Below are 144,179 nucleotides of genomic sequence, written 5' to 3' on the forward strand. Positions count from 1 at the left end.
CAGAACTGTCTACATAGACCTATCAAACATGATTCAGAACTGTCTACATAGGCCTATCAAACATGTTTCAGAACTGTCTTCATAGGCCTATCAAACATGTTTCAGAACTGTCTACATAGGCCTATCAAACATGGAACAGAACTGTCTACATAGGCCTATCAAACATGGAACAGAACTGTCTACATAGGCCTATCAAACATGAAACAGAAATGTCTACATAGGCCATTCAAACACGAAACAGAACTGTCTACATAGGCCTATCAAACATGGAACAGAACTGTCTACATAGGCCTATCAAACATGAAACAGAACTGTCTACATAGGCCGATCAAACAACGAACAGAACTGTCTACTTAGGCCTATCAAACATGGAACAGAACTGTCTACATAGGCCTAGCAAACATGATTCAGAACTGTCTACATAGGCCTATCAAACATGGAACAGAACTGTCTACATAGGCCTATCAAACATGAAACAGAACTGTCTACATAGGCCTATCAAACATGAAACAGAACTGTCTACATAGGCCTATCAAACATGATTCAGATCTGTCTACATAGGCCTATCAAACGTGGAACAGAACTGTCTACATAGGCCTATCAAACGTGGAACAGATCTGTCTACATAGGCCTATCAAACGTGAAACAGAACTGTCTACATAGGCCTATCAAACATGGAACAGAACAGTCTACATAGGCCTATCAAACATGAAACAGAACTGTCTACATAGGCCTATCAAACATGATTCAGAACTGTCTACATAGGCCTATCAAACGTGGAACAGAACTTTCTACATATGCCTATCAAACATGGAACAGATCTGTCTACATAGGCCTATCAAACGTGAAACAGAACTGTCTACATAGGCCTATCAAACATGGAACAGAACAGTCTACATAGGCCTATCAAACATGAAACAGAACTGTCTACATAGGCCTATCAAACATGATTCAGAACTGTCTACATAGGCCTATCAAACATGGAACAGAACTGTCTACATAGGCCTATCAAACATGGAACAGAACTGTCTACATAGGCCTATCAAACATGGAACAGAACTGTCTACATAGACCTATCAAACATGATTCAGAACTGTCTACATAGGCCTATCAAACATGGGGCAGAACTGTCTACATAGGCCTATCAAACATGAAACAGAACTGTCTACATAGGCCTATCAAACATGGAACAGAACTGTCTACATAGACCTATCAAACATGATTCAGAACTGTCTACATAGGCCTATCAAACATGAAACAGAACTGTCTACATAGGCCTATCAAACATGGAACAGAACTGTCTACATAGGACTATCAAACATGAAACAGAACTGTCTACGTAGGCCTATCAAACATGGAACAAAACAGTCTACATAGGCCTATCAAACATGGAACAGAACTGTCTACATAGACCTATCAAACATGATTCAGAACTGTCTACATAGGCCTATCAAACATGTTTCAGAACTGTCTACATAGGCCTATCAAACATGTTTCAGAACTGTCTACATAGGCCTATCAAACATGGAACAGAACTGTCTACATAGGCCTATCAAACATGGAACAGAACTGTCTACATAGGCCTATCAAACATGAAACAGAACTGTCTACATAGGCCGATCAAACAACGAACAGAACTGTCTACTTAGGCCTATCAAACATGGAACAGAACTGTCTACATAGGCCTAGCAAACATGATTCAGAACTGTCTACATAGGCCTATCAAACATGGAACAGAACTGTCTACATAGGCCTATCAAACATGAAACAGAACTGTCTACATAGGCCTATCAAACATGAAACAGAACTGTCTACATAGGCCTATCAAACATGATTCAGATCTGTCTACATAGGCCTATCAAACGTGGAACAGAACTGTCTACATAGGCCTATCAAACGTGGAACAGATCTGTCTACATAGGCCTATCAAACGTGAAACAGAACTGTCTACATAGGCCTATCAAACATGGAACAGAACTGTCTACATAGGCCTATCAAACATGAAACAGAACTGTCAACATAGGCCTATCAAACATGAAACAGAACTGTCTACATAGGCCTATCAAACATGAAACAGAACTGTCTACATAGGCCTATCAAACATGTTTCAGAACTGTCTACATAGGCCTATCAAACATGGAACAGAACTGTCTACATAGGCCTATCAAACATGGAACAGAACTGTCTACATAGGCCTATCAAACATGAAACAGAAATGTCTACATAGGCCTTTCAAACACGAAACAGAACTGTCTACATAGGCCTATCAAACATGATTCAGAACTGTCTACATAGGCCTATCAAACATGGAACAGAACTGTCTACATAGGCCTATCAAACATGGAACAGAACTGTCTACATAGGCCTATCAAACATGGAACAGAACTGTCTACATAGACCTATCAAACATGATTCAGAACTGTCTACATAGGCCTATCAAACATGAAACAGAACTGTCTACATAGGCCTATCAAACATGGAACAGAACTGTCTACATAGGCCTATCAAACATGAAACAGAACTGTCTACGTAGGCCTATCAAACATGGAACAGAACAGTCTACATAGGCCTATCAAACATGGAACAGAACTGTCTACATAGGCCTATCAAACATGATTCAGAACTGTCTACATAGGCCTATCAAACATGTTTCAGAACTGTCTACATAGGCCTATCAAACATGTTTCAGAACTGTCTACATAGGCCTATCAAACATGGAACAGAACTGTCTACATAGGCCTATCAAACATGGAACAGAACTGTCTACATAGGCCTATCAAACATGAAACAGAAATGTCTACATAGGCCATTCAAACACGAAACAGAACTGTCTACATAGGCCTATCAAACATGATTCAGAACTGTCTACATAGGCCTATCAAACATGAAACAGAACTGTCTACATAGGCCTATCAAACATGGAACAGAACTGTCTACATAGGCCTATCAAACATGGAACAGAACTGTCTACATAGACCTATCAAACATGATTCAGAACTGTCTACATAGGCCTATCAAACATGAAACAGAACTGTCTACATAGGCCTATCAAACATGGAACAGAACTGTCTACATAGGACTATCAAACATGAAACAGAACTGTCTACGTAGGCCTATCAAACATGGAACAAAACAGTCTACATAGGCCTATCAAACATGGAACAGAACTGTCTACATAGACCTATCAAACATGATTCAGAACTGTCTACATAGGCCTATCAAACATGTTTCAGAACTGTCTACATAGGCCTATCAAACATTTTTCAGAACTGTCTACATAGGCCTATCAAACATGGAACAGAACTGTCTACATAGGCCTATCAAACATGGAACAGAACTGTCTACATAGGCCTATCAAACATGAAACAGAACTGTCTACATAGGCCGATCAAACAACGAACAGAACTGTCTACTTAGGCCTATCAAACATGGAACAGAACTGTCTACATAGGCCTAGCAAACATGATTCAGAACTGTCTACATAGGCCTATCAAACATGGAACAGAACTGTCTACATAGGCCTATCAAACATGAAACAGAACTGTCTACATAGGCCTATCAAACATGAAACAGAACTGTCTACATAGGCCTATCAAACATGATTCAGATCTGTCTACATAGGCCTATCAAACGTGGAACAGAACTGTCTACATAGGCCTATCAAACGTGGAACAGATCTGTCTACATAGGCCTATCAAACGTGAAACAGAACTGTCTACATAGGCCTATCAAACATGGAACAGAACAGTCTACATAGGCCTATCAAACATGAAACAGAACTGTCTACATAGGCCTATCAAACATGATTCAGATCTGTCTACATAGGCCTATCAAACGTGGAACAGAACTGTCTACATATGCCTATCAAACATGGAACAGATCTGTCTACATAGGCCTATCAAACGTGAAACAGAACTGTCTACATAGGCCTATCAAACATGGAACAGAACAGTCTACATAGGCCTATCAAACATGAAACAGAACTGTCTACATAGGCCTATCAAACATGATTCAGAACTGTCTACATAGGCCTATCAAACATGGAACAGAACTGTCTACATAGGCCTATCAAACATGGAACAGAACTGTCTACATAGGCCTATCAAACATGGAACAGAACTGTCTACATAGACCTATCAAACATGATTCAGAACTGTCTACATAGGCCTATCAAACATGGGGCAGAACTGTCTACATAGGCCTATCAAACATGGAACAGAACTGTCTACATAGGCCTATCAAACATGGAACAGAACTGTCTACATAGACCTATCAAACATGATTCAGAACTGTCTACATAGGCCTATCAAACATGAAACAGAACTGTCTACATAGGCCTATCAAACATGGAACAGAACTGTCTACATAGGACTATCAAACATGAAACAGAACTGTCTACGTAGGCCTATCAAACATGGAACAAAACAGTCTACATAGGCCTATCAAACATGGAACAGAACTGTCTACATAGACCTATCAAACATGATTCAGAACTGTCTACATAGGCCTATCAAACATGTTTCAGAACTGTCTACATAGGCCTATCAAACATGTTTCAGAACTGTCTACATAGGCCTATCAAACATGGAACAGAACTGTCTACATAGGCCTATCAAACATGGAACAGAACTGTCTACATAGGCCTATCAAACATGAAACAGAACTGTCTACATAGGCCGATCAAACAACGAACAGAACTGTCTACTTAGGCCTATCAAACATGGAACAGAACTGTCTACATAGGCCTAGCAAACATGATTCAGAACTGTCTACATAGGCCTATCAAACATGGAACAGAACTGTCTACATAGGCCTATCAAACATGAAACAGAACTGTCTACATAGGCCTATCAAACATGAAACAGAACTGTCTACATAGGCCTATCAAACATGATTCAGATCTGTCTACATAGGCCTATCAAACGTGGAACAGAACTGTCTACATAGGCCTATCAAACGTGGAACAGATCTGTCTACATAGGCCTATCAAACGTGAAACAGAACTGTCTACATAGGCCTATCAAACATGGAACAGAACAGTCTACATAGGCCTATCAAACATGAAACAGAACTGTCTACATAGGCCTATCAAACATGATTCAGATCTGTCTACATAGGCCTATCAAACGTGGAACAGAACTGTCTACATATGCCTATCAAACATGGAACAGATCTGTCTACATAGGCCTATCAAACGTGAAACAGAACTGTCTACATAGGCCTATCAAACATGGAACAGAACTGTCTACATAGGCCTATCAAACATGAAACAGAACTGTCTACATAGGCCTATCAAACATGATTCAGAACTGTCTACATAGGCCTATCAAACATGGAACAGAACTGTCTACATAGGCCTATCAAACATGGAACAGAACTGTCTACATAGGCCTATCAAACATGATTCAGAACTGTCTACATAGGCCTATCAAACATGAAACAGAACTGTCTACATGGGCCTATCAAACATGGAACAGAACTGTCTACATAGGCCTATCAAACATGATTCAGAACTGTCTACATAGGCCTATCAAACATGAAACAGAACTGTCTACATGGGCCTATCAAACATGGAACAGAACTGTCTACATAGCCCTATCAAACATGATTCAGAACTGTCTACATAGGCCTATCAAACATGAAACAGAACTGTCTACATAGGCCTATCAAACATGGAACAGAACTGTCTACATAGGACTATCAAACATGAAACAGAACTGTCTACGTAGGCCTATCAAACATGGAACAGAACAGTCTACATAGGCCTATCAAACATGGAACAGAACTGTCTACATAGGCCTATCAAACATGATTCAGAACTGTCTACATAGGCCTATCAAACATGGAACAGAACTGTCTACATGGGCCTATCAAACATGGAACAGAACTGTCTACATAGACCTATCAAACATGATTCAGAACTGTCTACATAGGCCTATCAAACATGGAACAGAACTGTCTACATAGGCCTATCAAACATGGAACAGAACTGTCTACATAGGACTATCAAACATGAAACAGAACTGTCTACATAGGCCTATCAAACATGAAACAGAACTGTCTACATGGGCCTATCAAACATGGAACAGAACTGTCTACATAGACCTATCAAACATGATTCAGAACTGTCTACATAGGCCTATCAAACATGTTTCAGAACTGTCTACATAGGCCTATCAAACATGTTTCAGAACTGTCTACATAGGCCTATCAAACATGGAACAGAACTGTCTACATAGGCCTATCAAACATGGAACAGAACTGTCTACATAGGCCTATCAAACATGAAACAGAAATGTCTACATAGGCCTTTCAAACACGAAACAGAACTGTCTACATAGGCCTATCAAACATGATTCAGAACTGTCTACATAGGCCTATCAAACATGAAACAGAACTGTCTACATAGGCCTATCAAACATGGAACAGAACTGTCTACATAGGCCTATCAAACATGGAACAGAACTGTCTACATAGACCTATCAAACATGATTCAGAACTGTCTACATAGGCCTATCAAACATGAAACAGAACTGTCTACATAGGCCTATCAAACATGGAACAGAACTGTCTACATAGGACTATCAAACATGAAACAGAACTGTCTACGTAGGCCTATCAAACATGGAACAAAACAGTCTACATAGGCCTATCAAACATGGAACAGAACTGTCTACATAGACCTATCAAACATGATTCAGAACTGTCTACATAGGCCTATCAAACATGTTTCAGAACTGTCTTCATAGGCCTATCAAACATGTTTCAGAACTGTCTACATAGGCCTATCAAACATGGAACAGAACTGTCTACATAGGCCTATCAAACATGGAACAGAACTGTCTACATAGGCCTATCAAACATGAAACAGAAATGTCTACATAGGCCATTCAAACACGAAACAGAACTGTCTACATAGGCCTATCAAACATGGAACAGAACTGTCTACATAGGCCTATCAAACATGAAACAGAACTGTCTACATAGGCCGATCAAACAACGAACAGAACTGTCTACTTAGGCCTATCAAACATGGAACAGAACTGTCTACATAGGCCTAGCAAACATGATTCAGAACTGTCTACATAGGCCTATCAAACATGGAACAGAACTGTCTACATAGGCCTATCAAACATGAAACAGAACTGTCTACATAGGCCTATCAAACATGAAACAGAACTGTCTACATAGGCCTATCAAACATGATTCAGATCTGTCTACATAGGCCTATCAAACGTGGAACAGAACTGTCTACATAGGCCTATCAAACGTGGAACAGATCTGTCTACATAGGCCTATCAAACGTGAAACAGAACTGTCTACATAGGCCTATCAAACATGGAACAGAACAGTCTACATAGGCCTATCAAACATGAAACAGAACTGTCTACATAGGCCTATCAAACATGATTCAGATCTGTCTACATAGGCCTATCAAACGTGGAACAGAACTGTCTACATATGCCTATCAAACATGGAACAGATCTGTCTACATAGGCCTATCAAACGTGAAACAGAACTGTCTACATAGGCCTATCAAACATGGAACAGAACAGTCTACATAGGCCTATCAAACATGAAACAGAACTGTCTACATAGGCCTATCAAACATGATTCAGAACTGTCTACATAGGCCTATCAAACATGGAACAGAACTGTCTACATAGGCCTATCAAACATGGAACAGAACTGTCTACATAGGCCTATCAAACATGGAACAGAACTGTCTACATAGACCTATCAAACATGATTCAGAACTGTCTACATAGGCCTATCAAACATGGGGCAGAACTGTCTACATAGGCCTATCAAACATGAAACAGAACTGTCTACATAGGCCTATCAAACATGGAACAGAACTGTCTACATAGACCTATCAAACATGATTCAGAACTGTCTACATAGGCCTATCAAACATGAAACAGAACTGTCTACATAGGCCTATCAAACATGGAACAGAACTGTCTACATAGGACTATCAAACATGAAACAGAACTGTCTACGTAGGCCTATCAAACATGGAACAAAACAGTCTACATAGGCCTATCAAACATGGAACAGAACTGTCTACATAGACCTATCAAACATGATTCAGAACTGTCTACATAGGCCTATCAAACATGTTTCAGAACTGTCTACATAGGCCTATCAAACATGTTTCAGAACTGTCTACATAGGCCTATCAAACATGGAACAGAACTGTCTACATAGGCCTATCAAACATGGAACAGAACTGTCTACATAGGCCTATCAAACATGAAACAGAACTGTCTACATAGGCCGATCAAACAACGAATAGAACTGTCTACTTAGGCCTATCAAACATGGAACAGAACTGTCTACATAGGCCTAGCAAACATGATTCAGAACTGTCTACATAGGCCTATCAAACATGGAACAGAACTGTCTACATAGGCCTATCAAACATGAAACAGAACTGTCTACATAGGCCTATCAAACATGAAACAGAACTGTCTACATAGGCCTATCAAACATGATTCAGATCTGTCTACATAGGCCTATCAAACGTGGAACAGAACTGTCTACATAGGCCTATCAAACGTGGAACAGATCTGTCTACATAGGCCTATCAAACGTGAAACAGAACTGTCTACATAGGCCTATCAAACATGGAACAGAACAGTCTACATAGGCCTATCAAACATGAAACAGAACTGTCAACATAGGCCTATCAAACATGAAACAGAACTGTCTACATAGGCCTATCAAACATGAAACAGAACTGTCTACATAGGCCTATCAAACATGTTTCAGAACTGTCTACATAGGCCTATCAAACATGGAACAGAACTGTCTACATAGGCCTATCAAACATGGAACAGAACTGTCTACATAGGCCTATCAAACATGAAACAGAAATGTCTACATAGGCCTTTCAAACACGAAACAGAACTGTCTACATAGGCCTATCAAACATGATTCAGAACTGTCTACATAGGCCTATCAAACATGAAACAGAACTGTCTACATAGGCCTATCAAACATGGAACAGAACTGTCTACATAGGCCTATCAAACATGGAACAGAACTGTCTACATAGACCTATCAAACATGATTCAGAACTGTCTACATAGGCCTATCAAACATGAAACAGAACTGTCTACATAGGCCTATCAAACATGGAACAGAACTGTCTACATAGGACTATCAAACATGAAACAGAACTGTCTACGTAGGCCTATCAAACATGGAACAAAACAGTCTACATAGGCCTATCAAACATGGAACAGAACTGTCTACATAGACCTATCAAACATGATTCAGAACTGTCTACATAGGCCTATCAAACATGTTTCAGAACTGTCTTCATAGGCCTATCAAACATGTTTCAGAACTGTCTACATAGGCCTATCAAACATGGAACAGAACTGTCTACATAGGCCTATCAAACATGGAACAGAACTGTCTACATAGGCCTATCAAACATGAAACAGAAATGTCTACATAGGCCATTCAAACACGAAACAGAACTGTCTACATAGGCCTATCAAACATGATTCAGAACTGTCTACATAGGCCTATCAAACATGAAACAGAACTGTCTACATAGGCCTATCAAACATGGAACAGAACTGTCTACATAGGCCTATCAAACATGGAACAGAACTGTATACATAGACCTATCAAACATGATTCAGAACTGTCTACATAGGCCTATCAAACATGAAACAGAACTGTCTACATAGGCCTATCAAACATGGAACAGAACTGTCTACATAGGACTATCAAACATGAAACAGAACTGTCTACGTAGGCCTATCAAACATGGAACAAAACAGTCTACATAGGCCTATCAAACATGGAACAGAACTGTCTACATAGACCTATCAAACATGATTCAGAACTGTCTACATAGGCCTATCAAACATGTTTCAGAACTGTCTACATAGGCCTATCAAACATTTTTCAGAACTGTCTACATAGGCCTATCAAACATGGAACAGAACTGTCTACATAGGCCTATCAAACATGGAACAGAACTGTCTACATAGGCCTATCAAACATGAAACAGAACTGTCTACATAGGCCGATCAAACAACGAACAGAACTGTCTACTTAGGCCTATCAAACATGGAACAGAACTGTCTACATAGGCCTAGCAAACATGATTCAGAACTGTCTACATAGGCCTATCAAACATGGAACAGAACTGTCTACATAGGCCTATCAAACATGAAACAGAACTGTCTACATAGGCCTATCAAACATGAAACAGAACTGTCTACATAGGCCTATCAAACATGATTCAGATCTGTCTACATAGGCCTATCAAACGTGGAACAGAACTGTCTACATAGGCCTATCAAACGTGGAACAGATCTGTCTACATAGGCCTATCAAACGTGAAACAGAACTGTCTACATAGGCCTATCAAACATGGAACAGAACAGTCTACATAGGCCTATCAAACATGAAACAGAACTGTCTACATAGGCCTATCAAACATGATTCAGATCTGTCTACATAGGCCTATCAAACGTGGAACAGAACTGTCTACATATGCCTATCAAACATGGAACAGATCTGTCTACATAGGCCTATCAAACGTGAAACAGAACTGTCTACATAGGCCTATCAAACATGGAACAGAACAGTCTACATAGGCCTATCAAACATGAAACAGAACTGTCTACATAGGCCTATCAAACATGATTCAGAACTGTCTACATAGGCCTATCAAACATGGAACAGAACTGTCTACATAGGCCTATCAAACATGGAACAGAACTGTCTACATAGGCCTATCAAACATGGAACAGAACTGTCTACATAGACCTATCAAACATGATTCAGAACTGTCTACATAGGCCTATCAAACATGGGGCAGAACTGTCTACATAGGCCTATCAAACATGAAACAGAACTGTCTACATAGGCCTATCAAACATGGAACAGAACTGTCTACATAGACCTATCAAACATGATTCAGAACTGTCTACATAGGCCTATCAAACATGAAACAGAACTGTCTACATAGGCCTATCAAACATGGAACAGAACTGTCTACATAGGACTATCAAACATGAAACAGAACTGTCTACGTAGGCCTATCAAACATGGAACAAAACAGTCTACATAGGCCTATCAAACATGGAACAGAACTGTCTACATAGACCTATCAAACATGATTCAGAACTGTCTACATAGGCCTATCAAACATGTTTCAGAACTGTCTACATAGGCCTATCAAACATGTTTCAGAACTGTCTACATAGGCCTATCAAACATGGAACAGAACTGTCTACATAGGCCTATCAAACATGGAACAGAACTGTCTACATAGGCCTATCAAACATGAAACAGAACTGTCTACATAGGCCGATCAAACAACGAACAGAACTGTCTACTTAGGCCTATCAAACATGGAACAGAACTGTCTACATAGGCCTAGCAAACATGATTCAGAACTGTCTACATAGGCCTATCAAACATGGAACAGAACTGTCTACATAGGCCTATCAAACATGAAACAGAACTGTCTACATAGGCCTATCAAACATGAAACAGAACTGTCTACATAGGCCTATCAAACATGATTCAGATCTGTCTACATAGGCCTATCAAACGTGGAACAGAACTGTCTACATAGGCCTATCAAACGTGGAACAGATCTGTCTACATAGGCCTATCAAACGTGAAACAGAACTGTCTACATAGGCCTATCAAACATGGAACAGAACAGTCTACATAGGCCTATCAAACATGAAACAGAACTGTCTACATAGGCCTATCAAACATGAAACAGAACTGTCTACATAGGCCTATCAAACATGAAACAGAACTGTCTACATAGGCCTATCAAACATGATTCAGATCTGTCTACATAGGCCTATCAAACGTGGAACAGAACTGTCTACATAGGCCTATCAAACGTGGAACAGATCTGTCTACATAGGCCTATCAAACGTGAAACAGAACTGTCTACATAGGCCTATCAAACATGGAACAGAACAGTCTACATAGGCCTATCAAACATGAAACAGAACTGTCTACATAGGCCTATCAAACATGATCCAGATCTGTCTACATAGGCCTATCAAACGTGGAACAGAACTGTCTACATATGCCTATCAAACATGGAACAGATCTGTCTACATAGGCCTATCAAACGTGAAACAGAACTGTCTACATAGGCCTATCAAACATGGAACAGAACAGTCTACATAGGCCTATCAAACATGAAACAGAACTGTCTACATAGGCCTATCAAACATGATTCAGAACTGTCTACATAGGCCTATCAAACATGGAACAGAACAGTCTACATAGGCCTATCAAACATGAAACAGAACTGTCTACATAGGCCTATCAAACATGATTCAGAACTGTCTACATAGGCCTATCAAACATGGAACAGAACTGTCTACATAGGCCTATCAAACATGGAACAGAACTGTCTACATAGGCCTATCAAACATGGAACAGAACTGTCTACATAGACCTATCAAACATGATTCAGAACTGTCTACATAGGCCTATCAAACATGGGGCAGAACTGTCTACATAGGCCTATCAAACATGAAACAGAACTGTCTACATAGGCCTATCAAACATGGAACAGAACTGTCTACATAGACCTATCAAACATGATTCAGAACTGTCTACATAGGCCTATCAAACATGAAACAGAACTGTCTACATAGGCCTATCAAACATGGAACAGAACTGTCTACATAGGACTATCAAACATGAAACAGAACTGTCTACGTAGGCCTATCAAACATGGAACAAAACAGTCTACATAGGCCTATCAAACATGGAACAGAACTGTCTACATAGACCTATCAAACATGATTCAGAACTGTCTACATAGGCCTATCAAACATGTTTCAGAACTGTCTACATAGGCCTATCAAACATGTTTCAGAACTGTCTACATAGGCCTATCAAACATGGAACAGAACTGTCTACATAGGCCTATCAAACATGGAACAGAACTGTCTACATAGGCCTATCAAACATGAAACAGAACTGTCTACATAGGCCGATCAAACAACGAACAGAACTGTCTACTTAGGCCTATCAAACATGGAACAGAACTGTCTACATAGGCCTAGCAAACATGATTCAGAACTGTCTACATAGGCCTATCAAACATGGAACAGAACTGTCTACATAGGCCTATCAAACATGAAACAGAACTGTCTACATAGGCCTATCAAACATGAAACAGAACTGTCTACATAGGCCTATCAAACATGATTCAGATCTGTCTACATAGGCCTATCAAACGTGGAACAGAACTGTCTACATAGGCCTATCAAACGTGGAACAGATCTGTCTACATAGGCCTATCAAATGTGAAACAGAACTGTCTACATAGGCCTATCAAACATGGAACAGAACAGTCTACATAGGCCTATCAAACATGAAACAGAACTGTCTACATAGGCCTATCAAACATGAAACAGAACTGTCTACATAGGCCTATCAAACATGAAACAGAACTGTCTACATAGGCCTATCAAACATGATTCAGATCTGTCTACATAGGCCTATCAAACGTGGAACAGATCTGTCTACATAGGCCTATCAAACGTGAAACAGAACTGTCTACATAGGCCTATCAAACATGGAACAGAACAGTCTACATAGGCCTATCAAACATGAAACAGAACTGTCTACATAGGCCTATCAAACATGATTCAGATCTGTCTACATAGGCCTATCAAACGTGGAACAGAACTGTCTACATATGCCTATCAAACATGGAACAGATCTGTCTACATAGGCCTATCAAACGTGAAACAGAACTGTCTACATAGGCCTATCAAACATGGAACAGAACAGTCTACATAGGCCTATCAAACATGAAACAGAACTGTCTACATAGGCCTATCAAACATGTTTCAGAACTGTCTACATAGGCCTATCAAACATGGAACAGAACTGTCTACATAGGCCTATCAAACATGGAACAGAACTGTCTACATAGGCCTATCAAACATGGAACAGAACTGTCTACATAGGCCTATCAAACATGATTCAGAACTGTCTACATAGGCCTATCAAACATGGAGCAGAACTGTCTACATAGGCCTATCAAACATGAAACAGAACTGTCTACGTAGGCCTATCAAACATGGAACAGAACAGTCTACATAGGCCTATCAAACATGATTCAGAACTGTCTACATAGGCCTATCAAACATGAAACAGAACTGTCTACATAGGCCTATCAAACATGGAACAGAACTGTCTACATAGGACTATCAAACATGAAACAGAACTGTCTACGTAGGCCTATCAAACATGGAACAAAACAGTCTACATAGGCCTATCAAACATGGAACAGAACTGTCTACATAGACCTATCAAACATGATTCAGAACTGTCTACATAGGCCTATCAAACATGTTTCAGAACTGTCTACATAGGCCTATCAAACATGTTTCAGAACTGTCTACATAGGCCTATCAAACATGGAACAGAACTGTCTACATAGGCCTATCAAACATGGAACAGAACTGTCTACATAGGACTATCAAACATGAAACAGAACTGTCTACGTAGGCCTATCAAACATGGAACAAAACAGTCTACATAGGCCTATCAAACATGGAACAGAACTGTCTACATAGACCTATCAAACATGATTCAGAACTGTCTACATAGGCCTATCAAACATGTTTCAGAACTGTCTACATAGGCCTATCAAACATGTTTCAGAACTGTCTACATAGGCCTATCAAACATGGAACAGAACTGTCTACATAGGCCTATCAAACATGGAACAGAACTGTCTACATAGGCCTATCAAACATGAAACAGAAATGTCTACATAGGCCTTTCAAACACGAAACAGAACTGTCTACATAGGCCTATCAAACATGATTCAGAACTGTCTACATAGGCCTATCAAACATGAAACAGAACTGTCTACATAGGCCTATCAAACATGGAACAGAACTGTCTACATAGGCCTATCAAACATGGAACAGAACTGTCTACATAGACCTATCAAACATGATTCAGAACTGTCTACATAGGCCTATCAAACATGAAACAGAACTGTCTACATAGGCCTATCAAACATGGAACAGAACTGTCTACATAGGACTATCAAACATGAAACAGAACTGTCTACGTAGGCCTATCAAACATGGAACAAAACAGTCTACATAGGCCTATCAAACATGGAACAGAACTGTCTACATAGACCTATCAAACATGATTCAGAACTGTCTACATAGGCCTATCAAACATGTTTCAGAACTGTCTACATAGGCCTATCAAACATGTTTCAGAACTGTCTACATAGGCCTATCAAACATGGAACAGAACTGTCTACATAGGCCTATCAAACATGGAACAGAACTGTCTACATAGGCCTATCAAACATGAAACAGAAATGTCTACATAGGCCATTCAAACACGAAACAGAACTGTCTACATAGGCCTATCAAACATGATTCAGAACTGTCTACATAGGCCTATCAAACATGTTTCAGAACTGTCTACATAGGCCTATCAAACATGTTTCAGAACTGTCTACATAGGCCTATCAAACATGTTTCAGAACTGTCTACATAGGCCTATCAAACATTTTTCAGATCTGTCTACATAGGCCTTTCAAACATGGAACAGAACTGTCTACATAGGCCTATCAAACATGGAACAGAACTGTCTACATAGGACTATCAAACATGAAACAGAACTGTCTACGTAGGCCTATCAAACATGGAACAAAACAGTCTACATAGGCCTATCAAACATGGAACAGAACTGTCTACATAGACCTATCAAACATGATTCAGAACTGTCTACATAGGCCTATCAAACATGTTTCAGAACTGTCTACATAGGCCTATCAAACATGTTTCAGAACTGTCTACATAGGCCTATCAAACATGGAACAGAACTGTCTACATAGGCCTATCAAACATGGAACAGAACTGTCTACATAGGCCTATCAAACATGAAACAGAAATGTCTACATAGGCCTTTCAAACACGAAACAGAACTGTCTACATAGGCCTATCAAACATGATTCAGAACTGTCTACATAGGCCTATCAAACATGAAACAGAACTGTCTACATAGGCCTATCAAACATGGAACAGAACTGTCTACATAGGCCTATCAAACATGGAACAGAACTGTCTACATAGACCTATCAAACATGATTCAGAACTGTCTACATAGGCCTATCAAACATGAAACAGAACTGTCTACATAGGCCTATCAAACATGGAACAGAACTGTCTACATAGGACTATCAAACATGAAACAGAACTGTCTACGTAGGCCTATCAAACATGGAACAAAACAGTCTACATAGGCCTATCAAACATGGAACAGAACTGTCTACATAGACCTATCAAACATGATTCAGAACTGTCTACATAGGCCTATCAAACATGTTTCAGAACTGTCTACATAGGCCTATCAAACATGTTTCAGAACTGTCTACATAGGCCTATCAAACATGGAACAGAACTGTCTACATAGGCCTATCAAACATGGAACAGAACTGTCTACATAGGCCTATCAAACATGAAACAGAAATGTCTACATAGGCCATTCAAACACGAAACAGAACTGTCTACATAGGCCTATCAAACATGATTCAGAACTGTCTACATAGGCCTATCAAACATGAAACAGAACTGTCTACATAGGCCTATCAAACATGGAACAGAACTGTCTACATAGGCCTATCAAACATGGAATAGAACTGTATACATAGACCTATCAAACATGATTCAGAACTGTCTACATAGGCCTATCAAACATGAAACAGAACTGTCTACATAGGCCTATCAAACATGGAACAGAACTGTCTACATAGGACTATCAAACATGAAACAGAACTGTCTACGTAGGCCTATCAAACATGGAACAAAACAGTCTACATAGGCCTATCAAACATGGAACAGAACTGTCTACATAGACCTATCAAACATGATTCAGAACTGTCTACATAGGCCTATCAAACATGTTTCAGAACTGTCTACATAGGCCTATCAAACATTTTTCAGATCTGTCTACATAGGCCTATCAAACATGGAACAGAACTGTCTACATAGGCCTATCAAACATGGAACAGAACTGTCTACATAGGCCTATCAAACATGAAACAGAACTGTCTACATAGGCCGATCAAACAACGAACAGAACTGTCTACTTAGGCCTATCAAACATGGAACAGAACTGTCTACATAGGCCTAGCAAACATGATTCAGAACTGTCTACATAGGCCTATCAAACATGGAACAGAACTGTCTACATAGGCCTATCAAACATGAAACAGAACTGTCTACATAGGCCTATCAAACATGAAACAGAACTGTCTACATAGGCCTATCAAACATGATTCAGATCTGTCTACATAGGCCTATCAAACGTGGAACAGAACTGTCAACATAGGCCTATCAAACGTGGAACAGATCTGTCTACATAGGCCTATCAAACGTGAAACAGAACTGTCTACATAGGCCTATCAAACATGGAACAGAACAGTCTACATAGGCCTATCAAACATGAAACAGAACTGTCTACATAGGCCTATCAAACATGATTCAGATCTGTCTACATAGGCCTATCAAACGTGGAACAGAACTGTCTACATATGCCTATCAAACATGGAACAGATCTGTCTACATAGGCCTATCAAACGTGAAACAGAACTGTCTACATAGGCCTATCAAACATGGAACAGAACAGTCTACATAGGCCTATCAAACATGAAACAGAACTGTCTACATAGGCCTATCAAACATGATTCAGAACTGTCTACATAGGCCTATCAAACATGGAACAGAACTGTCTACATAGGCCTATCAAACATGGAACAGAACTGTCTACATAGGCCTATCAAACATGGAACAGAACTGTCTACATAGACCTATCAAACATGATTCAGAACTGTCTACATAGGCCTATCAAACATGGGGCAGAACTGTCTACATAGGCCTATCAAACATGAAACAGAACTGTCTACATAGGCCTATCAAACATGGAACAGAACTGTCTACATAGACCTATCAAACATGATTCAGAACTGTCTACATAGGCCTATCAAACATGAAACAGAACTGTCTACATAGGCCTATCAAACATGGAACAGAACTGTCTACATAGGACTATCAAACATGAAACAGAACTGTCTACGTAGGCCTATCAAACATGGAACAAAACAGTCTACATAGGCCTATCAAACATGGAACAGAACTGTCTACATAGACCTATCAAACATGATTCAGAACTGTCTACATAGGCCTATCAAACATGTTTCAGAACTGTCTACATAGGCCTATCAAACATGTTTCAGAACTGTCTACATAGGCCTATCAAACATGGAACAGAACTGTCTACATAGGCCTATCAAACATGGAACAGAACTGTCTACATAGGCCTATCAAACATGAAACAGAACTGTCTACATAGGCCGATCAAACAACGAACAGAACTGTCTACTTAGGCCTATCAAACATGGAACAGAACTGTCTACATAGGCCTAGCAAACATGATTCAGAACTGTCTACATAGGCCTATCAAACATGGAACAGAACTGTCTACATAGGCCTATCAAACATGAAACAGAACTGTCTACATAGGCCTATCAAACATGGAACAGAACTGTCTACATAGGCCTATCAAACATGATTCAGATCTGTCTGCATAGGCCTATCAAACGTGGAACAGAACTGTCTACATAGGCCTATCAAACGTGGAACAGATCTGTCTACATAGGCCTATCAAACGTGAAACAGAACTGTCTACATAGGCCTATCAAACATGGAACAGAACAGTCTACATAGGCCTATCAAACATGAAACAGAACTGTCTACATAGGCCTATCAAACATGATTCAGATCTGTCTACATAGGCCTATCAAACGTGGAACAGAACTTTCTACATATGCCTATCAAACATGGAACAGATCTGTCTACATAGGCCTATCAAACGTGAAACAGAACTGTCTACATAGGCCTATCAAACATGGAACAGAACAGTCTACATAGGCCTATCAAACATGAAACAGAACTGTCTACATAGGCCTATCAAACATGATTCAGAACTGTCTACATAGGCCTATCAAACATGGAACAGAACTGTCTACATAGGCCTATCAAACATGGAACAGAACTGTCTACATAGGCCTATCAAACATGGAACAGAACTGTCTACATAGACCTATCAAACATGATTCAGAACTGTCTACATAGGCCTATCAAACATGGGGCAGAACTGTCTACATAGGCCTATCAAACATGAAACAGAACTGTCTACATAGGCCTATCAAACATGGAACAGAACTGTCTACATAGACCTATCAAACATGATTCAGAACTGTCTACATAGGCCTATCAAACATGAAACAGAACTGTCTACATAGGCCTATCAAACATGGAACAGAACTGTCTACATAGGACTATCAAACATGAAACAGAACTGTCTACTTAGGCCTATCAAACATGGAACAGAACTGTCTACATAGGCCTAGCAAACATGATTCAGAACTGTCTACATAGGCCTATCAAACATGGAACAGAACTGTCTACATAGGCCTATCAAACATGAAACAGAACTGTCTACATAGGCCTATCAAACATGAAACAGAACTGTCTACATAGGCCTATCAAACATGATTCAGATCTGTCTACATAGGCCTATCAAACGTGGAACAGAACTGTCTACATAGGCCTATCAAACGTGGAACAGATCTGTCTACATAGGCCTATCAAACGTGAAACAGAACTGTCTACATAGGCCTATCAAACATGGAACAGAACAGTCTACATAGGCCTATCAAACATGGAACAGAACTGTCTACATAGGCCTATCAAACATGAAACAGAAATGTCTACATAGGCCTTTCAAACACGAAACAGAACTGTCTACATAGGCCTATCAAACATGAAACAGAACTGTCTACGTAGGCCTATCAAACATGGAACAAAACAGTCTACATAGGCCTATCAAACATGGAACAGAACTGTCTACATAGACCTATCAAACATGATTCAGAACTGTCTACATAGGCCTATCAAACATGTTTCAGAACTGTCTACATAGGCCTATCAAACATGTTTCAGAACTGTCTACATAGGCCTATCAAACATGGAACAGAACTGTCTACATAGGCCTATCAAACATGGAACAGAACTGTCTACATAGGCCTATCAAACATGAAACAGAAATGTCTACATAGGCCATTCAAACACGAAACAGAACTGTCTACATAGGCCTATCAAACATGATTCAGAACTGTCTACATAGGCCTATCAAACATGAAACAGAACTGTCTACATAGGCCTATCAAACATGGAACAGAACTGTCTACATAGGCCTATCAAACATGGAACAGAACTGTATACATAGACCTATCAAACATGATTCAGAACTGTCTACATAGGCCTATCAAACATGAAACAGAACTGTCTACATAGGCCTATCAAACATGGAACAGAACTGTCTACATAGGACTATCAAACATGAAACAGAACTGTCTACGTAGGCCTATCAAACATGGAACAAAACAGTCTACATAGGCCTATCAAACATGGAACAGAACTGTCTACATAGACCTATCAAACATGATTCAGAACTGTCTACATAGGCCTATCAAACATGTTTCAGAACTGTCTACATAGGCCTATCAAACATTTTTCAGATCTGTCTACATAGGCCTATCAAACATGGAACAGAACTGTCTACATAGGCCTATCAAACATGGAACAGAACTGTCTACATAGGCCTATCAAACATGAAACAGAACTGTCTACATAGGCCGATCAAACAACGAACAGAACTGTCTACTTAGGCCTATCAAACATGGAACAGAACTGTCTACATAGGCCTAGCAAACATGATTCAGAACTGTCTACATAGGCCTATCAAACATGGAACAGAACTGTCTACATAGGCCTATCAAACATGAAACAGAACTGTCTACATAGGCCTATCAAACATGAAACAGAACTGTCTACATAGGCCTATCAAACATGATTCAGATCTGTCTACATAGGCCTATCAAACGTGGAACAGAACTGTCTACATAGGCCTATCAAACGTGGAACAGATCTGTCTACATAGGCCTATCAAACGTGAAACAGAACTGTCTACATAGGCCTATCAAACATGGAACAGAACAGTCTACATAGGCCTATCAAACATGAAACAGAACTGTCTACATAGGCCTATCAAACATGATTCAGATCTGTCTACATAGGCCTATCAAACGTGGAACAGAACTGTCTACATATGCCTATCAAACATGGAACAGATCTGTCTACATAGGCCTATCAAACGTGAAACAGAACTGTCTACATAGGCCTATCAAACATGGAACAGAACAGTCTACATAGGCCTATCAAACATGAAACAGAACTGTCTACATAGGCCTATCAAACATGATTCAGAACTGTCTACATAGGCCTATCAAACATGGAACAGAACTGTCTACATAGGCCTATCAAACATGGAACAGAACTGTCTACATAGGCCTATCAAACATGGAACAGAACTGTCTACATAGACCTATCAAACATGATTCAGAACTGTCTACATAGGCCTATCAAACATGGGGCAGAACTGTCTACATAGGCCTATCAAACATGAAACAGAACTGTCTACATAGGCCTATCAAACATGGAACAGAACTGTCTACATAGACCTATCAAACATGATTCAGAACTGTCTACATAGGCCTATCAAACATGAAACAGAACTGTCTACATAGGCCTATCAAACATGGAACAGAACTGTCTACATAGGACTATCAAACATGAAACAGAACTGTCTACGTAGGCCTATCAAACATGGAACAAAACAGTCTACATAGGCCTATCAAACATGGAACAGAACTGTCTACATAGACCTATCAAACATGATTCAGAACTGTCTACATAGGCCTATCAAACATGTTTCAGAACTGTCTACATAGGCCTATCAAACATGTTTCAGAACTGTCTACATAGGCCTATCAAACATGGAACAGAACTGTCTACATAGGCCTATCAAACATGGAACAGAACTGTCTACATAGGCCTATCAAACATGAAACAGAACTGTCTACATAGGCCGATCAAACAACGAACAGAACTGTCTACTTAGGCCTATCAAACATGGAACAGAACTGTCTACATAGGCCTAGCAAACATGATTCAGAACTGTCTACATAGGCCTATCAAACATGGAACAGAACTGTCTACATAGGCCTATCAAACATGAAACAGAACTGTCTACATAGGCCTATCAAACATGGAACAGAACTGTCTACATAGGCCTATCAAACATGATTCAGATCTGTCTGCATAGGCCTATCAAACGTGGAACAGAACTGTCTACATAGGCCTATCAAACGTGGAACAGATCTGTCTACATAGGCCTATCAAACGTGAAACAGAACTGTCTACATAGGCCTATCAAACATGGAACAGAACAGTCTACATAGGCCTATCAAACATGAAACAGAACTGTCAACATAGGCCTATCAAACATGAAACAGAACTGTCTACATAGGCCTATCAAACATGAAACAGAACTGTCTACATAGGCCTATCAAACATGATTCAGATCTGTCTACATAGGCCTATCAAACGTGGAACAGAACTGTCTACATAGGCCTATCAAACGTGGAACAGATCTGTCTACATAGGCCTATCAAACGTGAAACAGAACTGTCTACATAGGCCTATCAAACATGGAACAGAACAGTCTACATAGGCCTATCAAACATGAAACAGAACTGTCTACATAGGCCTATCAAACATGATTCAGATCTGTGTACATAGGCCTATCAAACGTGGAACAGAACTGTCTACATATGCCTATCAAACATGGAACAGATCTGTCTACATAGGCCTATCAAACGTGAAACAGAACTGTCTACATAGGCCTATCAAACATGGAACAGAACAGTCTACATAGGCCTATCAAACATGAAACAGAACTGTCTACATAGGCCTATCAAACATGATTCAGAACTGTCTACATAGGCCTATCAAACATGGAACAGAACTGTCTACATAGGCCTATCAAACATGGAACAGAACTGTCTACATAGGCCTATCAAACATGGAACAGAACTGTCTACATAGACCTATCAAACATGATTCAGAACTGTCTACATAGGCCTATCAAACATGGGGCAGAACTGTCTACATAGGCCTATCAAACATGGAACAGAACTGTCTACATAGGACTATCAAACATGAAACAGAACTGTCTACGTAGGCCTATCAAACATGGAACAAAACAGTCTACAAAGGCCTATCAAACATGGAACAGAACTGTCTACATAGACCTATCAAACATGATTCAGAACTGTCTACATAGGCCTATCAAACATGTTTCAGAACTGTCTACATAGGCCTATCAAACATGTTTCAGAACTGTCTACATAGGCCTATCAAACATGGAACAGAACTGTCTACATAGGCCTATCAAACATGGAACAGAACTGTCTACATAGGCCTATCAAACATGAAACAGAACTGTCTACATAGGCCGATCAAACAACGAACAGAACTGTCTACTTAGGCCTATCAAACATGGAACAGAACTGTCTACATAGGCCTAGCAAACATGATTCAGAACTGTCTACATAGGCCTATCAAACATGGAACAGAACTGTCTACATAGGCCTATCAAACATGAAACAGAACTGTCTACATAGGCCTATCAAACATGAAACAGAACTGTCTACATAGGCCTATCAAACATGATTCAGATCTGTCTACATAGGCCTATCAAACGTGGAACAGAACTGTCTACATAGGCCTATCAAACGTGGAACAGATCTGTCTACATAGGCCTATCAAACGTGAAACAGAACTGTCTACATAGGCCTATCAAACATGGAACAGAACAGTCTACATAGGCCTATCAAACATGAAACAGAACTGTCTACATAGGCCTATCAAACATGATTCAGATCTGTCTACATAGGCCTATCAAAGGTGGAACAGAACTGTCTACATAGGCCTATCAAACATGATTCAGAACTGTCTACATAGGCCTATCAAACATGGAACAGAACTGTCTACATAGGCCTATCAAACATGTTTCAGAACTGTCTACATAGGCCTATCAAACATGATTCAGAACTGTCTACATAGGCTTATCAAACATGGAACAGAACTGTCTACATAGGCCTATCAAACATGTAACAGAACTGTCTACATAGGCCTATCAAACATGGAACAGAACTGTCTACATAGACCTATCAAACATGGAACAGAACTGTCTACATAGACCTATCAAACATAAAACAGAACTGTCTACATTGGCCTATCAAACATGGAACAGAACTGTCTACATAGGCCTATCAAACATGGAACATAACTGTCTACATAGGCCTATCAAACATGGAACAGAACTGTCTATATAGGCCTATCAAACATGAAACAGAACTGTCTACATAGGCCTATCAAACATGGAACAGAACTGTCTACATAGGCCTATCAAACATGGAACAGAACTGTCTACATAGGCCTATCAAACATGGAACAGAAATATCTACGAGCTGCAATAAACCGTAGGGGAATGGAATGATGAAACGCTAGCAATTATTGTAGTATTAGATGAATTAGAGATTTACCACATAGGGCCTATGCATACCTTTATTTAAATAGGCAAGTCAGTTACATCGGATCTTGTAGTCATAGCACATAATATTCAAATTTTTGGTGACTTTAACATTCACATGGAAAAGTCCACAGACCCACTCCAAAAGGCTTTCGGAGCCATCATCGACTCGTTTTGTCCAACATGTCTCTGGACCTACTCACTGCCACAGTCATACTCTGGACCTAGTTTTGTCCCATGGAATAAATGTTGTGGATCTTAATGTTTTTCCTCATAATCCTGGACTATCGGACCACCATTTTATTACGTTTGCAATTGCAACAAATAATCTGCTCAGACCCCAACCAAGGAGCATTAAAAGTCGTGCTATAAATTCTCAGACAACCCAAAGATTCCTTGATGCCCTTCCAGACTGCCTCTGCCTACCCAAGGACGTCAGAGGACAAAAATCAGTTAACCACCTAACCGAGGAACTCAATTTAACCTTGCGCAATACCCTAGATGCAGTTGCACCCCTAAAAACTAAAAACCTCTGTCATAAGAAACTAGCTCCCTGGTATACAGAAAATACACGAGCTCTGAAGCAAGCTTCCAGAAAATTGGAACGGAAATGGCGCCACACCAAACTGGAAGTCTTCCGACTAGCTTGGAAAGACAGTACCGTGCAGTATCGAAGAGCCCTCACTGCTGCTCGATCATCCTATTTTTCCAACTTAATTGAGGAAAATAAGAACAATCCGAAATGTCTTTTTGATACTGTCGCAAAGCTAACTAAAAAGCAGCCTTCGCAAATGGAGGATGGCTTTCACTTCAGCAGTAATACATTTATGAACTTCTTTGAGGAAAAGATCATGATCATTAGAAAGCAAATTACAGACTCCTCTTTAAATCTGGGTATTCCTCCAGCTCCATTGTCCTGAGTCTACACAACTCTGCCAGGACCTAGGATCAAGGGAGATACTAAAGTGTTTTAGTACTATATCTCTTGACACAATGATGAAAATAATCATGGCCTCCAAACCCTCAAGCTGCATACTGGACCCTATTCCAACTAAACTACTGAAAGAGCTGCTTCCTGTGCTTGGCCCTCCTATGTTGAACATAATAAACGTCTCTCTATCGCCCGGATGTGTATCAAGCTCACTAAAAGTGGCAGTAATAAAGCCTCTCTTGAAAAAGCCGAATCTTGATCCAGAAATTATAAAAAACTATCGGCCTATATCGAATCTTCCATTCCTCTCAAAAATTTTAGAAAAAGCTGTTGCACAGCAACTCACTGCCTTCCTGAAGACAAACAATGTATACGAAACACTTCAGTCTGGTTTTAGACCCCATCATAGCACTGAGACTGCACTTGTGAAGGTGGTAAATGACCTTTTAATGACGTCAGACCGAGGCTCTGCATCTGTCCTCGTGCTCCTAGATCTTAGTGGCGCTTTTGATACCATCGATCACCACATTCTTTTGGAGAGATTGGAAACCCAAATTGGTCTACATGGACAAGTTCTGTCCTGGTTTAGATCTTATCTGTCGGAAAGATATCAGTTTGTCTCTGTGAATGGTTTGTCCTCTGACAAATCAATTGTAAATTTCGGTGTTCCTCAAGGTTCCGTTTTAGGACCACTATTGTTTTCACTATATATTTTATCTCTTGGGGATGTCATTCGAAAACATAATGTTAAATTTCACTGCTATGCGGACGACACACAGCTGTACATTTCAATGAAACATGGTGAAGCCCCAAAATTGCCCTCGCTAGAAGCCTGTGTTTCAGACATAAAGAAGTGGATGGCTGCAAACTTTCTACTTTTAAACTCGGACAAAACAGAGATGCTTGTTCTAGGTCCCAAGAAACAAAGAGATCTTCTGTTGAATCTGACAATTAATCTGGATGGTTGTACAGTCGTCTCAAATAAAACTGTGAAGGACCTCGGCGTTACTCTGGACCCTGATCTCTCTTTTGAAGAACATATCAAGACTGTTTCAAGGACAGCTTTTTTCCATCTACGTAACATTGCAAAAATCAGAAATTTTCTGTCCAAAAATGACGCAGAAAAATTAATCCATGCTTTTGTTACTTCTAGGCTGGACTACTGCAATGCTCTACTTTCCGGCTACCCGGATAAAGCACTAAACAAACTTCAGTTAGTGCTAAATACGGCTGCTAGAATCCTGACTAGAACCAAAAAATGTGATCATATTACTCCAGTGCTAGCCTCTCTACACTGGCTTCCTATTAAGGCAAGGGCTGATTTCAAGGTTTTACTGCTAACCTACAAAGCATTACATGGGCTTGCTCCTACCTATCTTTCCGATTTGGTCCTGCCGTACATACCTACACGTACACTACGGTCACAAGACGCAGGCCTCCTAATTGTCCCTAGAATTTCTAAGCAAACGGCTGGAGGTAGGGCTTTCTCCTATAGAGCTCCATTTTTATGGAATGGTCTGCCTACCAATGTGAGAGACGCAGACTCAGTCTCAAGCTTTAAGTCTTTACTGAAGACTTATCTCTTCAGTAGGTCCTATGATTAAGTATAGTCTGGCCCAGGAGTGTGAAGGTGAACGGAAAGGCTGGTGCAACGAACCGCCCTTGCCGTCTCTGCCTTGCCGGTTCCCCTCTTTCCACTGGGATTCTCTGCATCTAACCCTTTTACAGGGGCTGAGTCACTGGCTTACTGGTGTTCTTCCATGCCGTCCATGGGAGGGGTGCGTCACTTGAGTGGGTTGAGTCACTGACGTGGTCTTCCTGTCTGGGTTGGCGCCCCCCCTTGGGTTGTGCCATGGCGGAGATCGTTGTGGGCTATACTCGGCCTTGTCTTAGGACGGTAAGTTGGTGGTTGGAGACATCCCTCTAGTGGTGTGGGGGCTGTGCTTTGGCAAAGTGGGTGGGGTTATATCCTGCCTGTTTGGCCCTGTCCGGGGTATCATCGGATGGGGCCACAGTGTCTTCTGATCCCTCCTGTCTCAGCCTCCAGTATTTATGCTGCAGTAGTTTATGTGTCGGGGGCTAGGGTCAGTCTGTTACATCTGGAGTATTTCTCTTGTCTTATCCGGTGTCCTGTGTGAATTTAAATATGCTCTCTCTAATTCTCTCTTTCTGTCTTTCTCTCGGAGGACCTGAGCCTTAGGACCATGCCTCAGGACTACCTGGTATGATGACTCCTTGCTGTCCCCAGTCCACCTGGCCGTGCTGCTGCTCCAGTTTCAACTGTTCTGCCAGCGGCTATGGAACCCTGACCTGTTCACTGGACGTGCTTGTTGCACCCTCGACAACTACTATGATTATTATTATTTGACCATGCTGGTCATTTATGAACATTTTAACATCTTGACCATGTTCTGTTATAATATCCACCCTGCACAGCCAGAAGAGGACTGGCCACCCCTCATAGCCTGGTTCCTCTCTAGGTTTCTTCCTAGGTTTTTGGCCTTTCTAGGGAGTTTTTCCTAGGGAGTTTTTCCTAGCCACCGTGCTTCTTTCACATGCATTGCTTGCTGTTTGGGGTTTTAGGCTGGGTTTCTGTACAGCACTTTGAGATATCAGCTGATGTACGAAGGGCTATATAAATACATTTGATTTGATTTGAAATTTGATTTGAATGTAACAGTTAATATTCTTGATCACCAAACCATTTTTGGAGCTGCATATTCATTTATTATGGCAATCCTCTCTCCCTGCAATTTGACGTTTGCACTGCACCTGATCCAATATCTGTACAGCATATCAGCGATCTGTTCGCTAAATCACCCCACATATGTTGATTGACAGTTTGCATATACAATCAGAGTACTGAGTGTGCGTTTCACTAGCTAATCTGTTGCAGGTTATTTTTGCAAGGACGATGCTAAGGCTACTGTCTCTGGCTGCGTGTAGTAGAGTAACCCACATAGACTCTGTGACACAAAGTAAGTGACAAAATATTATAAAACCTGGCCACATCATTTCAAGTCAAACATGAGTCTTCAGGCTCCAAGTCCAAATAAAGTCTCAAGTTATTTTATTTTCCTTTAAGTGGAGTCTCAAGTCATCAAATGTGTGACTCAAGTTAAACTCGAGTCCAAGTCATGTGACTTAAGTCCACAACTCTGACGATTAATAATGTGAATGTGTTAGGAGTTCTCCAAAACAACAGCACCATGAAGTATGGACACAGGCTACAGTTTGAGTGCAGCAACCCAGACACGTTCTGAATGGGGAATCAGAGGTTGTCTGCTCAACCAATGGACAGTGGAGTCACTCCTTTCCAATTTCTTATGGTAAATTGTATTTGTATTGATCTAACACATTGGGAAAATAATGCAACACAACCAAGTTATTTATTGTTTAAAGTAGATTTACAATTATCTCCAACTCACACACAAAATTAAGCAAAATAAAGCATTTTGGAAAGGGTAGGAAAGTTTTCTGGACAGTTTGCTATTCCTGCTGGGAATGAAAGCAGCTGGGTACATTTCATCACTAGCATGTCTATGACCTCACCCATGTCCTCCTAGAGCCCAAGGATTTCTATGGACCACCTCCACATCTCATTAACGGAGACACAATGGGCCGTACCAGAGAATGTTACAGAAACAGAGAATCAGTTCATTATGAATGCCAGTCTTACTACACCCTTAATAGCCTTTCATCCTACAAGACGTGTCCTAGTGGGATCTGGATTGGAGAGATGGCATGCCTGAGGTAATTATATCTCTGAAACAACATTTGCCTGATTCATATCCAATCACTCGCTCACATCCCTATGCTATGCCCATGCTCACTCCCATTCAGGGGCGGAAATCCCGGGGGGGACGGGGGGGACACGACCCCCTTATCCTGGGAAAAATATGATTTGTCCCCCCCAATATATCACTGAAACATAACTATGTCATTTAAATAATATTAATAATACGCAATGAAAGCAATTGTGCTGATTATAGACACTTAATAGCGCGTTTTTAAGTTTCAAAAGATTGCAACCCCCCCACCCTTTGCCTCACAATGGTTTGATCCACTGCCAGTTCCTTAGCTTGCTCGGTAACAGAGAGGTCGTATCTTCTGTCTGAAAGGCACTCAATGCACATAACTGACGTGAGGTTAATCCAGTGAATCGCTCACACACACTAGCTGAATATGCAGAGCTAGCACGCAAATATTAACTATTAAGCTAGCTAGTACCTATTCCATTTATGTGGCGTCGTCAAAGATGGAGTCAGCATGCAGATGATGTAAGTTAGTGCTTCAAAGTCCCTGTGATAAGGTTAGTGATAAACTGAAATCCAAACTGAACAGAACTACACTCTCTTCTACCATTGTCTTAAATATATTTAATGGTCTCGTTGCAAAAGCTAAATTGTCGCAAGTGAACTTTTATGTATTTATTTTATTTCACCTTTATTTAACCCGGGTAGCAAAGATTATAGCAAACACCACTGAAACTGAATTGGTGCTCGCTAGCTTTGCAAATTCAGCTATTGTTGGAAGCCAGCCAATATGAAACAAACGATTAAAATTACAAAAGGTTGCAGCATATGTTGTGTAAATGGTGAACTCATTCAGCTGTCAACTCTTGTCATTTTAATCCGTTTCACATTTGCTAGCTACCTTTTAGATCGAAGCCCAAATAGAATGATTGAAGATGATAGAAGCCCATCTCCTACTGTAAATAACCTACACATTGTGTGTGTAGCCAGCCAGCCAGCCAGATAGAAAAATGGCAGAAAAATAAAAGACGGACATCAGAGTATTTATCAATACACCAAAACGCATAGTAAGAACCCTAGTAGCCTAATATCTCAAAGACTAGTTGATAAAATGTTCATAAGAAAGAAATGAAATTCTAATGGAAATGTTTCACAATGTCATTGGGCAGAGCAGGCAACAGATGGCACACAGACAGCAGAGTTGGGGACAGATATGCAGGGACAGACTGGCAGAGACAGGGAGTCTCAGGTAAGTTTGTTGAGTCTTTGTTTGGCAACATTATGAAAGGTTCTCAATTTTTTCGACTTGTAAAATAGGAACATAATTGGAAAATGCCATGGATACCCCCACTCTCAACTTAAACTGGTGACTGAACTAAGATTTGTTAAAGGCAATGGTATTGCTGTTGTGATTAGTTGTGTAGTTTTGGGTACCGGTAGTTAGGAGTACGGCAAACACCTTATTTCTTTGGTTCCTCAATATACATTTACCATATTACAATGTAGGCTATGTGTTACAGCACTACTTTTGTGTCCCCCCCAGGAATTGCTCTTGAGAAAATGTCATGTAATTGTCCCCTCCAAAGTTTATATCAGATTTTTGCCCCTGCTCCCATTCACAGATCATGGTGGATTGTTGGGATCAATTCCCTTTCAAAGCCCCCCTGTGATCTCTGACTAGCCAGGGGAGAAAATAGGGGCCAAGGGATTAGAGTGAGGGAGAAAATTGGAACGGGGCCCAACTGCAATGCCACCTGATCTTCAGGACATATTCACACACTGATTCCTGTACCATCTTCTCGTTTCAGAACCCAGGGCCCTTGAAACCTTATCCAGTTTGGGATGAACAGCTGATGAACACACAGAACATCCAATGAGCATATTGGACGGAAATAAAAAGACCCTCCATTTACCACATGGGGATCATATCACTCTTAAGTGTGCTGCTCATGGTAGACTTAGCCAGGTAGTGTTGGTTTTCATGAGCAGTGTATACATGGGGTCATGACTTTGCCTCTTTGCCCATATTGATCTCAGCTTACGGAAAGTGATGACTCCTGTCTTGTTGGATGAACATGTCAATGAATAACCCCTGTCAATAGTTTGCTCCAATTATTTACAGATTCATGGTTTCATGATTGTCCAACATTAAATAAAGTGCCTCTGGTTGATATTTACTCATCTACTCTTTAGTTCATTGTTATCTGGGAATATTATCATCAGGTATTGTTTACAATATTGAAGCAGCCAGACAATATCTATTAAAATTATTCCTGTGGTGTTCTTTGCCATGTATTTCAACTACATCATCATCACTGAGTGAATCTTGAATATTAAGGCAGGAATATTGACTTTCAATTATCATATGCAAGAAAACGTTTAATGTTTTGTTTACTTGGTAAGGTAACATGGGCAAAACCCTGGCATGCTCCTGAGGTGTAGAAATTGATTTTGGCCTTCCCATTTTGCCCCTGGAAAACATGGCTTTATGGGAAACAGTGATGTTGCCTTACTGGAACATAAATTCTGAAGGCCGTGTCCATAGACAGTTAACCAGATTTATGTAAGTACAGTATTTGTTGTTCAACATCTTTTGTGATTCAATAATAACCATACAAATGTTTTAATTGAGCCTATCAGCATTCAAACTAAATGTCTTTCTAGCTCTAAACTATCCTCAGCCACATGCTTTAACCTCACTGGTAGATGAGGCTAGCTCTAAACTATCCTCAGCCACATGCTTTAACCTCACTGGTAGATGAGGCTAGCTCTAAACTATCCTCAGCCACATGCTTTAACCTCACTGGTAGATGAGGCTAGCTCTAAACTATCCTCAGCCACATGCTTTAACCTCACTGGTAGATGAGGCTAGCGCTAAACTATCCTCAGCCACATGCTTTAACCTCACTGGTAGATGAGGCTAGCTCTAAACTATCCTCAGCCACATGCTTTAACCTCACTGGTAGATGAGGCTAGCGCTAAACTATCCTCAGCCACATGCTTTAACCTCACTGGTAGATGAGGCTAGCTCTAAACTATCCTCAGCCACATGCTTTAAACTCACTGGTAGATGAGGCTAGCTCTAAACTATCCTCAGCCACATGCTTTAACCTCACTGGTAGATGAGGCTAGCGCTAAACTATCCTCAGCCACATGCTTTAAACTCACTGGTAGATGAGGCTAGCTCTAAACTATCCTCAGCCACATGCTTTAACCTCACTGGTAGATGAGGCTAGCGCTAAACTATCCTCAGCCACATGCTTTAACCTCACTGGTAGATGAGGCTAGCTCTAAACTATCCTCAGCCACATGCTTTAAACTCACTGGTAGATGAGGCTAGCACTAAACCAACAGTATGCATATTAGAATATTGTAGATATGTATGTATATTATGTAGCGAAAACAATAATTGCACCACTAGTGGAAGAACAAGAATAGTATTGTATAATATAGTATTGTGTGTGTGTGTGTGTGTGTGTGTGTGTGTGTGTGTGTGTGTGTGTGTGTGTGTGTATATATATATATATATACATACATACATACATACATACATACATACATACATACATACATACATACATACATACATACATACATACATACATACACACACAGTGGGGCAAAAAAGTATTTAGTCAGCCACCAATTATGCAAGTTCTCCCACTTAAAAAGATGAGAGAGGCCTGTTTCATCATAGGTACACATCCACTATGACAGACAAAATGAGAAAAAAAATCCAGAAAATCACATTGTAGGATTTTTTATGAATTTATTTGCAAATTATGGTGGAAAATAAGTATTTGGTCACCTACAAACAAGCAAGATTTCTGGCTCTCACAGACCTGTAACTTCTTCTTTAAGAGGCTCCTCTGTCCTCCACTCGTTACCTGTATTAATGGCACCTGTTTGAACTTGTTATCAGTATAAAAGACACCTGTCCACAACCTCAAACAGTCACACTCCAAACTCCACTATGGCCAAGACCAAAGAGCTGTCAAAGGACACCAGAAACAAAATTGTAGAGCTGCACCAGGCTGGGAAGACTGAATCTCCAATAGATAAGCAGCTTGGTTTGAAGAAATCAACTGTGGGAGCAATTATTAGGAAATGGAAGACATACAAGACCACTGATAATCTCCCTCGATCTGGGGCTCCAAGCAAGATCTCACCCCGTGGGGTCAAAATGATCACAAGAACGGTGAGCAAAAATCCCAGAAGCACACGGGGGACCTAGTGAATGACCTGCAGAGAGCTGGGACCAAAGTAACAAAGCCTACCATCAGTAACACACTACGCCGCCAGGGACTCAAATCCTGCAGTGCCAGACGTGTCCCCCTGCTTAAGCCAGTACATGTCCAGGCCCGTCTGAAGTTTGCTAGAGAGCATTTGGATGATCCAGAAGAGGATTGGGAGAATGTCATATGGTCAGATGAAACCAAAATATAACTTTTTGGTAAAAACTCAACTCGTTGTGTTTGGAATACAAAGAATGCTGAGTTGCATCCAAAGAACACCATACCTACTGTGAAGCATGGGGGTGGAAACATCATGCTTTGGGGCTGTTTTTCTACAAAGGGACCAGGACGACTGATCCGTGTAAAGGAAAGAATGAATGGGGCCATGTATCCTAAGATTTTGAGTGAAAACCTCAAATGTATGCATTCACTACTGTAAGTCGCTCTGGATAAGAGCGTCTACCAAATGTCCAATTGAAATGACAAACTGACAAAATGACATCAGCAAGGGCATTGAAGATGAAACGTGGCTGGGTCTTTCAGCATGACAATGATCCCAAACACACCGCCCGGGCAACGAAGGAGTGGCTTCGTAAGAAACATTTCAAGGTCCTGGAGTGGCCTAGCCAGTCTCCAGATCTCAACCCCATAGAAAATCTTTGGAGGGAGTTGAAAGTCCGTGTTGCCCAGCGACAGCCCCAAAACATCACTGCTCTAGAGGAGATCTGCATGGAGGAATGGGCCAAAATACCAGCAACAGTGTGTGAAAACCTTGTGAAGACTTACAGAAAACGTTTGACCTGTGTCATTGCCAACAAAGGGTATATACAGTAACAAAGTATTGAGATAAACTTTTGTTATTGACCAAATACTTATTTTCCACCATAATTTGCTAATAAATTCATAAAAAATCCAACAATGTGATTTTCTGGATTTTTTTTTCTCATTTTGTCTGTCATAGTTGAAGTGTACCTATGATAAATTACAGGCCTCTCATCTTTTTAAGTGGGAGAACTTGCACAATTGGTGGCTGACTAAATACTTTTTTTGCCCCACTGTGTGTATATATATATATATATATATATTTCTTATTTTTTGTACCTTTTTTGGGGGTTGACAGGACAAAGACACAAACCAAGAGACATTCCACAAATACGCATGCATCCTCCCACCTACTCCCCTCCACAGGACCTTACTTGAGTACATACAGTGTCAAAGTAGTGATTTTATGCTGTCAAGAGTTGTATTCCAAATGTCAATATTGTCTGATTTTGCATCATGTAGTTGAGAGATCAACAGTTCAAGTTGAGCTATGTCTTTGAATTAGGAAATTGCTGACGTGGTAGTGTGTGTGGGGCTTGCCATCGTAAAGCAACCATTCTCTTGGCTGCTGTTAGGCCAGCAAGCCAAATCCTTCTTTGCCTGTATATTAGGTTCAGTCATCATTAAGCAGAAGCACATTGGAAAGACAATAGTATAGTATATACAGTATAGTTCAACATACTACAAATGTCTTATTCATTTTTTTATTTCCCCTTTATTTAACCAGGTAGGCCAGTTGAGAACAGGTTCTCATTTACAACTGCGACCTGGCCAAGATAAAGCAAAGCAGTGCAACAAAAACACAGAGTTACACATAAACAAACATACAGTCAGTAACACAATAGAGCAATCGATGTACAGTGTGTGCAAATGTAGAAGAGTAGGGAGGTAAGGCCATAGAGGTGAAATAAATAAAATGTAGCATTAACACTGGAATGATAGATGTACAGATGATGATGTGCAAGTAGAGATACTGAAGTGCAAAAGAGCAAGAGGATAAATAGTCATATGGGGATGAGGTAGTCAGGTGTGCTATTTACAGATGGGCTGTGTACAGGTACAGTGATCGGTAAGCTGCTCTGACTGCTGATGCTTAAAGATTGAGAGGGAGATATAAGACTCCAGCTTCAGTGATTTTTGCAATTTGTTCCAGTCATTGGCAGCAGAGTACTGGAAGCAAAGGTGGCCAAAGTAAGTGTTGGCTTTGGAGATGGCCAGTGAAATATACCTGCTGGAGCGCGTGCTACAGGTGGGTGTTGCTATGGTGACCAGTGAACTGAGATAAGGCGGGGCTTTACCTAGCATAGACTTATATATGACCTGGAGCCAGTGGGTTTGGCGACGAATATGTAGTGAGGGCCAGCCAACGAGAGCATACAGGTCGCAGTTGTGGGTAGTATATGGGGCTTTGGTGACAAAACGGATGGCAATGTGATAGACTGCATCCAGTTTGCTAAGTGTTGGAGGCCATTTTGTAAATGACATCGCCGAAGTCAAGGATCGGTAGGATAGTCAGTTTACGAGGGTATGGTTGGCAGCATGAGTGAAGGAGGCTTTGTTGCGAAATAGGAAGCCAATTCTAGATGTAATTTTGGATTGGAGATGCTTAATGTGAGTCTGGAAGGAGAGTATACAGTCTAACCAGAAGGAACCTTCAACAGATGAGGAGTGGATGTCAATTATAAGAAGAATATACATCATGGAAAACAAGACAGTACTTTTAGATTGAGATTAAAGCAAGAACAATTTGGGGACAGATGGTCGTTACTAACTGTGAATATGGAGATTCAGTGGGCCTAGGGATTGTGTTGATTCCTTCCAAGTTTGTAATCAACCCAACCCAGTCAGTGTATGTTATGTCTTGCTAATGTCATTTGATGTTTATGTATTTGTTGCGTTTGTTTATGTGTTTTATCTTTCAACAACAATCAATCTAGTACCTGCATGTTGAAATACAAAAAGCTTAATGCAGTAAATGTGTTGGTTCAGTCATAATAATTTATCAAAACCAAAAAATATTAATTTACATTTTTTGTAAGTAAAGCTAAATGCATGCTCTTTAACCGATCTGCCCACACCCGCCCGCCCGACTAGCATCACAACTCTGGACGGTTGTGACTTAGAATATGTGGCCAACTACAAATACCTAGGTGCCTGGTTAGTGGAGCCATGTTAATGTTATCGCTTTTTTAGTTTCAATGAAAAGTATTTGTAACAAATAACACTTCTTCCTTTCTAACACGTTAGATCCAAAAATGGCTAACATGGGATCTCTGGGCAATTGAAAACCGTATCAATCATATTGAAAAACGGACCCTAAAAAGCTGTCTAGTTTTGGACATTTCCAAAAGATATGTAGATGGCTAGCCAACCCCTCCCTAAACTCTCTCCAGCAACAACTTGATTGGGTTGAACTCATTTTAGCTGGTTCTGACTATTTTCCACTGAAATTCCCTCCATGAATTTGCATTGATAACTTTATGAGCTTCAAATAATATATCTAACCGTGTCTCTTTACTTACATCTTGATGAAGTTCACCTTCCCACCTCGGTCTTAGAATAGATGTATCATCTTGTGTCATGGCTGATAAAGCCCTGTATAGGTTTGTTGTTCGTTTTTCAGTGTATTGATTCTCCTGGACTCTGGCTAAGTATTGTTCTATGGCTGAGGGGGGCCTTGTAACCCTTTCCAGTTTGGGTGTTTGGACAGAAAGCTTTGTACTTGTAGATACCGGAAGAAGTCTGACCTTGGTATATTAAACTCAGAGCTTGATGATTTTAGAGTACCCTTTTCATGTGATTGACGGACATATTGAAGTTTCAAATGTGCCCAATTTCTAAAAACCTGTGTCTAATCGTAGAGGCTTAAACCCTTCATATAAACAATGGGTGATAACACTCATTCCTGTAGGAAGTTTGAAAGCTCACTGTACTGCTTTCCATGCTTTATATGTGGTTCCTGCCCATTTTACACATCTCACTTGATATCTTTTCCTCAGTGAATGGCAGTACAGACAGAGGGACCGAAGTTGAGTCTGACATTCTATTTCCAGCCATCTTGTACCTTCAGTTTCAGACAGCCATGCTGTCATGGCCCAAAAATAGGTTGCAAACCATTTATGTTTAGGATTGGTTAGTCGCCGTCCTCTGTGTTGTTTTGACAATTGTAGTACTTTATAGCTGACCCTGGCACGTCGTCCCTGCCAGATAAATCTGGAGATGAGTCGTCTAATACCGCAAACATAATCTAGGCAATATGTTAATTCTTATTGATTCTACCTTTCTTGATAGGGTGAAGGGCAGCACAGACCAGCGGTTCAGATGTCCTTTGATTCTATCAGCTTGGTGTAGTTGGCTTTGTATAGGTTGTCCAAATCAGCAGGTATAGTATTTCCTAGATATGTGATACCTTAATTTGGCCATTTAAAAAGATAATGTTTTGATGTAGGCAGTTATATGTATATTTACGGCCAGTGCTTCAGTTTTATTAAAATTAATTTTGTAATCAGAGTAACTGACAAATTGTTTAATACTTTCTAATAACTTTGGGACAGAGTTCGCAGGGTCAGACATGTATACTATAACATCATCAGCGTACAGTTATATTTGACTGTTTCATCCCCAACCTTTATGCCTTTATGTCAGCTTTGTACTTTATTATTTGAGCTAAGAGTTCAATGCTTATGGCAAACAGGAGTGGAGAGGGCAACCATACCTACATCCTCGTTCAATCTGGAAAAACTGACAGAAGCAGCCATTTACTCTGACCATGGGGCAGTGTTCAGCAAGCTACATACTGTATGTTGTCAGGTAGGTGACGACCAGTAATGAAACCTGTTTGGTCTGGATGTATTATTGTTGTAATCACTGCTTCCAACCACTTAGCAAGTATGGAGGTCAAGATTTTACGGTCCGTATTTAGAAGTGCAATTGGCCTGTATGCTTAGCCGCAAGAAGTAGGGGTGCTGAGGGTGCAGCAGCACCCCCTGAAAAATCAGATGGGGTTTGGTATGGTGGCTGTGGAAGTTGAGACTCTTTGTGCTTGTGGCAAGTGGTCTTGTCCTGTCTGCGAAGTACGGCCAGCTGGATAAGACTGCCAGAAGTGTCGAGGTGAACTCCCTGACGGACCTACTAGCTTCACTCACGCGCTGGTAGTCTTTGCCTCTGGATCTTGTTTTGATCTCACAGCGTCGGTCAACTCCCCATCGAGTGTTGTAGGCCTGGATTATCCTGAAGTATTAGCCTCTTACCCAGTCAGGGGGCCTCCCTGTCTTCCTACCTTGAGCTGAGTTAGCAGTGGAGTCCTGAGCTCCACTTCATCAACCAAGTCATCCTCTTGGTCTATCCCTGCTTGCCACAGAGGTTTGCTCACTCCTTCCTACTGATTACACTTCACGGGTAGTTTGTGGTATACTACTCGTCAGCGTGCCTATTTTTGTGTACAACACACCAACGATCAATTCAATATTCATTTACAGTCCGCTCTGTACTATTTTATTATGTGGCGCGGCTCTTACTACATGGTTTTCTGCCATTCACGCAGGGGACGTTCCGCCACTGGGTAAAACTATTTATTATTAGCGCAGCATAATCTCAGACACTCCTGCTAGCGGCTGGTCCTCCCTTTCTAATTGACCGGAGAGCACCCTAACGGGTGAGTCTCACTCACCAAATCCCAGGTATAGTGTTTTAGCTAAGACTAATTAATTAAAATGAATTATTAACTGAAAACAAGGGTTTGTCACTACGTCTGGGTATAAGACAAACTATAGACTCCCAGTGCTCCTTTAGTGTGCCTTTAACACAGTTACCCTCGAGCTCCTCCTTGGTTTCATGCTCAAACCCACAATATGGTCTGGCCGTAGTTGTTATGTTACTTTACTTCTTAACACTTTATTCAACAGATTAATTATCTAGTTAATCAAAACCAGTAACAATTCTCTTTTTGGGAACATTCTAGAGTTGCCTCTAACAAAGGTATCTAATCTCTGTGCTTACCTTGCCCTAAACTCTTCTAATACATCAATCAGTTCCTGCTCGGTCTTCCCCAGCAAATCATACTTTCCCTATCATTGTTTTTTATAAACCTTTTGTCCAAGCCCATGCCTCCTTTGACTACAGCCCACACAACAAATCCTCCCTCTCACAAGTTACATCTGAACAAAGTTACATAACACATTGTATCCTTTACACATGTCTAAACAATATTAGGTAACACATTGGTTCCTTCAGACAGTATGTGATGACAGTCCATGGTGACATCTGCTTCATGGCCCACATGCCATCAGGCAGCTCCAGTAGCTTTAATCCAGGGCTTGAGTTCAACGGTGGTGTTGCCGTATAAGATGAGCCTCTGGCAGAGGAACATCTGCATACAGTCTAGCCACACCCACTACTTCCTCCCGGCCTTTGACTGGGCCTTGCTGCTCTCTAGCTGCTTGTAGCTGGGGCCTCTTCCTGTCCTTCTTCCACTTCTTCTTGTTCTTCCTTGTTTCAGTGTTACCAGAGTTTTGTTGGGAGACTGGAGGAGTCATCAGGTCATATTATCCAGGCTCAGTCACGACAGAAGTGGTGTCAGGCTCATAGACCTTAAGCACCAACTGTTTGGGCCTCTTGCAGAAGAATTGTACTCTTGAAAAGACATGGTTGTGGTGTTACCATTTAAAAAAAATGTATGGAAGGGATGTAGGGCAACACGCCATTGTTGGTAAAGGTGTCAATGGATTGGGACATAAGTGTTCAGAGACACACTAGTGTATTTTTTAGGGACAATGAGGGACACTGGGAGCTTCTTTTGAGAGGAAAGATCAGTCAACTAAGTGAATGGGCTGGGGGGCTGTGAAAAGTCTCAGGAGGGCAGTTCTTACACAGTATGAATTGTTGTGTATGACACCTTTCAATCATTCTCATACACATTAACTTCTATGGCGTCCCAACTGCGGGACACAGCCAGTGAAATATCAGAGGCGGAAAATTCAAAAACCACAAAATGTCATAATTCAGCTTTCTCAAACATACGACTATTTTACACCATTTTAAAGATAAACTTCTCGTTAATCTAACCACATTGTCCAATTTCAAAAAGGCTTTACAGCGAAAGCAAAACATTAGATTATGTTAGGAGAGTACATGGACACAAATAATCACACAGACATTTTCCAAGCAAGGACATGTGTCAATAAAACCCCAAACACAGCGAAATGAAGCACTAACCTTTGACGATCTTCATCAGATGACACTCCTAGGACATTATGTTACACAATACATGTATGTTTTGTTTGATAAAGTTCATATTTATACCCAAAAACAGCATTTTACATTGGCGCGTGATATTCAGAAAATGTATTCCCACCAAAACCGCCGGTGAATGAGCACATCAATTTACAAAAATACTCATCATTAACGTTGACAAAATACATAACAATTATTTTAAGAATTATAGATAGACTACTCCTTTATGCAACCGCTGTGTTAGATTTTAAAATAGCTTTACGGAGAAAGCACATTTTTCTATATTCTGAGTACATAGCTCAACCATCACGGCGAGCTATTCAGACACCCGCCAAATTCGGGGAAACCTAAACTCAGAATTAGTTTTAGAAATATTGTATTACCTTTGCTGATCTTCATCAGAATGCACTCCCAGGACTGCTACTTCCACAAGAAATGTTGTTTTTGTTCGAAATAATCCATATTTATGTCCAAATACCTCCGTTTTGTTCGTGCGTACAGATCACTTATCCAAAGGGTAACGCGCGAGAGCGGAACGAGAGACGAAAAGTCAAAATGTTCCATTACCGTACTTAGAAGCATGTCAAACGCTGTTTAAAATCAATCTTTATGAGATCATCTCTGACTCTGCTGCATCTGGTGGTATGGGTGAACGTGGATGCTTCATCAGCTCAGACTAGTAAGGATGTGTTTTCTTTCACTTTCTCACATGCTTCTAGTGACCACAACGGTCTGAAGATACAAACGTCTGTATCGGTCAGCTAATACAGGCAGCAATGGCCAGGACCTTCCCTGAATACAGGATTAGTAAAGGTACTTTTATAACCTCACCCATGTCTTCCTAGAGCCCAAGGATTTCTGTGGACCACCTCCACATCTCATGAACGGAGACACAATGGGCCATAACAGAGAACGTTACAGAAATGGAGAATCAGTTCAATATGCCTGCCAGAAACACCACATCCTTGATCCCCCTTCAGCGTACAAGATGTGTCTTGACGGGATCTGGATAGGATCGATGACCTGCCTGAGTAAGTAGCCGTCTAAAATAACATTGGCCCAAAGACTCGCTTGCTAACTCCCCTTTAACGATCGGAATGGAATGGAATTCAAGTTCAATTGATTAATTATTTTAAAATGCATCTAGAGTTGAAAGGTAACTGTTGAACCATGCTCCTGAGGCATTGACAAGTGACATTCCTCAAGGATCTATGGGTATAGTGATATCATTCATTAAAATGAAAAACAACTAAATATCTTTGGCCCTTGAAGGACACATTCACACACTGATTCCTGTACCATCTTCCCGTTTCAGAACCCTGCCCTGTGGATGAACAGCTGATGAACACACAGAACATCCCATTTAAATATCCTCCGGAAGATCGAAATAAACGTTATGCCGAACATAAGGATCACACCACTTTTAAGTCTACTGGTCATCTTAGACTGAGCCCAGGTAGCGTTGATTTTCGCCAGCAGTGTATAAACGGGGTCATGAACTTGCCTCATTGCCAATAGTGGCTTCGTCTTACGCAAAGAGATGGCCACTGGCTTGTTGGCCAAACATGTCAATGAATAACCCCTGTTAACAGTTTGCTCAAATGATTTACATATTCATTGTCTGAATAAATGTATGGTATTTAATGATTGTCCAACATGAAATAAAGTGCTGCTGGTTCATAGTTACTCATCTACTCTTGATTATTTTAATTGTTTCATGGAATAATATTATCACACACACACAAACACACACACACACACACACCACACAAACACACACACCACCAAGCTTTCTAACGTTAGTGGTGTGGGAATGAATTTCTCAAAGTTCACTATAAAGACACAAAGGATTTTTTCCCAATATCTTAGCAACCAGACAATATTTATAAAAAAACGTATGTGATGTTCAACTGCATCATCATCACATAGTGCCTTGACAACGTGTTCCTTCCTGTTGCTTGCATCCTGATCATTTAAGCAGGAATATTGTCCTTCAATTCTCATATGTAAGAAAACTTTTAATGTCATGTTTTATGTATGGTTCGTCAAGTTGGTTGGCTAATATGGGGCTAAGGTGAGCCATGGCAGTACAGACATACTCCCAAGTTGCAGAAATTGATTTTAGCCCTCCCCTTTTGCCCCTAGAAAACATGGCTTGACGAGAAAAGGTGGCACTGATTGCTGGAACAAATATTAGCCATGTCAATAGACAGTGAACAAGGTTTATGTACAGTAAAGGTTATGTTAGTACAGTTTTGTGATTGATTAATGACAAAATGTTTCAATGGATCTTATCCACATTCTAACTACAGTATATGATACCTGTACCACTCAATGCTTGTTTAGCTCTTAATTTAAGAACATCAGATGGCCCCACGGGGGGCCAGTACCAAAAAAAAATGCATGAAATTGTATGAAATGTATGCATTCACTACTGTAAGTCGCTCTGGATAAGAGCGTCTGCCAAATGACTAAAAATGATTGAAAAAAATGTAGCTGAACAACAGTGGAAGACCGAGCACACAAGTTCTTTATTCTGATATCTAATATAGTGGTCTTAAAAATACTACAAATTAAAATCATTTTAAAATGAGTTGTATTTTGACCTATTATTAATAGACTGAACCAACACAGTTCCTACATTGAGCATTTTCACAAGAACAGTGTTTTTACCGCAGTGAAGGTTTGATTAAATTCTATATATTGGAGTTTCAGTATTTTGGGTCAGTCCCCCTTGACAGAGGTCCTCTTCAGTGCGCCCTGGGGGCTGGAACTCTGTAGACAAACATTAACTTTGGGATAGACACTATTTATGTTCTACTCCTTCCATTTTTACTGCATCTACCATTTGATCAACATGAAATCATCTCTGACTCTGCTGTGTCTGGTGGTATGGGTGAATGTGGATGCTTCATCAGCTCAGACTGATAAGGATGTGTTTTCCTTCACTTTCTCACATGCTTGTAGTTCACACTTTGGGTTAGTATCCACCAATTGCTCTGTAAGACTCTGACTAGACTACACAAAGTGAGCAAATGTTTTCTTTGCTACATTTAGCTACTATTGTACATCATCATAGGGAAACAACACATTACTCTTCTGATACGCTGGGAAGGTGACAATTTCTGCCATCAGTTCCATATTCACTTTTTATGTTTTTGACTTTAAGAATATAAACTCAGCAAAAAAAGAAACGTCCTCTCAATGTCAACTGCGTTTATTTTCAGCAAACTTAACATGTGTAAATATTTGTATGAACATAACAAGATTTAACCTGTCTGGGCTAGGGGGCAGTATTTTCACGGCCGGATGAAAAACGTACCCTATTTAACTTCTATGGGCTACGTGGGACGCCACCGTCCCACCCGCGGTACACACTATCAACAGCCAGTGAAATATCAGAGCGCCAAATTTGAAAACAACAAAATGTCATAATTCAAATTTCTCAAACATACAACTATTTTACACCATTTGAAAGATAAACATCTCCTTAATCCAACCACGTTGTCCGATTTCAAAAAGGCTTTACGGCGAAAGCATATAGTTAGATTATGTTAGGACAGTACATAGACAAAACATTATACACAGCCATTTTCAATGCAAGAACAGGCATCACCAAAAGCAGAAAACCAGCTAAAATTATGCACTAACCTTTGACAATCTTCATCAGATGACACTCCTAGGACATTATGTTAGACAATACATGCATTTTTTGTTCTATCAAGTTCATATTTATATCCAAAAACAGCATTTTACAGTGGCGCGTGATGTTCAGAAAATATTTTGCCTTCAATACTGCCGGTGGATCAGCACAACAGAATTAAAAAATTCTATTCATAAACCTTGATAAAAATGTAAACTATTATTCAAAGAATTATAGATTAACATCTCCTGAATGCAATCGCGTTGACAGATTTCAAAATAACTTTATTGGGAGAGCACACTTTGCAATAATCTGAGTACTGTGCTCAGAAAAAAACAGCCGGCAATTATAGACACCGGCCATCTTGGAGTCATCTAAACGCATAAATAGCATTATAAATATTCACTTACCTTTAATAATCTTCATCAGAAGGCACTTCCAGGAATCCCAGGTCCACAATAAATGTTGTTTTGTTCGATAAAGTTCATAATTTATGTCCAAATAACTCCATGTTGTTTGCGCGTTCAGTAAGCTACTCAAAATGTAGGGCGCGCGAGGGAAATGTGACGACGAAAGTCAAGAAAAAGTTATTTTTACATTCGTTCAAACATGTCAAACGTTGTATAGCATCAATCTTTAGGGCCTTGAGAACGTGAAACTTCAGTAATATTCCAACCGGACCCATGCTATGTCTTGAAAAAAAGTTTTGGAACACAGGGGACTTCTCACATGAACGCGCCCTAAAAACTCAATGGATTTTCAGGGCACCTGCTTACCAGCGTTCTCCTTCGGTCTGTGTTTACTGCAAAAGGCTCAAACAACTTTCTAAGAGTGTTGACGTCTAGTGGAAGAATTAGGAAGTGCTATTTAAGTCCTAACTCAGTGTGTGTCAGAAAGGCAAGGACTTGAGAAAACTACAGGAACCAGATTTTCATTTCCTGCTTGGAATCTTCTCAGGTTTTTGCCTGCCATATGAGTTCTGTTATACTCACAGACATCATTCAAACAGTTTTGGAAACTTTAGAGTGTTTTCTATCCAAATCTACTAATAATATGCATATCCTAGCTTCTGAGTTTGAGTAGGAGGCAGTTTAATCTGGGCACGTATTTCATCGGAAAGTGACAATACTGCCCCCTAGCCCCAACAGGTTAAACAGGTTACTACTCAGAATATGCATATTATTAGTAGATTTGGATAGAAAACACTCTGAAGTTTCTAAAACTGTTTGAATGGTGTCTGTGAGTATAACAGAACTCATATGGCAGGCCAAAACCTGAGAAAAAGTCAACCAGGAAGTGGAGGATCTGAGAATTGTAGTTCTTCTTTCTAGTCCCTTTCGAAACTACAGTATCTGTGGGGTTACGTTGCACTTCCTAAGGCTTCCATTGGCTGTCAAAAGCCTTCAGAAAGTTGTTTCAACCTTCTCCTGTTACTGGGCAGATAATAGGAGCTCAGTTTCTGAGTGGACTGCCTGTGGACAAAGGGATTGGATATGCGCGGTCACGCGAGCGCACCGTTCCTTCTTTTTCTCCTTGCATGAATACGCTATTGTCCGGTTGGAATATTATCGCAATTTTATGTTAAAAATACCAAAGACTTTTCGTCTCTCGTTCCGCGCTCGTGCATTACCCTTTGGATAAGTGATCTGTATGCACGAACAAAACAGAGGTATTTGGACATAACTATGGATTATTTCGAACAAAAACAACATTTCTTGTGGAAGTAGCAGTCCTGGGAGTGCATTCTGACGCAGATCAGCAAAGGTAAGAGAATATTTCTAATACTAATTCTGAGTTTAGGTTTCCCCTGAACTTGGCGGGTGTCTGAATAGCTAGCCGTGATGGCTGAGCTATGTACTCAGAATTTTGAAAAACGTGCTTTCTCCGTAAATAGCGATAATATTCCAACCGGACAATAGTGTATTCATTCAAAAAAATTAAAAAAACAGCATGGTCACGGGACCGCGCATATCTAATCTCTTAGTCATCAGGCAGACCACTGACAAACTGACCTACTATACTCTGCCCAGAGACAGGAGACGCCTCAATCCACGTTCTGAAGGCTTTAGAGAGCCAATGGAATCCTTAGAAAGTGCAACGTGACCCCAGAGATACTGTAGAAAGAAGAAGTACAAATTCGCAGACAGGCCACTTCCTGCTTGGAATCTTCTCAGGTTTTTGCAAGCCATATGAGTTATGTTATACTCACAGACACCATTCAAACAGTTTTAGAAACTTCAGAGTGTTTTCTATCAAAATCTACTAATAATATGCATATTCTCATTTCTGGGAAAGAGTAGTAACCAGTTTAAATCGGGTACGTTTTTTATCCGGCCGTGAAAATACTGGCCACTAGCCCACACAGGTTAAATAATTGTTATATATTTTGTCAACGTTTATGATGAGTATTTTTGTAAATTGATGTGCACATTCACCGGAATTTTTGGTGGGAATATATATATTATGAACATCACGCGCCAATGTAAAATGCTGTTTTTGGATATAAATATGAACTTTATCGAACAAGACATACATGTATTGTGTAACATAATGTCCTAGGAGTGTCATCTGATGAAGATCGTCAAAGGTTAGTGCTTCATTTCGCTGTGTTTGGGGTTTAATTGACACATGTCCTTGCTTGGAAAATGTCTGTGTGATTATTTTTGTCTATGTACTCTCCTCACATAATCTAATGTTCTGCGTTCGCTGTAAAGCCTTTTTGAAATTGGACAATGTGGTTACATCAAGGAGCAGTGTATCTTTAAAATGGTGTAAAATAGTTGTATGTTTGAGAAAGTTGAATTATGACATTTTGTTGTTTTTGAATTTGCCGCCCTGATATTTCACTGGCTGTGTCCCGCAGGTAGCCCATAGAAGTTAACAGCTGAGACATAAACTGAACAAGTTCCGCAGACATGTGACTAACAGAAATTGAATAATGTGTCCCTGAACAAAGGGGGGGGGGGGGGGGGAGTCAAAATCAAAAGTAACAGTCACTATCTGGTGTGGCCACCAGCTGCATTAAGTACTGCAGTGCATCTCCTCCTTATGGACTGCACCAGATTTGCCAGTTCTTGCTGTGAGATGTTACCCCACTCTTCCACCAAGGAACATGCAAATTCCCGGACATTTCTGGGGGGGAATGGCCCTAGCCCTCACCCTCCGATCCAACAGGTCCCAGACGTGCTCAATGGGATTGAGATCCGTGCTCTTTGCTGGCCGTGGCAGAACACTGACATTCCTGTCTTGCAGGAAATCACGCACAGAACGAGCAGTATGGCTGATGGCATTGTCATGCTGGAGGGTCATGTCAGGATGAGCCTGCAGGAAGGGTATCACATGAGGGAGGAGGATGTCTTCCCTGTAACGCACAGCGTTGAGATTGCCTGCAATGACAACAAGCTCAGTCCGATGATGCTGTTACACACCGCCCCAGACCATGACGGACCCTCCACCTCCAAATCGATTCCGCTCCAGAATACAGGCCTCAGTGTAACGCTCATTCCTTCGACGAGAAATGCGAATCCGACCATCACCCCTGGTGAGACAAAACCGCGACAGTGAAGAGCACTTTTTGCCAGTCCTGCCTGGTCCAGCTATGGTGGGTTTGTGCCCAAGGACGACGTTGTTGTCTACATAGGCCTATCAAACATGATTCAGAACTGTCTACATAAGCCTATCAAACATGAAACAGAACTGTCTACATAGGCCTATCAAACATGATTCAGAACTGTCTACATAAGCCTATCAAACATGAAACAGAACTGTCTACATAGGCCTATCAAACATGATTCATAACGGTCTACATAGGCCTATCAAACATGGAACAGAACTGACTACATAGGCCATTCAGACATGGAACAGAACTGTCTACATAGGCCTATCAAACATGGAACAGAACTGTCTACATAGGCCTATCAAACATGATTCAGAACTGTCTACATAGGCCTATCAAACATGGAACAGATCTGTCTACATAGGCCTATCAAACATGGAACAGAACTGTCTACATAGGCCTATCAAACATGATTCAGATCTGTCTACATAGGCCTATCAGACATGGAACAGAACTGTCTACATAGGCCTATCAAACATGGAACAGAACTGTCTCCATAGGCCTATCAAACATGATTCAGAACTGTCTACATAGGCCTATCAAACATGATTCAGAACTGTCTATATAGGCCTATCAAACATGGAACAGAACTGTCTACATAGACCTATCAAACATGGAACAGAACTGTCTACATAGGCCTATCAAACAAGGAACAGAACTGTCTACATAGGCCTATCAAACAAGGAACAGAACTGTCTACATAGGCCTATCAAACATGGAACAGAACTGTCTTCATAGGCCTATCAAACATGGAACAGAACTGTCTACATAGGCCTATCAAACATGATTCAGAACTGTCTACATAGGCCTATCAAACATGTTTCAGAACTGTCTACATAGGCCTATCAAACATGAAACAGAAATGTCTACATAGACCTATCAAACATGGAACAGAACTGTCTACATAGGCCTATCAAACATGATTCAGAACTGTCTATATAGGCCTATCAAACATGATTCAGAACTGTCTACATAGACCTATCAAACATGATTCAGAACTGTCTACATAGACCTATCAAACACGAAACAGGACTGTCTACATAGGCCTATCAAACATGGAACAAAAATATCTACGAGCTGCAATAAACGGTAGGGGAATGGAATGATGAAACGCTAGCAATTATTGTAGTATTAGATGGATTAGAGATTTACCACATAGGGCCTATGCATTGTTTTTCTTTTTTTTTAAGAACAAATTATTATTTACAATGATGGACTACCAAAAAGCAAAAGGCCTCCTGCGGGGACGGGGGATAAAAAAATGATAATATAAATATAGGACAAAACACACATCACGACAAGACAGACAACACAACACTACATAAAGAGAGACCTAAGACAACACAGCAAGGCAGCAACACATGACAACACAGCATGGCAGCAACACAACATGGTAGCAGCACAAAACATGGTACAAGCATTTATGGGCACAGACAACAACATAAAGGGCAAGAAGGTAAAGACCCCAACACATCACGCAAAGCAGCCACAACTGTCAGTAATAGTGTCCGTGATTGAGTCTTTGAATAAAGAGATTGAGATAAAACTGTCCAGTTTGATTGTTTGTTGCAGCTCGTTCCAGTCGCTAGCTGCAGCGAACTGAGAAGACAAGCGACCCAGGGATGTGTGTGCTTTCGGGACCTTTAACAGAATGTGACTGGCAGAAAGGGTGTTGTATGTGGAGGATGAGGGCTGCAGTAGATATCTCAGATAGGGTGGAGTGAGGCCTAAGAGGGTTTTATAAGTAAGCATCAACCAGTGGGTCTTGCGACGGGTATACAGATATGACCAGTTTACAGAGGATTATAGAGTGCAGTGATGTGTCCTATAAGGAGCATTGGTGGCAAATCTGATGGCCGAATGGTAAAGAACATCTAGCCGCACATTTAAACATGTGAAAGCAACAGTAAACATTTCAACAAGAGAAAAAAAAACTCTCCACTGGCGGGAGTTTTGAGAGCGGATGTGAAGAGCCTCGTCACAGTAATAATTCCTTTACACAACAAATTCCAAATGCAAGCTTCATAAGTAAATTAGCATTTCAAGCAATTGTTACATACCAAAAGACAAGTAGGCCTATGCTAGTAATCAAGTCCCCATTGCTGGTGAGCTTGCAATGTAACAGTTAATATTCTTGATCACCAAACCATTTTTGGAGCTGCATATTCATTTATTATGGCAATCCTCTCTCCCTGCAATTTGACGTTTGCACTGCACCTGATCCAATATCTGTACAGCATATCAGCGATCTGTTCGCTAGCTCACCCCACATATGTTGATTGACAGTTTGCTTGTCCAATCAGAGTGCCGAGTGTGCGTTTCACTAGCTAATCTGTTGCAGGTTATTTTTGCAAGGACGATGTTAAGGCTACTGTCTCTGGCTGCGTGTAGTAGAGTAACCCACGTAGACTCTGTGACACAAAGTAAGTGACAAAATATTATAAAACCTGACCAGATAATTTCAAGTCAAACACGAGTCTTGAGGCTCCAAGTCCAAATAAAGTCTCAAGTTATTTTATTTTCCTTTAAGTGAAGTCTCAATTCATCAAATATGTGACTCAAGTTAAACTCGAGTCCAAGTCATGTGACTTATGTCCACAACTCTGATGATTAATAATGTGAATGTGTTAGGAGTTCTCCAAAACAACAGCACCATTAAGTACGGACACAGGCTACAGTTTGAGTGCAGCAACCCAGACACGTTCTGAATGGGGAACCAGAGGTTGTCTGCTCAACCAATGGACAGTGGAGTCACTCCTTTCCAATTTGTGACGGTAAATTGTATTTGTATTCATTTAAGACATTAGGAAAATAATGCAACACAAACAAGTTATTTATTGTTTAAAGTAGATTTACAATTATTTCCAACTCACACACAAAATTAAGCAAAATAAAGCATTTTGGAAAGGGTAGGAAAGTTTTCTGGACAGTTTGCTATTCTTGCTGGGAATGAAAGCAGCTTGGTACATTTCATCACTAGTGTAACGGCTGTCTTCAGAAATGAACCAAGGCGCAGCAGGTATGTGAATACTCATATTTAATTACCCAAAAAAGGAGTAAAGCATCCACAGGAAACAATAAACAAGACAGCAGCAACAGTTTGCAGGCTAACAAACGCAGTGCAAAACAACCACCCACAACCCCAAAGAAAAACACACACACCTATATAGGACTTCCAATCAAAGGCAACTCAACACACCTGCCTTCAATTGGAAGTCCCAATCAACAACACAAACATTTAACAAACACAAACCACCTGCCACATCCTGACCAAGACTAACACAATTACGCCCTCTGCTGGTCAGGACGTGACAACTAGTACTTCTATGACCTCACCCATGTCTTCCTAGAGCCCAAGGATTTCTGTGGACCACCTCCACATCTCATTAACAGAGACACAATGGGCCGTACCAGAGAACGTTATAGAAACAGAGAATCAGTTCATTATGAATGCCAGTCTTACTACACCCTTAATAGCCTTTCATCATACAAGACGTGTCCTAGTGGGATCTGGATTGGAGAGATGACATGCCTGAGTTAATTATATCTCTTAACCTGTTGGGTCTAGGGGGCAGCATTTGCACGTCTGGATAAAAAAAATGTACCCGATTTAATCTGGTTACTAATCCTACCCAGTAACTAGAATATGCATATACTTATTATATATGGATAGAAAACACTCTAAAGTTTCCAAAACTGTTTGAATGGTGTCTGTGAGTATAACAGAACTCATTTGGCAGGCAAAACCCTGAGACATTTTCTGACAGGAAGTGGATACCTGATGTGTTGTATTGACTTTAAACCTATCCCATTGAAAAACACAGGGGTTTAGGAATATTTTGGCACTTCCTATTGCTTCCACTAGATGTCACCAGCCTTTACAAAGTGTTTTGAGTCTTCTGGAGGGAGATCTGACCGAACAAGAGCCATGGAACGGTGATGTCCCATTAGACACCTGGCGCGCTACTTCATGTTGGGTACCCTCGTTCCAATACGTTATAAAAGAGTATGCATTCGTCCACCTTGAATATTATTCATGTTCTGGTTAAAAAAGGCCCTAATGATTTATGCTATACAACGTTTGACATGTTTGAACGAACGGAAATATATTTTTTCCCCTCGTTCATGACGAGAAGTCCGGCTGGCTTACATCATGTGCTAACGAGACGGAGATTTTTGGACATAAATGATGAGCTTTTTTGAACAAAACTACATTCGTTATGGACCTGTGATACCTGGAAGTGACATCTGATGAAGAGAATCAAAGGTAATGGATTATTTACATAGTATTTTCGATTTTAGATCTCCCCAACATGACGTCTAGTCTGTATCGCAACGCGTATTTTTCGGGCGCAGTGCTCAGATTATTGCAAAGTGTGATTTCCCAGTAAGGTTATTTTTAAATCTGGCAAGTTGATTGCGTTCAAAAGATGTAAATCTATAATTCTTTAAATGACAATATAATATTTTACCAATGTTTTCTAATTTTAATTATTTAATTTGTGACGCTGACTTGACTGCCGGTTATTGGAGGGAAACGATTTCCTCAACATCAATGCCATAGTAAAACGCTGTTTTTGGATATAAATATCAACTTGATAGAACTAAAAATGCATGCATTGTCTAACATAATGTCCTAGGAGTGTCATCTGATGGAGATTGTAAAAGGTTAGTGCATCATTTTAGCTGGTTTTATGGTTTTGGTGACCCTGTCTTTGACTTGACAAAACATTACACACAACTCTTGTAAATGTACTGTCCTAACATACTCTAAATTTATGCTTTCGCCGTAAAACCTTTTTGAAATCGTAAAACGTGGTTAGATTAAGGAGATGTTTATCTTTCAAATGGTGTAACATAGTTGTATTTTTGAAAAATTTGAATTTTGACATTTATTTGGATTCAAATTTGCCGCTCTTGAAATGCACCTGCTGTTGATGGAGTGCACCACGGGTGGCACGCTAGCGTCCCACCTAGCCCCAAGAGGTTAAACAACGTTTGCCTGATTCATATCCAATCACTCGCTCTCATCCCTACGCTATACCCATGCTCACTCCCATTCACAGATCATGGTGGATTGTTGGGATCAATTCCCTTTCAAAGCCCCCCTGTGATTGCTGACTAGCCAGGGGAGATAATAAGGGCCTAGGGATTGGAGTGAGGGAGCAAATTGGAACGGGGCCCCCAACTGCAATGCCACCTGATCTTCAGGACATATTCACACACTGATTCCTGTACCATCTTCACATTTCAGAACCTGTCACAGGCGTCGGAAGGATTAGACCAAGGCGCAGCGTGTATAGTGCTCATCTTCTTTAATTTTTGAGAGAACACTTAAACAAAAATAAACTAACGACAAACAACAGTTCCGTAAGGTACAACGACTATACAGAAAATAACCACCCACAAAACCCAAAGTAAAACAGGCTGCCTAAGTATGGCTTCCAATCAGAGACAACGAAAAACACCTGCCTCTGATTGGAAACCATACTCGGCCATACATGGTTAATGAAACATAGAAATTGAAAACTAGAACCAAAATCCCCTAGAACCAAAAAAATACAAAACACACAAAACAAACCCCCCCTGAAACGACCTGACCATTCTACTATGGCAAATGACCCTTTTCACTGGTCAGGATGTGACAGTACCCCCCCGAAGGTGCAGACTCCGACTGCACCTCAAACAAAAACTCCACAAAAACAACCTCAAACCTAAAGGAAGGGACGGGAGGGTGGCCACCATCTACGACGGTTCCTGCTACACCCTAGCCCTTCCGCCAATCCTCTAGCTACGGAGGTGGCTCTGGCTCCGGGCATAGGCCCCGTTCTGCGCTGCCGACCAACGCAGAAGGCTCTGGGCTGAGAGGCGTCGCTGGAGGCCCCGGGCTGAGAGGCGTCGCTGGAGGCCCCGGGCTGAGAGGCGTCGCTGGAGGCCCCGGGCTGAGAGGCGTCGCTGGAGGCCCCGGGCTGAGAGGCGTCGCTGGAGGCCCCGGGCTGAGAGGCGTCGCTGGAGGCCCCGGGCTGAGGAGCGTCGCTGGAGACTCCGGGCTGAGGAGCGTCGCTGGAGACTCCGGGCTGAGGAGCGTCGCTGGAGGCTCAGGGCTGAGGAGCGTCGCTGGAGGCTCTGGGCTGAGGGGCGTCGCCGAAGCTTTCGTGCCATGGATCATCACTACTGGTTCCGCGCCATGGATTATCACTGGAGGCTTTGTGCCATGGATCATCACTGGGGGCTCCGGGCCATGGGTTATCACTGGAGGCTTCATGCCATGGATTAACCCTACAGGCTCCGGGCCATGGATCATCACTGGAGGCTTCATGCCATGGATTATCGCTGGAGGCTCCGGACCATTGATCATCACTGGAGGCTTCCTACGGGGAGCTGGAACCGGTCTCACCAGACTGGTGAGACGCACAGGAGACTGGGTGTGCAGAGAAGGCACAGGGCACACTGAGCCGTGGAGGCGCACCGGAGGTCTGGAGCTCAGGGCTGGCACACTCCGTCCTGGCTGGATGGTCACTGTAGCCCGGCACGGGCGGAGCGCTGGCACAGTGCGAACTGGGCTGTGCTGGGGAATGTGAGCAGGCGCCGGATAAACTGGGCCGAGGAGACGCACTGGCGGCCAGATGCGCTGAGCAGGCAAACTCCTTCCTGGCTGAGTGCCAACTCTAGCACGGCAACACTGCGGAGCCCGTACCGACCGCACCGGACTGTGCGTGCGGATGGGCGAGATAGTGCGCATTACCCCGTAATGCATTTCTCGCCCCTCTGCACGCCTGCTCCGCAGTGCCCTTTCCGCCAGCACCATTTCCCGGATTCTCACGTCGAACTCAACGCTTGACTCCTTTCTTGGTTCCGGTTTGCTCCACGGCTCTCTCCTGTACGCCCGGGAAGATAGGTCAAACATGGAAAATGAAACATAGAAATAGAAAACTAGAAACAAAATCCCCTAGAACCAAAAAAAAACAAAACACACAAAACAAACCCCCCCTGTCATGCCCTGACCTTTCTACTTTGGCAAATTACACTTTTCACTGGTCAGGACGTCACAGAACCCGAGGCCCTTGTAACCTTATCCAGTTTGGGATGAACAGCTGATGAACACACAGAACATCCAATGAGCATATTGGACAGAAAATAAAAAGACCCTACATTTACCACATGGGGATCATATCACTGTTAAGTGTGCTGCTCATGGTAGACTTAGCCAGGTAGTGTTGGTTTTCATCAGCAGTGCATACATGGGGTCATGACTTTGCCTCTTTGCCCATATTGATCTCAGCTTACGGAAAGTGATGACTCCTGTCTTGTTGGACGAACATGTCAATGAATAACCCCTGTCAATAGTTTGCTCCAATTATTTACAGATTCATGGTTTCATGATTGTCCAACATTAAATAAAGTGCCTCTGGTTCATATTTACTCATCTACTCTTTAGTTCATTGTTATCTGGGAATATTATCATCAGGTATTGTTTACAATATTGAAGCAGCCAGACAATATCTATTAAAATTATTCCTGTGGTGTTCTTTGCCATGTATTTCAACTACATCATCATCACTGAGTGAATCTTGAACATTAAGGCAGGAATACTGACTTTCAATTCTCATATGCAAGAAAACGTTTAATGTTTTGTTTAGTTGGTAAGGTAATATGGGCTAAACCCTGGCATGCTCCTGAGGTGTAGAAATTGATTTTGGCCTTCCCATTTGGCACTGGAAAACATGGCTTTATGGGAAACAGTTATCTTGCCTTACTGGAACAAACATTCTGAAGGCCATGTCAATAGACAGTTAACCAGACTTATGTAAGGGTTGTGTAAGTACAGTATTTGTTGTTCAACATCTTCTGTGATTCAATGACCATATAAATGTTTTAATGGAGCCTATCAGCATTCAAACTAACTGTCTTTCTAGCTCTAAACTATCCTCAGCCACATGCTTTAACCTCACTGGTAGATGAGGCTAGCTCTAAACTATCCTCAGCCACATGCTTTAAACTCACTGGTAGATGAGGCTAGCGCTAAACTATCATCAGCCACATGCTTTAACCTCACTTGTAGATGAGGCTAGCGCTAACCCTACAGTATGCATATTAGAATATTGTTGATATGTAAGTATATGATGTAGCTAAAACAATAAGTGCAACACTAGTGGAAGAACAAGTATAGTATAGTATATATTTAATTTTTATTTTTTATTTATCCTTTTTGAGGGGGTTTGACAGGACAAAAAGACACAAACCAACAGACATTCCACAAATACGCATGCATCCTCCCACCTACTCCCCTCCACAGGACCTTACTGGAGTACATACAGTGTCAAAGTAGTGATTTTAAGCTGTCAAGAGTTGTATTCCAAATGTCAATATTGTCTGATTTTGCATCCTGCAGTTGACAGATCGACAGTTCAAGTTGAGCTATGTCTTTGAATGAGGAAATTGCTGACGTGGTAGAGTGTGTGGGGCTTGGCATTGTAAGGCAACCATTCTCTTGGCTGCTGTTAGGCCAGCAAGCCAAATCCTTCTTTGCCTGTATATTGGGTTCAGTCATCATTAAGCAGAAGCACATTGGAAAGACAATAGTATAGTATATACAGTATAGTTCAACATACTACAATTTTTTATTATTTTGATAATTTTTTTATTTATTTCACCTTTATCTAACCAGGTAGGACAGTTGAGAACAAGTTCTCATTTACAACTGCCACCTGGCCAAGATAAAGCAGTGCGACAAAAACAACAACAACACGGAGTTACACATAAACAAATGTACAGTCAATTACACAATAGAAGAATCTTTGTACAGTGTGTGCAAATGTAGAAGAGTAGGGCGGTAAGGCAATAAATAGGTCATAGAGGCTAAATAATTACAATTTAGCATTAACACTGGAATGACAGATGTGCAGATGATTATGTGCAAATAGAGACACTGGGGTGCAATAGAGCAAGAGGATAAATAACAATATGGGGATGAGGTAGTTGGGTGTGCCATTTACAGATTTGCTGTATATAGGTACAGTGATTGGTAAGCTGCTCTGACAGCTGATGCTTAAAGTTAGAGAGGGAGATATAAGAATCCAGCTCCAGTGATTTTTGCAATTTGTTCCAATCATTGGCAGCAGAGAACGGGAAGGAAAGGCGGCCTAAGTAAGTGTTGGCTTTGGGGATGTCCAGTGAAATATACCTGCTGGAGTGCAGCGGTGGGTGTTGCTATGGTGACCAGTGAGCTGAGATAAGGCGGGGCTTTACCTACCAAAGACTTATAGATGACCTGGAGCCAGTGCGTTTGGCGATGAGTACGTAGTGAGGGCCAGCCAACGAGAGCATACAGGTCGCAGTGGTGGGTAGTATACGGGGCTTTGGTGACAAAACAGATGGCATTGTGATAGACTACATCCAGTTTGCTGAGTAACACATTGTATCCTTTACACATGTCTAAATAAAGTTACATAAAGTTACAAATAAAGTTACATTGTATCCTTTACACATGTCAAAACAATATTAGGTAACACATTGGTTCCTTCAGACAGTATGTGATGACAGTCCATGGTGACATCTGCTTCATGGCCCACATGCCATCAGGCAGCTCCAGTAGCTTTAATCCAGGGCTTGAGTTCAACGGTGGTGTTGCCGTATAGAATGAGCCTCTGGCAGAGGAACATCTGCATACAGTCTAGCCACACCCACCACTTCCTCCCGGCCTTTGACTGGGCCTTGCTGCTCTCTAGCTGCTTGTGGCTGGGGCCTCTTCCTGTCCTTCTTCCACTTCTTCTTGTTCTTCCTTGTTTCAGTGTTACCAGAGTTCTGTTGGGAGACTGGAGGAGTCATCAGGTCATATTATCCAGGCTCAGTCACGACAGAAGTGGTGTCAGGCTCATAGACCTTAAGCACCAACTGTTTGGGCCTCTTGCAGAAGAATTGTACTCTTGAAAAGACATGGTTGTGGTGTTACCATTTTAAAAAATGTATGGAAGGGATGTAGGGCAACACGCCATTAATGGTAAAGGTGTCAACGGATTGGGACATAAGTGTTCAGAGACACACTAGTGTATTTTTTAGGGACAATGAGGGACACTGGGAGCTTCTTTTGAGAAGAAAGATCAGTCAACTAAGTGAATGGGCTGGGGGCTGTGAAAAGTCTCAGGAGGGCAGTTCTTACACAGTATGAATTGTTGTGTATGGCACCTTTCAATCATTCTCATACACAATAACACATTTACTGTCTCTAAGCACAACCTAAAACCACTTCCTCATTTCAAAGACTTATCTGTAAACCTCGCCATGCCCATTGACTTTGACAGATCATTATTGTCAATAATGGACAACTACAAATACCTAGGTGTCTGGTTAGACTGTAAACTCTCCTTCCAGTTCTCTGCTGCCAATGACTGGAACGAACTACAGAAATCTCTGAAACTGGAAACACTTATCTCCCTCACTAGCTTTAAGCACCAGCTGTCAGAGCAGCTCACAGATCACTGCACCTGTACATAGCCCATCTATAATTTAGCCCAAACAACTACCTCTTCCCCTACTGTATTTATTTATTTATTTATTTTGCTCCTTTGCACCCCATTATTTCTATTTCTACTTTGCACTTTCTTCTACTACAAATCTACCATTCCAGTGTTTTACTTGCTATTTACTTTGCCACCATGGCCTTTTTGCCTTTACCTCCCTTATCTCACCTCATTTGCTCACATTGTATACAGACTTATTTTTCTACTGTATTATTGACTGTATGTTTGTTTTACTCCATGTGTAACTCTGTGTTGTTGTATGTTGTCGAACTGCTTTGCTTTATCTTGGCCAGGTCGAAATTGTAAATGAGAACTTGTTCTCAACTTGCCTACCTGGTTATATAAAGGTGAAATAAAATAACTAAATAAATAAATAGAAGCTCTTGGCATGGATTTTTGTAGACATGTCTTTGTATTGTGTTTTGAGAATCTCCAGAGAGAAGAATAAGGTGGTTGTGTAATTACTGTTGTAACCGCAAGGTGTGCCCCTTCCCTCATGCTTGTGAACCCAAAATGCTGACGATTTTGGGTATTTTTCAGCGGGGCAATGTAGAAGGACTCCAGATTACCTGAGTTTTACAAAGAGAAAAGGTAAAAAGAGAAAGGGGTGAGACTAAATTGATGACATGGTCTGAAAGATACTCCGTGGTCCTCAGGCTACATCCAACCACCTCGTTCCAGCTTGTGGTTTGGATCATTTTGATGTTTGTTAATATATCGAACGAGCTTGGGGTTACAGGTGGTCGTATCGAACGAGCTTGGGGTTACAGGTGGTCATATAGAACGAGCTTGGGGTTACAGGTGGTCATACAGAACAAGCTTGGGGTTACAGGTGGTCATACAGAACGAGCTTGGGGTTACAGGTGGTCATACAGAACAAGCTTGGGGTTACAGGTGGTAATATAGAACAAGCTTGGGGTTACAGGTGGTCATATAGTACGAGCTTGGGGTTACAGGTGGTCATATAGAACGAGCATGGGGTTACAGGTGGTTAGATGTAGCCTGAAGACCAGAGTATCTTTCAGGTCATGTAGTTCTGACAATATGCTGTGGCAGAGCCAGGGTGAAATTTCCCTTTAAGGTGTGACCAGTCCCTCTAGTTGCCTGGGCCTGTAACTGTAGGTTGTTTTCCACAGCTGTGCTGAAATACTGTAGTAGTTAGCTATCCTGGCAGACACTGAGGTCCTTCGGCTGCTGAGCAATATCTTTATTTTTCTAGGGATTTATAGCATTATATTTTTCATGTGGCGCACATATATACGTGGCAAAATAAACGAGGTTATATTCAACCAAAAATGAAATCTTTTATAATACAAAGCAAAGGCTATAGCAACAGAATTAACAAATTATTTTATATTGAGCCTTTTCACAAGAACTCTGTGATATTGCCTGTAATTCTACTGCAATAGATTGAAATCAATATTTTTAATTATACAAGTATTTTGGATCAATCCCCCACTCTTCAGTGCTCCCTGAGCGCTGGAACTCTGTAGACAAACATTAACTTTGGGATAGACACTATTTATGTTCTACTCCTTCCATTTTTACTGCATCTACCATTTGATCAACATGAAATCATCTCTGACTCTGCTGTGTCTGGTGGTATGGCTGAATGTGGATGCTTCATCAGCTCAGACTGGTAAGGATGTGTTTTCCTTCACTTTCTCACATGCTTCTAGTTCCCACATTGTGTTAGTATCCACTAATTGCTCTGTAAGACTCTGACTAGACTATACAAAGTGGGTTACCATAACTGATGTGTTTGCTTTGCTACTTTTATCAAATGCTGCACAACAAAATCAAATCAAATTGTATTTATCACATGCGGCGAATACAACAGGCTTAGACCTTACCGTGAAATGCTTACTTACGAGCCCTTAACCAACAATGCAGAGCTATGTGCTAAATAAACTAAAGGAAAAATAAGTACACAATAAAATAACAATAAAGAGGCTACAAACAAGGGGTGCCGATACCGAGTCAATGTGTAGGGGTACGGGGTAGGTGAGGTAATGAAGGTAATATTTACATGTACTGAAGGTAGGGGTCAAGTGACTATGATAATAAACAGAGTAGCAGCAGCGTACATGAACAGTGTGAAGGAATGTGTGTGTGTGATGAAAATATGCATATGTGTGTGTCCGTGTGTGTGTGTGTTGGAATGTCATTGTAATATGTGTGAGTGTGTGGCTATATTCCAGTGAGTTTACATCGAGCCTGTGCAAGAGAGTCAGTGCAAATAAATCAGTTTAAATAATAATAAAATAAGGGGGTAAATGCAAATAGTCTTTGTAGCCATTTCATTAACTGTTCAGTGGTCTTATGGCTTGGGGGTAGAAGCTGTTAAAGGAGCCTTTTGGTCCTAGACATGTCGCTCCAGTACCACTTGCCGTGCGGTAGCAGAGAGAACAGTCTATGACTTGGGTGGCAGGAGTCATTGACAATTTTTAGGGCCTTCCTCTGACACCGTCTGGTATAGAGGTCCTGGATGTCAGGGAGCTAAGCTCCAGGGATGTACGAGGCCATACGTACGACCCTCTGTAGCACCTTGCGGTCGGATGCCTAGTAGTTGCCATACCAAGTGGTGATGAAACCAGGCAGGATGCTCTCGATGGAGCTGCTGTTTAACGTTTTTGAGGATCTGAGGTCCCATGCCAAATCTTTTCAGCCTCCAGAGCCCTACTCACAACTTTTTTTGTGTTTGGACCATGATAGGTTCTTAGTGGTGTGGACGCCAATGAACTTGAAGCTCTTGACCTCCACTCCAGTCCCATCGATGTGAATGGGACGTGCTCGGCACTCCTTCTCCTGTTGTTCACAATAAGCTTGTTTGTCTTGCTCACATTGACGTAGAGGGCGTTGTCCTGGCACCACACTGCCAGATTGCTGACCTCCTTCCTATAGGCCGTCTCATCATCGTCGGTGATCAGGCCTACCACCATGTGTCGTCGGCATACTTAATGATGGTGTTGGAGTTATGCGTGGCCACACAGTCTTGGGTGAATAGGGAATACGAGGGGACTAAGCACGCACCCCTGAGGGGCCCCCGTGTTGAGGGTCAGTGTGGCGGATGTGTTATTGCCTACCCTTACAACCTGGGGGCGGCCCCTCTCCGGAAGTCCAGGATCCAGTTGCAGAGGGAGGTATTCAGTCCAAAGGTCATTAGCTTAGTGATGAGCTTGGAGGGCACTATGGTGTTGAACGCTGAGCTGTAGTCAATGAACAGCATTCTCACATAGGTGTTCCTTTTGTCCAGGTGGGAAAGGGCAGTCATCTGTTGATCTGTTGGGGTGGTATTTGAATTGGAGTGGGACCAGGGTTACTGAGATGATGGTGTTCATGTGAGCCATGATCAGCCTTTCAAAGTATTTCATGGCTACAGATGTGAGTGCTACGATGCGGTAGTCATTTAGGCAGGTTACCTTGGCTTTGTTGGGCACAGAGACTATGGTGGTCTGCTTGAAACCAGAAGTATATGGACAACTGCTCGTCAAACATCTCACTCCAAAATCATTAATTGTCACGCCCTGATCTGTTTCACCTGTCCTTGTGCTTGTCTCCACCCCCTCCAGGTGTCACTCATTATCCCCGGTGTATTTATACCTGTGTTTTCTGTTCCTCTGTGCCAGTTCGTCTTGTTTGCCAAATCAACCAGCGTTTATCTCCTAGCCCCTATTTTTCCCCAGTCTCTGTTTTTTCCTAGTCCTCCTGGTTTTGACCCTTGCCTGTACTGACACCGAACCCGCCTGCTTGACCATTCTTCCTGCCCTGACCTCGAGCCTGCCTAACGCCTTGTACTGTTTGGAGTCAGACCTGGTTACTGTACCCCTGCCTGTCCTGATCTCGAGACTGTCTAACACCCTGTACTGTTTGAACTCTGACCTGGTTTATGAACTCTCGCCTGTACCCGATCTGCCTGTTGCCTACCCCTTGGGTTATAATAAATATCGGAGCTCAACCATCTGCCTCCTGTGTCTGCATATGGGTCTCGCCTTGTGCCCTTATATTAATATGGTGTTGGTCCCCCCTTTGCTGCTATAACAGCCTCCACTCTTCTGGGAAGGTTTTTCCACTAGATGTTGGAAAAAAGCTACAGGGTCTTGCTTCCATTCAGCCACAAGAGCATTAGTGAGGTCAGGCACTGATGTTGGGCGATTAGGCCTGGTTCGCATTTGGCATTCCAATTCATCCCAAAGGGGTTTGATGGGGTTGAGGTCAGGGCTCTGTGCAGGCCAGTCAAGTTCTTCCATATCGATCTCGGTAAACCCATTCTTTATGGACCTATCTTTGTGCACAGTGTTTTTCAAATCAAATCACATTTTATTGGTTGCATAAACATGGTTAGCAGATGTTATTGCAAGTGTAGTGAAATGCTTGTGTTTCTAGTTCTGACAGCGCAACAAAATCTAAGAAGTAATCGAACAATTCCACAACAAATACCTAATACACACAAATTTCAGTGAAGGGATGGAATAAGAATATGTACATATAAATATATGGATGAGCAATGAACGAGCAAGATGCAATAGATGGTATAAAAACAGTATATACAGACGGGATGAGTAATGCAAGATATGTAACATCATTATTAAAGCGCCATTAATAAAGTGACTAGTGATCCACTTGTTAGAGTGGCAAATGATTTCAAGTCTGTATGCAGGCAGCAGCCTCTCTGTGTTAGTGATGGCTTTATAACAGTCTGATGGCCTTGAGATATAAGCTTTTTTTCAGTCACTCGGCCCTAGCTTTGATGCACACCTTCTGGATGGTAAATGGGGTGAACAGGCAGTGGCTCGGGTGGATATTATCCTTGATGTTCTTTTTGGCCTTCCTGTGACATCGGGTGGTGTAGGTGTCTTGGAGGGCATGTAGCTTGTCCCCGGTGATGTGTTGTGCAGACTGCACCACCCTCAGGAGAGCCCTGCTTTTGAGGGAGGTACAGTTGCTGTACCATGCGGTGATACAGCCCAAAAGGATGCTCTCAATTGTGCATCTGTAACAGTTTGTGAGGGTTTTATGTGACAAGCCAAATTTCTTCAGCATCCTGAGGTTGAAGAGGCGCTGCTGGGCCTTCTTCCCCACACTCTCTGTGTGGGTGGACCATTTCAGTTTGTCTGTGATGTGTACACCGAGGAACTTAAAACTTTCCATCTTCTCCACTGCTGTCCCTTCGATGTGGACAGGGGGGATGCTCCCTCTGCTGTTTCCTGAAGTCCACAATCATCTCCTTTGTTTTGTTGACTTTGAGTGAAAGGTTGTTTTCCTGACACCATACTCCCAGTGCCCACACCTCCTCCCTATAGGCTGTCTCGTCGTTGTTGGTGATCAAGCTTACTACTGTTATGTTGTCTGCAAACATGATGATCAAGTTGGAGGCGTGCATGGTCACACAGTCACGGGTGAACAGGGAGTACAGGATGGGGCTGAGCACACACCCTTATGGGGCTCCAGTGGATCAGCGAAGTGTAGATGTTGTTTCCTACCTTCATCACCTGGGGGCGAACCATCAGGTAGTCCAGGACCCAGTTGCACAGGGCAGGTTGAGACCCAGGGCCTCAAGCCTAATGATGAGCTTGGAGGGTACTATGGTGTTGAATGCTGAGCTGTAGCCAATGAACAGCATTCTTACATAGGCATTCCTCTTGTTCAGATGGGATAGGGCAGTGTGCAGTGTGATGGCGATTGCATCTTCTGTGGACCTATTGGGGCAGTAAGGTGACAGGTAAGGTGGAGGTGATATGATCCTTGACTAGTCTCTCAAAGCACTTCATGTTGACATGAGTAAATGCTACGGGGCGATAGTCATTTAGCTCAGTTACCTTTGCCTTCTTGGGTAAAGGATCAATAGTGGCCTTCTTGAAGCATGTTGGAACAGCAGACTGAGATAGGGAGAGATTGAATATGTCTGTAAACACATCAGCCAGTTGGTCTGTGCATGCTCTGAGGACGCTGCTAGGGATACCGTCTGAGCCAGCAGCCTTGCAAGGGATAACTCATTTAAAATGTCTTACTCACGTCGGCCATGGAGAAGAAGAACACAGTCCTTGGGAGTAGGCCGCGTCGGTGGCACTGTATTACCCTCAAGCGAACAAAGAAGGAGTTTAGTTTGTCTGGAAGCAAGACGTTGGTGTCCGTGAAGTGGCTGGTTTTCTTTTTGTAGTCCGTGATTGTCTGTAGACCCAGCCACATATGTCTCATGTCTGAGCCATTGATTTGCGACTCCACTCTGTCCTTATACCGACATTTCGCTATCATGCTGAAACAGGAATGGGCCTACCCCAAACTGTTGCCACAAATTTGGAAGCACAGAATCGTCTAGAATGTAATTGTATGCTGTAGCATTAATTTTTCCCTTCACTGGAACAAAAGGGACCTAGCCCAAACCATGAAAAACAGCCCCAAACCATTATTGTTCCTCCACCAAACTTTAAAGTTGCCGCTATGTATTGGGGCAGGTTGTGTTATCCTGGAATCCGCCAAACCTAGATACGTCCTTCAGACTACCAGATGGTGAAACGTGATTCATGACTCCAGAGAACGCATTTCCACTGCTCCAGAGTCCAATGGCGGTACATGGTGATCTTAGGCTGCTCGGTCAAGGAAACCCATTTCATGAAGCTCCGGACGAAAAGTTATTGTGCTGACATTGCTTCCAGAGGCAGTTTGGAACTGAGTGTTGATAACATGCCAAGAGGACGGAATGTGGTCATCTTCTACAGATTGTGAACGTATGTTCATACTGGAGAGTATATTGTAGTATGATATATTGAGAGTGTATTGGTTTACAGTATACATAGTTGAATCACTGTGTATTATTGTACAGGTCAAGAGAAAAAGGAAAGGGGGATACCTAGACAGTTACGGTATGATTCATGCTAACACTAAACATCTCTGTCATTGTAGTGATAACATGTGGTGATCCACGTGACCCTCTTGTGAGTTCTCCCTACCGCTGGCAGCAGGGTCAATTTGCAGGAACTCAGCGTTACAGCTGTAGAACTGGATTTAAAACCATGAATGTGTCACATTGTGTTCTATAATGTTTCATGTCCTTGTTTCCCCCAGAAATAGAGGGAGCATGTATCAACCCACCTGTGATGAATGGATTCATAGTTCAGTCAAATGAGAGGAATGTTGATCCCAGGAAAAGGAAGATATACTATTCCTGCAATGTAGGGTTCAAACCCTCTACCGGGGGTTGGTGGGGTGAAGCCACATGTACTGAGGGAACATGGTCTGGAATATTAGAGTGTATTGGTAAGAAAACAGATCCTCTAGATATTACCTCTTTACAAAGTAGATCAAGAACAGTGGAATGCATTTCCCTCTGACTTGGCTAGATTTGTCTGAAACTCAATCCCAATGCTCTGTCTCTCTAGATTTTTTCACTTGATTTTAATTGTCTGCAGTGGCCAGTCATCCTTGCTGTATATTTACTATATGTTTGAATAGTTTGGAGAAAAGGCCCCAGAAGCCCATTTGATATTATGTAATTACATAGGTAGTAGTTCTGTGTATGTACTGTGTGTATGTTTTCTACACAATAATATTTCATCAATATTTTCTTCTCTTGAAGCGCAAGGCATTATATGTGATCCTCCACCTAAAGTTGAAAATGCAATTGTTGAAATCCCATATCAAAATAAATATATAGAGGGATTTGAAGTGAATTATGAATGTCGCAAGTCCTTTGAAATAGAGGGACTTAAAAAACTTACTTGTGAAAATGGGAATTGGACAACTCCACCACCAACATGCAAACGTAAGTATTGATAACTGTTTGAAACTGATGCAGTAATTCAGTATAGAGTTACTCTACTATGAACAGCACCTATTCAAACAGGAATTTTTTATTTATTTAAATATTCAATGAGATGAAAAATTCTGTATCACATAACACCATTATTCTCCTCTCATACAATCAGGGACACTTGTTTAGGCATTGCTTGGTTTTACAGAAAATTCCATCTCTGATTTATAGTTTCTCAATATGTCTCCTATGTGTCCACTTTGAGGTAGTTGCTGTTGTTTTTTGCTATAATGCAATATAGTGTAGTTTTCCTAGATATGATCATGGATGAATTTCAGTGCATATTTACAGTATATATCACAAATTGTTATTGTATTATCGTGATAGTGTATTATGGTGCTGTATCATGGTACTGTATTATCATAGTATTGTATTATCATGGTATTGTATTATCATGGTCCTGTATTATCATGGTACTGTAAAATCTTGACAATGTATTATCATGGTACTGTATTTTCATGGTATTGTATTATCCTGGTACTGTATCATTGTAATGTATTTTCATGGTATTATATTATGATTTCTATCTATTCCCTGTTTAATCTAGCAAGCTGTCCTGATCCCCCTAGCATTGAAAATGGAGATTTCATCAAGGAAAAGAGAGATGATAAAGGTGTTATTACAGAGCTGTACTACCAATGCAGCAGACAGTATACACTGAGTTTCACAGGCAGCATCAGATGTCAGAATGGAAAATGGCCGAGCCCTCCAAAGTGTTTACGTAAGTACATTATTTTCAACTGGTCTGAAAATGGTGTCATATCTACATGTCAAGTGTATGTGAGTATATAAATGTATGAATATGTACTGTACACTAAGGGAATAAAATAATTACTGGGTTTCATTTCCATCAGGGCCTTGTGAGATTTCCACTTTTGATGCAGAGTACAATCTACAGAATTTATCCAAGAAAGATTATACTACGCACAATGAAAAAAAGACTCTTCAGTGCAAAGAGGGATATTACCATATATACAGACTTTTTGTATGGAATATAGTAGAAATTGAGGTGAAGTGTGATGATGGAGAGATGCAGTATGAAGACCACAAACCTATATGTAAGTTCATGTCATGTAAAGGAACACCCATCAGTGTAAGATAGTCATTCTGTCACGGTTGTCGTAGGGATGAGACCAAAACTAAACAAACACATACCTATATATAGGACTCTCAATCAGAGGCAACTAGAAAACACCTGCCTCCAATTGAGAGTCCAACCCCAATTAACTAAACATAGAAATACAAAAGACTAGACAGAACATAGAAATACACTAACATAGAACAGTGCCCCAAAAAAAACGGAATACATAAATCAAATACCCTACTATACAAACCACCACCCCGAACCACATAAAACAAATACCCTCTGCCACGTCCTGACCAAACTACAATAACAACTAACCCCTATTACTGGTCAGGACGTGACAGTACCCCGTATGCACCTAAAAAAATAAACCCCTAACTAAAGGGAGGGAAGGGAGTGTGGCTGCCGTCAACGACGGCTCCTGTGCTACACCCCCCCTCCCCAAACCTCCTATAGTGGAGGTGGCTTAGGCTCAGGCCTTAATCCCCTACCTGACCCAACCACCCCCACTGAATGATCAGGACTGTGGGCAGTCTCTCTCGGTTCCGCACAGTGGGCCGTCTCTCTTGGAAGCTCCATTCAGTCTCCCGGACACTCTGGACGAGGCACCGTCTCCCGGACACTCTGGACGAGGCACCGTCTCCCGGACACTCTGGACGAGGCACCGTCTCCCGGACACTCTGGACGAGGCACCGTCTCCCGGACACTCTGGACGAGGCACCGTCTCCCGGACACTCTGGACGAGGCACCGTCTCCCGGACACTCTGGACGAGGCACCGTCTCCCGGACACTCTGGACGAGGCACCGTCTCCCGGACACTCTGGACGAGGCACCGTCTCCCGGACACTCTGGACGAGGCACCGTCTCCCGGACACTCTGGACGAGGCACCGTCTCCCGGACACTCTGGACGAGGCACCGTCTCCCGGACACTCTGGACGAGGCACCGTCTCCCGGACACTCTGGACGAGGCACCGTCTCCCGGACACTCTGGACGAGGCACCGTCTCCCGGACACTCTGGACGAGGCACCGTCTCCCGGACACTCTGGACGAGGCACCGTCTCCCGGACACTCTGGACGAGGCACCGTCTCCCGGACACTCTGGACGAGGCACCGTCTCCCGGACACTCTGGACGAGGCACCGTCTCCCGGACACTCTGGACGAGGCACCGTCTCCCGGACACTCTGGACGAGGCACCGTCTCCCGGACACTCTGGACGAGGCACCGTCTCCCGGACACTCTGGACGAGGCACCGTCTCCCGGACACTCTGGACGAGGCACCGTCTCCCGGACACTCTGGACGAGGCACCGTCTCCCGGACACTCTGGACGAGGCACCGTCTCCCGGACACTCTGGACGAGGCACCGTCTCCCGGACACTCTGGACGAGGCACCGTCTCCCGGACACTCTGGACGAGGCACCGTCTCCCGGACACTCTGGACGAGGCACCGTCTCCCGGACACTCTGGACGAGGCACCGTCTCCCGGACACTCTGGACGAGGCACCGTCTCCCGGACACTCTGGACGAGGCACCGTCTCCCGGACACTCTGGACGAGGCACCGTCTCCCGGACACTCTGGACGAGGCACCGTCTCCCGGACACTCTGGACGAGGCACCGTCTCCCGGACACTCTGGACGAGGCACCGTCTCCCGGACACTCTGGACGAGGCACCGTCTCCCGGACACTCTGGACGAGGCACCGTCTCCCGGACACTCTGGACGAGGCACCGTCTCCCGGACACTCTGGACGAGGCACCGTCTCCCGGACACTCTGGACGAGGCACCGTCTCCCGGACACTCTGGACGAGGCACCGTCTCCCGGACACTCTGGACGAGGCACCGTCTCCCGGACACTCTGGACGAGGCACCGTCTCCCGGACACTCTGGACGAGGCACCGTCTCCGGACACTCTGGACGAGGCACTGTTGCCGGAAGCTCGGGACTGGGCTGACGCACTGGAAGCCTGATGCGTGGGGCTGGTAGTGGAGGTACCAGACTGGGGACACGCACCTCAGGGCTAGTGCGCGGAGCAGGAGCCGGCCGAGTTGGACTGGAAGCCTGATGCGTGGTGCTGGTACTGGAGGTATCAGACTGGAGACACGCACTTCAAGGCTAGTGCGAGGAGCGGGAACAAGACTTACTGGACTGGGCTGATGTACTGGAAGCCTAGTGCATGGGGCTGGTACTGGAGGTATCAGACTGGCGGCACGCACTTCAAGGCTAGTGCGAGGAGCGGGAACAGGACGTACTGGACTGGGCTGATGCACTGAACCGTAGAGGCTCACTGGCGGTCTCGAGCGCAGGACTGGCACCGCCCATACTGGCTGGGTACCCAATTCCCCCTGGCAAATGCGGGGAACTGGCACTGCGCACACCGGCCTAAAAACACTTGGCCTCTCCACAGTACACAATAACCCGAAGCACGGGACCTGTCCAGTCAAAGGTTGCTCAACAAAAGCATGGGGACTTGGCTTGGGGCTTAATCCTTGCCCAGCCAAACACCCCGTGTGCCCCCCCCCCCAAAACAATTATTGGGGCGGCCTCTCCACCTTTACCTGCTTCCCAGGCAGGCTGTCACAATGGTCCAGTAGTTGTTCCCACGTCCAGTCAATCCTTGCCTCTAATACCTCCAGCGACCAGGATGCCATTACCTCCCGAGCGCGCTGTTTTCTCCACCCCATGTGCTGCTCCCGACAGTCCACCCGTTGCTCCTTCCACCGCTGCTTGGTCCTTGGTTGGTGGGAGATTCTGTCTCGGTTGTCGTAGGGATGAGACCAAAACACAGCGGGTATATGTACACTCATCTTCTTTATTAAGGACAAAGAAGGAAAAACCAAAATAAACACGTATACAACAAACACAAAAGAACTAGACAGTCTTGTCAGGTACAAACAGCAAAACAAGAAACTATCTCCCACAAAGTACTAAACAAACACATACCTATATATAGGACTCTCAATCAGAGGCAACTAGAAAACACCTGCCTCCAATTGAGAGTCCAAACCCAATTAACTAAACATAGAAATACAAAAGACTAGACAGAATATGGAAATACACTAACATAGAACAGTGCTCAAAAAACCCCGGAATACATAAATCAAATACCCTACTATACAAACCACCACCCCGAACCACATAAAACAAATACCCTCTGCCACGTCCTGACCAAACTACAATAACAACTAACCCCTATTACGGGTCAGGACGTGACACATTCTCTCAACATTAACAGGTTAACATCATCTAATATATGGAATACATAAGTCCAGAATGCCCTGCGAGCTATCGACTGTAGATTAATACAATAGAAATGGATAGTATTCTCATTTTTATTTAAACCTTTTTTTATGAAAATCAATCCACCTGTTTGATAATATTCAATGAGGCCACTATGTGTAACCTTCTGACTGTAAAAACAAAATAATTTGTTCTTTGCTTTTTAGGTAGCCATCTTTATTCATAGGTAGATGATGAACATAATGGGTAAGTTAAATTAACAAGAAGAATGGCATGTCTTATAATCACACAAACCTGTCGACATAGTGAAGGCAGAGCAAGTTCCTGAAGTCAAGTATTATACACAGTATTATACACAGTACTATAAACAGTACTATTAACAGCACTATTAACAGTATTATAAACAGTATTATAAACAGTACAATGAACAGTATTATAAACAGTGTGATCAACAGTGTTATCAACAGTGTTATCAACAGTATTATAATCAATATTATGAACAGTATGTGATGGCTTATCAGTGAAGCGTAACAGAAACATGTTGGAGCATAACATCACATCAAGCAGGAGTAATTTCTCTAATCATTAACACACAGTGAAAGGTCACATGGTTAAACACTGTCTACTCTCTTCTATAGTAGTAGTGATCAGAAGTATTACTCCACAGACTCTGATCTATAGTGGTAGTGATCAGCAGTATTACTCCACAGACTCTGATCTATAGTAGTAGTGATCAGCAGTATTACTCCACAGACTGATCTATAGTATCCTGCCATGTGATTTAATTCCTACAGATATCCTACAGAGTCATGATGTTCCCTCCGTCAAATGCAAGAATCCTTACAAAGCCGCCTTTATATGCAAGGAGAAGATCTATTTGATTTTGTGGTTTCTTTGTCGCTTGTTTAATTTAGGTTTAGAAAAAATGTGAGCCATCCAGTAATGGAATACATGTAGTGTCTTTTTCAACATTTGACATTGTATCACCGTTGTAACAAAATAACAGTATCTTCCAAATCATATCAGTCTCAGCTTCACTATAATAACAGTACAGCTATCTAAAGCTAGACTAAAATGGTACATTTGTTATATTAGTACAAAGAGATAGGATGTTCACACAATCACATCAAGTTTATAAATTGCCTGGCTGGGCTGATAAGACAGTGGCTTGCGCAGTCAGATAGAACAGTAAATGGGCATTTTAACATCATAGATTTAGCTGGTGGTAGCTTGTGGAATAGACACTGACTGGAATGTGGTTTTAACCAATCATTATTCAGGATTAGACCAACACGCTGTATAATGTGGAAATATCCTCCTGTATCTTCCAGCTGTGTGATTCATTATCTGAAGGTTTAATATAAATGAACAACTGATGTTATGATTGTGATTGACCTCATCAAGGAAGACAATAAAGTTGTGGAAAAGAGATGACACGTTGTCTCCATGAGACTTTACAAGGCTATAGTACAACAGAATAAGATGATTTACCAATGTTATCCTAACAAATACACATTAAAGCTGACTGAAACCATTTCTCAGATCAGTATCACTGTTGTCATTGATCGTTCTTGTAAATCAGTTTTGTCTCATCATCCACCTATAGCTGCTTTCTCAGGTGAACAGTAGATCTTCTCTAGTGTCTCAGGACAGCATAAGTAATGCCTCAGTTGGTCATGTTTTTTTTATGCATTTGCTTTTCTTCTTGCCTCTGGTGATCTCAGCTTACTGGACGTGATGGCAACTGTCTTGTTGGACAAACGTATCCATGCATAATTGATTGTACAACATTAAATAAAGTATATCTGGTTCTCATTTACTATTTCGTTCATCTGGGAATTTTATCATCAAGTATTTTCTAGGATATTGAAGCAGCCAGACAATATCTATTAAAATGTCCCTGAGGTGTTCCTTGCCATGTATTCCTGAACATTAAGGCAGGAATTTTGACCTTCAATTATTATATGCAAGAAAACATTTGTCACGTTCGTTGTACGAAGGAGACCAAGGCGCAGTGTGTGTATCGTTCCACATTTTATTATCACTGTGAAACTATGCAAGGCATATAAATAAACTAATAAACAAAACAAATCGTGACGAAGAGGTGCAACATACACTAACTCAAAATAATCTCCCACAAACCCAGGTGGGAAAAACAACTACTTAAATATGATCCCCAATTAGAGACAACGATGACCAGCTGCCTCTAATTGGATGTCATCCCAAGAAAAAAAACCCATAGAAAAACAGAAACTAGAACCACACAACATAGAAAATGTAAACTAAACAAAAGCCCCTGTCACGCCCTGACCTACTCTACCATAGAAAATAAAAGCTTTCTATGGTCATGTTATGAATGTTTTGTTTAGTTGATAGGCTAATATTGGAGAAACCCTGGCATGCTCCCAAGGTGTAGCATTTTGTTTTGCCCCCCCCCCCCTGTTGCCCCTGGAAAACATGGCTTTATGGGAAACAGTGATATTGGCTTACTGCAACAAACAAAGCCATAACCATAGACAGTTGACCAGATTTATGTAAGGCTTATGTAAGTACAATATTTGTTGTTAAACATCTTTTATGATTCAATAATGATGGTACAAATGTTTCAATGGAGCCTATCAGCATTAAACCATTTGATAACTGTATGTCAGAATGTGTGCGTACTGGTAGCGAAGTCAGGTGCAGGAGAGCAGAGATGTGTGAACAGGCGCACACTTTATTTAGGCAAAAGTGCAAAATGCGCAAAACAGTCACAAGAATTTTGTTTAACAATAAACATCTTCGTGACAAAATAACAGAAAAAAAACAAGCCAGTCTGGCGCGTCAACAATACACATGTAACACAACAATCTTACACAAAGACATGATGGGGAACAGAGGAACCAATACATGTAGATTGATTGGGGAATGAAAACCAGGTGTGCAGGGAACAAGACAAAACAAATGGATACATGAAAAATGGAGCGGCGATGGCTAGAAAGCCGGTGATGTCGACCGCCGAACGCCGCCCGAACAAGGAGAGGAGCCGACTTCGGCGAAAGTCGTGACACTGTAGCCCTCAATGTCTTTCTATCGCTAAACCTACAGTGTGCACATCAAAATATTGTAGATACATTATGCCTCAATATTATGTCGAAAAAACAATATTTGCAACACTAATGGAAGACCAAGTATAGTATAGTAAAATACAGTATAATATAATATAATAGGCCAAGTATCGTGGATATATTTCAACATACTTCAAATTAAAATCATAAAAATGAGTTGTTTTGCACAATTAAAAATACACTGAACCAACACATTTCCTACATTGAGCATTTTAACAACAACTGTACGATATTTTCTGTGTCAAATCAAATGTTGTTTGTTACATGCGCCAAATACTACATGAAAATGAAATGCTTACTTACAAGCCCTTAACCAACAATACAGTTTGAAGAAAAATAAGAGTTAAGAAAATATTTACTAAAAAAACGAAATTAAAATAAAATAAAAAAGAGCACCAATAAAATAACAATAACCAGGCTATATACAGGGGGTACCGGTACCGAGTCAATGTGGAGGCTATATACAGGGGGTACCGGTACCGAGTCAATGTGGAGGCTATATACAGGTGGTACCGGTACCGAGTCAATGTGGAGGCTATATACAGGGGGTACCGGGGTCAATGTGGAGGCTATATACATGGGGTACCCGTACCGGGGTCAATGTGGAGGCTATATACAGGGTGTACCGTTACCGAGTCAATGTGGAGGCTATATACAGGTGGTACCGGTACCGAGTCAATGTGGAGGCTATATACAGGGGGTACCGGTACCGAGTCAATGTGGAGGCTATATACAGGGGGTACCGGTACCGAGTCAATGTGGAGGCTATATACAGGGGGTACCGGTACCGAGTCAATGTGGAGGCTATATACAGGGGGTACCGGTACCGAGTCAATGTGGAGGCTATATACAGGGGGTACCGGTACCGAGTCAATGTAGAGGCTATATACAGGGGGTACCGGGGTCAATGTGGAGGCTATATACAGGGGGTACCGGTACCGGGGTCAATGTGGAGGCTATATACAGGGGGTACCGGGTCAATGTGGAGGCTATATACAGGGGGTACCGGGTCAATGTGGAGGCTATATACAGGGGGTACCGGTACCGGGGTCAATGTGGAGGCTATATACAGGGGGTACCGGTACCGAGTCAATGTGCGCGGGTACATGTTAGTCAAGGTTATTCAGGCAATATGTACATGTAGGTAGGGGTAAAGTGACTCTAAATAGATAATAAACAGTGAGTTATAAATAGTTAGTTATAAATAGTTATAAACAGCGTAGAAAGGAAGGGTCAATGCTAATAATAGGGGTTGATTAGCTGTTCAGCAGTCTTACGGTTTGGGGGTAGAAGTTGTTAAGAAGCCTTTTGGACCAAGACTTCGCTCTCCAGGTACCCAGTGGTGTACGGTAGTAGAGAAAACATTCAGTGACTAGGATGGCTGGAGTCCATGGCAATTTTTAGGGCCTTCCTCTGACACCGCCTGGTATAGAGTTCCTGGATGGCAGGAAGCTTAGATGTACTGGGCCGTACGCACAACCCTCTGTAGCGCTTTGTGGTTGGAGGCCGAGCAGTTATTTCTATATATTGTAGTATTCCAGTATTTTGGTTCTCTTCAGTGCTCCCTCGTGGCTGGAACTCAGTAGACAAACATTAACTTTGGGATACAGAGTGGCGGTGTCCGAATATTCATACTTGCCTCCTAAATAGTAGGCCGTTTGAGTATGTGAAAAAATTAAGTATACTGTAAATGCCGTGATGTCATACTCATGTTGAATTTGACAACAGCATCAACCAGTGGGTCTTGCGACGGGTATACAGAGATGACCAGTTAACAGAGGAGTATAGAGTGCAGTGATGTGTCCTATAAGGAGCATTGGTGGCTAATCTTATGGCCAAATGGTAAAGAACATCTAGCCGCTCATTTAAACATGTGAACGCAACAGTAAACATTTCAACAAGAGAAAAAAAACACACTCCACTGGCGGGAGTTTTGAGAGCGGATGTGAAGAGCCTCGCAACAGTAATAATTCATTTTCACAACAAATTAAAAATGCAAGCTTCACAGGTAAAATTAGCATTTCAAGCAATTGTTACATACCAAAAGACCAGTAGGCCTATGCTAGTAATCAAGTCCCCATTGCTGGTGAGCTTGCAATGTAACAGTTAATATTCTTGATCACCAAACCATTTTTGGAGCTGCATATTCAGTTATGGCAATCCTCTCTCCCTGCAATTTGACGTTTGCACTGCACCTGATCCAATATCTGTACAGCATATCAGCGATCTGTTCGCTAAATCACCCCACATATGTTGATTGACAGTTTGCTTATCCAATCAGATTGCCGAGTGTGCGTTTCACTAGCTAATCTGTTGCAGGTTATTTTGCAAGGACGATGCTAAGGCTACTGTCTCTGGCTGCGTGTAGTAGAGTAACCCACGTAGACTCTGTGACACAAAGTAAGTGACAAAATATTATAAAACCTGACCAGATAATTTCAAGTCAAACACGAGTCTTGAGGCTCCAAGTCCAAATCAAGTCTCAAGTAATTTTATTTTCCTTTAAGTGGGGTATCAAGTCATCAAATGTGTGACTCAAGTTAAACTCGAGTCCAAGTCATGTGACTTAATTCCACAACTCTGATGATTAATAATGTGAATGTGTTAGGAGTTCTCCAAAACAACAGCACCATGAAGTATGGACACAGGCTACAGTTTGAGTGCAGCAACCCAGACACGTTCTGAATGGGGAACCAGAGGTTGTCTGCTCAACCAATGGACAGTGGAGTCACACCTTTCCAATTTGTTATGGTAAATTGTATTGATCTAACACATTGGGAAAATAATGCAACACAACCAAGTTATTTATTGTTTAAAGTAGATTTACAATTATTTCCAACTCACACACAAAATTAAGCAAAATAAAGCATTTTGGAAAGGGTAGGAAAGTTTTCTGGACAGTTTGCTATTCTTGCTGGGAATGAAAGCAGCTGGGTACATTTCATCACCAGTACATCTATGACCTCACTCATGTCTTCCTAGAGCCCAAGGATTTCTATGGACCACCTCCACATCTCATTAACGGAGACACGATGGGCCGTACCAGAGAATGTTACAGAAACAGAGAATCAGTTCATTATGAATGCCAGTCTTACTACACCCTTAATAGCCTTTCATCCTACAAGACGTGTCCTAGTGGGATCTGGATTGGAGAGATGGCATACCTGAGTTAATTATATCTCTGAAACAACATTTGCCTGATTCATATCCAATCACTCGCTCACATCCCTATGCTATGCCCATGCTCACTCCCATTCACAGATCATGGTGGATTGTTGGGATCAATTCCCTTTCAAAGCCCTCCTGTGATCTCTGACTAGCCAGGGGAGATAATAAGGGCCTGATTTTAAACAGCGTTTGACATGCTTCTAAGTACGGTAAAGGAACATTTTGAACTTTTTTGTCACGAAATGCGCCCGCGCGTCGCCCTTTGGATAGTGACCTAAACGCAGGAACAAAACGGAGCTATTTGGACATATCTATGGATTATTTGGAACCAAAACAACATTTGTTGTTGAAGTAGAAGTCCTGGGAGTGCATTCTGACGAAGAACAGCAAAGGTAATCAAATTTTTCTAATAGTAATTCTGAGTTTACTGAGCCTCGACGTTGGCGAGTGTCTGAATAGCTAGCCTTGATGGCCGAGCTATGTACTCAGAATATTGCAAAATGTGCTTTTGCCGAAAATATATTTTAAAATCTGACACCGCGATTGCATAAAGGAGTTCTGTATCTATAATTCTTAAAATAATTGTTGTGTATTTTGTCAACGTTTATGCTGAGTAATTTAGTAAATTCACCGGAAGTTTTCGGTGTGTATGCTAGTTCTGAACATCACATGCTAATGTAAAAAGCTGTTTTTTTTATATAAATATGAACTTGATTGAACAAAACATGCATGTATTGTATAACATAATGTCCTAGGAGTGTCATCTGATGAAGATCATCAAAGGTTAGTGCTGCATTTCGCTGTGGTTTTGGTTTTTGTGACATATATGCTTGCTTTGTAAATGGCTGTGTGATTATTTCTGGCTGGGTACTCTCCTTACATAATCTAATGTTTTGCTTTCGCTGTAAAGCCTTTTTGAAATCGGACAATGTGGTTAGATTAACGAGTCTTGTCTTTCAAATGGTGTAAAATAGTCAAATGTTTGAGAAATTGAAATTATAGATTTGAGGTTTTTTAATTTCGCGCCATGCGACACCATTGGCTGTTGGCTAGGGGTTCCGCTGGTGGAACGGGGTTCCGCTAGCGGAACGTCTAGATGCAAGAGGTTTTAAATGAAAATAAACTAACGACAAACAACAGTTCCGTAAGGTACAACGACTATACGGAAAACAACCACCCGCAAAACCCAAAGGAAAACAGGCTGCCTAAGTATGGCTTCCAATAAGAGACAACGAAAAACACCTGCCTCTGATTGGAAACCATACTCGGCCAAACATGGAAAATGAAACATAGTAATAGAAAACTAGAACCAAAATCCCCTAGAACCCCCCCCCCCTGACCATTCTACTATGGCAAATGAACCTTTTCACTGGTCAGGACGTGACAGAACCCGAGGCCCTTGAAACCTTATCCAGTTTGGGATGAACAGCTGATGAACACACAGAACATGCAATGAGCATATTGGACGGAAAATAAAAAGACCCTCCATTTACCACATCGGGATCATATCACTGTTAAGTGTGCTGGTCATGGTAGACTTAGCCCAGGTAGTGTTGGTTTTCATCAGCAGTGTATACATGGGGTCATGGCCATATTGATCTCAGCTTACGGAAAGTGATGACTCCTGTCTTGTTGGACGAACATGTAAATGAATAACCCCTGTCAATTGTTTGCTCCAATTATTTGCAGATTCACGGTTTCATGATTGTCCAACATTAAATAAAGTGCCTCTGGTTCATATATACTCATCTACTCTTTAGTTCATTGTTATCTGGGAATATTATCATCAGGTATTGTTTACAATATTGAAGCAGCCAGACAATATCTATTAAAATTATTCCTGTGGTGTTCTTTGCCATGTATTTCAACTACATCATCGTCACTGAGTGAATCTTGAACATTAAGGCAGGAATATTGACTTTCAATTCTCATATGCAAGAAAACGTTTAATGTTTTGTTTAGTTGGTAAGGTAATATGGGCTAAACCCTGGCATGCTCCTGAGGTGTAGAAATTGATTTTGGCCTTCCCATTTTGCCCCTGGAAAACATGGCTTTATGGGAAACAGTTATCTTGCCTTACTGGAACAAACATTCTGAAGGCCATGTCAATAGACAGTTAACCAGACTTATGTAAGGGTTGTGTAAGTACAGTATTTGTTGTTCAACATCTTTTGTGATTCAATAATGACCATATAAATGTTTTAATGGAGCCTATCAGCATTCAAACTAACTGTCTTTCTAGCTCTAAACTATCCTCAGCCACATGCTTTAACCTCACTGGTAGATGAGGCTAGCTCTAAACCATCCTCAGCCACATGCTTTAACCTCACTGGTAGATGAGGCTAGCTCTAAACCATCCTCAGCCACATGTTTTAACCTCACTGGTACATGAGGCTAGCTCTAAACTATCCTCAGCCACATGTTTTAACCTCACTGGTAGATGAGGCTAGCTCTAAACTATCCTCAGCCACATGCTTTAATAACCTCTTACATCTAGATGTTCCGCTAGCGGAACACCGCTCCAATATCCAATGATAGGGTGTGGCGCGAATTACAAACTCCTCGAAAATCCGAAAACTTCAATTTTTCAAATATATGACTATTTTACACAATTTTAAAAGACAAGACTCTCCTTTATCTAACCACACTGTCCGATTTCAAAAAGGCTTTACAACGAAAACAAAACATTAGATTATGTCAGGAGAGTACCCAGCCAGAAATTATCAGACACCCATTTTTCAAGCTAGCATAATGTCACAAAAACCAAAACCACAGCTAAATGCAGCACTAACCTTTGATGATCTTCATCAGATGACACTCCTAGGACATTATGTTATACAATACATGCATGTTTTGTTCAATCAAGTTCATATTTATATCAAAAACCAGCTTTTTACATTAGCATGTGACGTTCAGAACTAACATTCCCACCGAAAACTTCCGGTGAATTTACTAAATGACTCACGATAAACGTTCACAAAAAACATAACAATTATTTTAAGAATTATAGATACAGAACTCCTTTATGCAATCGCGGTGTCCGATTTTAAAATAGCTTTTCGGTGAAAGCACATTTTGCAATATTCTGAGTAGATAGCCCGGCCATCACAGGCTAGCTATTTTGACACCCACCAAGTTTGGTACTCACCAAACTCAGATGTACTATAAGAAAAATTGGATTACCTTTGCTGTTCTTCGTCAGAATGCACTCCCAGGACTTCTACAAGAAATGTTGGTTTGGTTCCAAATAATCCATAGTTATATCCAAATAGCGGCGTTTTGTTCGTGCATTCAAGACACTATCCGAAGGGTAACGAAGGGTGACGCGCCGGCGCATATCGTGACATAAAATTTCAAAATATTCCATTACCGTACTTCGAAGTATGTCAAACGCTGTTTAAAATCAATTTTTATGCGATTTTTCTCGTAAAATAGCGGTAATATTCCGACCGGGAGACGTCGTTTTCGTTCAAAGACTGAAAATGTAAAATGGACTCTTCATGTGCACGCGCGCACCCGTTTCATTGTTCTCAGATCGACCACTATCCAAATGCCCTACTGTTTTTCAGCCGGGGACTGCAGAGTCATCATTCCCCGTTCTGGCACCTGAGATCCTATGGGAGCCTTAGAAAGTGTCACGTTACAGCAGAGATCCTCTGTTTTCAATAAAGAGGCTAAAGAAGGCCAAGAAATGGTCAGAGAGGGCACTTCCTGTTTGGAATCTTCTCAGGTTTTGGCCTGCCATATGAGTTAAGTTATACTCACAGACACCATTCAAACAGTTTTAGAAACTTTACGGTGTTTTCTATCCAAATCAAACATTAAATGCATATTCTAGTTTCTGGGCAGGAGTAATAAACAGATTAAATCGGGTACGTTTTTTTCCGGCCATGAAAATACTGCCCCCTATCCATAACAGGTTAACCTCACTGGTAGATGAGGCTAGCTCTAAACCTACAGTATGCATATTAGAATATTGTTGATATGTATGTATATGATGTAGCTAAAACAATAATTGCAACACTAGTGGAAGAACAAGTAAAGTATATTATAGCATATATATTTATTTTAAATTTGTATTTGTTTTGTTCCTTTTTGGGGGAGGTTTGACAGGACAAAAAGACACAAACCAACAGACATTCCACAAATACGCATGCATCCTCCCACCTACTCCCCTCCACAGGACCTTACTTGAGTACATACAGTGTCAAAGTAGTGATTTTAAGCTGTCAAGAGTTGTATTCCAAATGTCAATATTGTCTGATTTTGCATCATGTAGTTGAGAGATCGACTACATGATGCAAAAGCTATGTCTTTGAATGAGGAAATTGCTGACGTGGTAGAGTGTGTGGGGCTTGCCATTGTAAGGCAACCATTCTCTTGGCTGCTGTTAGGCCAGCAAGCCAAATCCTTCTTTGCCTGTATATTAGGTTCAGTCATCATTAAGCAGAAGCACATTGGAAAGACAATAGTATAGTATATACAGTATAGTTCAACATACTACAATTTTTAATTATTTTAATATTCTTTTTATTTATTATTTCACCTTTATTTAACCAGGTGGGCCAGTTGAGAACAAGTTCTCATTTACAACTGCCACCTGGCCAAGATAAAGCAAAGCAGTGCGACAAAAACAACACAGAGTTACACATAAACAAATGTACAGTCAATTACACAATAGAACAATCTATGTACAGTGTGTGCAAATGTAGAAGAGTAGGGAGGTAAGGCAATAAATAGTCCATAGAGGCTAAATAATTACAATTTCGCATTAACACTGGAGTGACAGATGTGCAGATGATGATGATGTGCAAGTAGAGATATTGGGGTGCAATAGAGCAAGAGGATAAATAACAATATGGGGATGAGGTAGTTGGGTGTGCTATTTACAGATTTGCTGTATATAGGTACAGTGATCTGTAAGCTTCTCTGACAGCTGATGCTTAAAGTTAGAGAGGGAGATGACCAGTGAAATATACCTGCTGGAGCGCGTGGGTGTTGCTATGGTGACAAGTGAGGGTATTTTTCAGTAGGGCACTGTGGAAGGACTCCAGATTACCTGAGTTTTACAAAGAGAAAAGGTAAAAAGAGAAAGGGGTTGAAGACGTGGTCTGGAAGTTTGGATAATTTTGATGTTTGTTAATATATAGAACGAGCTTGGGGTTACAGGTGGTCATATAGAACGAGCTTGGGGTTACAGGTGGTCATATAGAACGAGCTTGGGGTTACAGGTGGTCATATAGAACGAGCTTGGGGTTACAGGTGGTCATATAGAACGAGCTTGGGGTTACAGGTGGTCATATAGAACGAGCTTGGGGTTACAGGTGGTCATATAGAACGAGCTTGGGGTTACAGGTGGTCATATAGTACGAGCTTGGGGTTACAGGTGGTCATATCGAACGAGCTTGGGGTTACAGGTGGTCATATCGAACGAGCTTGGGGTTACAGGTGGTCATATAGAACGAGCTTGGGGTTACAGGTGGTCATATAGTACGAGCTTGGGGTTACAGGTGGTCATATCGAACGAGCTTGGGGTTACAGGTGGTCATATCGAACGAGCTTGGGGTTACAGGTGGTCATATAGAACGAGCTTGGGGTTACAGGTGGTCATATAGTACGAGCTTGGGGTTACAGGTGGTCATATAGTACGAGCTTGGGGTTACAGGTGGTCATATCGAACGAGCTTGGGGTTACAGGTGGTCATATCGAACGAGCTTGGGGTTACAGGTGGTTGGATGTAGCCTGAAGACCAGAGTATCTTTCAGGTCATATAGTTCTGACAATATGTTGTGGCAGAGCCAGGGTGAAATTTACCTTTAAGGTGTGATCAGGCCCTCTAGTGGCCTGGGCCTGTAACTGTAGGTTGTTTTCCACAGCTGTGCTGAAATACTGTAGTAGTTAGATATCCTGGTAGACACAGGTCCTTCTGCTGCTGAGCAATATCTTTATTTTTCTAGGGATTTATAGCATTATATTTTTCATGTGGCGCACATATATACGTGGCAAAATAAATGAGGTTATATTCAACCAAAAATGAAACCTTTTATAATACAAAGCAAAGGCTATAGCAACACAAAATGTCTTGGAAAGAATAATATGCCAATTGCAAGGAGTGATGACACAGCAATCCAATTACTGCATGTCCATGTGTGGGAGGGCACTTCCCCCACCCAAAGCCTTTTTATATTGAGCATTTTCACAAGAACACTGTGATAGTTCCTGTGATTCTACTGCAATAGATTGAAATCAATATTTTTGAATATTCCAGTATTTTGGGTCAGTCCCCCTTGACAGAGGTCCTCTTCAGTGCTCCCTGAATACAGGTTTAGTAAAGGTACTTTTATAACCTCACCCATGTCTTCCTAGAGCCCAAGGATTTCTGTGGACCACCTCCACATCTCATGAACGGAGACACAATGGGCCATAACAGAGAACGTTACAGAAATGGAGAATCAGTTGAATATGCCTGCCAGAAATACCACATCCTTGATCCCCCTTCAGCGTACAAGACGTGTCGTGACGGGATGTGGATAGGATCGATAACCTGCATGAGTAAGTAGCCGTCTAAAATAACATTGGCCCAAAGACTCGCTTGCTAACTCCACTTTAACGATCGGAATGGAATGGAATTCAAGTTCAATTGATTAATTATTTTAAAATGCATCTAGAGTTGAAAGGTAACTGTTGAACCATGCTCCTGAGGCATTGACAAGTGACATTCCTCAAGGATCTATGGGCATAGTGATATCATTCATTAAAATGAAAAACAACTAAACATCTTTGGCCCTTGAAGGACACATTCACACGCTGATTCCTGTACCATCTTCTCGTTTCAGAACCCTGCACTGTGGATGAACAGCTGATGAACACACAGAACATCCAATTTAAATATCCTCCGGAACATCAAAATAAACTCTATGCCGAACATAAGGATCACATCACTTTTAAGTGTACTGGTCATCTTAGACTGAGCCCTGGTAGCGGTTGCTTTTTGCCAGCAGTGTATAAACGGGGTCATGAACTTGACAGAGGTCCTCTTCAGTGCGCCCTGGGGGCTGGAACTCTGTAGACAAACATTAACTTTGGGATAGACACTATTTATGTTCTACTCCTTCCATTTTTACTGCATCTACCATTTGATCAACATGAAATCATCTCTGACTCTGCTGTGTCTGGTGGTATGGGTGAATGTGGATGCTTCATCAGCTCAGACTGGTAAGGATGTTTTTTCCTTCACTTTCTCACATGCTTGAAGTTCCCACTTTGGGTTAGTATCCACCAATTGCTCTGTAAGACTCTGACTAGACTACACAAAGTGAGCAAATGTTTGCTTTGCTACATTTAGCTACTATTGTACATCATCATAGGGAAACAACACATTACTCTTCTGATACGCTGGGAAGGTGACAACAATTTCTGCCATCAGTTCCATATTCACTTTTTATGTTTTTGACTTCAAGAATATAAACTCAGCAAAAAAAGAAACGTCCTCTCAATGTCAACTGCGTTTATTTTCAGCAAACTTAACATGTGTAAATATTTGTATGAACATAACAAGATTTAACCTGTCTGGGCTAGGGGGCAGTATTTTCACAGCCGGATGAAAAACGTACCCTATTTAACTTCTATGGGTTACGTGGGACGCCACCGTCCCACCCGCGGTACACACTATCAACAGCCAGTGAAATATCAGAGCGCCAAATAAACAAAATGTAATAATTCAAATTTCTCAAACATACAACTATTTTCCACCATTTTATAGATAAACATCTCCTTAATCCAACCACGTTGTCCGATTTCAAAAAAGCTTCATGGCGAAAGCATTAGGTTAGATTATGTTAGGACAGTACATAGAGAAAACATTATACACAGCCATTTTCAATGCAAGAACAGGCGTCCCCAAAAGCAGAAAACCAGCTAAAATTATGCACTAACCTTTGACAATCTTCATCAGATGACACTCCTAGGACAATATGTTAGACAATACATGCATTTTTTTTTCTATCAAGTTCATATTTATATCCAAAAACAGCATTTTACAGTGGCGCATGATGTTCAGAAAATATTTTGCCTTCAATACTGCCGGTGGATCAGCACAACAAATTAAAAAATACTATTCATAAACCTTGATAAAAATTTAAACTGTTATTCAAAGAATTATAGATTAACATCTCCTGAATGCAATCGCGTTGACAGATTTCAAAATAACTTTATTGGGAGAGCACACTTTGCAATAATCTGAGTACTGTGCTCAGAAAAAAACAGCAGGCAATTATAGACACCGGCCATCTTGGAGTCATCTAAACGCATAAATAGCATTATAAATATTCACTTACCTTTAATAATCTTCATCAGAAGGCACTTCCAGGAATCCCAGGTCCACAATAAATGTTGTTTTGTTCGATAAAGTTCATAATTTATGTCCAAATACCTCCTTGTTGTTAGCGTGTTCAGTAAGATACTCCAAATGTGGGAAGCGCGCCGAAAATTTCACAACGAAAAGTAAAAAAAAGTTATATTTACGTTCGTAGAAACATGTCAAACGATGTATAGCATCAATCTTTAGGGCCTTTTTAACATAAAACTTCAATAATATTCCAACTGGACGATTCCAATGTCTTGAAAAATGTAATGGAACACAGCTATCTCTCACGTGAATGCGCACCAATGAACTCATGTCCTTTCCTGAGTCAACAACTTCCAACTTCCTTTGTTCGCTCTCTGTTCACCATAGAAGCATCAAACAACTTTCTAAAGACTATTGATATCCAGTGGAAGCCTTAGGAAGTGCAAAATGAACCCTAAGTCACTGTGTGTTAGATAGGCAATCACTTGAAAAAACTACAAGCCTCAGATTTCCCACTTCCTGGTTGGATTTTTCTCAGGTTTTTGCCTGCCATATGAGTTCTGTTATACTCACAGATATCATTCAAACAGTTTTAGAGTGTTTTCTATCCAAATCTACTAATAATATGCATATCCTACATTCTGGGTCTGGGTAGCAGGCAGTTTACTACGGGCACACTTTTCATCCGGACGTCAAAATACTGCCCCCTACCCTAGAGAAGTTAATGAACAGCATTCTCAAATAGGTGTTCCTTTTGTCCAGGTTTGAAAGGGCAGTGTGGAGTGATATTGAGATTGCGTCATCTGTGGATCTGTTGGGGTGGTATGCGAATCGGAGTGGGTCTAGGGTATCCGGGAGGATGCTGTTGATGTGATCCATGACCAGCATTTCAAAGCACTTCATGGCTACCGACGTGAGTGCTACGGGGCGGTAATCATTCAGGCAGGTTACCTTCGCTTCCTTAGGCACAGGGACTATGGGGGTCTGTTTGAAACATGTAGGTATTACAGACTCGGTCAGGTAGAGGTTGAAAATGTCAGTGAAGACATTTGCCAGTTGGCCAATTAACTTCTCTAGGGCCAGTGGGACGATTTCTTCCCACCTACGTAACAGCCAGTGGAATCCCGTGGCGCATTATTCAAATACCTTAGAAATGCTATTACTTCAATTTCTCAAACATATGACTATTTTACACCATTTTAAAGACAAGACTCTCGTTAATCTAACCACACTGTCCGATTTCAAAAAGGCTTTACAACGAAAGCAAAACATTAGATTATGTCAGCAGAGTACCAAGCCAGAAATAATCAGACACCCATTTTTCAAGCTAGCATATAATGTCACAAAAACCCAGAAGACAGCTAAATGCAGCACTAACCTTTGATGATCTTCATCAGATGACACTTCTAGGACATTATGTTATACAATACATGCATGTTTTGTTCAATCAAGTTCATATTTATATCAAAAACCAGCTTTTTACATTAGCATGTGACGTTCAGAACTAGCATACCCCCCGCAAACTTCCGGTGAATTTACAAAAAATTTACTAAATTACTCACGATAAACGTTCACAAAAAGCATAACAATTATATTAAGAATTATAGATACAGAACTCCTCTATGCACTCGTTATGTCCGATTTTAAAATAGCTTTTCGGTGAAAGCACATTTTGCAATATTGTAAGTAGATAGCCCGGCATCACAGGGCTAGCTATTTAGACACCCAGCAAGTTTAGCACTCACCAAAGTCAGATTTACTATAAGAAAAATGTTATTACCTTTGGTGTTCTTCGTCAGAATGCACTCCCAGGACCTCTACTTCAATAACAAATGTTGGTTTGGTCCAAAATAATCCATCGTTATATCCAAACAGCGGCGTTTTGTTCATGCGTTCAAGACACTATCTGAAGTGTAAATAAGGGTCACGAGCATGGCGCAATTCGTGACAAAAAAATTCTAAATATTCCATTACCGTACTTCGAAGCATGTCAACCGCTGTTTAAAATTAATTTTTATGCCATTTTTCTCGTAAAAAAGTGATAATATTCCGACCGGGAATCTGCATTTAGGTAAACAGACGAAAGAAAATAAAGCATGGCGTCGACTCGGGCTCGCGCCTAAGCCCATTGTCCTCTGATCAGCCACTTGCCAAAAGCGATAATGTGTTTCAGCCTGGGGCTTCCTCGATATCATTCAGCTTTTTCCCGGGCTCTGAGAGCCTATGGGAGCCGTAGGAAGTGTCACGTTACAGCAAAGATCCTCAGTCTTCAATAAAAAGAGCCAAGATGAACAACAACTTGTCAGACAGGCCACTTCCTGTTCAGAATCCTCTCAGGTTTTTGCCTGCCATATGAGTTCTGTTATACTCACAGACACCATTCAAACAGTTTTAGAAACTTTAGGGTGTTTTCTATCCAAAGCCAATAATTATATGCATATTCTAGTTACTGGGCAGGAGTAGTAACCAGATTAAATCGGGTATGTTTTTTATCTGGCCGTGTCAATACTGCCCCCTACCCCCAACAGGTTAATAAAAGCTCTGCAAAAAAAATCCCCTCCAAAATCCGACTCAGTGCCAAAATGGCAAGTGTGGCCTTTTGTGTGGTTCCCAGCGGTTTCTTTCGGTTTTCAGTGGTTTCTAGCTGTTTCTAGTGGTTTCTAGTGGTTTCTAGTGGTTTCAAGCAGTTTCAATTGGTTTTTAGCTGTTTTTAGCTGTTTCTAGTGGTTTTTAGCTGTTTCTAGTGGTTTTTAGCTGTTTCTAGTGGTTTCTAGTGGTTTCTAGTGGTTTCTAGTGGTTTCTAGCGGATTCTAGCGGATTCTAGCGGATTCTAGTGGTTTCAAGCCGCTTCAAGCTGTTTCTAGTGGTTTCAATCTGTTTGTGGTTTCTAGCTGTTTCTAGTGGTTTCTAGCTGTTTCTAGTGGTTTTTAGTGGATTCTAGCTGTTTCTAGTGGTTTCTAGCGGTTTCAAGCGAGCGAAGGTGATAATGTATTTGATATCATTAGAGAAGTATATTTTCTGGGTGATTTAAATATTGACTGGCCATCATCAAGCTGCCCACTCAGGAAAAAGCTTCAAACTGTAACCAGTGCCTGCAACCTGGATCAGGTTGTCAGTCAACCTACCAGGGTAGTTACAAACAGTACAGGAATTAAATCATCAACATGTATTGATCACATCTTTACTAACGCTGAAGATATTTGCTTGAAAGCAGTATACAAATCCATAGGATGCAGTGGTCACAATATGATAGTCATATCTAGGAAAACCAAAGTTCCAAACGCTGGGCCTAATATAGTGTATAAAAGGTCATACAACAAGTTTTGTAGTGATTCATATGATGATGTAAAGAATATTTGCTGGTCTGTGATGTGTAATGAGGTGCAACCAGACGCTGCACTTGACGCATTTATGAAACTACTTATTCCTGTTACTAATAAGCACGCACCCATTAAGAAAATGACTGAAAAAAAAACTGTTAAATCCCCTTGAATTGATGAGGAATTTAAAATGTGTATGGTTGAGAGGGATGAGGCAAAAGGTATGGCAAATAAGTCTGGCAGGCCAACTGATTGGCAAACGTACTGCAAATTAAGAAATCATGTGACTAAATTAAATAAAAATAAACTACACTATGAATCAAAGATAAATTATATAAAGAATGATAGTAAAAAGTTTTGGGGCAACTAAAATTACATTTTGGGAAAAAAAGCCAACTCTGGTCCTTCATTCATTGAATGAGATGACTCATTCATCAAAGCCCACTGATATTGAAAACTACTTTAATGACTTTTTCATTGGCAAGATAAGCAAACTTAGGGATGACATGCCAGCCTCAAACGCTGACACTACACATTTAAGTACATCGGACCAAATTACGAAAGACAAGAACTGTACTTTTGAATTCCGTAAAGTCAGTGTGGAAGAGGTGAAAAAATGATTGTCGTCTATTAACAATGACGCCACCTTGGTCTGACAATCTGGATGGAAAATTACTGAGGATAATAGCAGACGATATTGACACTCCTATTTGCCGCATCTGACCAATCAGCCCGTTACCAACACTTAGAAAACATCTGGAAAAATGGTGTTTGACCAGATACAATGCTATTTTACAGTAAAACAAATTGAAAACAGATTTTCAGCATGCTTATAGGGAAGGACACTCAACAAGCACATCACTTACACAAATGACTGATGATTGGCTGAGAGAAATTGATAATAAAATTATTGTGGGGGCTGTCTTGTTAGACTTCAGTGCAGCTTTTGACATTATTGATCATAGTTTGCAGCTGGAAAAACGTATGTGTTATGGCTTTACATCCCTTGCTATAATGTGGATAAAGAGTTACTTGTCTAACAGAACACAGAGGGTGTTCTTTAACAGAAGCCTCTCAAATATAATCCAGTCAGAATCAGGAATTCCCCAGGGTAGCCGTTTAGGCACCTTGCTTTTTTTAAATTAACCTTTTTTACATCTGGCCCCTGTAAGAATATAGTTGAATAGCTCTGCTGTAGGGTGTGAGACATATTTAGATGGGTTGATGGACCTGCAAAGCTTGGGTTTTGGGTGTGTGAGTGTATTCTTAATCGTCATCTCTCCCATGCGGGAGACAGGGCTTGTTTACAACTTGTTACAACGGTGCCAACATTTTGTGGCTGATCTTTCAGCAGGGGAGTGGGTGAAATGATCAAAGACCTAACTGGGCCCAGCACTGCACAGTATGGCTCATTACGTTGTTGTGTGCATGTTTGTGTACTGAGGAACATGTAACTTGATTCTAGACGAAAGCCACTTTCAATGTCCTTATGTTGGGGGCTCGTCCCCAGGCTATTGCGCAGGCTATTGCGCACATATAAGCCTGGGATATCAACCATTCAAAGTTGGCCTTAGTAGGAGTGGCCAATGATTTCTATGACAGTGACATTACTGAATAAAGTATTTGTTATCATGTCCTTTGACAGAAAAAACCTTTCCCCTTGTCGTCACAAGTTAACAAGGCCACAAAGTCATAAACTCCGCCCATTTCCACAATTTCCCTTCAAGTTTCAGTTTAAACCTAATCCTAACCTTTACCACACTGCTAACCTTATGCCTCACCCTAACCTTGAATTAAGACCAAAAAGCAAACTTTTGTTCTCATGTATTTCTACGATATAGACAATTTTGACTTTGTGATCTAGTGGAAACCATTCCCCTAGCCTCAAGAGAGTGAGAAAACAACAAGCCCTCATTTCCAGCTAGCTAATTAGCAAAGGACATAGCTAGCTAATGGCTTCAACCAGAATAATAAAGACTACACACTTATAATCTTTGGTCGATTGTGGGGAAAACTATCCCGATAAGAGTTACAAACACAATCTCTTTACTGCAAAGAGGTCTGACCGATAAGACTGATGCACAAGACACATGGGGGAAGTTGTTGTGGAGATGATTGGTTGGTAGATTAAGCCAATGAGTAATGCGCTGGGAGATTCTCCCGGCACTCTGTATTGGCTAAAGAAGTCAAGTGTGATGCGTTGGTCCACCAGACCTTCTCAGCATTTTGGGCGGAAGTGTCTAGGTACATGTTTAGGTAATGTGACTAACTTGTGTTCACTTTAGAGCATGTGTCATCCTGCAGCATAACATGTCACCCTTTATAAAGCGCATGTTTTTATCATATTTCACATAGTGGCTTATGTCACATTTGACATTGGTGATTATGTCACACAGTTATGTCCCATTTATGAACCCTTTATAAAGCATGACATACTGTTATAGATAATTTGTAACACATTTATGTAGTGCTGATGAAAGCATTATGAAGGCTTTATGAAGTCTTTATAAGCTGAATGTAATTTAAAGCGTGACCTTCTCGATCACTGTAGTTGGTTGCACTTTGAGAGTTCAAACATGCTGTGCTTCATCTGCAGAGTACTGTGGTAAGCCTGAGGGTGCAGGGAGGAGAATGCAGCTGATTCCTGATCGAGAGCGTTATGAAAATGGGGACCAAGTAGAGTACGGATGTCTTGCAATTTGTAAGAACGGAGAGTGGGATAAGACCATCAAGGGCAAAGGTAAGTTTAAAGGGGCAACCTGCAGTTACTACACATATTGTTGGACTTCTAAATTAATGACATGTACCAAATGATTCTTGAAGAACATAACTTATAAATGACTCATGAGCTTAGTTCAACTGTCGCACCTCATCATAACCCAAAGTATAAGATTGTTTTACTCCTTTGTTTGTAAACAAAGTAAATGTAAACGAACACTATATAGCCTCAAAACATGGTTCAAAGTATAATGTTGATATCATGGATGGTCTGTCCATGCATCCATAGCTATGTCTATGAATTTGAGAGTGGTAAAATTTCTCCAGCACCATCCCTCAGCTTTTTACCAAAAACGTTGAAATGCTTATTGCATTAACTACAATTCAGGGCTTGACATTAACTTTTTTACCCACTTGTCCTTTGGAAAAGTAGGACATATTTTGACTTGAGTGAAAGCTCAAGTCCAAATTGTGTTGTATGATGCAAGAAGACACTTTACAAAATGAAATTCATTAGTATCATTATTATTACCATACAGAGAATGAGACAAAAATGTAGAATACCATCTGTCTAGAGCTGGGTAATATGGACAGAGTTAGCTTATGCACAGTTAGGCCTACTTTCCATTAGGGCTCTAGACAGCCTAGCTATGTTAGCTATTTCTAACATGTACAGGGAATGCATGATGGATATTTTGGTGTTCCTCATGTCAAAGTATGATCCAGAATGATTAGATTTATTTGTTGCTCTTCAGGAATCATCTTTTTTGTTCATATTGGCCTAGATTATATGTTACGTAATTCACCACCTGATGAGGAAGTGGGAAATCAAAACACATTAGCTAGATTGCTAACCCTAAATAAGATAATGTTGCTAGATAGCAATGTAATTGATAAAACAGTGAATGTAATGTCCAACAAAAAATGTCCATTGGTAGACCTATATAGAGTATATATATTCACTACAAACAGCGCGCTCCGCCGGTCCAATTTGTAAGTCGCTCTGGATAAGAGCGTCTGCTAAATAACTTAAATGTAAATGTAATGTAAATGTTCCACTAGTACATTATCTCAATTACATTATTTGTTTGTAAAGTGGTAGCATTTCCTTTTTATTTAGTGTTGCAAATTTGTGTTAAACTCACAGAAAGCTGGAACTCCACTCTCTTTAAAAACAGTTGTTTTAAAAACAGTTTTTCCCTCAATTACATTTTGAATGTTGCTCTCTCTCCTGGAGAAACAGCCCCCTTGATGTTTCATGTCCGTATGAAACCTGTTAGCCGACAAAATAATTGCTGAAACTAAGCAAATAACTCACTAAGTACACTACAGTGCATTCGGAAAGTATTCATACCCGTTGAATTTTTCCACATTGTTACATTACAGCCTTATTTTAAAATGGATTAAATAAATAAATCTACACACAATACAGCACAATGACAAAGCGAAAAGAGTTTAGAAATGTGTGCACATTTACTTAAAATAAAAAACATCAATACCTTATTTATAATAAGTATTCTGACACTTTGCTATGAGACTCAAAATCCTGTTTCCATTGATCATCCTTGAGATGTTTCTACAACTTGATTGGAGTCCACCTGTAGTAAATTAAATTGATTGTACAGGATTTGGAAAGGCACACACCTTTCTATATAAAGGTCTCATTGTTGACAGTTCATGTCAGAGCAAAAACCAAGACATGAGGTCGCAGGAATTGTCCGTAGAGATCTGAGACAGGATTGTGTCGAGGCACAGATCTGGGGAAGGGTATCAAAAAATGTCTGCAGCATTGAAGCACCCCAATAATACAGTAGCCTCCACATTATGAGGTGGGAGAAGTTTGGAAAAACCAAGACTCTTCTTAGAGCTGGCCGCCTGGCCAAACTGAGCAATAGGGGGAGAAGGGCCTTGGTCAGGGAGGTGACCAAGAACCGATGGTCACTCTGACAGAGCTCCAAAGTTCCTCTGTGGAGATGGGAGAACCTTCCAGAAGGACAACGATCTCTGCAGCACTCCACCAATCAGGCCTTTATGGTAGAGTGGCCAGACGGAAGTCACTCCTCAGTAAAAAGGCACATGACAGCCCACTTGGAGATTGCCAAAAGGCACCTAAAGGACTTTCAGACTATGAGAAACAAGATTCTCTGGTCTGATGAAACCAAGATTGAACTATTTGGACTGAATACCAAGCGTCACGTCTGGAGGAAACCTGGCACCATCCCTACGGTGAAGAATGGGATGGCAGCATCATGCTGTGGGGATGTTTTTCAGCGGCAGGGAATGGGAAACTAGTCAGGATCGAGGTAAAGATGGAGAGACCTGAAAATAGCTGTGCAGCGACGAGAAGAATGGGAGAAACTCCCCAAATACAGGTGTGCCAAGCTTGTAGCGTCATACCCAAGAAGACTCGATGCTGTAATCGCTGCCAAAGGTGCTTCAACAAAGTACTGAGTAAAGGGACTTAATGATTATGTAATGTATGTGGATACTTCAGGGGGTTTTTATTATAAATTTGCTACAATTTATTAAAACCAGTTTTTGCTTTGTAATTATGGGGTATTGTGTGTATATTGATGAGGGGGGAAAACAATTGAATACATTTTAGAATAAGGCTGAAACTTAACAAAATGTGGAAAAAGTCAAGGGGTCTGAATACTTTCCGAATGCACTGTAGAAAAATGTGATTGGCTCTCAATGCAATACAATCATTATATTCCAATGTGCTCTGCAGAGATTGTGAGAACGGTGCGCAACACATCACATCCTGAGGGCACTTTGATCCAATTCTGATCTGACTAATTGTTTTGTTTTGTTTGTTGTTTTTTTACTTGTCCATTCGGACAACTTAAATTTATATTGTGCTTGCCCAACAATTTTTTTTTTCACTTGTCCCGTACAAGCTTTAACGTCGAACAATGCAATTGGATTGATATTTCCACACAGAGTAACACATTACACTGTTTTAAAAGATGTGGTGGAAATGGAGGAGCCAAAAGAGTATGGAGGAGGGTATTCCTCCATGTCTGTGCTTCGCTTGCAGATTACTGTAGTAAACCTGAGGGTGCAGACACCAGAATGCTGCTGATTCCTGACCGAGAGACATATGAAAATGGGGACCAAATAGATTATGGATGCCTTAGCGGCCCAAACACAGGCGCTAGAGGAAAAGCAACTTGCAAGAACGGAGAGTGGAGTAAGACAATCGAGTGCCAAGGTAAGTCTGTAGGACTGTATTTTACAGTACAGAAAGCAACATGCATATACATGGACATATGGTAATTAGACAATTATAACCTGTTATTTATTGATTCTTTGGTTAATTTGAACCCGTACCACTGGGTACCGTTACCTTGGTACCAGCTAGTTACCACATTTTTTTTCTTCACATTTTAACATTTAACCAGGCAAGTCAATTAAGAACAAATTCTTATTTACAATGACAGCCTACCGGGGAACAGTGGGTTAACTGCCTTGTTCAGGGGCAGAATGACAGATTTTTTACTTGTCATCTCTGGGATTCAATCCAGCAACCTCTCGGTTACTGGCTGTCTGCCGCCCCGATTATGTTTCAGTCCCATAAAATAAAGTACCGGTTAGTCAAGGGGGGGGCAAAGTACAGCCCGCGGGCCGCATCCGGCCGTCGGGCATTTACATTTACATTTAAGTCATTTAGCAGACGCTCTTATCCAGAGCGACTTACAAATTGGTGCATCCACCTTACGATATCCAGTGGAACAACCACTTTACAATAGTGCATCTAGATCTTTTATGGGGGGGGGGTAGAAGGATTACTTTATCCTATCCTAGGTATTCCTTAAAGAGGTGGGGTTTCAGGTGTCTCCGGAAGGTGGTGATTGACTCCGCTGTCCTGGCGTCGTGAGGGAGCTTGTTCCACCATTGGGGTGCCAGAGCAGCGAACAGTTTTGACTGGGCTGAGCGGGAACTGTGCTTCCTCAGAGGTAGGGGGGCCAGCAGGCCAGAGGTGGATGAACGTAGTGCCCTTGTTTGGGTGTAGGGCCTGATCAGAGCCTGAAGGTATGGAGGTGCCGTTCCCTTCACAGCTCCGTAGGCAATCACCATGGTCTTGTAGCGGATGCGAGCTTCAACTGGAAGCCAGTGGAGAGAGCGGAGGAGCGGGGTGACGTGAGAGAACTTGGAAAGGTTGAATACCAGACGGGCTGCGGCGTTCTGGATGAGTTGTAGGGGTTTAATGGCACAGGCAGGGAGCCCAGCCAACAGCGAGTTGCAGTAATCCAGACGGGAGATGACAAGTGCCTGGATTAGGACCTGCGCCGCTTCCTGTGTGAGGCAGGGTCGTACTCTGCGAATGTTGTAGAGCATGAACCTACAGGATCGGGTCACCGCCTTGATATTAGTGGAGAACAACAGGGTGTTGTCCAGGATCACGCCAAGGTTCTTAGCACTCTGGGAGGAGGACACAAGGGAGTTGTCAACCGTGATGGCGAGATCATGGAACGGGCAGTCCTTCCCCGGGAGGAAGAGCAGCTCCGTCTTGCCGAGGTTCAGCTTGAGGTGGTGATCCGTCATCCACACTGATATGTCTGACAGACATGCAAAGATGCGATTCGCCGCCTGGTTATCAGAAGGGGGAAAGGAGAAGATTAATTGTGTGTCGTCTGCATAGCAATGATAGGAGAGACCATGTGAGGATATGACAGAGCCAAGTGACTTGGTGTATAGCGAGAATAGGAGAGGGCCTAGAACAGAGCCCTGGGGGACACCAGTGGTGAGAGCGCATGGTGCGGAGACAGATTCTCGCCACGCCACCTGGTAGGAGCGACCTGTCAGGTAGGACGCAATCCAAGCGTGGGCCGCGCCGGAGATGCCCAACTCGGAGAGGGTGGAGAGGAGGATCTGATGGTTCACAGTATCAAAGGCAGCAGATAGGTCTAGAAGGATGAGAGCAGAGGAGAGAGAGTTAGCTTTAGCAGTGCGGAGAGCCTCCGTGACACAGAGAAGAGCAGTCTCAGTTGAATGCCCAGTCTTGAAACCTGACTGATTAGGATCAAGAAGGTCATTCTGAGAGAGATAACAGGAGAGCTGGCCAAGGACGGCACGTTCAAGAGTTTTGGAGAGAAAAGAAAGAAGGGATACTGGTCTGTAGTTGTTGACATCGGAGGGATCGAGTGTAGGTTTTTTCAGAAGGGGTGCAACTCTCGCTCTCTTGAAGACGGAAGGGACGTAGCCAGCGGTCAAGGATGAGTTGATGAGCGAGGTGAGGAAGGGGAGAAGGTCTCCGGAAATGGTCTGGAGAAGAGAGGAGGGGATAGGATCAAGTGGGCCGGTTGTTGGGCGGCCGGCCGTCACAAGACGCAAGATTTTATCTGGAGAGAGAGGGGAGAAAGAGGTCAAAGCACAGGGTAGGGCAGTGTGAGCAGGACCAGTGGTGTCGTTTGACTTAGCAAACGAGGATCGGATATCGTCAACCTTCTTTCAAAATGGTTGACGAAGTCATCCGCAGAGAGGGAGGAGGGGGGGAGGGGGAGGAGGATTCAGGAGGGAGGAGAAGGTAGCAAAGAGCTTCCTAGGGTTAGAGGCAGATGCTTGGAATTTAGAGTGGTAGAAAGTGGCTTTAGCAGCAGAGACAGAAGAGGAGAATGTAGAGAGGAGGGAGTGAAAGGATGCCAGGTCCGCAGGGAGGCGAGTTTTCCTCCATTTCCGCTCGGCTGCCCGGAGCCCTGTTCTGTGAGCTCGTAGTGAGTCGTCGAGCCACGGAGCAGGAGGGGAGGACCGAGCCGGCCTGGAGGATAGGGGACAGAGAAAATCAAAGGATGCAGAAAGGGAGGAGAGGAGGGTTGAGGAGGCAGAATCAGGAGATAGGTTGGAGAAGGTTTGAGCAGAGGGAAGAGATGATAGGATGGACTAGGAGAGAGTAGCGGGAGAGAGAGAGCGAAGGTTGGGACGGCGCAATACCATCCGTGTAGGGGCAGAGTGAGAAGTGTTGGATGAGAGCAAGAGGGAAAAGGATACAAGGTAGTGGTCGGAGATTTGGAGGGGAGTTGCAATGAGATTAGTGGAAGAACAGCATCTAGTAAAGATGAGGTCAAGCGTACTGCCTGCCTTGTGAGTAGGGGGGGAAGGTGAGAGGGTGAGGTCAAAAGAGGAGAGGAGTGGAAAGAAGGAGGCAGAGAGGAATGAGTCAAAGGTAGACGTGGGGAGGTTAAAGTCACCCAGAACTGTGAGAGGTGAGCCATCCTCAGGAAAGGAACTTATCAAGGCGTCAAGCTCATTGATGAACTCTCCAAGGGAACCTGGAGGGCGATAAATGATAAGGATGTTAAGCACTTCAATCACTTCAATCCGGCACGCGAGACATTCGCAAAGTAATTTAATAAAAATATATATTATACCTTTTTTCTCCCCAATTTCATGGTATCCAATTGGTAGTTATAGCCTTGTCCCATCGCTGCAAGTCCAATACGGACTCCGGAGAGGCAAAGGTCGAGAGCCGCGCGTCCTCCGAAACACAACCCAGCCAAGCGGCACTGCTTCTTGACACAATGCCCGCTTAACCCGGAAGCCAGCTGCACCAATGAGTGGGAAGAAACAGCGTACACCTGGCCACACTGTGTCAGCATGCACGCGCCTGGCCCACCACAAGAGTCGCTAGAGCACGATGGTACAAGATCATCTCGGCATGCCAAACCCTCTCCTATCCTGGACGATGCTGGGCCAATTGTGCGCTGGCTGATGGGCCTCCCAGTCACTGCCAGTTGTGACACAGCCTGGGATCGAACCCGGGTCTGTAGTGATGCCTCAAGCATTGCGATGCAGTGCCTTAGACCGCTGCAGCACTTGGGAGGCCCCTGCAAATTGATTTTAAACAATTGGTCCCACCAAAAATGCGTCCCTCCGTTGAATTTCAAAATCCCGATGTGGCCCTTGAGCCAAAAAGTTTGCCCACCCCTGCAGTAAGTCCTATGTCAGTGCTACTGTATTACCATAGCACTGTACCTTTTGCAATGCTTTATCACATTTTCACACAATAGCCCCCTTTGAACAATTTTTACCTAAAAGATGTGGTGGAAAAGGAGGAGCCTGGAGGGGAGTGTATGGAGCAGTGTATTATACACTCTTTTATAGAGTGGTGAGGAGGAGGAGGAGTTCCACGAACCCGTAGTGTCCAGATGTAATTTAGCCAATTATTGGTGTCATTGCGATCTGTACAGTTGCTTTTTTCTCCAATTTTCTCATGTCAATTAACTCGTGAACTTCCTGGATTACTCATTCTATTAATAAAGTCTGATTTAAATCAACAAATACGGTAGTCAGTTGAAAAAAAGTTGAAAAAAGTTAAGTGGGCTGTGTTAGCAAAATCAAAACATATACCATTGAGCCAAGCGGGGAAAGACTGCCCGTTATCACAGTTTCAAGACCAGTAAGAAACGTCCAGCTAACCCTACGCCAATGACGCCAGTGCATCTCAAAACTGAACTTGGATCTGTGTTAAGTAGCCATGATCTGCTTCACCGTCGTATTATTACGACATATATCTTGAATCAGTCATGACTATTCAATAAAACAATACATAACTTTAAAGTTTCTTTCCAGTGAATTTCTTAGTTACATGAGTTGTAAAACTAGCAACGGAGTTAACGGTGCAGTATTTATGAAGTTTGGCAATGAGGACGAAACTAACATAGTTCAACTAGCCAGCTAGTTTAGCAAGGGAAAACCTGGGTAAACGAGCTCAGACCTGGTGCGCATTGCGGAAATGCATGCTATGCTAATTCAGGAGACAGATCAACGTTTTTATGCCCTGATATCAGGAGCCGGGAGCAAAAAGTTTGATTAAACAATTCAGTGACTGAAACAAATAATTCTGATTACGTATATTTAAGGACAGCAAATCGATGTACAATCCCGAAATCAGCTGTAACTGTCAATAGTAAAACAAACCTTAAAACGATGTTTGGCTGAATCCTGAATATAGAATATTAATGGTGAATTTGCTTCCGGACACGGTAGACTCCTCCTTCTCGTTTACCTTCTGGTTCTCCAGAATAGTTGATTGACTTTCAGAAACACACACCCTCATTACAGTTTTAAAGGGCGACTGCACTGATTTGGCCTCGTTTTTCATCAAAGCTCATTAGGAATTTTAGTCAAACGAGAGTTGTCTTGGAGTTGTGGTTTGATGTGGATGTTTGTTGGGTGTGTCTTTACCATTCAATCACAACCATCAAGGACAGCAGCTAGCCTGCTCGAGTTGAAACATTGTTGAAAGCAAGCTGGCAACATGTATCATACATGTCATCAGGTTTGTTAGATTATGAGCTACCTAGCTAACGTTAGCTAGCAGGGATCAACCCTGTCTTCAGGTGCAATGTTAACTATGCAAATATTCCTCACATCACACGTTAGGGAGAGACTATGCATTTAACTAGTTATATCGCAGCCATGTATCATAGCGGCATAGCCTATCAACTGATGGCATGTAGCTACCTAGCTAACGTAGCTAGTTAGCAAGCTATAATCAAAACTTAGCTAGCTACTTTACTTACCAACAACACACCAGTCTCTTGACGGTTGACAGCGCAAGTAGAAACTAGTCAGGTGTAACAATCCATATCCTGGCCATCTGCACAAGATTACTGAACAACTTTATGGAAGCCCATCACTAGAGTAGCTATTTCCCGAGCAAGGGCAAATACTAACCACACATCTTGTCTGGCGAAGCAGTTCAAGTGCAGTGGGCGAGTTCCCAGTTGTTTTGATCGCACTGAAGTCGGAAGTCTGAGACATACGAGGTCCAAGTTCCCATTTGTTATGAACGTGCCATTAATTGTAATCCAAACCAAACCTTCAAGAGAATCCTGATGCAGCCACGTACCAAACACGTTTTGGACGAGACTGACTTCATTACCAAAATGATAGCATATACACTTTGTAGTCAATTTTGACACTATAATTAATGTTTCTTACTCATATTGATGCTATATAGGCCTTTTAAAAGAGAAGTTGGTTCTAAAGGGCAGTTGACCTTTGAAAAAACTTTTTGCTGAGAGGGATAAATATCAACTTTGCCTAACTTTGGGAGCTATTTAAAGGGGATCTGCACGTATTCTGGAATAGAAGGCCAAGACCATGTTAACCACAACATATCCTTGGTTTTCTCTAATTCCTAATGTAGGACATAAAATGTTGCAGATCAATTGAAATGTATGATTGATATATATTTCCTGTTTGATCTAGTGACCTGTCCCCCAGCCCCTCCTATTGATAATGGAGATCACACTGTCAAAGCGAGAGATGGTGAAGGCGTTGTTACAGAGGTTTCCTACCAATGTAACTTGGATTATACACTGAGTTTCACAGGCAGCATCAGATGTCTGAATGGAGAATGGGAGACCTCACCAAAGTGCCTACGTAAGAACCTGACTTTCATCCAGTATGAACATATCATATATATGAAACGCATGGCTCAAGTATTGCTGCTTTAATGTTACTATTTCATTTCCACCAGGGCCTTGTGAGATTCACACTTTTGATGCAGAGTACCATCTACAGGATTTACCCCTAATAATGTACATGGAACACGGTGAAAAAAAGACTATTCATTGCAAACATGGATATTACCATAAACATGCATCTGAAAGCAATATAACAGACATTGAAGTGGAGTGTAATGATGGAGAGATAAACTATCCATTTCCAAAATGCATTGGTAAGAAAACATGTCCTCTTCATAGTAACTTTAAATACTGTCTAACAAGCTGATCAACATCACTAGAATGCATTGTCATCTGCATTTTCAAGACTGGTCTGAGGATACCCACAGTGGATTGTGGCAGAGACCATGGGCAAAGGATCACACATCCTGGTAAACAGAACTCATTGTCAATGGACAAGAGGTTGATGCATGTTTGTTCAGGAACATGAAAAGGGGCACAGTATCTGAACGCATGATGGGGACTGAGAGGCACTCCTTGCCCCTTTGATCAGGGAATGGCCTGTACCTCTGTAACCCTGCCAAACAGCAGGAGACAGGACAGCAGATAAACCAGAGGTCACCTGTGTTGATGTGGGGATTTTATTTATTTAAACTATAACTTGACATTTTAAAGGGGCCATCTGCAATTTCTACATCTATATTTGGACTTTTAAATGAATTATGTATACTCATTGATTCTTCTAAAATATTACTTGTAAATGCTTCATGAACTTAGCTCAACTGTTGTACCCCATCATAACCCATGTTTTTTTGTTGTTATACATAAACTCAGCAAAAAACGAAATGTCCTCTCACTGTCAACTGTGTTTATTTTCAGCAAGCATAACATGTGTCAATATTTGTATGAACATAACAGGATTCAACAACTGAGACATAAACTGAACAAGTTCAACAGACATGTGACTAACAGAAATGGAATAATGTGTCCCTGAACAAAGGGGAGGGTCAAAATCAAAAGTAACAGTCAGTATCTGGTTTGGCCACCAGCTCTCAAATTCACCAGCTCTCAAATTCACCAGCTCTCACTGCATTAAGTACTGCAGTGCATCTCCTCCTCATGGACAGCGCCAGATTTGCCAGTTCTTGCTGTGAGATGTTACCCCACTCTTCCACCAAGGCACCTTCTAGTTCCCGGACATTTCTGGGGGGAATGGCCCTAGCCCTCACCCTCCGATCCAACAGGTCCCAGACATGCTCAATGGGATTGAGATCCGGACTCTTCGCTGGCCATGGCAGAACACTGACATTTCTGTCTTGCAGGAAATCACGCTCAGAACGAGCAGTATGGCTGGTGGCATTGTCATGCTGGAGGGTCATGTCAGGATGAGCCTGCAGGAAGGGTACCACATGAGGGAGGAGGATGTCTTCCCTGTAACGCACAGCATTGAGATTGCCTGCAATGACAACAAGCTCAGTTCGATGATGCTGTGACACACCGCCAAAGACCATGATGGACCCTCCACCTCCAAATCAATCCTGCTCCAGAGTACAGGCCTCGGTGTAACGCTCATTCCTTCGACGACAAACACGAATCCGACCATCACCCTTGCTGAGACAAAACCGCAACTTTTTGCCAGTCCTGTCTGGTCCAGCGACGGTGGGTTTGTGTCCAAGGGCGATGTTGTTGCCGGTGATGTCTGGTGAGGACCTGCCTTACAACAGGCCTACAAGCCCTCAGTCCAGCCTCTCTCAGGCTATTGCAGACAGTCTGAGCACTGATGGAGGGATTGTGCGTTCCTGGAGTAACTTGGGCGGTTGTTGTTGCCATCCTGTACCTGTCCCGCAGGTGTGATGTTCGGATGTACCGATCCTGTGCAGGTGTGGTTACACGTGGTCTGCCACTGCAAGGATGATCAGCTGTCCATCCTGTCTCCCTGTAGCGCCGTCTTAGGCGTCTCACAGTACGGACATTGCAATTTATTGCCCTGGCCACATCTGCAGTCCTCACGGCTCTTTGCAGCATGCCTAAGGCACGTTCATGCAGATGAGCAGGGACCCTGGGCATCTTTCTTGTGGTGTTTTTCAGAGTAAGTAGAAAGGCCTCTTTAGTGTCCTGAGTTTTCATAACTGTGACCTTAATTGCCTACCGTCTGTAAGCTGTAAGTGTCTTAACGAACGTTCCACAGGTGCATGTTCATTAATTGTTTTTGGTTCATTGAACAAGCATGGGAAACAGTGTTTAAACCCTTTACAATGAAGATCTGAAAGACAGGGTCCTGAAAAAGGGACATTTCTTTTTTTGCTGAGTATAGTTGGTAAACAATGCAATTGTCTAGCCTCATTCCTTGCACACATAGCTCTGTCTATGAATTTGAGAGTGGTTACATTTCTCCAGCCCCATACCCCAGCCCCATTACTCAGTGGCAGGGTGACCGCTTTCTTATTGTTGATTATTGCAGATTGCCCCTTTAAGACAGCAGGGTAACTGATCTCTTTGACTTCAAGCAAGATACTAATATAATGTTTTTCTGTAATTGTTTTGTCTCTAAACAGCATTTGCTAAATGTAAATTATCATTGCCACCAACAAGAGGAACCAGTTATACACCTGCTGGCAGAAATCTGTTCTCACCTGATGAAAGGGTGACGGTGACCTGTACCTCAGGATTCTGGATCTTTTTCTTACATCAGACTGAAAATACAATACAATGCAAAGAGGATGGAAAGTGGTCATCTTCTACAGATTGTGAACGTATGTTCATACTGGAGAGTACATTGTAGTATGATATATTCAGTGTATTACATATTATTTTATTTTTTAATTTAACTAGGCAAGTCAGTTAAGAACAACTTCTTATTTTCAATGATGGCCTAGGAACAGTGGGTTACCTGCCTTGTTCTGGGCAGAACGACAGATTTTTACCTTGTCAGCTTGGGGATTTGACCTTGCAACCTTCCAGTTACAAGTCCAACGCTCTAACCACTAGGCTATGTGCCACCCCATTACTGTACTGGTATGATTCATGCTAACACTAAACATCTCTATCATTGTAGTGATAACCTGTGGTGATCCACGTGACCCTCTTGTGAGTTCTCCCAACCGCTGGCAGCGGGGTCAATTGAGAGGAACTCAGCGTTACAACTGTAGAACCGGATTTAAAACCACAAATGCCCAGGGTGTTGCCACATGCACAAGTGATGGCTCCTGGACTCCAGACCCACTCTGTGAAGGTGCAGTTTATTAAAGGAAGCCATCTTTGAATATCACTGTGGTTTGATTACCTTGTGCTCCGATGTTAGTTTGGACTGCATCAGAATTACATTGTTTGTCTTTCAGAGATAACATGTGACAAGCCAGATATCCTAAATGCTGTGATTAAAGACCCTAAAACAAGATACAAAATCAATGATCCGCTCACTTATGAGTGTAAGATGAATTATGAACTATTGGACAGTACTACCAGACCTACTGCTACCTGTACGAAAAATCACTGGACCCAGTGTCACGGCTATCGTAGGAATGAGCGGAGCAAAGTGTGTCGTTCCACATTTTTTTTAATACTGTGAAACTATGCAATACATAAATAAGCTGAATGACAAAAAACCGTGACGCAGAGGTGAAACATACACTACTCAAAATTAATCTCCCACAAACTCAGGTGGGACAAACACCAACTTAAATATGACCTCCAATTAGAGACAACGATGACCAGCTGCCTGTAATTGGAGATCATCCCAAACAAAGCCCAACATAGAAATACAAAACAAGAACAACCCAACATAGAAAATCTAACCTACAAAAAAAACCTAACCTACAAAAAAAACCTGTCACGCCCTGACCTTCTCTACCATAGAAAACAACAGCTTTCTATGGTCAGGACGTGACACCCAGACACTTGGCTGTAAAGTTAGGATGACATTTATACTCATTCATCTAAAACTCTGAGAATGTGAGGGAAGACACTGATCCAGAGGGTTTAAGGCTACTGGAAAGATCAAGCATCAGATTTGATCCTATTGTTTTATTCCCTATTTGATGATTTGGTGTGGAATTGGTAATGGCATGAACGTTCACTCACTTTGCTCCGATTTGTTTTTCCAGATATTGCTCTGTTCAATGCTTTTACCAAACTGACAGCTTGGCCAAAATGTAATGATATGGTAATGCTTTATAGAACAGGTCCTCTAAGTGCGCTGTTAACTGAACGATGTGTCACAATGCGTTCTGTAATGTTTCATGCCATTGTTTCCCCCACAAATAAAGGGAGTATGCATCATATTGAGGGTATAAGGAGTTATAGACAGGTGTGTCACTGTGTATTACTGTACAGCAGGGGTGGAAAGAGTACTGTAAAATCCTACTCAAGCAGAAGTACTGTTACTTTAATGAAATTGTAATCAAGTAGAAGTAAAAGTAGTGGTGTAAAATACTACTCAAGTAAAAGTAAAAAGTAGCACATTTTAAAAGTTCACAGAGAAAAAGTGGGAACCAAATAAATTATACATGCATTAGCCCATACAAAGGCCCTGGAGGAAAAGCAACTTGCAAGAATGGAGAATGGCACATGCCAGTTGAGTGTAAATGTAAGTCTTAAGTCTATGGTACTGTATTACCATGGTGCTGTATTATCATGTTACTGTATTTTCATGGTACTGTATAATCTTGACAATGTATTATCATGGTATTGCATTATCATGATAGTGTATTATGGTGCTGTATCATGGTACTGTATTATCCAATCATGATTATCCTACTGTATTACCATGGTATTGTACTATCCTGTTCTGTTTCATTGTAATGTATTTTCATGGTATTGTATTATCCTGGTACTGTATCATTGTAATGTATTTTCATGGTACTGTATTATGATTTCTATCTATTCCCAATTTAATCTATACAGGCAGCATCAGATGTCAGAATGGAATATGGCCGAGCCCTCCAAAGTGTTTACGTAAGTACATTATTTTCAACTGGTCTGAAAATGGTGTCATATCTACATGTCAAGTGTATGTGAGTATATAAATGTATGAATATGTACTGTACACTAAGGGAATAAAATAATTACTGGGTTTCATTTCCATCAGGACCTTGTGAGATTTCCACTTTTGATGCAGAGTACCATCTAAAGAATTTACTCAATAAAGATAATATTGTGCACGGTAAAAGAAAGACTCTTCAGTGCAAAGAGGGATATTACCATAAATACAGATATCCATGGAATATAGTAGAAATTGAGGTGAAGTGTGATGATGGAGAGATGCAGTATGAAGACCACAAACCTATATGTAAGTTCATGTCATGTAAAGGAACACCCATCAGTGTAAGATAGTCATTCTCTCAACATTAGCAGGTTAACATCATCTAATATATGGAATACATAAGTCCAGAATGCCCTGCGAGCTATCGACTGTAGATTAATACAATAGAAATGGATAGTATTTTCTCATTTTTATTGAAACCTTTTATGAAAATCAATCAACCTGTTTGATAATATTCAATGAGGCCACAATGTGTAACCTTCTGACTGTATAAACAAAATCATTTGTTCTTTGCTTTTTAGGTAGCCATCTTTATTCATAGGTAGATGATGAACATAATGGGTGAGTAAAATTAACAAGGAGAATGGCATGTCTTATAATCACACAAACCTGTAGACAGAGTGAAGGCAGAGCAAGTTCCAGAAGTCAATTATTATAAACAGTATTGTAAACAGTACTATAAACAGTACTATAAACAGCACTATAAACAGTACTATAAACAGCGTGATAAACAGTTCTATAAACAGTACGATGAACAGTTCTATAAACAGTATTATAAACAACACTATAAACAACACTATAAACAACACTATAAACAGTGTGATAAACAGTGTGATAAACAGTGTGATAAACAGTGTGATAAACAGTATTATACACAGTATTATAAACAGTACTGTAAACAGCATTATAAACAGCACTATAAACAGTACTATAAACAGTACGATGAACAGTGTGATAAACAGTATTATAAACAACACTATAAACACTATAAACAGTACTATAAACAGTGTGATAAACAGTGTGATAAACAGTGTGATAAACAGTGTGATAAACAGTGTGATAAACAGTATTATAAACAGTATTGTAAACAGTAATATAAACAGTAATATAAACAGCAATATAAACAGTATTACAAACAGTATTACAAACAGTGTGATAAACAGTGTGATAAATAGTGTTATAAACAGTATGATAAATAGTATTATAAACAGTATGATAAACAGTCTGATAAATAGTATTATAAACAGTATGATAAACAGTACTATGAATAGTGTGATGAATAGTGTTATAAACGGTATTATAAACAGTGTGATAAACAGTTGTATAAACAGTACTATAAACAGTATTATAAACAACACTTTAAACAACACTATAAACAGTGTTTTAAACAGTACTGTAAACAGTAGTGCAAACAGTATTAAAAACAGTACTGTAAACAGCAATACAAACAGCAATACAAACAGTATTACAAACAGTATTACAAACAGTATTACAAACAGTATTACAAACAGTATTACAAACAGTATTACAAACAGTGTGATAAACAGTACAATAAACAGTACAATAAACAGTACAATAAACAGTATTGTAAATAGTATTATAAACAGTGTGATAAACAGTATTAGAAACAGTTATGAACAGTATAATTAACACTTACAAAAAGTATAATAAACAGTAGTATAAACAGTGTTATTAACAGTACTATAATCAGTATTATAATCAATATTATGAACAGTATGTGATGGCTTATCAGTGAAGCATAACAGAAACATGTTGGAGTATCACATCAAGCAGGAGTAATTTCTCTAATCATTAACACACAGTGAAAGGTCACATGGTTAAACACTGTCTACTCTCCTCTATAGTAGGAGTGATCAGCAGTATTACTCCACAGACTCTGATCTATAGTAGTAGTGATCAGCAGTATTAATCCACAGACTCTGATCCATAGTAGTAGTGATCAGCAGTATTACTGCACAGACTCTGATCCATAGTAGTAGTGATCAGCAGTATTAATCCACAGACTCTGATCTATAGTATTAGTGATCAGCAGTATTACTCCACAGACTCTGATCTGTAGTAGTAGTGATCAGCAGTATTACTCCACAGACTCTGATCTGTAGTAGTAGTGATCAGCAGTATTACTCCACAGACTGATCTATAGTATCCTGCCATGTGATTTAATTCCTACAGATATCCTACAGAGTCATGATGTTCCCTCCGTCAAATGCAAGAATCCTTACAAAGCCGCCTTTATATGCAAGGAGAAGATCTATTTGATTTTGTGGTTTCTTTGTCGCTTGTTTAATTTAGGTTTAGAAAAAATGTGAGCCATCCAGTAATGGAATACATGTAGTGTCTTTTTCAACATTTGACATTGTATCACCGTTGTAACAAAATAACAGTATCTTCCAAATCATATCAGTCTCAGCTTCACTATAATAACAGTACAGCTATCTAAAGCTAGACTAAAATGGTACATTTGTTATATTAGTACAAAGAGATGTGATTGTGTGAACATCCTATCAAGTTTATAAATTGCCTGGCTGGGCTGATGAGACAGTGGATTGCGCAGTCAGATAGAACAAGAATTAGGCATTTTAACATCATAGATTTAGCCAGGTGGTAGCTTGTGGAATAGACACTGACTGGAATGCAGTTTTAACCAATCATTATTCAGGATTAGACCAACACGCTGTATAATGTGTAAATATCCTCCTGTATCTTCCAGCTGTGTGATTCATTATCTGAAGGTTTAATATGAATGAACAACTGATGTTATGATTGTGATTGACCTCATCAAGGAAGACAATAAAGTTGTGGAAAAGAGATGACACGTTGTCTCCATGAGTCTTTACAAGGCTATAGTACAACAGAATAAGATGATTTACCAATGTTATCCTAACAAATACACATTAAAGCTGACTGAAGCTATTTCTCAGATCAGTATCACTGTTGTCATTGATCGTTCTTGTAAATCAGTTTTGTCTCTTATCATCCACCTATAGCTACTTTCTCAGGTGAACAGTAGATCTTCTCTCGTGTCTCAGGACAGCATAAGTAATGCCTCAGTTGGTCATGTTTTTTTATGTATTTGCTTTACTTCTTGCCTCTGCTGATCTCAGCTTACTGGACGTGATGGCAACTGTCTTGTTGGACAAACGTATCCATGCATAATTGATTGTACAACATTAAATAAAGTCTCTCTGGTTCTCATTTACTAAGTTACTCTTTAGTTCATCTGGGAATTTTATCATCAAGTATTTTTTACAATATTGAAGCAGCCAGACAATATCTATTAAAATGTCCCTGAGGTGTTCCTTGCCATTTATTCCTGAACATTAAGGCAGGAATATTGACCTCCAATTATTATATGCAAGATAACGTTTAATGTAATGTTATGAATGTTTTGTTTAGTTGATAGGCTAATATTGGACAAACCCTGGCATGCTCCCAAGGTGTAGCAATTTGTTTTGGCCCTCCCCTGTTGCCCCTGGAAAACATGGCTTTATTGGAAACAGTGATATTGGCTTACTGCAACAAACAAAGCCATAACCATAGACAGTTAACCAGATTTATGTAATGCTTATGTAAGTACAGTATTTGAATCTTTTGTGATTCAATAATTCTGGTACAAATGTTTCAATGGGGCCTATCAGCATTAAACTATTTGATAACTGTAGCCCTCAATGTCTTTCTATCGCTAAACCTACAGTGCACATCAAAAAAATTGTAGATACAGTATGCCTCGATATTGTAGATAAAACAATATTTGCAAAAATAATGGAAGACCAAGTATAGTATAGTATAATATAGTATATTATAATATAGTATAGTAGACCAAGTATCGTGGATATATTTCAACATACTTCAAATTAAAATCATAAAAATAAAAATGTGTTGTTTTGCACAATTAAAAATACACTGAACTTACACATTTCCTACATTGAGCATTTTAACAATAACTGTACGATATTTTCTGTGTCAAATCAAATGTTGTTTGTTACATGAGCCAAATACTACAGGTGTAGACCTTACCATGAAATGCATACTTACAAGCCCTTAACCAACAATACAGTTTGAAGAAAAATAAGAGTTAAGAAAATATTTACTAAACAAACTAAATTAAAATAAAATAAAAAAGAGCACCAATAAAATAACAATAACAAGGCTATATACAGGGGGTACCGGTACCGAGTCAATGTGGAGGCTATATACAGGGGGTACCGGTACCGAGTCAATGTGGAGGCTATATACAGGGGGTACCGGTACCGAGTCAATGTGGAGGCTATATACAGGGGGTACCGGTACCGAGTCAACGTGGAGGCTATATACAGGGGGTACCGGTACCGAGTCAATGTGGAGGCTATATACAGGGGGCACCGGTACCGAGTCAATGTGGAGGCTATATACAGGGGGTACCGGTACCGAGTCAATGTGCGCGGGTACGAGTTAGTCAAGGTAATTGAGGCAATATGTATCAAGCATGTTTCAGAACTGTCTAAATAGGCCTATCAAACATGGAACAGAACTGTCTAGATAGGCCTATCAAACATGATTCAGAACTGTCTACATAGGTCTATCAAACATGGAACAGAACTGTCTACATAGGCCTATCAAACATGGAACAGAACTGTCTACATAGGCCTATCAAACATGGAACAGATCTGTCTACATAGACCTATCAAACATGATTCATAACTGTCTACATAGGCCTATCAAACATGAAACAGAACTGTCTACATAGGCCTATCAAACATGGAACAGAACTGTCCAAATAGGCCTATTAAACATGTTTCAGAACTGTCTACATAGGCCTATCAAACATGAAACAGAACTGTCTACATAGGCCTATCAAACATGTTTCAGATCTGTCTACATAGGCCTATCAAACATGGAACAGATCCGTCTACATAGGCCTATCAAACATGGAACAGATCCGTCTACATAGGCCTATCAAACATGAAACAGAACTGTCTACATAGGCCTATCAAACATGGAACAGAACTGTCTACATAGGCATATAAAACATGGAACAGAACTGTCTACATAGGCCTATCAAACATGGAACAGATCTGTCTACATAGACCTATCAAACATGATTCATAACTGTCTACATAGGCCTATCAAACATGAAACAGAACTGTCTACATAGGCCTATCAAACATGAAACAGAACTGTCTACATAGGCCTATCAAACATGGAACAGAACTGTCCAAATAGGCCTATCAAACATGTTTCTGAACTGTCTACATAGGCCTATCAAACATGATTCATAACGGTCTACATAGTCCTATCAAACATGTTTCAGAACTGTCTACATAGGCCTATCAAACATGTTTCAGAACTGTCTACATAGGCCTGTCAAACATGTTTCAGAACTGTCTACATAGGCCTATCAAACATGAAACAGAACTGTCTACATAGGCCTATCAAACATGGAACAGAACTGTCCAAATAGGCCATTTAAACATGTTTCAGAACTGTCTACATAGGCCAATCAAACATGGAACAGAACTGTCTACATAGGCCTATCAAAAATGTTTCAGAACTGTCTACATAGACCTATCAAATATGGAACAGAACTGTCTACATAGGCCTATCAAACATGTTTCAGAACTGTCTACATAGGCCTATCAAACATGTTTCAGAACTGTCTACATAGGCCTATCAAACATGTTTCAGAACTGTCTACATAGGCCTATCAAACATGGAACAGATCTGTCGACATAGTTCTGTTTCATGTTTGATAGGCCTGTCTACATAGGCCTATCAAACATGGAACAGAACTGTCTACGTAGGCCTATCAAACATGTTTCAGAACTGTCTACATAGGCCTATCAAACATGAAACAGACCTGTCTACATAGGCCTATCAAACATGAAACAGAACTGTCTAAATAGGCCTATCAAACATGGAAAAGAAATGTCTATATAGGACATTCAGACATGGAACAGAACATTCTACATAGACCTATCAAACATGATTCAGAACTGTCTAAATAGGCCTATCAAACATGAAACAGAACTGTCTACATAGGCCTATCAAACATGGAACAGAACTGTCTAAATAGGACTATCAAACATGAAACAGAATTGTCTAAATAGGCCTATCAAACATGAAACAGAACTGTCTACATAGGCCTATCAAACATGTTTCAGAACTGTCTACATAGGCCTATCAAACATGATTCATAACGGTCTACATAGTCCTATCAAACATGAAACAGAACTGTCTACATAGGCCTATCAAACATGTTTCAGAACTGTCTACATAGGCCTATCAAACATGTTTCAGAACTGTCTACATAGGCCTATCAAACATGAAACAGAACAGTCTACATAGGCCTATCAAACATGAAACAGAACAGTCTACATAGGCCTATCAAACATTAAACAGAACAGTCTACATAGGCCTATCAAACATGGAACAGACCTGTCTACATAGGCCTATCAAACATGAAACAGAACAGTCTACATAGGCCTATCAAACATTAAACAGAACAGTCTACATAGGCCTATCAAACATGATTCATAACGGTCTACATAGTCCTATCAAACATGTTTCAGAACTGTCTACATAGGCCTATCAAACATGTTTCAGAACTGTCTACATAGGCCTATCAAACATGGAACAGACCTGTCTACATAGGCCTATCAAACATGAAACAGAACTGTCTACATAGGCCTATCAAACATGTAACAGAACTGTCTAAATAGGCCTATCAAACATGGAAAAGAAATGTCTACATAGGACATTCAGACATGGAACAGAACATTCTACATAGACCTATCAAACATGATTCAGAACTGTCTAAATAGGCCTATCAAACATGAAACAGAACTGTCTACATAGGCCTATCAAACATGGAACAGATCTGTCTACATAGGCCTATCAAACATGAAACAGAACTGTCTACATAGGCCTATCAAACATGATTCATAACGGTCTACATAGTCCTATCAAACATTAAACAGATCTGTCTACATAGGCCTATCAAACATGATTCATAACGGTCTACATAGTCCTATCAAACATGTTTCAGAACTGTCTACATAGGCCTATCAAACATGTTTTAGGACTGTCTACATAGGCCTATCAAACATGAAACAGAACTGTCTACATAGGCCTATCAAACATGAAACAGAACAGTCTACATATGCCTATCAAACATGAAACAGAACTGTCTACATAGGCCTATCAAACATGGAACAGAACTGTCTACGTAGGCCTATCAAACATGGAACAGAACTGTCTACATAGGCCTATCAAACATGTTTCAGAACTGTCTACATAGGCCTATCAAACATGATTCATAACGGTCTACATAGGCCTATCAAACATGAAACAGAACTGTCTACATAGGCCTATCAAACATGGAACAGATCTGTCTACATAGGCCTATCAAACATGGAACAGAACTGTCTACATATGCCTATCAAACATGGAACAGAACTGTCTACATAAGCCTATCAAACATGATTCAGAACTGTCTACATAGGCCTATCAAACATGTTTCAGAACTGTCTACATAGGCCTATCAAACATGGAACAGAACTGTCTACATAGGCCTATGTAGACAGGCCTATCAAACATGGAACAGAACTGTCTACATAGGCCTATCAAACATGGAAGACAACTGTCAACATAGTCCTTTCAAACATGTTTCAGAACTGTCTACATAGGCCTATCAAACATGGAACAGAACTGTCTACATAGGCCTATCAAACATGGAACAGAACTGTCTACATAGGCCTATCAAACATGAAACAGAACTGTCTACATAGGCCTATCAAACATGGAACAGAACTGTCTACATAGGCCTATCAAACATGGAACAGAACTGTCTACGTAGGCCTATCAAACATGTTTCAGAACTGTCTACATAGGCCTATCAAACATGTTTCAGATCTGTCTACATAGGCCTATCAAACATGGAACAGATCTGTCTACATAGGCCTATCAAACATGGAACAGAACTGTCTACATAGGCCTATCAAACATGGAACAGAACTGTCTACGTAGGCCTATCAAACATGTTTCAGAACTGTCTACATAGGCCTATCAAACATGGAACAGACCTGTCTACATAGGCCTATCAAACATGAAACAGAACTGTCTACATAGGCCTATCAAACATGTAACAGAACTGTCTAAATAGGCCTATCAAACATGGAAAAGAAATGTCTACATAGGACATTCAGACATGGAACAGAACATTCTACATAGACCTATCAAACATGATTCAGAACTGTCTAAATAGGCCTATCAAACATGAAACAGAACTGTCTACATAGGCCTATCAAACATGGAACAGATCTGTCTACATAGGCCTATCAAACATGAAACAGAACTGTCTACATAGGCCTATAAAACATGATTCATAACGGTCTACATAGTCCTATCAAACATTAAACAGATCTGTCTACATAGGCCTATCAAACATGAAACAGAACTGTCTACATAGGCCTATCAAACATGGAACAGAACTGTCTACATAGGCCTATCAAACATGAAACAGAACTGTCAACATAGGCCTATCAAACATGGAACAGAACTGTCTACGTAGGCCTATCAAACATGGAACAGAACTGTCTACATAAGCCTATCAAACATGTTTCTGAACTGTCTACATAGGCCTATCAAACATGTTTCTGAACTGTCTACATAGGCCTATCAAACATGGAACAGAACTGTCTACATAGGCCTATCAAACATGATTCATAACGGTCTACATAGTCCTATCAAACATGTTTCAGAACTGTCTACATAGGCCTATCAAACATGAAACAGAACTGTCTACATAGGCCTATCAAACATGAAACAGAACAGTCTACATAGGCCTATCAAACATGAAACAGAACTGTCTACATAGGCCTATCAAACATGGAACAGAACTGTCTACGTAGGCCTATCAAACATGGAAAAGAAATGTCTACATAGGACATTCAGACATGGAACAGAACATTCTACATAGACCTATCAAACATGATTCAGAACTGTCTAAATAGGCCTATCAAACATGAAACAGAACTGTCTACATAGGCCTATCAAACATGGAACAGATCTGTCTACATAGGCCTATCAAACATGAAACAGAACTGTCTACATAGGCCTATCAAACATGATTCATAACGGTCTACATAGTCCTATCAAACATTAAACAGATCTGTCTACATAGGCCTATCAAACATGAAACAGAACTGTCTACATAGGCCTATCAAACATGGAACAGAACTGTCTACATAGGCCTATCAAACATGAAACAGAACTGTCTACATAGGCCTATCAAACATGGAACAGAACTGTCTACGTAGGCCTATCAAACATGGAACAGAACTGTCTACGTAGGCCTATCAAACATGGTACAGAACTGTCTACATAGGCCTATCAAACATGATTCTTAACGGTCTACATAGGCCTATCAAACATGTATCAGAACTGTCTACATAGGCCTATCAAACATGGAACAGAACTGTCTACATAGGCCTATCAAACATGGATTCAGAACGGTCTACATAGTCCTATCAAACATGGTTCAGAACTGTCTACATAGGCCTATCAAACATGAAACAGAACTGTCTACATAGGCCTATCAAACATGAAACAGAACTGTCTACATAGGCCTATCAAACATGGAACAGAACTGTCTACATTGTAGGCCTATCAAACATGGAACAGAACTGTCTACGTAGGCCTATCAAACATGTTTCAGAACTGTCTACATAGGCCTATCAAACATGTTTCAGAACTGTCTACATAGGCCTATCAAACATGATTCATAACGGTCTACATAGGCCTATCAAACATGAAACAGAACTGTCTACATAGGCCTATCAAACATGGAACAGATCTGTCTACATAGGCCTATCAAACATGGAACAGAACTGTCTACATATGCCTATCAAACATGGAACAGAACTGTCTACATAAGCCTATCAAACATGATTCAGAACTGTCTACATAGGCCTATCAAACATGGAACAGAACTGTCTACATAGGCCTATGTAGACAGGCCTATCAAACATGGAACAGAACTGTCTACATAGGCCTATCAAACATGGAAGACAACTGTCTACAAAGGCCTATCAAACATGGAACAGAACTGTCTACGTAGGCCTATCAAACATGTTTCAGAACTGTCAACATAGTCCTATCAAACATGATTCATAACGGTCTACATAGTCCTATCAAACATGTTTCAGAACTGTCTACATAGGCCTATCAAACATGGAACAGAACTGTCTACATAGGCCTATCAAACATGGAACAGAACTGTCTACATAGGCCTATCAAACATGGAACAGAACTGTCTACATAGGCCTATCAAACATGGAACAGAACTGTCTACATAGGCCTATCAAACATGGAACAGAACTGTCTACGTAGGCCTATCAAACATGGAACAGAACTGTCTACATAAGCCTATCAAACATGTTTCAGAACTGTCTACATAGGCCTATCAAACATGTTTCTGAACTGTCTACGTAGGCCTATCAAACATGGAACAGAACTGTCTACGTAGGCCTATCAAACATGGAACAGAACTGTCTACATAAGCCTATCAAACATGTTTCAGAACTGTCTACATAGGCCTATCAAACATGTTTCTGAACTGTCTATATAGGCCTATCAAACATGGAACAGAACTGTCTACATAGGCCTATCAAACATGGAACAGAACTGTCTACATAGGCCTATCAAACATGATTCATAACGGTCTACGTAGGCCTATCAAACATGAAACAGAACTGTCTACATAGGCCTATCAAACATGATTCATAACGGTCTACATAGTCCTATCAAACATTAAACAGATCTGTCTACATAGGCCTATCAAACATGAAACAGAACTGTCTACATAGGCCTATCAAACATGGAACAGAACTGTCTACATAGGCCTATCAAACATGGAACAGAACTGTCTACATAGGCCTATCAAACATGGAACAGAACTGTCTACATAGGCCTATCAAACATGAAACAGAACTGTCTACATAGGCCTATCAAACATGGAACAGAACTGTCTACGTAGGCCTATCAAACATGGAACAGAACTGTCTACATAGGCCTATCAAACATGTTTCTGAACTGTCTACATAGGCCTATCAAACATGTTTCTGAACTGTCTACATAGGCCTATCAAACATGGAACAGAACTGTCTACATAGGCCTATCAAACATGATTCATAACGGTCTACATAGTCCTATCAAACATGTTTCAGAACTGTCTACATAGGCCTATCAAACATGTTTCAGAACTGTCTACATAGGCCTATCAAACATGGAACAGAACTGTCTACATAGGCCTATCAAACATGGAACAGAACTGTCGACATAGGCCTGTCAATCATGTTTGACAGACCTGTCTACATAGGCCTATCAAACATGGAACAGAACTGTCTACGTAGGCCTATCAAACATGTTTCAGAACTGTCTACATAGGCCTATCAAACATGAAACAGACCTGTCTACATAGGCCTATCAAACATGAAACAGAACTGTCTAAATAGGCCTATCAAACATGGAAAAGAAATGTCTACATAGGACATTCAGACATGGAACAGAACATTCTACATAGACCTATCAAACATGATTCATAACGGTCTACATAGTCCTATCAAACATGTTTCAGAACTGTCTACATAGGCCTATCAAACATGTTTCAGAACTGTCTACATAGGCCTATCAAACATGAAACAGAACTGTCTACATAGGCCTATCAAACATGAAACAGAACAGTCTACATAGGCCTATCAAACATGATTCAGATCTGTCTACATAGGCCTATCAAACATGATTCAGAACTGTCAACATAGGCCTATCAAACATGATTCAGAACGGTCTACATAGTCCTATCAAACATGTTTCAGAACTGTCTACATAGGCCTATCAAACATGGAACAGAACTGTCTACATAGGCCTATCAAACATGAAACAGAACTGTCTACATAGGCCTATCAAACATGGAACAGAACTGTCTACATAGGCCTATCAAACATGAAACAGAACTGTCTACATAGGCCTATCAAACATGGAACAGAACTGTCAACATAGGCCTATCAAACATGGAACAGAACTGTCTACGTAGGCCTATCAAACATGGAACAGAACTGTCTACATAAGCCTATCAAACATGTTTCTGAACTGTCTACATAGGCCTATCAAACATGTTTCTGAACTGTCTACATAGGCCTATCAAACATGGAACAGAACTGTCTACATAGGCCTATCAAACATGGAACAGAACAGTCTACATAGGCCTATCAAACATGAAACAGAACTGTCTACGTAGGCCTATCAAACATGGAACAGAACTGTCTACATAGGCCTATCAAACATGTTTCAGAACTGTCTACATAGGCCTATCAAACATGTTTCAGAACTGTCTACATAGGCCTATCAAACATGATCAGAACGGTCTACATAGGCCTATCAAACATGAAACAGAACGGTCTACATAGGCCTATCAAACATGGAACAGAACTGTCTACATAGGCCTATCAAACATGTTTCAGGACTGTCTACATAGGCCTATCAAACATGGAACAGAACTGTCTACATAGGAGGCCTATCAAACATGGAACAGATCTGTCTACATAGGCCTATCAAACATGGAAGACAACTGTCTACAAAGGCCTATCAAACATGGAACAGAACTGTCTACGTAGGCCTATCAAACATGTTTCAGAACTGTCAACATAGTCCTATCAAACATGATTCATAACGGTCAACATAGTCCTATCAAACATGGAACAGAACTGTCTACATAGGCCTATCAAACATGAAACAGAACTGTCTACATAGGCCTATCAAACATGAAACAGAACTGTCTACATAGGCCTATCAAACATGGAACAGAACTGTCTACATAGGCCTATCAAACATGGAACAGAACTGTCTACATAGGCCTATCAAACATGTTTCAGAACTGTCTACGTAGGCCTATCAAACATGTTTCAGAACTGTCTACATAGGCCTATCAAACATGTTTCAGAACTGTCTACATAGGCCTATCAAACATGGAACAGATCTGTCTACATAGGCCTATCAAACATGGAACAGAACTGTCTACATAGGCCTATCAAACATGGAATAGAACTGTCTACGTAGGCCTATCAAACATGTTTCAGAACTGTCTACATAGGCCTATCAAACATGGAACAGACCTGTCTACATAGGCCTATCAAACATGAAACAGAACTGTCTACATAGGCCTATCAAACATGTAACAGAACTGTCTAAATAGGCCTATCAAACATGGAAAAGAAATGTCTACATAGGACATTCAGACATGGAACAGAACATTCTACATAGACCTATCAAACATGATTCAGAACTGTCTAAATAGGCCTATCAAACATGAAACAGAACTGTCTACATAGGCCTATCAAACATGGAACAGATCTGTCTACATAGGCCTATCAAACATGAAACAGAACTGTCTACATAGGCCTATCAAACATGATTCATAACGGTCTACATAGTCCTATCAAACATTAAACAGATCTGTCTACATAGGCCTATCAAACATGAAACAGAACTGTCTACATAGGCCTATCAAACATGGAACAGAACTGTCTACATAGGCCTATCAAACATGAAACAGAACTGTCTACATAGGCCTATCAAACATGGAACAGAACTGTCTACGTAGGCCTATCAAACATGTTTCAGAACTGTCTACATAGGCCTATCAAACATGTTTCAGAACTGTCTACATAGGCCTATCAAACATGATTCATAACGGTCTACATAGGCCTATCAAACATGTTTCAGAACTGTCTACATAGGCCTATCAAACATGGAACAGAACTGTCTACATAGGCCTATGTAGACAGGCCTATCAAACATGGAACAGAACTGTCTACATAGGCCTATCAAACATGGAAGACAACTGTCTAAAAAGCCCATAAAGGAAACTGTCTACATAGGCCTATCAAACATGTTTCAGAACTGTCTACATAGGCCTATCAAACATGTTTCAGATCTGTCTACATAGGCCTATCAAACATGGAACAGATCTGTCTACATAGGCCTATCAAACATGGAACAGAACTGTCTACATAGGCCTATCAAACATGTTTCAGAACTGTCTACATAGGCCTATCAAACATGTTTCTGAACTGTCTACGTAGGCCTATCAAACATGGAACAGAACTGTCTACGTAGGCCTATCAAACATGGAACAGAACTGTCTACGTAGGCCTATCAAACATGTTTCTGAACTGTCTATATAGGCCTATCAAACATGGAACAGAACTGTCTACATAGGCCTATCAAACATGGAACAGAACTGTCTACATAGGCCTATCAAACATGGAACAGAACTGTCTACATTGGCCTATCAAACATGATTCATAACGGTCTACATTGGCCTATCAAACATGAAACAGAACTGTCTACATAGGCCTATCAAACATGATTCATAACGGTCTACATAGGCCTATCAAACATGAAACAGAACTGTCTACATAGGCCTATCAAACATGAAACAGAACTGTCTACATAGGCCTATCAAACATGGAACAGAACTGTCTACATAGGCCTATCAAACATGGAACAGAACTGTCTACATAGGCCTATCAAACATGGAACAGAACTGTCTACATAGGCCTATCAAACATGAAACAGAACTGTCTACATAGGCCTATCAAACATGGAACAGAACTGTCTACGTAGGCCTATCAAACATGGAACAGAACTGTCTACATAAGCCTATCAAACATGTTTCTGAACTGTCTACATAGGCCTATCAAACATGTTTCTGAACTGTCTACATAGGCCTATCAAACATGGAACAGAACTGTCTACATAGGCCTATCAAACATGATTCATAACGGTCTACATAGTGCTATCAAACATGTTTCAGAACTGTCTACATAGGCCTATCAAACATGTTTTAGGACTGTCTACATAGGCCTATCAAACATGGAACAGATCTGTCGACATAGTTCTGTTTCATGTTTGATAGGCCTGTCTACATAGGCCTATCAAACATGGAACAGAACTGTCTACGTAGGCCTATCAAACATGTTTCAGAACTGTCTACATAGGCCTATCAAACATGAAACAGACCTGTCTACATAGGCCTATCAAACATGAAACAGAACTGTCTAAATAGGCCTATCAAACATGGAAAAGAAATGTCTACATAGGACATTCAGACATGGAACAGAACATTCTACATAGACCTATCAAACATGATTCAGAACTGTCTAAATAGGCCTATCAAACATGAAACAGAACTGTCTACATAGGCCTATCAAACATGGAACAGAACTGTCTAAATAGGACTATCAAACATGAAACAGAATTGTCTAAATAGGCCTATCAAACATGAAACAGAACTGTCTACATAGGCCTATCAAACATGTTTCAGAACTGTCTACATAGGCCTATCAAACATGATTCATAACGGTCTACATAGTCCTATCAAACATGAAACAGAACTGTCTACATAGGCCTATCAAACATGTTTCAGAACTGTCTACATAGGCCTATCAAACATGAAACAGAACTGTCTACATAGGCCTATCAAACATGAAACAGAACAGTCTACATAGGCCTATCAAACATTAAACAGAACAGTCTACATAGGCCTATCAAACATGATTCAGATCTGTCTACATAGGCCTATCAAACATGATTCAGAACTGTCTACATAGGCCTATCAAACATGTTTCAGAACTGTCTACATAGGCCTATCAAACATGGAACAGACCTGTCTACATAGGCCTATCAAACATGAAACAGAACTGTCTACATAGGCCTATCAAACATGTAACAGAACTGTCTAAATAGGCCTATCAAACATGGAAAAGAAATGTCTACATAGGACATTCAGACATGGAACAGAACATTCTACATAGACCTATCAAACATGATTCAGAACTGTCTAAATAGGCCTATCAAACATGAAACAGAACTGTCTACATAGGCCTATCAAACATGGAACAGATCTGTCTACATAGGCCTATCAAACATGAAACAGAACTGTCTACATAGGCCTATCAAACATGGAACAGAACTGTCTACATAGGCCTATCAAACATGAAACAGAACTGTCTACATAGGCCTATCAAACATGGAACAGAACTGTCAACATAGGCCTATCAAACATGGAACATAACTGTCTACGTAGGCCTATCAAACATGGAACAGAACTGTCTACATAAGCCTATCAAACATGTTTCTGAACTGTCTACATAGGCCTATCAAACATGTTTCTGAACTGTCTACATAGGCCTATCAAACATGGAACAGAACTGTCAACATAGGCCTATCAAACATGGAACAGAACTGTCTACGTAGGCCTATCAAACATGGAACAGAACTGTCTACATAAGCCTATCAAACATGTTTCTGAACTGTCTACATAGGCCTATCAAACATGTTTCTGAACTGTCTACATAGGCCTATCAAACATGGAACAGAACTGTCTACATAGGCCTATCAAACATGATTCATAACGGTCTACATAGTCCTATCAAACATGTTTCAGAACTGTCTACATAGGCCTATCAAACATGTTGTAGGACTGTCTACATAGGCCTATCAAACATGAAACAGAACTGTCTACATAGGCCTATCAAACATGAAACAGAACAGTCTACATAGGCCTATCAAACATGAAACAGAACTGTCTACATAGGCCTATCAAACATGGAACAGAACTGTCTACGTAGGCCTATCAAACATGTTTCAGAACTGTCTACATAGGCCTATCAAACATGTTTCAGAACTGTCTACATAGGCCTATCAAACATGATTCATAACGGTCTACATAGGCCTATCAAACATGAAACAGAACTGTCTACATAGGCCTATCAAACATGTTTCAGAACTGTCTACATAGGCCTATCAAACATGGAACAGAACTGTCTACATAGGCCTATCAAACATGGAACAGAACTGTCTACATAGGCCTATCAAACATGAAACAGAACTGTCTACATAGGCCTATCAAACATGGAACAGAACTGTCTACGTAGGCCTATCAAACATGTTTCAGAACTGTCTACATAGGCCTATCAAACATGTTTCAGAACTGTCTACATAGGCCTATCAACCATGTTTCAGATCTGTCTACATAGGCCTATCAAACATGGAACAGATCTGTCTACATAGGCCTATCAAACATGGAACAGAACTGTCTACATAGGCCTATCAAACATGGAACAGAACTGTCTACGTAGGCCTATCAAACATGGAACAGAACTGTCTACATAAGCCTATCAAACATGTTTCAGAACTGTCTACATAGGCCTATCAAACATGTTTCTGAACTGTCTACGTAGGCCTATCAAACATGGAACAGAACTGTCTACGTAGGCCTATCAAACATGGAACAGAACTGTCTACGTAGGCCTATCAAACATGGAACAGAACTGTCTACATAAGCCTATCAAACATGTTTCAGAACTGTCTACATAGGCCTATCAAACATGTTTCTGAACTGTCTATATAGGCCTATCAAACATGGAACAGAACTGTCTACATAGGCCTATCAAACATGATTCATAACGGTCTACATTGGCCTATCAAACATGAAACAGAACTGTCTACATAGGCCTATCAAACATGATTCATAACGGTCTACATAGTCCTATCAAACATTAAACAGATCTGTCTACATAGGCCTATCAAACATGAAACAGAACTGTCTACATAGGCCTATCAAACATGGAACAGAACTGTCTACATAGGCCTATCAAACATGGAACAGAACTGTCTACATAGGCCTATCAAACATGGAACAGAACTGTCTACATAGGCCTATCAAACATGAAACAGAACTGTCTACATAGGCCTATCAAACATGAAACAGAACTGTCTACATAGGCCTATCAAACATGGAACAGAACTGTCTACGTAGGCCTATCAAACATGGAACAGAACTGTCTACATAAGCCTATCAAACATGTTTCTGAACTGTCTACATAGGCCTATCAAACATGTTTCTGAACTGTCTACATAGGCCTATCAAACATGGAACAGAACTGTCTACATAGGCCTATCAAACATGGAACAGAACTGTCTACATAGGCCTATCAAACATGGAACAGAACTGTCTACATAGGCCTATCAAACATGAAACAGAACTGTCTACATAGGCCTATCAAACATGAAACAGAACTGTCTACATAGGCCTATCAAACATGGAACAGAACTGTCTACGTAGGCCTATCAAACATGGAACAGAACTGTCTACATAAGCCTATCAAACATGTTTCTGAACTGTCTACATAGGCCTATCAAACATGTTTCTGAACTGTCTACATAGGCCTATCAAACATGGAACAGAACTGTCTACATAGGCCTATCAAACATGATTCATAACGGTCTACATAGTCCTATCAAACATGTTTCAGAACTGTCTACATAGGCCTATCAAACATGTTTTAGGACTGTCTACATAGGCCTATCAAACATGGAACAGATCTGTCGACATAGTTCTGTTTCATGTTTGATAGGCCTGTCTACATAGGCCTATCAAACATGGAACAGAACTGTCTACGTAGGCCTATCAAACATGTTTCAGAACTGTCTACATAGGCCTATCAAACATGAAACAGACCTGTCTACATAGGCCTATCAAACATGAAACAGAACTGTCTAAATAGGCCTATCAAACATGGAAAAGAAATGTCTACATAGGACATTCAGACATGGAACAGAACATTCTACATAGACCTATCAAACATGATTCAGAACTGTCTAAATAGGACTATCAAACATGAAACAGAACTGTCTACATAGGCCTATCAAACATGGAACAGAACTGTCTAAATAGGACTATCAAACATGAAACAGAATTGTCTAAATAGGCCTATCAAACATGAAACAGAACTGTCTACATAGGCCTATCAAACATGTTTCAGAACTGTCTACATAGGCCTATCAAACATGATTCATAACGGTCTACATAGTCCTATCAAACATGAAACAGAACTGTCTACATAGGCCTATCAAACATGTTTCAGAACTGTCTACATAGGCCTATCAAACATGATTCAGATCTGTCTACATAGGCCTATCAAACATGATTCAGAACTGTCAACATAGGCCTATCAAACATGATTCATAACGGTCTACATAGTCCTATCAAACATGTTTCAGAACTGTCTACATAGGCCTATCAAACATGTTTCAGAACTGTCTACATAGGCCTATCAAACATGGAACAGACCTGTCTACATAGGCCTATCAAACATGGAACAGACCTGTCTACATAGGCCTATCAAACATGAAACAGAACTGTCTACATAGGCCTATCAAACATGTAACAGAACTGTCTAAATAGGCCTATCAAACATGGAAAAGAAATGTCTACATAGGACATTCAGACATGGAACAGAACATTCTACATAGACCTATCAAACATGATTCAGAACTGTCTAAATAGGCCTATCAAACATGAAACAGAACTGTCTACATAGGCCTATCAAACAGATCTGTCTACATAGGCCTATCAAACATGAAACAGAACTGTCTACATAGGCCTATCAAACATGGAACAGAACTGTCTACATAGGCCTATCAAACATGAAACAGAACTGTCTACATAGGCCTATCAAACATGGAACAGAACTGTCTACGTAGGCCTATCAAACATGGAACAGAACTGTCTACATAAGCCTATCAAACATGTTTCTGAACTGTCTACATAGGCCTATCAAACATGTTTCTGAACTGTCTACATAGGCCTATCAAACATGGAACAGAACTGTCTACATAGGCCTATCAAACATGATTCATAACGGTCTACATAGTCCTATCAAACATGTTTCAGAACTGTCTACATAGGCCTATCAAACATGTTTTAGGACTGTCTACATAGGCCTATCAAACATGAAACAGAACTGTCTACATAGGCCTATCAAACATGAAACAGAACAGTCTACATAGGCCTATCAAACATGAAACAGAACTGTCTACATAGGCCTATCAAACATGGAACAGAACTGTCTACGTAGGCCTATCAAACATGTTTCAGAACTGTCTACATAGGCCTATCAAACATGTTTCAGAACTGTCTACATAGGCCTATCAAACATGATTCATAACGGTCTACATAGGCCTATCAAACATGAAACAGAACTGTCTACATAGGCCTATCAAACATGGAACAGATCTGTCTACATAGGCCTATCAAACATGGAACAGAACTGTCTACATATGCCTATCAAACATGGAACAGAACTGTCTACATAAGCCTATCAAACATGATTCAGAACTGTCTACATAGGCCTATCAAACATGGAACAGAACTGTCTACGTAGGCCTATCAAACATGAAACAGACCTGTCTACATAGGCCTATCAAACATGTAACAGAACTGTCTAAATAGGCCTATCAAACATGGAAAAGAAATGTCTACATAGGACATTCAGACATGGAACAGAACATTCTACATAGACCTATCAAACATGATTCAGAACTGTCTAAATAGGCATATCAAACATGAAACAGAACTGTCTACATAGGCCTATCAAACATGTTTCAGAACTGTCTACATAGGCCTATCAAACATGATTCATAACGGTCTACATAGTCCTATCAAACATGAAACAGAACTGTCTACATAGGCCTATCAAACATGTTTCAGAACTGTCTACATAGGCCTATCAAACATGTTTCAGAACTGTCTACATAGGCCTATCAAACATGAAACAGAACAGTCTACATAGGCCTATCAAACATGAAACAGAACTGTCTACATAGGCCTATCAAACATGTTTCAGATCTGTCTACATAGGCCTATCAAACATGATTCAGAACTGTCAACATAGGCCTATCAAACATGATTCATAACGGTCTACATAGTCCTATCAAACATGTTTCAGAACTGTCTACATAGGCCTATCAAACATGTTTCAGAACTGTCTACATAGGCCTATCAAACATGTTTCAGAACTGTCTACATAGGCCTATCAAACATGGAACAGAACTGTTTACATAGGCCTATCAAACATGTAACAGAACTGTCTAAATAGGCCTATCAAACATGGAAAAGAAATGTCTACATAGGACATTCAGACATGGAACAGAACATTCTACATAGACCTATCAAACATGATTCAGAACTGTCTAAATAGGCCTATCAAACATGAAACAGAACTGTCTACATAGGCCTATCAAACATGGAACAGAACTGTCTAAATAGGACTATCAAACATGGAACAGAACTGTCTAAATAGGACTATCAAACATGATTCATAACTGTCTACATAGGCCTATCAAACATGATTCATAACGGTCTACATAGTCCTATCAAACATGAAACAGAACTGTCTACATAGGCCTATCAAACATGGAACAGAACTGTCTACATAGGCCTATCAAACATGTTTCAGAACTGTCTACATAGGCCTATCAAACATGATTCATAACGGTCTACATTGTCCTATCAAACATGAAACAGAACTGTCTACATAGGCCTATCAAACATGGAACAGAACTGTCTACATAGGCCTATCAAACATGAAACAGAACTGTCTACATAGGCCTATCAAACATGAAACAGAACTGTCTACATAGGCCTATCAAACATGAAACAGAACTGTCTACATAGGCCTATCAAACATGAAACAGAACTGTCTACATAGGCCTATCAAACATGAAACAGAACTGTCTACATAGGCCTATCAAACATGAAACAGAACTGTCTACATAGGCCTATCAAACATGAAACAGAACTGTCTACATAGGCCTATCAAACATGATTCAGATCTGTCTACATAGGCCTATCAAACATGATTCAGAACTGTCAACAAAGGCCTATCAAACATGATTCATAACGGTCTACATAGGCCTATCAAACATGTTTCAGATCTGTCTACATAGGCCTATCAAACATGGAACAGATCTGTCTACATAGGCCTATCAAACATGAAACAGAACTGTCTACATAGGCCTATCAAACATGGAACAGAACTGTCTACATAGGCCTATCAAACATGGAACAGAACTGTCTACATAGGCCTATCAAACATGGAACAGAACTGTCTACGTAGGCCTATCAAACATGGAACAGAACTGTCTACATAGGCCTATCAAACATGATTCATAACGGTCTACATAGTCCTATCAAACATGTTTCAGAACTGTCTACATAGGCCTATCAAACATGTTTTAGGACTGTCTACATAGGCCAATCAAACATGGAACAGATCTGTCTACATAGGCCTATCAAACATGAAACAGAACAGTCTACATAGGTCTATCAAACATGAAACAGAACTGTCTACATAGGCCTATCAAACATGTTTCAGATCTGTCTACATAGGCCTATCAAACATGGAACAGAACTGTCTACGTAGGCCTATCAAACATGAAACAGACCTGTCTACATAGGCCTATCAAACATGAAACAGAACTGTCTAAATAGGCCTATCAAACATGGAAAAGAAATGTCTACATAGGACATTCAGACATGGAACAGAACATTCTACATAGACCTATCAAACATGATTCAGAACTGTCTAAATAGGCCTATCAAACATGAAACAGAACTGTCTACATAGGCCTATCAAACATGGAACAGAACTGTCTAAATATGACTATCAAACATGAAACAGAACTGTCTAAATAGGCCTATCAAACATGAAACAGAACTGTCTACATAGGCCTATCAAACATGGAACAGAACTGTCTACATAGACCTATCAAACATGTAACAGATCTGTCAACATAGGCCTATCAAACATGATTCATAACGGTCTACATAGACCTATCAAACATGAAACAGAACTGTCTACATAGGCCTATCAAACATGGAACAGAACTGTCTACATAGGCCTATCAAACATGGAACAGAACTGTCTACATAAGCCTATCAAACATGTTTCTGAACTGTCTACATAGGCCTATCAAACATGTTTCTGAACTGTCTACATAGGCCTATCAAACATGGAACAGAACTGTCTACATAGGCCTATCAAACATGATTCATAACGGTCTACATAGTCCTATCAAACATGTTTCAGAACTGTCTACATAGGCCTATCAAACATGTTTTAGGACTGTCTACATAGGCCAATCAAACATGGAACAGATCTGTCTACATAGGCCTATCAAACATGAAACAGAACTGTCTACATAGGCCTATCAAACATGGAACAGAACTGTCTACATAGGCCTATCAAACATGGAACAGAACTGTCTACATAGGCCTATCAAACATGGAACAGAACTGTCTACGTAGGCCTATCAAACATGGAACAGAACTGTCTACATAGGCCTATCAAACATGATTCATAACGGTCTACATAGTCCTATCAAACATGTTTCAGAACTGTCTACATAGGCCTATCAAACATGTTTTAGGACTGTCTACATAGGCCAATCAAACATGGAACAGATCTGTCTACATAGGCCTATCAAACATGAAACAGAACAGTCTACATAGGTCTATCAAACATGAAACAGAACTGTCTACATAGGCCTATCAAACATGTTTCAGATCTGTCTACATAGGCCTATCAAACATGGAACAGAACTGTCTACGTAGGCCTATCAAACATGAAACAGACCTGTCTACATAGGCCTATCAAACATGAAACAGAACTGTCTAAATAGGCCTATCAAACATGGAAAAGAAATGTCTACATAGGACATTCAGACATGGAACAGAACATTCTACATAGACCTATCAAACATGATTCAGAACTGTCTAAATAGGCCTATCAAACATGAAACAGAACTGTCTACATAGGCCTATCAAACATGGAACAGAACTGTCTACATAGACCTATCAAACATGTAACAGATCTGTCAACATAGGCCTATCAAACATGATTCATAACGGTCTACATAGACCTATCAAACATGAAACAGAACTGTCTACATAGGCCTATCAAACATGGAACAGAACTGTCTACATAGGCCTATCAAACATGGAACAGAACTGTCTACATAGGCCTATCAAACATGTTTCTGAACTGTCTACATAGGCCTATCAAACATGGAACAGAACTGTCTACATAGGCCTATCAAACATGATTCATAACGGTCTACATAGTCCTATCAAACATGTTTCAGAACTGTCTACATAGGCCTATCAAACATGTTTTAGGACTGTCTACATAGGCCAATCAAACATGGAACAGATCTGTCTACATAGGCCTATCAAACATGAAACAGAACTGTCTACATAGGCCTATCAAACATGAAACAGAACAGTCTACATAGGCCTATCAAACATGAAACAGAACTGTCTACATAGGCCTATCAAACATGATTCATAACGGTCTACATAGGCCTATCAAACATGAAACAGAACTGTCTACATAGGCCTATCAAACATGGAACAGATCTGTCTACATAGGCCTATCAAACATGGAACAGAACTGTCTACATATGCCTATCAAACATGGAACAGAACTGTCTACATAAGCCTATCAAACATGATTCAGAATTGTCTACATAGGCCTATCAAACATGTTTCAGAACTGTCTACATAGGCCTATCAAACATGGAACAGAACTGTCTACGTAGGCCTATCAAACATGAAACAGACCTGTCTACATAGGCCTATCAAACATGTAACAGAACTGTCTAAACAGGCCTATCAAACATGGAAAAGAAATGTCTACATAGGACATTCAGACATGGAACAGAACATTCTACATAGTTCTGAATCATGTTTGATAGGTCTATTTAGACAGTTCTGAATCATGTTTGATAGGTCTGTCTAAATAGGCCTATCAAACATGTTTCAGAACTGTCTACATAGGCCTATCAAGCATGAAACAGAACTGTCTACATAGGCCTATCAAACATGAAACAGAACTGTCTACATAGGCCTATCAAACATGATTCATAACGGTCTACATAGTCCTATCAAACATTAAACAGATCTGTCTACATAGGCCTATCAAACATGAAACAGAACTGTCTACATAGGCCTATCAAACATGGAACAGAACTGTCTACATAGGCCTATCAAACATGGAACAGAACTGTCTACATAGGCCTATCAAACATGGAACAGAACTGTCTACATAGGCCTATCAAACATGGAACAGAACTGTCTACATAGGCCTATCAAACATGGAACAGAACTGTCTACATAGGCCTATCAAACATGGAACAGAACTGTCTACGTAGGCCTATCAAACATGGAACAGAACTGTCTACATAAGCCTATCAAACATGTTTCCGAACTGTCTACATAGGCCTATCAAACATGTTTCTGAACTGTCTACATAGGCCTATCAAACATGGAACAGAACTGTCTACATAGGCCTATCAAACATGATTCATAACGGTCTACATAGTCCTATCAAACATGTTTCAGAGCTGTCTACATAGGCCTATCAAACATGTTTCAGAACTGTCTACATAGGCCTATCAAACATGGAACAGATCTGTCGACATAGTTCTGTTTCATGTTTGATAGGCCTGTCTACATAGGCCTATCAAACATGGAACAGAACTGTCTACGTAGGCCTATCAAACATGTTTCAGAACTGTCTACATAGGCCTATCAAACATGAAACAGAACTGTCTACATAGGCCTATCAAACATGAAACAGAACTGTCTACATAGGCCTATCAAACATGTAACAGAACTGTCTAAATAGGCCTATCAAACATGGAAAAGAAATGTCTACATAGGACATTCAGACATGGAACAGAACATTCTACATAGACCTATCAAACATGATTCAGAACTGTCTAAATAGGCCTATCAAACATGAAACAGAACTGTCTACATAGGCCTATCAAACATGGAACAGAACTGTCTAAATAGGCCTATCAAACATGAAACAGAACTGTCTACATAGGCCTATCAAACATGGAACAGAACTGTCTACATAGACCTATCAAACATGTAACAGATCTGTCAACATAGGCCTATCAAACATGATTCATAACGGTCTACATAGACCTATCAAACATGAAACAGAACTGTCTACATAGGCCTATCAAACATGGAACAGAACTGTCTACATAGGCCTATCAAACATGTTTCAGAACTGTCTACATAGGCCTATCAAACATGTTTCAGAACTGTCTACATAGGCCTATCAAACATGATTCATAACGGTCTACATAGTCCTATCAAACATGAAACAGAACTGTCTACATAGGCCTATCAAACATGTTTCAGAACTGTCTACATAGGCCTATCAAACATGGAACAGACCTGTCTACATAGGCCTATCAAACATGAAACAGAACTGTCTACATAGGCCTATCAAACATGTAACAGAACTGTCTAAATAGACCTATCAAACATGGAAAAGAAATGTCTACATAGGACATTCAGACATGGAACAGAACATTCTACATAGACCTATCAAACATGATTCAGAACTGTCTAAATAGGCCTATCAAACATGAAACAGAACTGTCTACATAGGCCTATCAAACATGGAACAGAACTGTCTACATAGGCCTATCAAACATGGAACAGATCTGTCTACATAGGCCTATCAAACATGAAACAGAACTGTCTACATAGGCCTATCAAACATGATTCATAACGGTCTACATAGTCCTATCAAACATGAAACAGATCTGTCTACATAGGCCTATCAAACATGAAACAGAACTGTCTACATAGGCCTATCAAACATGAAACAGAACTGTCTACATAGGCCTATCAAACATGAAACAGAACTGTCTACATAGGCCTATCAAACATGTTTCAGATCTGTCTACATAGGCCTATCAAACATGGAACAGATCTGTCTACATAGGCCTATCAAACATGAAACAGAACTGTCTACATAGGCCTATCAAACATGGAACAGAACTGTCTACATAGGCCTATCAAACATGGAACAGAACTGTCTACATAGGCCTATCAAACATGGAACAGAACTGTCTACGTAGGCCTATCAAACATGGAACAGAACTGTCTACATAGGCCTATCAAACATGATTCATAACGGTCTACATAGTCCTATCAAACATGTTTCAGAACTGTCTACATAGGCCTATCAAACATGTTTTAGGACTGTCTACATAGGCCAATCAAACATGGAACAGATCTGTCTACATAGGCCTATCAAACATGAAACAGACCTGTCTACATAGGCCTATCAAACATGAAACAGAACAGTCTACATAGGCCTATCAAACATGAAACAGAACTGTCTACATAGGCCTATCAAACATGTTTCAGATCTGTCTACGTAGGCCTATCAAACATGGAACAGAACTGTCTACGTAGGCCTATCAAACATGAAACAGACCTGTCTACATAGGCCTATCAAACATGAAACAGAACTGTCTACATAGGCCTATCAAACATGTAACAGAACTGTCTAAATAGGCCTATCAAACATGGAAAAGAAATGTCTACATAGGACATTCAGACATGGAACAGAACATTCTACATAGACCTATCAAACATGATTCAGAACTGTCTAAATAGGCCTATCAAACATGAAACAGAACTGTCTACATAGGCCTATCAAACATGGAACAGAACTGTCTAAATATGACTATCAAACATGAAACAGAACTGTCTAAATAGGCCTATCAAACATGAAACAGAACTGTCTACATAGGCCTATCAAACATGGAACAGAACTGTCTACATAGACCTATCAAACATGTAACAGATCTGTCAACATAGGCCTATCAAACATGATTCATAACGGTCTACATAGACCTATCAAACATGAAACAGAACTGTCTACATAGGCCTATCAAACATGGAACAGATCTGTCTACATAGGCCTATCAAACATGGAACAGAACTGTCTACAAAGGCCTATCAAACATGGAACAGAACTGTCTACATAGGCCTATCAAACATGGAACAGATCTGTCTACATAGGCCTATCAAACATGAAACAGAACTGTCTACATAGGCCTATCAAACATGATTCATAACGGTCTACATAGTCCTATCAAACATTAAACAGATCTGTCTACATAGGCCTATCAAACATGAAAGAGAACTGTCTACATAGGCCTATCAAACATGGAACAGAACTGTCTACATAGGCCTATCAAACATGTTTCAGAACTGTCTACATAGGCCTATCAAACATTTTTCAGAACTGTCTACATAGGCCTATCAAACATTTTTCAGAACTGTCTACATAGGCCTATCAAACATGATTCATAACGGTCTACATAGTCCTATCAAACATGAAACAGAACTGTCTACATAGGCCTATCAAACATGTTTCAGAACTGTCTACATAGGCCTATCAAACATGGAACAGACCTGTCTACATAGGCCTATCAAACATGAAACAGACCTGTCTACATAGGCCTATCAAACATGTAACAGAACTGTCTAAACAGGCCTATCAAACATGGAAAAGAAATGTCTACATAGGACATTCAGACATGGAACAGAACATTCTACATAGTTCTGAATCATGTTTGATAGGTCTATTTAGACAGTTCTGAATCATGTTTGATAGGTCTGTCTAAATAGGCCTATCAAACATGTTTCAGAACTGTCTACATAGGCCTATCAAGCATGAAACAGAACTGTCTACATAGGCCTATCAAACATGAAACAGAACTGTCTACATAGGCCTATCAAACATGGAACAGAACTGTCTACATAGGCCTATCAAACATGGAACAGAACTGTCTACATAGGCCTATCAAACATGGAACAGAACTGTCTACGTAGGCCTATCAAACATGGAACAGAACTGTCTACATAAGCCTATCAAACATGTTTCTGAACTGTCTACATAGGCCTATCAAACATGTTTCTGAACTGTCTACATAGGCCTATCAAACATGGAACAGAACTGTCTACATAGGCCTATCAAACATGATTCATAACGGTCTACATAGTCCTATCAAACATGTTTCAGAGCTGTCTACATAGGCCTATCAAACATGTTTCAGAACTGTCTACATAGGCCTATCAAACATGGAACAGATCTGTCGACATAGTTCTGTTTCATGTTTGATAGGCCTGTCTACATAGGCCTATCAAACATGGAACAGAACTGTCTACGTAGGCCTATCAAACATGTTTCAGAACTGTCTACATAGGCCTATCAAACATGAAACAGAACTGTCTACATAGGCCTATCAAACATGGAACAGAACTGTCTAAATAGGCCTATCAAACATGAAACAGAACTGTCTACATAGGCCTATCAAACATGTTTCAGAACTGTCTACATAGGCCTATCAAACATGATTCATAACGGTCTACATAGTCCTATCAAACATGAAACAGAACTGTCTACATAGGCCTATCAAACATGTTTCAGAACTGTCTACATAGGCCTATCAAACATGGAACAGACCTGTCTACATAGGCCTATCAAACATGAAACAGAACTGTCTACATAGGCCTATCAAACATGTAACAGAACTGTCTAAATAGACCTATCAAACATGGAAAAGAAATGTCTACATAGGACATTCAGACATGGAACAGAACATTCTACATAGACCTATCAAACATGATTCAGAACTGTCTAAATAGGCCTATCAAACATGAAACAGAACTGTCTACATAGGCCTATCAAACATGAAACAGAACTGTCTACATAGGCCTATCAAACATGGAACAGATCTGTCTACATAGGCCTATCAAACATGAAACAGAACTGTCTACATAGGCCTATCAAACATGATTCATAACGGTCTACATAGTCCTATCAAACATTAAACAGATCTGTCTACATAGGCCTATCAAACATGAAACAGAACTGTCTACATAGGCCTATCAAACATGAAACAGAACTGTCTACATAGGCCTATCAAACATGAAACAGAACTGTCTACATAGGCCTATCAAACATGTTTCAGATCTGTCTACATAGGCCTATCAAACATGGAACAGATCTGTCTACATAGGCCTATCAAACATGAAACAGAACTGTCTACATAGGCCTATCAAACATGGAACAGAACTGTCTACATAGGCCTATCAAACATGGAACAGAACTGTCTACATAGGCCTATCAAACATGGAACAGAACTGTCTACGTAGGCCTATCAAACATGGAACAGAACTGTCTACATAGGCCTATCAAACATGATTCATAACGGTCTACATAGTCCTATCAAACATGTTTCAGAACTGTCTACATAGGCCTATCAAACATGTTTTAGGACTGTCTACATAGGCCAATCAAACATGGAACAGATCTGTCTACATAGGCCTATCAAACATGAAACAGACCTGTCTACATAGGCCTATCAAACATGTTTCAGATCTGTCTACATAGGCCTATCAAACATGGAACAGAACTGTCTACGTAGGCCTATCAAACATGAAACAGACCTGTCTACATAGGCCTATCAAACATGAAACAGAACTGTCTACATAGGCCTATCAAACATGTAACAGAACTGTCTAAATAGGCCTATCAAACATGGAAAAGAAATGTCTACATAGGACATTCAGACATGGAACAGAACATTCTACATAGACCTATCAAACATGATTCAGAACTGTCTAAATAGGCCTATCAAACATGAAACAGAACTGTCTACATAGGCCTATCAAACATGGAACAGAACTGTCTAAATATGACTATCAAACATGAAACAGAACTGTCTAAATAGGCCTATCAAACATGAAACAGAACTGTCTACATAGGCCTATCAAACATGGAACAGAACTGTCTACATAGACCTATCAAACATGTAACAGATCTGTCAACATAGGCCTATCAAACATGATTCATAACGGTCTACATAGACCTATCAAACATGAAACAGAACTGTCTACATAGGCCTATCAAACATGGAACAGAACTGTCTACATAGGCCTATCAAACATGGAACAGATCTGTCTACATAGGCCTATCAAACATGGAACAGAACTGTCTACAAAGGCCTATCAAACATGGAACAGAACTGTCTACATAGGCCTATCAAACATGGAACAGATCTGTCTACATAGGCCTATCAAACATGAAACAGAACTGTCTACATAGGCCTATCAAACATGATTCATAACGGTCTACATAGTCCTATCAAACATTAAACAGATCTGTCTACATAGGCCTATCAAACATGAAACAGAACTGTCTACATAGGCCTATCAAACATGGAACAGAACTGTCTACATAGGCCTATCAAACATGAAACAGAACTGTCTACATAGGCCTATCAAACATGAAACAGAACTGTCTACATAGGCCTATCAAACATGGAACAGAACTGTCTACATAGGCCTATCAAACATGGAACAGAACTGTCTACGTAGGCCTATCAAACATGGAACAGAACTGTCTACATAAGCCTATCAAACATGTTTCTGAACTGTCTACATAGGCCTATCAAACATGTTTCTGAACTGTCTACATAGGCCTATCAAACATGGAACAGAACTGTCTACATAGGCCTATCAAACATGATTCATAACGGTCTACATAGTCCTATCAAACATGTTTCAGAACTGTCTACATAGGCCTATCAAACATGTTTTAGGACTGTCTACATAGGCCAATCAAACATGGAACAGATCTGTCTACATAGGCCTATCAAACATGAAACAGAACTGTCTACATAGTCCTATCAAACATGAAACAGAACTGTCTACGTAGGGCTATCAAACATGGAACAGAACTGTCTACATAGGCCTATCAAACATGAAACAGAACTGTCTACATAGACCTATCAAACATGAAACAGAACTGTCTACATATGCCTATCAAACATGGAACAGAACTGTCTACATAAGCCTATCAAACATGATTCAGAACTGTCTACATAGGCCTATCAAACATGGAACAGAACTGTCTACGTAGGCCTATCAAACATGGAACAGAACTGTCTACATAAGCCTATCAAACATGATTCAGAACTGTCTACATAGGCCTATCAAACATGGAACAGAACTGTCTACGTAGGCCTATCAAACATGAAACAGACCTGTCTACATAGGCCTATCAAACATGTAACAGAACTGTCTAAATAGGCCTATCAAACATGGAAAAGAAATGTCTACATAGGACATTCAGACATGGAACAGAACATTCTACATAGACCTATCAAACATGATTCAGAACTGTCTAAATAGGCATATCAAACATGAAACAGAACTGTCTACATAGGCCTATCAAACATGTTTCAGAACTGTCTACATAGGCCTATCAAACATGATTCATAACGGTCTACATAGTCCTATCAAACATGAAACAGAACTGTCTACATAGGCCTATCAAACATGTTTCAGAACTGTCTACATAGGCCTATCAAACATGTTTCAGAACTGTCTACATAGGCCTATCAAACATGAAACAGAACAGTCTACATAGGCCTATCAAACATGAAACAGAACTGTCTACATAGGCCTATCAAACATGTTTCAGATCTGTCTACATAGGCCTATCAAACATGATTCAGAACTGTCAACATAGGCCTATCAAACATGATTCATAACGGTCTACATAGTCCTATCAAACATGTTTCAGAACTGTCTACATAGGCCTATCAAACATGTTTCAGAACTGTCTACATAGGCCTATCAAACATGTTTCAGAACTGTCTACATAGGCCTATCAAACATGGAACAGAACTGTTTACATAGGCCTATCAAACATGTAACAGAACTGTCTAAATAGGCCTATCAAACATGGAAAAGAAATGTCTACATAGGACATTCAGACATGGAACAGAACATTCTACATAGACCTATCAAACATGATTCAGAACTGTCTAAATAGGCCTATCAAACATGGAACAGAACTGTCTACATAGGCCTATCAAACATGTTTCAGAACTGTCTACATAGGCCTATCAAACATGATTCATAACGGTCTACATTGTCCTATCAAACATGAAACAGAACTGTCTACATAGGCCTATCAAACATGGAACAGAACTGTCTACATAGGCCTATCAAACATGAAACAGAACTGTCTACATAGGCCTATCAAACATGAAACAGAACTGTCTACATAGGCCTATCAAACATGAAACAGAACTGTCTACATAGGCCTATCAAACATGAAACAGAACTGTCTACATAGGCCTATCAAACATGAAACAGAACTGTCTACATAGGCCTATCAAACATGAAACAGAACTGTCTACATAGGCCTATCAAACATGAAACAGAACTGTCTACATAGGCCTATCAAACATGATTCAGATCTGTCTACATAGGCCTATCAAACATGATTCAGAACTGTCAACAAAGGCCTATCAAACATGATTCATAACGGTCTACATAGGCCTATCAAACATGTTTCAGATCTGTCTACATAGGCCTATCAAACATGGAACAGATCTGTCTACATAGGCCTATCAAACATGAAACAGAACTGTCTACATAGGCCTATCAAACATGGAACAGAACTGTCTACATAGGCCTATCAAACATGGAACAGAACTGTCTACATAGGCCTATCAAACATGGAACAGAACTGTCTACGTAGGCCTATCAAACATGGAACAGAACTGTCTACATAGGCCTATCAAACATGATTCATAACGGTCTACATAGTCCTATCAAACATGTTTCAGAACTGTCTACATAGGCCTATCAAACATGTTTTAGGACTGTCTACATAGGCCAATCAAACATGGAACAGATCTGTCTACATAGGCCTATCAAACATGAAACAGAACAGTCTACATAGGTCTATCAAACATGAAACAGAACTGTCTACATAGGCCTATCAAACATGTTTCAGATCTGTCTACATAGGCCTATCAAACATGGAACAGAACTGTCTACGTAGGCCTATCAAACATGAAACAGACCTGTCTACATAGGCCTATCAAACATGAAACAGAACTGTCTAAATAGGCCTATCAAACATGGAAAAGAAATGTCTACATAGGACATTCAGACATGGAACAGAACATTCTACATAGACCTATCAAACATGATTCAGAACTGTCTAAATAGGCCTATCAAACATGAAACAGAACTGTCTACATAGGCCTATCAAACATGGAACAGAACTGTCTACATAGACCTATCAAACATGTAACAGATCTGTCAACATAGGCCTATCAAACATGATTCATAACGGTCTACATAGACCTATCAAACATGAAACAGAACTGTCTACATAGGCCTATCAAACATGGAACAGAACTGTCTACATAGGCCTATCAAACATGGAACAGAACTGTCTACATAGGCCTATCAAACATGTTTCTGAACTGTCTACATAGGCCTATCAAACATGGAACAGAACTGTCTACATAGGCCTATCAAACATGATTCATAACGGTCTACATAGTCCTATCAAACATGTTTCAGAACTGTCTACATAGGCCTATCAAACATGTTTTAGGACTGTCTACATAGGCCAATCAAACATGGAACAGATCTGTCTACATAGGCCTATCAAACATGAAACAGAACTGTCTACATAGGCCTATCAAACATGAAACAGAAGTCTACATAGGCCTATCAAACATGAAACAGAACTGTCTACGTAGGCCTATCAAACATGGAACAGAACTGTCTACGTAGGCCTATCAAACATGGAACAGAACTGTCTACATAGGCCTATCAAACATGTTTCAGAACTGTCTACATAGGCCTATCAAACATGATTCATAACGGTCTACATAGGCCTATCAAACATGAAACAGAACTGTCTACATAGGCCTATCAAACATGGAACAGATCTGTCTACATAGGCCTATCAAACATGGAACAGAACTGTCTACATATGCCTATCAAACATGGAACAGAACTGTCTACATAAGCCTATCAAACATGATTCAGAATTGTCTACATAGGCCTATCAAACATGTTTCAGAACTGTCTACATAGGCCTATCAAACATGGAACAGAACTGTCTACGTAGTTCTGAATCATGTTTGATAGGTCTATTTAGACAGTTCTGAATCATGTTTGATAGGTCTGTCTAAATAGGCCTATCAAACATGTTTCAGAACTGTCTACATAGGCCTATCAAGCATGAAACAGAACTGTCTACATAGGCCTATCAAACATGAAACAGAACTGTCTACATAGGCCTATCAAACATGATTCATAACGGTCTACATAGTCCTATCAAACATTAAACAGATCTGTCTACATAGGCCTATCAAACATGAAACAGAACTGTCTACATAGGCCTATCAAACATGGAACAGAACTGTCTACATAGGCCTATCAAACATGGAACAGAACTGTCTACATAGGCCTATCAAACATGGAACAGAACTGTCTACATAGGCCTATCAAACATGAAACAGAACTGTCTACATAGGCCTATCAAACATGGAACAGAACTGTCTACATAGGCCTATCAAACATGGAACAGAACTGTCTACGTAGGCCTATCAAACATGGAACAGAACTGTCTACATAAGCCTATCAAACATGTTTCCGAACTGTCTACATAGGCCTATCAAACATGTTTCTGAACTGTCTACATAGGCCTATCAAACATGGAACAGAACTGTCTACATAGGCCTATCAAACATGATTCATAACGGTCTACATAGTCCTATCAAACATGTTTCAGAGCTGTCTACATAGGCCTATCAAACATGTTTCAGAACTGTCTACATAGGCCTATCAAACATGGAACAGATCTGTCGACATAGTTCTGTTTCATGTTTGATAGGCCTGTCTACATAGGCCTATCAAACATGGAACAGAACTGTCTACGTAGGCCTATCAAACATGTTTCAGAACTGTCTACATAGGCCTATCAAACATGAAACAGAACTGTCTACATAGGCCTATCAAACATGAAACAGAACTGTCTACATAGGCCTATCAAACATGTAACAGAACTGTCTAAATAGGCCTATCAAACATGGAAAAGAAATGTCTACATAGGACATTCAGACATGGAACAGAACATTCTACATAGACCTATCAAACATGATTCAGAACTGTCTAAATAGGCCTATCAAACATGAAACAGAACTGTCTACATAGGCCTATCAAACATGTAACAGAACTGTCTAAATAGGCCTATCAAACATGGAAAAGAAATGTCTACATAGGACATTCAGACATGGAACAGAACATTCTACATAGACCTATCAAACATGATTCAGAACTGTCTAAATAGGCCTATCAAACATGAAACAGAACTGTCTACATAGGCCTATCAAACATGGAACAGAACTGTCTAAATAGGCCTATCAAACATGAAACAGAACTGTCTACATAGGCCTATCAAACATGGAACAGAACTGTCAACATAGGCCTATCAAACATGATTCATAACGGTCTACATAGACCTATCAAACATGAAACAGAACTGTCTACATAGGCCTATCAAACATGGAACAGAACTGTCTACATAGGCCTATCAAACATGTTTCAGAACTGTCTACATAGGCCTATCAAACATGTTTCAGAACTGTCTACATAGGCCTATCAAACATGATTCATAACGGTCTACATAGTCCTATCAAACATGAAACAGAACTGTCTACATAGGCCTATCAAACATGTTTCAGAACTGTCTACATAGGCCTATCAAACATGGAACAGACCTGTCTACATAGGCCTATCAAACATGAAACAGAACAGTCTACATAGGTCTATCAAACATGAAACAGAACTGTCTACATAGGCCTATCAAACATGTTTCAGATCTGTCTACATAGGCCTATCAAACATGGAACAGAACTGTCTACGTAGGCCTATCAAACATGAAACAGACCTGTCTACATAGGCCTATCAAACATGAAACAGAACTGTCTAAATAGGCCTATCAAACATGGAAAAGAAATGTCTACATAGGACATTCAGACATGGAACAGAACATTCTACATAGACCTATCAAACATGATTCAGAACTGTCTAAATAGGCCTATCAAACATGAAACAGAACTGTCTACATAGGCCTATCAAACATGGAACAGAACTGTCTACATAGACCTATCAAACATGTAACAGATCTGTCAACATAGGCCTATCAAACATGATTCATAACGGTCTACATAGACCTATCAAACATGAAACAGAACTGTCTACATAGGCCTATCAAACATGGAACAGAACTGTCTACATAGGCCTATCAAACATGGAACAGAACTGTCTACATAGGCCTATCAAACATGTTTCTGAACTGTCTACATAGGCCTATCAAACATGGAACAGAACTGTCTACATAGGCCTATCAAACATGATTCATAACGGTCTACATAGTCCTATCAAACATGTTTCAGAACTGTCTACATAGGCCTATCAAACATGTTTTAGGACTGTCTACATAGGCCAATCAAACATGGAACAGATCTGTCTACATAGGCCTATCAAACATGAAACAGAACTGTCTACATAGGCCTATCAAACATGAAACAGAAGTCTACATAGGCCTATCAAACATGAAACAGAACTGTCTACGTAGGCCTATCAAACATGGAACAGAACTGTCTACGTAGGCCTATCAAACATGGAACAGAACTGTCTACATAGGCCTATCAAACATGTTTCAGAACTGTCTACATAGGCCTATCAAACATGATTCATAACGGTCTACATAGGCCTATCAAACATGAAACAGAACTGTCTACATAGGCCTATCAAACATGGAACAGATCTGTCTACATAGGCCTATCAAACATGGAACAGAACTGTCTACATATGCCTATCAAACATGGAACAGAACTGTCTACATAAGCCTATCAAACATGATTCAGAATTGTCTACATAGGCCTATCAAACATGTTTCAGAACTGTCTACATAGGCCTATCAAACATGGAACAGAACTGTCTACGTAGGCCTATCAAACATGAAACAGACCTGTCTACATAGGCCTATCAAACATGTAACAGAACTGTCTAAACAGGCCTATCAAACATGGAAAAGAAATGTCTACATAGGACATTCAGACATGGAACAGAACATTCTACATAGTTCTGAATCATGTTTGATAGGTCTATTTAGACAGTTCTGAATCATGTTTGATAGGTCTGTCTAAATAGGCCTATCAAACATGTTTCAGAACTGTCTACATAGGCCTATCAAGCATGAAACAGAACTGTCTACATAGGCCTATCAAACATGAAACAGAACTGTCTACATAGGCCTATCAAACATGATTCATAACGGTCTACATAGTCCTATCAAACATTAAACAGATCTGTCTACATAGGCCTATCAAACATGAAACAGAACTGTCTACATAGGCCTATCAAACATGGAACAGAACTGTCTACATAGGCCTATCAAACATGGAACAGAACTGTCTACATAGGCCTATCAAACATGGAACAGAACTGTCTACATAGGCCTATCAAACATGAAACAGAACTGTCTACATAGGCCTATCAAACATGGAACAGAACTGTCTACATAGGCCTATCAAACATGGAACAGAACTGTCTACGTAGGCCTATCAAACATGGAACAGAACTGTCTACATAAGCCTATCAAACATGTTTCCGAACTGTCTACATAGGCCTATCAAACATGTTTCTGAACTGTCTACATAGGCCTATCAAACATGGAACAGAACTGTCTACATAGGCCTATCAAACATGATTCATAACGGTCTACATAGTCCTATCAAACATGTTTCAGAGCTGTCTACATAGGCCTATCAAACATGTTTCAGAACTGTCTACATAGGCCTATCAAACATGGAACAGATCTGTCGACATAGTTCTGTTTCATGTTTGATAGGCCTGTCTACATAGGCCTATCAAACATGGAACAGAACTGTCTACGTAGGCCTATCAAACATGTTTCAGAACTGTCTACATAGGCCTATCAAACATGA

General features: G+C 40.8%; 2 protein-coding genes across 4 annotated transcripts; both read left to right on the plus strand.

The window, feature by feature from the left end:
• The first annotated feature begins 43,270 nt into the window (after window positions 1-43,270).
• LOC106560552 (coagulation factor XIII B chain) lies at window positions 43,271-108,773 on the plus strand. Of its 3 annotated transcripts, none has more exons than XM_045687887.1 (11): window positions 43,271-43,459; window positions 90,982-91,125; window positions 94,144-94,317; window positions 100,320-100,493; window positions 100,591-100,791; window positions 103,072-103,269; window positions 103,572-103,748; window positions 105,419-105,469; window positions 105,603-105,803; window positions 106,079-106,118; window positions 107,751-108,773. In XM_045687887.1, the coding sequence occupies exons 1-10, from the start codon at window positions 43,345-43,347 to the stop codon at window positions 106,096-106,098; spliced, it is 1,455 nt and encodes a 484-aa protein (XP_045543843.1). In that variant the 5' UTR covers window positions 43,271-43,344; the 3' UTR covers window positions 106,099-106,118; window positions 107,751-108,773. The 3 variants fall into 3 exon arrangements, with proteins under 3 accessions (XP_045543843.1, XP_045543844.1, XP_013979022.2); XM_014123547.2 differs by lacking the exon at window positions 43,271-43,459 and adding an exon at window positions 83,849-83,933; XM_045687888.1 differs by lacking the exons at window positions 105,419-105,469; window positions 105,603-105,803; window positions 106,079-106,118; window positions 107,751-108,773 and adding an exon at window positions 103,855-104,796 and having other exon boundaries at window positions 43,299-43,459.
• On the plus strand, window positions 59,658-71,877 carry LOC106590829 (complement factor H). The gene is made up of 7 exons (XM_045687891.1): window positions 59,658-59,950; window positions 65,377-65,568; window positions 65,888-66,073; window positions 66,669-66,842; window positions 66,976-67,179; window positions 70,650-70,689; window positions 71,238-71,877. Exons 1-6 carry the CDS (start codon window positions 59,836-59,838, stop codon window positions 70,667-70,669), a joined length of 891 nt encoding a protein of 296 aa, XP_045543847.1. The 5' UTR covers window positions 59,658-59,835; the 3' UTR covers window positions 70,670-70,689; window positions 71,238-71,877.
• Window positions 108,774-144,179: the final 35,406 nt, after the last annotated feature.

This window comes from Salmo salar, chromosome ssa10, assembly GCF_905237065.1.
Source record: "Salmo salar chromosome ssa10, Ssal_v3.1, whole genome shotgun sequence".
Taxonomy (NCBI): domain Eukaryota; kingdom Metazoa; phylum Chordata; class Actinopteri; order Salmoniformes; family Salmonidae; genus Salmo; species Salmo salar.

Excerpts from the sequence above, each read along its gene's own strand:
- LOC106560552 (XM_045687887.1), top strand. The coding sequence starts at position 43,345 with ATGTTCTACTCCTTCCATTTTTACTGCATCTACCATTTGATCAACATG. Across the intron at positions 91,126-94,143 it reads TAAGACCATCAAGGGCAAAG|ATTACTGTAGTAAACCTGAG; the intron begins GTAAGTTTAAAG and ends CTTCGCTTGCAG. Across the intron at positions 100,792-103,071 it reads TCCATTTCCAAAATGCATTG|CATTTGCTAAATGTAAATTA; the intron begins GTAAGAAAACAT and ends GTCTCTAAACAG.
- LOC106590829 (XM_045687891.1), top strand. The coding sequence starts at position 59,836 with ATGTTCTACTCCTTCCATTTTTACTGCATCTACCATTTGATCAACATG. Across the intron at positions 66,074-66,668 it reads TCCACCACCAACATGCAAAC|CAAGCTGTCCTGATCCCCCT; the intron begins GTAAGTATTGAT and ends TGTTTAATCTAG. Across the intron at positions 66,843-66,975 it reads GAGCCCTCCAAAGTGTTTAC|GGCCTTGTGAGATTTCCACT; the intron begins GTAAGTACATTA and ends CATTTCCATCAG.